Source organism: Poromitra crassiceps (genome assembly GCF_964638095.1).
Source record: "Poromitra crassiceps genome assembly, chromosome: 23".
Lineage (NCBI taxonomy): Eukaryota > Metazoa > Chordata > Actinopteri > Beryciformes > Melamphaidae > Poromitra > Poromitra crassiceps.
The window spans coordinates 14352700-14494197 of record NC_139639.1 but is presented as its reverse complement, the minus strand read 5'-3'; the positions used below and the strand labels follow the sequence as shown (position 1 = coordinate 14494197).

Sequence of the window (141498 nt, the reverse complement as noted above, 5' to 3'; positions counted from 1 at the left end):
AGGTGACGTTGCTGAACTGGGTGGGAAATTCCCAGTTCCCAGTGCTTAATGGAACACAAATAATTTCCCCCCGTATCAAACATGGATATATTTGAGGAAGTAGTCAAATTAGTCTTCGACACGCTAGTAAAGCTCAGTATTACCTCCTCTGTTGCCTCTTCCACGCCAGGAGCCTCCACCTCTGCCTCCGCGCCCCCGACGTCTGGGCGGTCCCCTGGAGGCTCCCGCTGAGTCTCCGCAGTGGCCTCCCTCCCCTCTGGCTTTGGCATAAGTCACAGTCACTCTGCAGCCATCGATCTCGCAGTCTTCCATGGCGTCCTTGGCAGCTTTGCAGCTTTCATCGCTCTCAAAGTCCACAAAACCAAACCTGAGGAAAAAGTAGTAGAGTAGATTGTATTACCAGACTAAAATGTAATCCATTGCAACAGTAACTAGAACAACTGCACCGCGGACATATGCCTCTGCCAACAAGTGAGCAGTCAACATGCATATCTGTCCAGACTTTGACGTGCCAAATGTGAAGAAATTTCGTCAAGGTGTTACTGAGATATGGCGTTACAGAGCTTGAAAATGGCGTTTGTGAGGTCACAGTGACCTTGACCTTTGACCACCAAAATATAATCAGTTCATTCTTGAGTCCAAATGGACGTTTTAGGCAAATTAGATGAAATTCCGTCATGGTGTTCCTGTGATATCACGTTAACGAGCATTAAACGTGCAGTCGTAATGTCACAGTAACCTTGAACTTTGACCACCAAAATCTAATTAGTTCATCCTTGAGTCCAAGTCGACCTTTGAGCCAAATTGGAAGAAATCCCATCAAGGCGTTCCTGAGATATCACGTTGAAGAGCTTGGAAATGGGGTTCGTACGGTCACAGTGACCTTGAACTTTGACCTTTGACCACCAAAATCTAATCAGTTCATCCTTGAGTCCAAGTGGACATTTGAGGCAAATTGGATGAAATTCCATCAAGGCATTCCTGAGATATCGCGTTAACGAGCTTGAAAATGGCGTCCGAGAGGTCACAGTGACCTTGACCTTTGATCACCAAAATCTACCGGTAATCAGTTCATCCTATAGTCCAGGGATACTCAACTTGCTTTGCTCGGGGGCCACTTTCGTGAAATGATAGAAGGCCAGGGGCCAGTTAATAAACAATCAATATACATTTTTGATTGACCTCTGGGGTCAGAGGAATTATCTGTGGTTAACGAGTTTAAATACTTAGGCGTGATGTTGGACTCCAACCTAACGTTCAGCAACCACATTAAAATGATCTCCAAAAAAATTAAATTCCACTTGTATAACTTCAGACAAATAAGGAGCTGTCTGTCCACAGACGCTGCGTTTTTATTTTTACACTCGATGATCCTTTCGCATCTGAATTATTGTATAACTAGCTGGTCGTTGACAGGAGTAACTACTCTCAAACCAGCCGAATTACTTTATAAAAAAGCCCTGAAAATACTAGATAAAAAACCCTTCTCTCATCACCACTGTCATGTCATACGTAAATATGACATGCTAAGTTTTGAGAACTTTAGAAATTTCACCTCTGCCTGTCTAATATACAAAGTTCTACATGGACTGGCGCCGCCTCCTCTTGCTGACTTCATCAAATATCGTTCGACCGCCAACTCGACCCGTGTCACTCGGGCCATCACGAACAAGGTCTGCGAGGTCCCCTTTAGAAAAACTTCTTTTAGCCAGAAGACCTTATCCTTTACGGGAAGCACCCTCTGGAATAATCTACCTCCCTCTATTAGAGAATGCCCTAGTCTCGCCACTTTCAAAGGCCAGTTGAAATTATGGCTCAGATCAAAACAACAATGTGACCACACTTAACATCTGTCATGTTTCGCTGCATGCTCTGTGTGTTTTATTCATTTTAGGTTTTACTAACCTTTTGTACTATTAATTTTTTGGTTCTATTAATTGTGTGTGTTTTAATCATTTTTGGTTTTACTAATCTTCCGTATTATTAATCTTTTTTGTACTATTAATCTTTTTTCTCCTTCATGATTACATCAACCTGCCATGGGACTACAGGTGGAAACTAGCCCTTGGGCTATAACCTGACATGTTTACTGTACGGCTGTACTGTTCATTAACGTGTAATGTCCCACTCTTTAAATAAATGAATCTGAATCTGAATTTTTCTGTAGTGGATTGTAGGTGTCAGACGGAGTTTAGTCTGACAATGTTGTGCACACCGGATAGTTACTTAGGTTAACTCATTGAGTGCCAATGACGACAGTTGTCAATTCGAATACTAACGTAGAGTGCCAAAGACGACGATTGTCGTCAATTGCGTTTTTTGACGGTGGGACGTGGATCAAAGCCTAATATATCTCCTGTAAAATTTTGGGGCATGTTGAATGTGTGTAACCTATTTTACCGACCCATTAGGTGGCGACAGTGCTCTCCAGATTAGAGGAAGGTCCGAAAACAGCAGGAAAAACGCCCGTGATCAAAGAGAAACCGCTCATGCTGCAGCTATGGCTCTGACTTGCAGCTGATGTTGGCTGCGAACATCAGTCAATCCGCGCACACAACTGTGCCCCTCTGCCTCTGTCTGTCTGTCTGCATAGTTTCTTCACACGATTAGCCGCCTGAAAGGCAGCACCCGACGCCGAAGGGCCAAACCTTTCCCTACAGTCCGGTTTGGCATTTCCTTGTTGCGCTGGGAGCCGGCGCAAAAAAAACGGAGCGCTCCGAAAATAGACTGGGTGCGTGTTAGGCTGTGTTTAGTGTGGGGAGGAGTTTGCAGCTGAGGGGGGGAGAGGGGGGTGGGGCACGCAGGCACCACACAACTACACCACATCACTACATCAGAAAATATTATCTTCAGACTCAGTGAATGTGCTTGAAATGCTGCATTTCACAAAAGGTGGAATAACTCAGCTTCTAATTTGAAAAGGGTCTTTTTGCTCAAAACAGCCCATCTTCTCCGGCTCATAAGTAAAGAACGGAAAATGGGATCAATAAACTTTTTTTTGCAGATGATAGAAGAGAGTCTCATCGTTCTTTGTGCGTGTTCGGTGTTTACATAGTAATATCACACAATATTCTGTGGGCCTCGAGAAATCACTGAAAACGCTCTGAAACTCTGGCACTGGGAGCGTCCGTTCTCCAAAAGTGGCTGGCACTCAATGAGTTAAGTACACTTTTTCCGCAATACATGATTTATTTTTTCTCACTTTCTTTTTTCTCACTGTGTGGCTACTTTTAAAATAAAAGTGCATTTGGAATTGCATTGTATTATGATCCATAATTAAAATAAACAACTGCATGTACTTACATTCTATTTTATTTGATTATAAAAAAAAAAAAAAAAAAAAATTAAATAATCGATTTTTGATATTTGTTAATCGATTCAGAATCGTCCTATTAAGCATCGCGATGCACCTCTGAATCGATTATTTTCGGCAGCTCTATTATTCAGTGGGTATCTTGCATGTTGTGTTCAGGTGCACTGTTTTTTTTTGCAATTCCATCGCGGGCCACACAGGGGGCGCCCGCGGGCCGCATGTGGCCCGCGGGCCGCCAGTTGAGTATCACTGCTATAGTCCAAGTCGACGTTTGAGGCAAATTTGATGAAATTCCGTCAAGGCGTTCCTCAGATACCGCGTTAATGAACATCGGACGGACGGACAACCCGAATCCATAATGCCTCCGGCCTGGCTATCGCCGGCATAAAAAGGAACAATTAAAAAAAAAGGACCTACCCCTTCGAAACTCCATTATCTACATAGATTCTGGCACTTGCAGACCCTTCAAAGGCACTCTTCAGAGTCTCCTGACTCGTCTTCTCACTAAGGCCCAGTACAATCAGCGTTTTTGAGTCAACTACAACAGAGCAAACAAGTCACCAATTAGTATTAGAACAGTAATTCGTATTATAACAGTTGGCATCCTCCATCACTCCAGACTCGTGTCCTTTCCTGGCACCTTGATTTGACTCATGCTTTCTTGCCATTCATTAATTCAGGTCGTTCAGCTCATCTGGGGCCAGTTGCACCAAGTGGTCTTACGACTGGTCTTAAGCTACGCCGGTCGTAACTTTACGACCTAACAGCTACGCCGGTTGCACCAAGAGGGCTTAAGCCTTCTTTTCACTACGCCCAGGCGTAACTCTTACGCCTGGTCAGGAGGAGGCGTAAGGGTCTAAGGGTAAGGGTGCCTGCCTGTAACAGAGATCTCCGTGTCTATCAGCGGAGACCTGCTGTAATTGAGTCCTTACCGTCCTCATCGTCGTAACGTCGCCATCGAAGCATGACGTTAGATTATAATGAACTAGTTGTGTGGCTTAGCCTTCCCAAATGTTGAGGGTCGTTTTTTAGAATGTAATACATAGAATTGGAAACGTTACATTCAATTTCATTCAGACTGCTTGGCACTAATCGCCGCCATTTCCCCCCTGGAGTTTCCACAGGAGGAGGGAGGGTGTAGTCGTGACGCACATACAGTAGTGGGTGACGGCGCGAGGCACATTTTTGGGCCAATCGGGGCACATTCCCTGGCAATTCACATGGACGCGCATTGCTACGACCAGCGTAGTTAAGACCAGATGTAAGCCCTATTGGTGCAACAGGCGTAAATCCACTCGACTGGTCTTAACTAAGACCGACGTAGGAGTTACGACCAGGCATAGTTAAGACCACTTGGTGCAACCGGCCCCAGATGATTAGTAACAACTACATGAGTACAAGGGCCAAGAACAATCGTGTACTTGCCTCCTACCGGCGCATCCACTCTCAGTTCACTGAATTGTACTCTGATCTGCCTTTTGTCGATCTCAATGTTTCCTGATGATTCCAAAGCTTTCTTGGCTTCGTCCACATTTGCAAACTCGATGAATGCAAATCTGCAAACAATAAATGCAATGAGTATTTGTTGAGGAAATATCAGGATACTTTCTATGAACCGCTTGAAAAAAAGAAAAGAAAAAGTAGGCCTGTGTGCACAAAACCAACACAGTTACTCACCCTCTTGACCTGCCATGTTTCTGAGGTATTTTGATACCAACAGCTGTCTGGAAGACTTTCTTCAGGTTTTTTTCTTTCACTTCGAAAGACAGATTGTTCACAAATAAGGTGGTACTTGGAGGAGCCTCCGCTGTAACAGAAGAAAAATACATTTATTTCAATTAATATTTTTCAAGCATTAAACCTGTATGTACCTGTAGTATATGACTTTACTCCTATACTATAGGTGTTGATAGAGCTGTGATGTGAAAGTCAAAAGATTTACCTGGAGCCTTTCTGGCTTTAGAGACACTTTTCTCTGCTACACACTCCACAATCAGAACCCGGTCCTCGATCTTGATGCCCTGCCTCGTCTTCAGGGCGTGTCCAGCAATGGCCTGAGTCTTAAACTCCAGAAAAGCCATGCTGTTGAAAAATGGCATTTTCTCAGCCCTTCATGAAATCCATCTCCTGCATCTCTAATATTCTGACATAGACAACCAGGACATCACTAAAGATACTAAATGGTTGTATTGCACATCTGCAGTGTTATTAAGCAGTAAAGTAACACATTACTGTAATTGTATTACTTTCCCAGTAACTAGTAATGTAAGGGATTTCACAATTTCTAAAACAGTAATTATATTACAGTTACTAATCCAAGTAACTTCAAGTTACTGCATTATTTTCTTCAGCGCTGGCACAGCACTAAAACTAAGTGTGGACATAGGTCTGGCTATGTGAGACTACTGCGTTGCCAGAACGCCATTTATTTGTTGTCCTGGGTAGGCAAATAAAGAGAAAGTATTCTGTTTGGCTGGTTGCTGTAAGGTTCATATTGTTCCAATAAAGTGGATTTAGTTCTAAAAGGAGCTGGCTAAACGTGATGTACATCAAATTTCTTTCTTCTTTTTTTGGGGGGGGGGGGGGGCGGGGGTGTAGCGAAAGTAACAGTAAACAAGTAATAAGTAACTAATTACATTTCCTGGTTAACTTGCCCAACGCTGCACTTCTGACACCAGCACATACTTACCGTAGTTAGGATGTGAGCTGTGTTCAGAGGATTTAAAACTCACCCTTTGCTTGGGCCTTCAGTTCCACCAGGAAACCTGACAGCCACGGCCTTGCTGAAGACTTTCAGAATGTCTTTCTTTGTTGCGGTGTAGGGGATGTTCTTCACAAACAAACACCTGGCGTCTTTAGCTGTCACACAATAAGTTTCCATGCTGAATATCTTTTGGTCTCAACACACATTAATATATAAAGACTAATGTTACACCTGCAACTTGAATGACAAGGAAGAAACGTTGAGATGTTACAAAACAGGTGAGCCACACTTTTTTTACCTTTTTTGTCCTCGGGCGGAGCTTTCTCCTTGTCCTCGTCTTTGACCTTTGCTTTGTAAATCTTCACTGGTTTCTCAAGGATCATCTCTCCATTTAACGCCAAAGCTTTAGTGAAGTCCATCTCTGAGGCCACGTCTACATATGCAAATTTTCTGGGAAACGAGAATTCATACTTTTTTTTAAAAAAGATATAAATTTTACAAAGACAGAAGATGTTTCTCTTTAATTATTACATAATACACCAACTCAGTGGAGGATGTTAAAAGGTTTGCCTTCAACACAGAAAGCTGAAAGTCAAACTTGAGTAATTACTCACCTGGAATGGTCCAACTTAATATCCTGAACCAGGAGACTTTGTGTCATGAAGTAACTTGCTAATGAATCCTTGACTTCATCATACGTCTTTGAGTTGTTCAAATTTCCAACAAAGACACAAAAACCTGCAACAAAACAAGACACTGATGAGTCTGTGTAGAAAGCTCCTGCTCAGAAGAAAGTCAAGTACTTCTTTAGCGCGACGAATTTAGCAGGCAATCTAATGTTGAATTCATACCATCATTGACGGCCTTTGCTTTCTTTGATGGGGAGGACTCAGCAAGCTCTGTCTTCCTTTTCCCATTCACTGCAACAGATGGTTAGAAAACAAGCAAATTACAACATCTATTTCAGACAAAGTGGTTCTGCTGCTGACTAGCAAGTTTCAATTCTTGTAAACTGCCTTAATGCTACTCCTCGTCTTTGACAATCATCTAATCTCTTCCATTGGTTTTCTCTTTGAAACAATCACCTTCTTCTCCCTCGTTATTCTCCTCCTCCCAGGTCACAGATACGGTTGGTGTGCTTTCCTTTTCTTCAGCAGCAGGGGCAGACATGTCCATCTTTGGTGTGCTTTCCTTTTCTTCAGCAGCAGGGGCAGACGTGTCCATCTTTGGTGTGCTTTCCTTTTCTTCAGCAGCAGGGGCAGACGTGTCCATCGGAGGAGCTAAAGGGGAAACTTCATTACTGGCAGAGCTGACAACAGCCAACAGTCAACCATGACGTGCATCATGATGTGCAGTACCTGGTTCATCTGTTGCCTCTTCCTTGGCCTCCTCCATCTCCTGGACTGCTGTCTCAGCACTCTCCGTGGGAGCGTCCTCCTCTGTCCCTCTACCTGGTTCATCTGTTGCCTCTTCCTTGGCCTCCTCCATCTCCTGGACTGCTGTCTCAGCACTCTCCGTGGGAGCGTCCTCCTCTGTCCCTCTACCTGGTTCATCTGTTGCCTCTTCCTTGGCCTCCTCCATCTCCTGGACTGCTGTCTCAGCACTCTCCGTGGGAGCGTCCTCCTCTGTCCCTCCTGGAAGCATCATTCATTATGAGATGTAGAGACATTGTTAGGGGTGGAATATATATGGCCCTAAAATAATATCACAATATTTCAGGGTATTTCTGCGGTAACGATAAAATACTGAAAAATATTGTATTATAAACTTCAAGAACATACAATTGCAACAAAATAAATGTTATAGTTTTATATGTCAGCATAAATGTAAGTTTTCCTTCAAATATTCAATTATGCCCATTGCCTTCAAATATTACCCTGGTTTGTTGTACATCTTTTTTTTAAGCATACCAAGTCCACACTACTGAAGTCACTCCCCTTTTTAGAATTAACTCCACCACCGTGGAGCCGCATGCATGTTGTTGCTGTGCGTACGTCAGACTATTACGCAGCATAACGGTGTGACGCCATCACATCAACAAGTCTGAATATTGCCCTCGGAAACGTGAGATCAAGTGTCTGGAGACCCACCCACTGTCGCCATACTGGTTGCTGTCGAACAGCGTCTGCGCTGGTGTTTTCTTTGCGTTCGCTTCCTTTTATTGGCGGGTGGGGCGGCCGTGTTGTGTGAAAGGCTGCAACAATAATGGGTGTCGCGGTGGAGCTTGAACACATGGCAAGGTGCCAGCTGGTAGCGTCCTCTTGTAGCCAATATTATGAATGAGTTATGCGAGTGCGTTTACATGCACACAATAAACAGATAACAGAATAATCAGGTAACTGGCAATAATCTGATTAGCGCATTTACATGCAGCGGGGACTCGGCTCAAAGTCTGTGAGTGGACATTGACTGAAATGAATCAACCTGATTATTCAGCAGAAACCTAGGTGTGTTTATCGGTTTTCTCATAAACCGATAACGGCATTTATCCGGTAAACGATGCCTATTACAACATGCCCACTTGATAATCAGGTAACTGTAGAAATCGATAAACTGTTTAGTGTGCATGTAAACGCACTCATTATTGTAAACAAGAGGCATTGCAACCTGTTATAGCCAATTTTGATGTGTGCTACATGTTGTGCATGTGTGTGGTATGGATATTGGTGTCAAGTGTCAACATTGCTGTAGTTGATTCACCCGCACACTAGAGGGCATGGGCACCTAGGTAATCACCCTCACAGTACTCTACATAGGTGGGTCACAGGTACACAGCAGGAGGGAATTAGCCTGGGTAAACCCATCCCCCACGTGACCTGCTCTCAGACCTGTTCTCAGTCACTGAGAGAGCAGGTCACGTGGTGGCTGGGTTTACCTAGGCTAGGAGGGAATCAGCAACTGGGAAGCCACAAAGTTTTTCAACCATGTGAGGTCAGCTGTGGTTTAGGTCTTGTCATGCAATATTCTGTTTGTTTACTATGTAAATGTTACAAGCTCCTTTTTATACCATTACTCAGTGCACCCGGCCTTTTGTAGGTGTATTTTTAAATATTTGCAATAATAAAAACGTCAAATGCATATTCCATGGCGGACCTCCCTTTTTGCATCACCATGAGTTGGAAATGTCTTCAAATTCCCTCAAGTGGCATTTTTTGTTGCTAGATTGCCACTACACAACCAATATGGCAAAAACAATACCAGAATGCAATGCACAATCACGTGGTCTGGTCTCCCGAGCTCTATTGCCATTATCACGATATGAATATGACTCCTACAACTCTTGTAATCTTCCTAAACACTATCCATCGTCTCTTTGACAATGATCTAATCTCTTCCATTGGTTTCTCTTTGAAACCATCACCTTCTTCTCCCTCGTTCTTTTCCGTCTCCCAGGTCACAGATACTGTCAGTGTGCTTTCCTTTTCTTCAGCAGCAGGGGCAGAAGTGTCCATCTGAGGAGCTAAAGGGGGAAACGTCATTATTGGCACAGCTGACAACAGCCAACCATGATGTGCATCTTACTGTATGTGTTGTACCTGGTTCATCCGTTGCCTCTTCCTTGGCCTCCTCCATCACCTGGACTGCTGTCTCAGCACTCTCCGTGGGAGGAGCGCCCTCTTCTGTCCCTCCTGGAAGAATAATTAATTATGAGATGTAGAGACATTGTGTCATTCAGCCTTCAAACAGTCATTTTTTATAGTACTTAATTCTCAATTTGTCTGTTGGATATGACTTGCCACTGCCAGCATCACTGTCATCCTCTTTGTCTTCTACAACAACCTCATTGGCAGCAATCTTGCCAGCACTTTTTCTGCGTCTTGTAGCCTAGAAGAATCACACACACATTCAACTTGACAGTATGTAAATGTACCCACTTCTGAACAGTGACTGTGGGTGAGGACTGTAAAAGTTGAGATTCTTTGCAGCATTAATTAGCGATCTAGCGAAATAGCTAGCGAACTATTTTGCGAATGTTTTCAAGTAAAACGACGCAGTAACGTGGAAAAAAGCAGCAATGACGTTTAGATTAAAACAGACTACATGGCAACCATCTAATAAGACTGGTATATTAGTTAATGCAATGCTTACGTTTGGTTTAGCCATATCTTGTGTTCCAACAACACAACCACCACAGCTAAATTCACTGGTAGCGCTACTGAGGCGACAGGACAGGAACAACACGTGTGTGTGCTCAGACAGGCTAGCTATAGCTTTATACGCATTGCGCATGTGCAGTGCAGTAATACCACGGATGCCGAGACGGTCATAGGAAGTCAAACCAGAAAGAAGCACCAGCGGGTGGGACCCTGGACGCGCGAGGGAACCCAGACCTCCCACTCCACGGCAAATCTTCTGAAGCAGGTACACGCGTCAGGGTAAATAGATGGTCAATACTGGCTGGACGGAATATGATTTGCTGTTCAGAATTTGGCACGCGTGTAGACGTATTTCCGCGCAGTAAAGCACGTAAATAGTTTCTTGTGAGAGCTAGCTTAACTCTTTAATGTTAGTTGGTCAATAGCTGAGACTCAGGACTCAAGTGTTAAGAGAAAGAGAAAGAGAAAGGCAGTGGGGCTCGTGTGTGGATTTCGTTTCTCGCTTGAGGACTGACCTACATCCACGTATTGACTCAAACAGGTTGTGCTGGAACTGGATATCAAAGAAGAGTGTCAGGTCCGAAGGCCACGGGTTAACACACCACAAAATTCAAGAGTTCAGATTGGTTGTTATCGGGTCTGACCATGCATGCAAGCTGTAAACAAGAGCAGTCATAACTGACCCATGGAGCAGGCGGGCACGGCTTGACAGTGGCGGGAGGAGAGGACCGATCAGTTTATGTACAATGGGGAGTCAGAGGAACGGGTTCAAAAAGGAAAGCTACATTTTGGCTGTGGACGTGGGGACAACTTCAATCAAATGTCACGTCTATGACAAGGAAGCCAAGGTCCTAGGATCATGCTACTCCAAGGTAGGCACTCTCTCTCTCTCTGTGTGGGTGTGGGTGTGGGTGTGGGTGTCTCCCCCCCACACCCACTTGCATACTTTCTTACACACACAGAAGATACATGCCAAATTCCCCCATATTGATACTAGTTTTCCTATTACATTTTGTTGCATGTTAACGCCTTGGCCAGGTTGTGCTGTTGTATCCAGAGCCCGGCCTGGTGGAGATGGAGCCAGACGCGCTGTGGAAAGGCTTCGTCACTGTTGTCAAGGGGGCTGTGCAAGGTACAGTAGGGCCAGCTACTGTTTGTGCATCTTTCATTCAACCTTTATTCATACTCAAGAAAATCATTGAGGGAGACCCTCATTTAGTTTGCATGTTCTCCCCGTGTTCATGCGGGTTTTCTCCGTATGTATGTTAGGGTTAAAACTCCTGTCAGTGCCCCTGACCAAGGCAATGGCAAAAGAACTGGAGTTGATCCCCGGGCGCTGCACTGTGGCTGCCCACTGCTCCTAGTTCTAGGAAGGTTCCTAGTAGAGGATGGGTCAAATGCAGAGGATGAATTTCCCCATGGGGACAAATAAAGGATAACTTAACTTATTTACACTGATTTTGAGTCAATCATCTCTGTTTATACATGACACAATCATCTTAATGATCACATGTGTGTCTTACTTACTTTATTGTTTATTTGGACAGGACAATGCACATTAAAAGACAGTTATACACGTACAGAATCATCCATACGGGACAACAGTAAAAGTGCCGGGGTTAGCCGGAGCTAATTTTCACCCGCAGTCCTCGGGACATAAACAACTAGTAAAAACTACAAGATAAATACAGAGAACGGAAATAAAAAAGGGATAAAAATACATACACAAGGGATAACAATAATAATACATACATGGAACAAAAGCAATACTCACAAACAGATAAGATAATAAAATGATAAAAGGCTATTAGTTATGGGTGCACTGTTGTGTTGATTTGAGCCATTCTTTGATTTTGAATTTAAAAGTAGGGAAGGTGGGACATTCCCTCACTGCGGCCAGGAGACTGTTCCATATTTTTCCGCCCACAATAGACAGTACGTTCTTCCCGAAAGAGGTGCATCTGTGGGCCAGCTCGCAGTCTCCTCTTAGGCACGCCCTGGTGGTCATGCCCTCCACAGACCTCCGTTTACAGACCTTTACTTACACATTCTGTTTATACATAGTCTCGCTGGCCAGCCTCCTCTCCCTTCCGTCCGAGGAGTCTGGCGCCGCAGGTCTCCATAACTGGGATAAACCCTCCCCTGCTCTACTCTGCTCTCCCATTCGAGCGACTGTTTCGGTGACAGCCGGATGTCCGCTCCCGGCTTATTACAAACTCTGTCATTTGGCTCCGACCACGTCAATCAGAGCGGCTTCCGCTCCCTCCTCCCTGTGTGTCGCTGTAAATAGTGCCCTGCCGCCTCAGTGAAAACAACAACGCTAACTAGCTAGCAAGCTAACGGCAGGAATCTACACGCTAGCTCGTTGCTACACGCTGGAAAACGGCAAATTGGATTGTTGGAAACTATTTTCCAAGGGCACTGCCGCTGAGCGCCGCCCATCGCAATCCCACTATGGAGACCTGCGGCGCCAGACTCCTCGGACGGAAGGGAGAGGAGGCTGGCCAGCGAGACTAGTTTATACCTGACACAATCATCTCTTAATCATCACATGTGTGTCCTTGCTTACACTCTCTGTTTATACATTATTACAATCATCTCTTCATCATCACTCTGTTTAATCTGTCTCTGTTTACTCTGTTTAATCATCACTCTTAATCATCACTGTTTATACACGACACAATCATCTTAATCAACGCATGTGTGTCCTTGCTTACACATCTGTCCCCATGACACAGACGCAGGATTGCAGATGCGTCAGATAGAGGCCCTTGGTATCTCCACTCAGCGAGGCACCTTCACAACATGGGACAGGTAGACCAATCATTTCTCATTGGTTTTACAGGGGGGAGGGGAAACACTACGTGTTAGACTTGTTGGCAACTTTGAAGAACAACAATGCTACTGAACCACAAAACACCTGTTTACACCTACCTCGCTATTTACTGTCCATACCTTCTTTAGCCTCTCCCTATCTTTATGTCTGATCTCTGTCTATTTGTTTCCTTCCTCTTCGATGCCATTTACACCTGGAGTTAACATGTGTATTCGGCCATCAGATTGTGCTTGACCACTTGACATGCCAGGTGTAAATAAACGCCCCCAAGAGACATTGAAGAAGGATTGCAATCTGATCGGCCAAACCACCTCTGGAGGTGGTCAGGGACGCATTGTGTACACATTGAACACAAGTGTAAATGCAATGTGTCCTCTCAATTTGGATACAGCAACTGTATGCGGATTGAGAGGACAACCATTTTGGGTGTTAATAAGTTATCTCGATGTTATCTGGCTAAGGAAAAATGCATGTTAACGCCAGGTGTAAATGGAATCAGGCTAATGTGGTCAAGCACAATCTGATTGCAATCTGATGGCAGAAAACGCATGTTAACGCCAGGTGTAAATGGCCTCATCCTCTCACTCTGACAGGACCACAGGGGTGCCTTTCCATAACTTCATCAGCTGGCAGGACCTGAGGGCCGGGGACTTGGTGAGGTCCTGGAACAGATCCTGCACCATGAAGGTGAGTCTCTGCCTGGCTGACTCACATCTCTCCCTCACATGTACCAGCTTGCTCTGGATAATAAATGGTTCAGAGAAAACAAACAGTAGCGTGTTTGGCCCTATGTCAGACGAGCACCCAAGGATGTTCACGCTATTGTTATCCGCTGAGCAAAAGCTGAAGATCCATGCTGGACGTGTTGTCACTTCAGTCAGTGTGACTTTCATTGTTTCCATGGTAACATCAGGCGGTCCAGGGGATGATGACGATGGTCCACTTCTTCTCTAGGCAGACCCGTTTCCTGGCTGCCAGCCTCATAGTCTTCTCGACCCAACACGTCACGTTCCGCCTGGCCTGGGCCCTTACACACTGCAAACAGGTGCGTGTTGTGTGTCTGTGTAGTGTGGTGTTTACTACTACTAGTGTATGTGTAAGCTGACTTTTACCCCAGTTAACAGAGTGAACTTAAACCTAGAGCAGCTGTTATGCACGCTGACCTGCTTGGACTGTGTGGAGTCCATTCCACCCTTTGATCATAAGGTTACAGGTATTCTTCTTATTTGCTGGTCTGAACAGCAGTTTTAAATGGGTTCAGACTCAGACTTAGACAGCGGTTTAAATGGTTCAGAGTTAGACACCAGTTTAAATGGTTTAGACAGTGGTTTTTGGGATTCTGTGGGAGGAAATTAATGAATAAATGTCTTTGAGGCTGTGGGTGTAGAGTTGGTTTGCACCCTGTTTTGGTGGTCCTCCGGTTTGTGAAAAACAATGATGAGATGTTGTATAAGGCCTGTTGAGATGTTGTATAACCAGGTTGCTCAACCACAGTTTGTCGTCAATATGTTTTTGGGGAAATATGGTAGTACATCAAATTGATGTTCCATAACATTGGGAAATAACACTGAAGGCCAAAAATTAGCATTAGCATTAAGCAATATTCTGTTGAATGGTTTTGTCCTGAAGCAGTAGAGCCAGGTGACGATGACACGATGAGCTAAGTGACATTCTTGCCAGGAAAATGTGTTTTGACTGACCAAGAGTGTATAAAACAGGGCTTCACTAAGACACTGTTGGGGGCTTTTACACACATGCGTCGCCTTCTGTGAGAGCATCCTTCTGCTCTCACAGAATCTATCATCTGTATCATGCTACTTTTTGAGAATAAACCTCACTTTGGAGAAACGACACTGGACTGACCTCTCATTTGAAGAACATTGCATTTCATACAGATAAACCATATTAGGGTTTTCATGTTTTGTTTTGAGAAGAGGGGGCAGGAGCTCAGGAGTGGAGCTGCCCGGTTACAGTTAGGCCGTGTCAGGAATTTAATACCCGACAAGGCGACTTCCTAAAGAAAAGTTATTATTAACTTCATTATTAAAGTTGATTAAGTTATTAAAGTTATTCTGGTGTTCTTTGGGATCTTACAAATCCTGACCATTACACCTTCCCCCACCGCACCCCAATCCCCTGCTTTTTAAAGAGCTGAAGATAAATGATGCAGGAGTACTAAAGTCGTTGTCTCAACTTGTGTCACAATTCATAATTCAACAGCCGTATGTATCTAGAATAGAGAGGCAAAGTGACCGCCTACTTCCTGCTTCAGCACTGTACCAGAGATTTTCATCCGCCATTTATTTTCCCATGGACATTTCGTAAAATGCTTATAAAAATCGTTTTACTTCGTCAAACCAAACGGTTCAGCTATATTTAGAATCGGGAGAGACCATAGAACATGTCACTCCGACCAAAACTTAAAAAAACAATACCGAAAAAACATTTTCTTTAAATAGTTTTTTTAACGTTTTGGTCCGAGTTAAATGTTATGTGGTCTCACCATGCTATTACCACCTATATTAAGTAATATATCTGAACTGTTTGGTTTGACGAAGTAAAAGCATTTTACGAAATGTATATGCGAAAATAAATGGCGGAAGAAAATCTCTGCTACAGTGCTGAAGCAGGAAGTGACGTTTCACTTTGGCTCTCTATAAAAGTGCAGCATGTTTTTGCTGAGAAGTGAGCAGCTCTGGGTGTGAGTGACATATCTCGTTCATCCACTTCTCTTTTCAAACTTTGAAGTCTCTTTCCTCTTTCAGCTGAGTCAAGCTGTGGCCGAAGGCAACTGCTGCTTCGGGACAATAGACACGTGGCTCCTGTACAAGCTCACCAAAGGTGGGTGTGGCATTTTTAATGTTCATCTTATTTTATATATATATCTTTTTTTTTATATTTTATTCTCAATTTTATGTAGAAGAGTACACGAACAAAACAAACAGGAGGGAAAATAAAGAAAAATATGCACATAATATTAACACTCAGTGTTACAATGCGGTGCTACCAACCACCTGGGGTGCTTATGTGCTTGTAGGAAATGTTGTGTATGGGGTCCCACGCAAGGGGTCCGCGAGGAGCCAGGTGGGCAAATTACTCGTCGCCCCTAACCTCATCGAGGGAGGCCAGAAACGGGTCCCAGATTGTTAGAAAGTGAGTTGGTCCTCAGTGATCTGAGTCTCTCCATCCTTATAACAGAGATCATGTCTGTCAGCCACAGTTAAAAAGAAGGTGAAGAGGGGGACTTCCATTCCTTTAGAATAAGTTTTCTGGCAACAGTTGTCCCCAGTGTCAAAGACTGTTGCACAGTCCAGATAAGTCTCCGAACAGCCGAAGATGGCGAGTTCTGCCTCCGGCTGAAGGGTTATTTTGTAGGGCTTCGAGTACCCAGTCAAATATTTTGGCCCAGAATCCCGTCAGTGAAGGGCAGAACCAGAAGGCATGAGACAGAGTGCCCTCTGACATCCTGGCATCTGTCACACAGTGGTGAGACAGTGGGGAAGATCTTGTGCTAATGTTCATCTTATTTGAATGGCGTCTCCTTTCATGATATGAGATTCCTTTGAAAACGTACAGCATGGGTATTAAACATAACATAACATCTAATTTGTACTTTGCATTGTGTTTCTCGCAAAGCCTAGCAGGAATTTCAGTCCCACACAGACTGTTCTTTGTGTTTCAAATCCCATTGCGTCACTGATTGGCTGAAATTCCTCAAATGTTTCTCAAATAACTCCTAAGAGAGAGGGGGAGTTGGGAAGATGGACATGAACTCATCCAAAGGGATTCACAGGAAAGGGGATTGGTGATCCATCCATTGGTGATTTCCGTCTCATCTGTTTCAGGACTGGTCCACGCCACAGACTACTCTAATGCCAGCTCTACCGGGATGTTCGACTCCTATCAGGTGACATTCATACTGTGTGTGAACTATGCCACTGCCTGTGCACTCATACATACATACAGTAGGGGTGGGGGAAAAAATCGATTCACCTAAGTATCGCGATTTTTAATGTCACGATTTTTTGGATCGATCTTTTATTCCAGAATCGATAATCGCAAATTTAAAAAAAAAAAAAAAAAAAATTTGGGTGCTTGCAGTCAGGCCACTCACTGAACAGCAGGCTAGGCGCCGCCTACTGGTTTACTAGTGGTTTTATTACTTTATTAGTTAGTCTGAAGTAATAATTACACTTCAGGGTTAAAGTGGGTGCATCTCATTGTAAAATTGGACTTCAAACGGCCCAAATCTGGCTTCAAACGGCCCAAATTTCACGCGCGTTGGCCCATATCGGCCTGGCCTGCTTGGTATCTAATGCCCGGCCTGAATTATGATCCCAGTCCGCCCCTGTTTTTAACTATATCGCCCAGCCCTACTCATGATATATAATATACAGTCTCTAGTGTATGATTCAACTTTTCCCATGTTCTAATCTAGTGTAAAAAAGCAAACAAACTGAAAAAAAGAAAAGAAAAAAATAAACAAAAATCGCAATAAATCGTAATATCGAATCGCAATAATCGTAGAATCGCAATACTTAAGAATCGCAATATAAATCGAATCGGCACCCAAGAATCGTGATAGTATCGAATCGGGAGATAAGTGAATCGCCACAGCCCTAACATACAGTAGTATATATCATTTGTTATGTCATGCTGATTTATTGTCTCTTTGTGTGTGTGTGTGTGTGTGTGTGTGTGTGTGTGTGTGTGTGTGTGTGTGTGTGTGTGTGTGTGTGTGTGTGTGTGTGTGTGTGTGTGTGTGTGTGTGTGTGTGTGTGTCCCTGTAATGTGAATATTTGACCAGATGTGTTGGAGTGGCTTTCTCTGCGCTCTTATTTCAGTGCCTCTCTCCATCCTCCCCGAAGTGCAAAACACGGGGTGAGTCAGCGACCACCTGTTTCTTCTTCTTTTTTTTTAATATTTTATTTTTCAGAACACAAAGAAAAAAATTGATCAAACTCAAACACAGGAAAAAGAAAGAAAAGGCATACGCAACGTGGTGCTACCAGCCGCATGAGGTGCTTATGTGCTTGCAAGAGATGTTGTACATAGGATCCCAGAAATTAGCCGGGCGAGTTACCTGTCCCCCCTAGCGTCGCCCCTAGCCTCTTCAAGGTAGGCCAGAAACTGCTCCCAGATAGTGGAACATCTCTCAAGTGAGGTGGTCCTCAGGAACCTGAGTCTCTCCATCCGCATAACTGAGGCCATGTCTGTCAACCACAGCTGAAAAGAAGGTGGGGGGGGGGGGGGACTTCCATTCCTTCAGAATGAGTTTCTTGGCGACAGTCGTCCCCTGTGTCAGAGACTGCTGCCGCCACCACCTGTTTCTAATTACAACTTTTACTTTTAGGTCATTAGCTGTGTTTGTCATTTCATTGTAATCACCTGTTAATTTATTACAATAACTTGCTATTTTCTTACCAAGATGGCCGTGTGGTGATGTAACCTAAGCCAGTGAAGGTCTCTTCATATCAAAGCATTGATTTGTGCAGTATTCACAGTAAGGCCATACACATTTAATTGGTGTTTAACAGATTCCTGTTTCAAAAAGGGAACTTGTCATCGATCTCTATGGCAGATTTTAAAGCACCAGGCTGCTATTTGAATATGATCAAAATACAAATGCTGATGAAAACTCACAATGAAAAAATGTTGAAATGTGCTTATTCCTTTTGACATTCTCTATTAAAATCTTTGCCACAACACATTGCATTTCAAGTGGGGAACACTGATAAAACTGAAACATTGTTAAGTTCTTAAAACATGCAACAACAAAAAACACATACTGTATGTACAATTACATCTACAGCCAAATAACAAGTGTTTAGTGAGACCACACAAAAACTTGCAGGAAGACTTTTTGATGTTGTGATGAGATAAAAGTGACACGACACATCATTTGTGTTGTATGTATGTGCTCTCTGCTATTGCACAACCAATTGCCCCTTTGGGGACAAATAAAGTTCTTCAATCTTTTCAATTTTTTACATTTGTATGGCTGAAGTGTATCACTCAGTTTTCTATCCCTTCCCCAGATGTCAGAAGTAATCTAGCACTCTAAATTCACATAAAACCTATGGTGGAGTTACAGTATATGAAAACGCATTATTCCCAACTGCACCTTCTAAATCTAAAACTAAATCTAATCTAATCTAATCTAAAATCACAGCCCCTCATATAGCAGTGGTTCCTAATCTGTGGCCCAGGAGTTGGCCTTTAGAGTACTGAAGGAGGAGAATGACTGATAATGTGGGGAAAGGGTGAAGCTCTCATGTGACATGATGCATTCTTTACTTTCTGTCTTGTTTCTCCCTCAATGACACACCAGTCATCGCTATGGTTCCACGGACCCTTCCATCTTCGGAGTGTCCATTCCCATCATGTCAGTGGTGAGTTTTGATCCATTCTGGTGAGTTTTGAGAGTAGTCACGCACTCATAACTCAGACACAGAATGAATCTTTATACATACTAGAGATGAAACGTTAGGAACGTTTCATATCACAATTATAGTGACGAAAATGATCACGGTTATCAGTATAATATCATGGTATTGTTAAAATGTGCTGAAAATGGTAAAAAAGTACTAACACACTCACAGAAATAATTTCACCAAGTTTGATATTGAAAACTCAGACCCGAAAAGGATTGATACACTCACTGAAATCATTTCACCAAGAGGCTGCGCGTCTGCAGCATCTGGGAGACGGTTGCCAACTTTGGTTGATGATGGACAGTATTTACCATGTTTTTCAAAGCGTGCGGTTATCGTAAGGAATTTTATCACGGTTATCATTAAAACCGGTTATCGTTTCATCCCTAATACATACCAATGTTTCAGTGGGCGACTTCACAGGCCTGTCTGTGAAAATACTGTTAGCCTTTGGGCGTGTCACTTTTGGGGGAAAGGTGGAATATGAGTCTGTTATCTGTGTCATCATGATTAGAAACACCCGCTGCTGCTGCAATCGTCTGGCTCCATTTAGGCCAATGTGTCAAAGTTGCTGCCACAACCATTACGTAATAAAACTGTCAAGCTAAATTAGTCATTACTTAATCACAGGAGCAGGAAGTAGTGTTACAACATCAGTGATTTACTGTAAGCTTTTGTCCGTCAATGACAACGATCAGGAGCAGGAAGTAGTGTTACAACATCAGTGTGGTTCGAGTTTTGGTACGTCAATGATGACTGCCAATGACTCAGATTCAGTCGGAATAGAGGTTCGACAGAACGAATAGAATAAGATCAAGATCCAAAGTTCTTTTAATGGCCATAGTAAGTAAACACAGAGCAACCAGGCAGCCGCTTGGAGCCCCAGCCACTAGGGGGCCCCCTCAAGATTTACCGCGATACAGCTGGCCCGGCTCCTAGGGGAGAGCAGAGCAAGGAACTAACGATTCTACACTAAATATTGGCTATTGATGTGATGGGTATATATACCACTTATCACTTAGGGTGTCGAGTCATAGTCTATTTTTTATTTGTCTTTATTGAATGTTTCAAAACTGCATGTTTAACTAAGAATAGGCTAATGATTATTTCCACCCACCACTTATTTAATTTGGTTACTTTCATGTCAAAAGTTTGGAAGGAACAAGGCATGCTGGGGGAAATATGCAAATGTATTTGTTGCTAAAGTAAACACATAAGTTAATAGCAGATGACATCAGGGTTTAGCAAGCCCAGATTGCAGTGCTCAAAGAGGAAGGGGAAAAGAGAAGGATGAGCATACTGCTAAACTGACGACATTGGATTAGGTTTACAAAATGATTATGTAATCAGAGGGCCTAACTCAGGGCAGGGAGAGGTGACATGGAGGTGAGTGAGAAAAGGTGAATAATGACATCACAACAGTCTAATCTTACTGTTAATATTCCTCTAATCGGGCTTCAAGTGGCCTTCAAGACCTTTAAACTGACATCTAGTGGATTCTATGTAAATGTCCATAAATGTCCAGTAAGTCCTTATAGTGATATAGAATGGCTGGAGGGAGGTTGTGTCCATAGGAGAATGTCCATGCAAATTGACCATGTAAAAGTCCATGTAGGATGTTTAGTAATGTCCTTTAACACATTCACTGCCAGCCATTTTTTTTTTACTGTAGGTAGCTTCTGCCAGAGGGTTTTTTTGAGGATTCTGGCTCATCTTTCAAGACCCGAGGATTCTTTTCTGCTAAGATTTTGTGAACACAAAATATCTCAAAAGAACTAATAGAATGTGTGCTTTCTCTGTCTAAAAGAGTTAGTTTGTAGAGTTAGTAGTTATGTAGGCATTAGCACTTGAATACAGCATGGTTTCAGCGTCTGAAAATTTAAGCTGAGATAAATAGCTTTTTGTGAAATTCGATAGAACAGTCACTTTAACCATTCATTTTTGGCATCAGTAAGACGTCAGACATCTAAACAATAGTTTTGAACAGTAATTTCCTCCATAACAGCAGGAAACCCCCCTCTACTTCAAACTCCTCCCTCCGTGTGTGTTCTTCTTGGCTGCAGCGGGCGTGTCACAAGCTTGTTTCTGCTGCTGCTCCTGCTGCTGCTCCTGTCTGCTGGCGGCCGCTGGGCGAGGATGGGCTCGCTCGTTTCTTGGGGTTTCGGTTGAGAAACCCCAAGAAACGGGGTTTCTTTTGCGATTCTGGTCTTATTTATGCTGCGTGTTTCAAAGTGTGTTGCACCCATAATCTATTATGCAAATTTGCAATCCCCCACCGCCAGCAATCAGCGCGAAAGCGAAAGCGTTTTCGCCAATCCATTTTACAGTATGAGAATGGTTTCATCGCGCGTTCCCCTGCAGTTTTGGCTCGGCTTTTTCTAGAATGGAGAGCACTGTCGCCACTTAGTGGGTCGGTGGAATGGGTTGTACACGTTCGGTGGCTTCAATATTTATATAAGAGATGTAAAAGGGTTAGATCAACGTCCCACCGTTTTTTTTTGACGTATTAACACGTCATTGGCAGTCAACCGTTGGATTTTTTTTGACGTATCAACACGTCATTGGCAGTGAACGTGTTAAGTGTCTGTGGGATAATGTCCATCAGCAATAGCATCAGCACAAACTTTACTGCTGTGCTCACACAGGAATTGGTGTTTGACTTCAGTGTGGTAGAAAAAATAAACACATGACACAATGGACACATGATCAAACACCACAAGACATAAGGACAACATAACAGAGCTTCCAAGACACATTCATGTTCATATTTACAAAATATGTCAATGAGTGCGTTTACATGCACACCAATAAACTGATAACTGTGAGTAATCAGTTTATGGCAATAATCTGATTTCTGCATTTACATGCACTTTAATAATCCGACAATAGGAAAAACCCGGGTTTACATGATTCAGTCAATTAGTCGGATTTCTCTCCGTTTAGTTGGATTTCTCTTCCGCATCGGCTGCAACTTGTACATGCGCAGTGCATGCGCAGATGTATAAACCCACAAGAAACCTGATACGCTGTATACATGCACTCAAAAGACGGCTTATTGGCCAAAAACCTAGGTATGTTTATCGGTTTATTCATAACCCGATAATGGCCATAAACGGATAAAGCTTATCGGTTTATGCTGTTTACATGACCATTTGAATAATCAGGTAACTCCAGAAATCCGCTAATAAACTGTTTATTGTCTGCATGTAAACGCACTCAATGACTCTTGATTACATCAAGGTCCAGAAGCTCCAAGTGACACAGGACAGACATCGATTAAAGCAGTTAACGATATACCGTAAATTTCGGACTATAAGCCGCGGCTTTTTCCCCGTTTTTTGGCCCCTGCGGCTTATATAACGGTGCGGCTTATCTATGGATTTTTTCAGCAAAAAAATAAATAAAAAACTGAATTCTCTCTTCTTTAGCACTCTTTCTAACTATAAATCCACTTCTGTTTTAATTTCCTCTCTTGCCCTCTTTTCACCACACCGCGGACACTGTGTGCACTGTAAAAAAAAACACAGGTGGTGTTGTGTTATGTTGTTTTGTTGAAATGTTAATAAATGGGAGCTTCCTCAAACAGCCATCTCTTTCCCGACAATCCCCTCTGTGCACGAACCCTTACATATGGTAATTAAACATTAAAGCACAATTTAAAAAAAAAACCCATTAAAACACCTGCGGCTTATAGTCCGGTGCGGCTTATATATGTAACAAACAGGCAATTTTGCTGCTGCGGCTTATACTCCGGTGCGGCTTATAGTGCGGAAATTACGGTACATATATTTTGAGACAGTATGTACATGTTAAACTTGCATTGGCCCATATTGTATGTATATGCTTTGGGTATTCCAGATGCTTCCATTGCTGCCCAACTGTTACTGGAGCTGTACTGTAACTTGATGATGTTGGAATGACTTCCTCTGTCTGTCTGTCTGTCTGTCTGCCTGCCTGTCTGTCTGTCTGTCTGTCTGTCTGTCTGTCTGCCTGTCTGTCTGTCTGCCTGTCTGCCTGTCTGTCTGTCTGCCTGTCTGCCTGTCTGTCTGTCTGTCTGCGGTAGATGGCTGACCAGCAGGCAGCCATGTTTGGAGAGTGCTGCTTTGACGTTGGCGATGTCAAGATCACCATGGGAACGGGCACCTTCATGAACATCAATACTGGGGACAAACCACACACTTCTGTAGCAGGTGAGATGATGGTGAACACACACACACACACACACACAAGAATAGTTAAAGCCAAATTTGTCCTAGCAAGCAGTGTTTCCTGTCTGTAGGCCTGTACCCTCTGGTGGGCTGGAAGATCGGCACAGAGGTGGTGTATCTGGCAGAGGGCAACGCAGCAGACACAGGCACCGCCATCAAATGGGCACAGGAGCTGGGTGAGTAGTGACTGGTTTGGTGGTTCCGGTGATGCCTTCAGTTACTGTTTTTTTTTTATAGGAGTTGTGACTATTAATGACATGAAAGGTTTTACAGTAAAGTGGAAAAGTGCAAACATATTAATGATCTTAAAGGGACAGTCCCTTTAAGACTGAATAAGTTGCTAACCCTGACTGACAAATTCAGAGGTGTTGGGTGACCCCCGTGTGTGATCTTCTGGTTGCAGAGCTGTTCTCTGATGTCCAGCAGACTAGTGACATGGCCTACAGTGTCGCCGACTCAGACGGCGTGTGTTTCGTCCCCTCGTTCAGCGGCCTGCAGGTAGGGGTGTGTGTGTGTATGTACATGTGTATGCGTGTGCATGCGACATGCACGTTTATGCGTCTGTGTCAGAGAAAGATCAGTTTACCATAATCTGCTATTTGTTTTGTGTATGCCAATATATTAACACAAGGCAAGAGTGGTGTGTGTGTGTGTGTGTGTGTGTGTGTGTGTGGTACATATGTGTACATATTGATATTTTGCTATTGCAGCCGCAGGCATTTGTTTCCATGTACAGTATGTGTCTTTTTTGTCTTTCCGTAACCTGGTTATGTTGTCTCTTTATTTTCTCTCTCTGCCTTCCGTTGTGAACTGGCCTTTGTAAGTGTGTGTCCTGAATGTTCCTCATATAAGCATACTACTTAATAAGTACTATGCAAATTATATGTGACGTATAAGTACTGAAAGATATGCAATTACAAAATCTATTTATTTGTTGATCACAACATTTTCATGCCATGGGAGATCATGACATGGACTAATGCTGTGCATAACCAGCTCAGTGGCCTTGTGGTCTGAGTGTCCGCCCTGAGACTGGGAGGTCGTGAGTTCGATCCCCGGCCGAGTCATACCAAAGACTATAAAAATGGGACCCATTGCCTCCCTGCTTGGCACTCAGCATCAAAGGGTTGGAATTGGGGGGTTAAATCACCATGTGATTCCCGAGCGCGGCGCACGCTGCCGCTCACCGCTCCCCCAGGGGATGGGTCAAATGCGGAGAACAAATTTCACACATTGTGTGACAATCAGTGGGACTTTACCTTTACTTTACTTACCTTTACCTTACATACATTATACAGTTGGGATATCAATTTACTTACAAAATATATAAGTATTTAAAGACTCCCTAAAGTCAAAACACAGTTTTTCTTCTTGTTCCTTCAGTTGGATGTCTGAGCTTCACTGTGCAGAATGATGTCTGTGCTGAGTTTGACACTAGAAGACCGTTTTCACAATTGTCTGCTGAAAGTGGAACGTTTCTCTGAGCTCACTGAAAAGGCGGTTTTCAATAAGCATGATTTGTGACATCACGAATCCTGGAGCCAATCACTATCCAGTATTCAGCAGTTAAAGCCCCAACACATCCTCCCTCCCAACTCGTCATAATAACGAGTTGGGAGTGAGAATGTGTTGAAAGCCTGTGTTGTGTGCTGTGATTGGCTAGTTAGGTTCTAGAACATCCTGATTGGTTGCTTTGGATTTGAATTTTAAAGATTTTAACAAGATAATTAAACTTTTTGTGTGGGAAAACCCATCAGACACAAATTATTATTCAAAGTAGAGTATTTTATATACATCTTGAAACATGACTTTAGGGGGTCTTTAAATTACATAGAAAGTGTTACATACATTAGTGTTCTTCTGTTAGCTGGTAGGTAATATTAAGTGCCTCTCAATGAGTTGTGACATTTCAGATCTGTTTTTGACGTCTAGACATTTGACACGTGTGTGTGTGTGTGTGTGTGTGTGTGTGTGTGTGTGTGTGTGTGTGTGTGTGTGTGTGTGTGTGTGTGTGTGTGTGTGTGTGTGTGTGTGTGTGTGTGTGTGTGTGCGCACACGTGCGTGTTTTCACAGGCTCCTCTGAACGACCCCAAAGCTTGTGCTTCCTTCATGGGGCTTAAACCCTCCAGCACCAAATGCCACCTGGTCCGAGCCATTCTGGAGTCTGTCGCATTTAGGTGAGTCCTTTAGAGCTAAACTCCCGAAAAAGTGGCGTATCCCTTTAAGAAACGGGGAATTCACTTCCTCATTTCCCATGGGTAATAAGCCGCTGAAACACAAACGCGCGCAGCGCATTCACATGTACTAAAGCTGCACCGCTTACACATCACAACCCGGGTGTGATTTTCTTTTTATTGCACAAATTCTCATCTATCTACTGTTCTCATCGTTGTAGAAACAAGCAGCTCTATGAGACGATGCTGAAGGAAACGCTCATTCCCATCACCAAGATCAGGTACGGTGCTCTTCATCCACCCCAGCACTTTTTGTTTAGCCTCAGGCTCATGAACTGTTCAAACTGCCTTACGAACAGGATCTTCACTAGTGCTAGCCAAAGCAGGTTCGCTGTATTTGGGGCCAGGAAGACTAAAGCTCACAACACCGTGATATCCTAGCTTACAGGGCAATATCCTCCATCTGGATCTGGATCTAGCTGGGAAGATGGCTGTAAAAGTAAAAAGAAGAGAAAAAAAACAGAAAGAAAGAAAGAAAGAAAAATGCATGACTGTTTCGCCTGCTTCTACTAATTCGGTTTTGATTGGCAATGCATTATAGCTTTATATTTCTCTGACCAGAGTGCTACTGTTACAGCAAAGTGATTTACTGTATAATCAGGTTCTCTCTCTACCTCTGTCTCTCTGTCTCTCTCTCTCTCTCTCTCTCTCAATTCAATTTCAATTCAATTCAAAGGGGCTTTATTTGCATGAGAAACATATGTATACATTGCCAAAGCAAGTGTAAAATTCAAACAAAAGCAAAAATGTGCTAAATGTGTTAAAGATACAGGAGAATAAAGAAGTGTAACATTGCACTCAAATATAATATACATAAGTTGGCTTAAGAGTATGCTTACAATTAAATATATACTAAGGAGCTGTGTAAACAGCTATGTAACATTGCAATCAGATAATATACAGTACGTAAGCGTAGTTAACTTAAGCATGGGCATACAATAGAAGATCTCTAAAGTGTGTAAACAGCTGTACATAAGAGTATATACATTAACTTAAAAGGTGCAAAGAGAAAATTGTGCTTGATGGTTGTTGAACCAAAAATATATACAAGTAAGGGTATAGATGAATGAAAATACAAAGTAGACACTGTAGTTAAAAAATATTTATACAAATAAACTAAAGTAAATAAACTAAACTATAAGCTAAATCTCTCTCTCTCTCTCTGTCTTTCTGTGTGTCTCTCTCCCTCTCTCTCTCTCTCTCTCTCTCTCTCTGTGTCTATCTCAGGGTGGATGGCGGGGTGTGCAGCAATGACTTTGTCATGCAGCTGACAGCAGATCTGTTTGGTAGAAAGGTAGCCAGACCCCACTGCTGTGAAATGTCCTGTCTAGGGGCTGCTTATGTGGCTGGACTTGGATCAGGTATACAGCAACGCACGCACACACACATGCACGCACGCACACACACACACGTCCATCCGATGTATTGAGATGGCAATCTTAATGGTAAATTAGATCTGCATAAAAACTATTGGCATAATAAATGAAGACCAAGAGATTGCAGATGTGTGCACCGATAGTATCTGTATTCTGTCTTGGATTTGTAAATGAAATTGTCCCACAACCGATCATTTATTGGGCTGTGCTTTTAATATACAGTGCTTACATAAAGTAGTTTCCAGACAGGACAGGAGGGAGAATGTCTGCAGTGTGGCAGGTCTCTGAGGTCAGTGAAGCAAACTGTCAAGCTAAGGGTGTCTCATGCAGCGCTGACAGACAGACACTTCAGCACAAACCTTTGTAATGTGGAGGAGAGGAGAAGCAGCCTGCCAAGCAGTCACAGACAATGTTGCAACACTTGGAAGGATTTTAGGGTATTTATTGTGAAAGTTATGCTCTAAAGTTCTATTTTCATTTTTGGCTAACTTGACAGTTGACACTGTTTCGAGATTATCGGTGGACCTAAGAGAAGGTTTTTGATTAAGTTGAGTAACAATGATACTACAAAAATCAGCCGATATATCAGATGTATACTTTCTTTCCCGAAATCTTTTTATCAATACGCCCCCCTCCTCCAAAAAAAAAAATCCAGTATTGATTTGCCTCTCATACACGCGCACTTTTTGTTTAAGTCGTATTCTTGATCCACTGTCTCCTCATGTCACTGCAGGCTTCTGGAAGAGCCAGGAGGAACTGAAGAAGCTGCAAAGTACCGACCGGGTGTTCCTGCCGCAAGGAGCACCCCAGGGTGCCGGAAGCCCGAATGGGGCCTACGTCCCTGTCCTCCAGAGCTGGGAGAGTGCTCTGAGACGCTCCATGAACTGGTACAACAAGCCTTGACACTGGATGCACACACAGAAAGGCAGATCTAGGGGTGGACAGAATGGACAGATAGAAACCAAGGGGGTAGCTCATGACTCTGTTTGTGAAGCCAATGTGGAAGTGTCTTAAACCTGCATTATTTCACATGGCCTGCAGGGGGCGACTCCACTGGCTGCAATGAGTCCAACTGTATGGAAGTAAATGGGAAATTGACCCTATTTCTCACTTGATTTATTTACCTCAGTAAACACTTTCGTAATGAGTTTATGGTCTCAATCGCGCGTTAGGTCTTCTTCAATACAGCATGATGTTGTAAATGATGGCCCCATTTCAAGTAAAATAGACAATAAAGTAGACTCTGCTTTGGGGGCATGATTGACAAGGCCGCCTGTCCAGTGATCGTGCAACTCGCCAATCACGGACCGATAGCAGGCGGCGCTGCAACACTTCTTGTCCAAATTTAGGTCACTTCTAGCTCCAAACCTCTATGCGTCATGGTAGCTACGTCTATATTTATTATACAGTCTATGATAGAGACACAAATCGAGAGTAAATTAATTAACGGCCCATCTTCATCATCGAGGTGAAAGCCGACAGCTCTTTCTCTGGAATATTGTGGGGACTCTGCGAATCTTTACTGTGACTGTGACTGTTATACAGGTGGACATGTGCGTAGATCAGGGGTGGGCCACATGCGGCCCCCGACCTCACTCAGTGTGGCCCCTGGGTCAAAAAAAAAAAAAAAAAATTACAAGGCGGACATTAGACCACCCACATCTGTGTTTTTATTTTACTGTACATACCAGAACATGGCGCTAATGGCATTAGCACTGTCCATCCACATACTGTTTAACGTTAGCATTTGAGCTAAAGCTATTGTATCAAACTATATCCATGCACATTGCACATGCAACATTACTGATATGATTAATACGACATATTTGGGTGATGTACCCCCATCAAATTGCTGTAGCGGGCTGTTTTAATGCTAGAGCAAAGTTTCTGGTGTCATCTGAATGGAATAATTAGTAAATTTGAATATGAAAAATATAAATGTTGGTGTAATAAACTTTGATTACCAGTCCTTTTCATCAAATTAGTAGCTATAATTGGGGGTGATGGTGTTACAGTAGGCTACAGGTGAAAGTGCACGGTCACAATCTGGCCCTCTGGTAGCGAGGACATTTTTTTGTGGCCCTCTCTATCATCGAAGTTGCCCATCCCTGCCCTGGCGTAGATGAACAGACAGATACACAACCGGATGAGCCTGTAAAAGCAGTCACTGTTTCTCTGGGAAATTGCGGCATCGTTGTTGCTGTTCAGTGTTTCCCTAAAAAAATGATATGAATATTATAGGATTACTATAGGAATAGTATACAGTAGGAATATTATAGGAATACTAGATCCCTATTGCCAAATACAATTGTATTCTCGCACGTGCTCTCACCACGCGTGCCTCACATTTTTAGCGCAAAGAAAATCCTCGCTTCACCCCCGCTGCTACAACTCAATCCTAGGGGAAACACTGTAATCTTTTCTTTTGTTTGTTTGTTTTTCATACTGCTAAACAAAACACAACTGAGGGTGACAAGTAGTCATGTGAACAAAGTGAAAAGCACTAAATAACTATGGATAATGGGAAAAGGAAGGTTATGATTATAATTATGATTATATTAAAATTATGATTATAATTGTAATAGCAAAGCGAAAAAATGAGCTGCTTAGAGTTTAAAGATGAATAAATTTAATAAGAAGTAATTGTACCTGCGTACTTCACAGAGTTATCAAACAGAGTACATCTTCACAAATAATTGATACCATATCAATTATTTGTGAAGATGTACTCTTACTTCTTATTAAATGTATTCATCTTTAAACTCTAAGCAACTCATTTCTTCGTTTTGATATTCTAGTTGCCTGCTGAGTTGCTTTGGTCCACACCTTTTTGTGCGTTCCTATAATTGTAATAGTAAATAATGAAAAGGAAGGAATATTAGGAAAAGTAATTGTAATTGTATGAGAGCAGTGTATATATTGGTCCTATAAGCCAGTGGTTCTCAAATGGGGGTCCGTGGCACCTTGCCAGGGATTCCGCAAAAAGTTTTCAGGAAAATAAAACCTTTTTTTTTTCTTTTTTTTCCAAAATCTTCATAGTTCAACAGAAATATTGTATGCTTTGAATCTAAAATGGTTCAGGGATTACATTCTAATCTAACAAACCTATCAATTTAAAACAATCACAAATCAGAATGATGGGGTCCCCGGTATATTTTCTATCTTGTAAGGGGTCCTTGGCTGAAAAACATTTGAGAAACTCTGCTATAAGCAAGTCTGAGGTCTGATCCAGCCTGTAGCACCATCAGCCATCATCCTCAAACCTGATGCTCTGTGAACTGTCCCTGACCCTGTCAGCCGTATCAGAAGCTTCTGTCAGTCATTCCAGATCTAAGGTCACTGGTGCCTCTTAATAGACAGTATTTTTATTCAGATGGAGTCATGTCTGCATATTGCCCACATGGGGGCACTAGTAGCATATGCCATCACACCCACATGCCATACGATGTTAACAAGGAGCAAGGTTTTAGGAGCATGTATTTCAGATTGAAATGATCCTCTCTGAAATCAGTGCCAGTGGCTAATATGGATTTTATGCAGCTATTATTCATGCCGCATCGTGGAGCCTTGGCTGTGATGATTTTACTGAGCAGTTTCATCCCGTTTGAGATTACAATTAAAAACTGCCCTTATATTGTGATATTTGGTGGCCCTGAAGACTAGTATAATTACCTCTATACAGTTAGACACTGTTGCTTTCACATCTTCATTAGCACGGTGCCGTCTTCTACTCCAGTGGAAATCTAAGCGAGCCCCATCCATCTCTCAATGGCTTCAGGATGCCAAAAGATCAGGTATGATCTGAGGGCTAATTCTAAGAAGTTAGGTGGAAAATGGCAACCCTTTATAACGTACTTCAATTCACTGAAGGTCTTACTGTACCACCTGACTACCTTTCTTTCTTTCTTTATTTCTTGGTACTCCTCCAAGAGGGAAAGTTTGTTATGATGTACAAGCGATACAGCTGTGTGCAGTTTTATCCAATCATATTCAGCGAAGCAACCGATTTTTTTTCTTTTGACATTTACCGACGAAGTACGAGCAAGTTTTTTTTTAATCCAATGAACAAGTCAAGTCAGGTCAACTTTATTTATAGAGCACATTTACAACGACACAGGCCGATCAAAGTGCAAAGTAAAAACACAGCATAAAGCAAATACAAATGCACTAATCAGAGAGCAAGGTGCAGTACAAAGTGCAGTAAAACAAGTAATAAAAATGGGTAGAAGTTGAAAGACAAAAAATGAATAAAATGAGTAAAAAGAATAAAATAAATAAATAAATGAAAGGCGCAGAAAAAAGCTCAACTCGAGTCAAAAGCCAGGGAGAAGAGGTGGGTCTTTAGTAGAGACTTAAAAGAAACAAGCAACAGCAACCTAGTTTCTAGTACAATGTCCTGTAGCACAGATTCCATAGTGTAGCACAGCTGAAATATGGAAACAAAGTTTATGAAATGTGTTGGAGATACACGCATCACTGAGAGAGCGGTAAGAAACAAATGGCGATAGATATGGATGGGATAAACGGTTTGGAGACGGGAAACCTCAGAGCTCCCCAGGGGTCAGTGCACTGTGTGAAGGATGAAAGTGCTCTTTCCACATGTGGTCAATCCCAGACACAACGCGCCGCTATGCACGCACTCCCGATATCTGTCCAAACCACACCGGGAGCAACACTTGGAGGTGCCGCTCCAGCAGACAGACCGCAACGTGATCTGTCTTTCACAATTTACAATCGCAGGGATTAAAGTTCTCAGTCGCTATGATGGATTTCAGTCAATTGGAGTCAGATATGAAATGTGAAAAGTACAAAAATTAAAGCCCCGATGAATATTATTTGATTTCAATTTCTGTATTGTATTGAGTTTGAATGAAAGCTTTTATTTAAAAAGAAATCTGTTTGACTTTATAAAAACAATAGCAGATATATTAATTGTGATTTATTATACCCAGTAATTTGCATAGGTCTATGTTGGAACCTATAACTGATTCAGCCTGGAACACAATTCATGCATCGTTACTTGGCGTTTGGGAACTTTAGAGTGAAATGAGTGTGATATGTAGACACTGTCTGCCTCTGCCTTTTTTTTACATGAAAACCTATGGGAAGCAACCGCACGGCCGAAAAAAAGTGGACACTTTAAAAAGCCCCAAATAGCTAAAATAGGCCTGGAAAAATTTTGAGTCAGAAGATTTTTTTTTTTCTTTAATCCCTGCAATCGTCATTCAACATCAAAATGTGGCATTTGCTTTGGCTCTTCTCTACAGAGCTCCCCAGCGGTCACCTGGTAAGAAAAGAATAATTGATGTGGAAATCCATACGAGCACCGACTATAAGTAAACCGCACATGCCTCCATGCACAAGGAATAGTGAACCGTGTGGATGGATTAGTAAACCATGCCCTTGGATTACGTAGACCGTGCACACGGATTTGTGTATGTATATTGATCATGTCAAACAGGGACCCCACAGCAGCCCACAGAGTTGCAAAATACAGTTTAATTAACATGCTTTTTCTACAAGCATGATTTATAGGGAGTAAATAGGTTTCATTATGTGATCATAAATTAGACCTACTGATGTGGTTAATCAATAGATATGGTTCACATGGTCTAGGTGCTGAATGGCTATAACAGCTCACTATACAGTATGTACAGTATGCCAAGCTGTGTGTAATCTTTATCTTTATTGTTTATTTGAGCAGGGACAGTACACAATAAACATATTGCACCAGAGATAGCTAAGAGCTAACTTGCATCTGTAGTCCCTGGGCGCACAGAGCCCTGTGCGCACGCAATGGCTCCAGCTCAGTGTATATAGTATATATATCTTTGATATATATATATCAACATAGATATAATATCTATGTTGATAACGTCAAAGATATATATATATATATATATAATATATAAATATATATATAAAAAAATATATATTTATATATTTGATGTTATCAACATAGATATTATAAATCTGTGTGCATGGTTTAGGAGTAAATTGTAAGAAAAGTATGCATCTTTTTTCTTTTTACCAGGTGACCCCTGGGGGGCTCCACAGTTATCCTTAATGCACTAGGTTTCTCGATACTGACTGCGTTAAAATATTATGGACGGTTTTAACGTGACAACAAAAACGTTCTAAATTGAACCCCAGCTCACTTCCTGTTGCAGTGTTTGCTATGGACAGGGGAAGAGAAGTAGCAGAGCAGGACTGACAATTCTGTGAAAACTGTCTACAGAGAAATAGAGAATAAATGGTGTGATGGTACAGTGCCCCCCCCCCACACACACACACACGCACACACACAAACAGGAACATGGACATTTCAGCCTCTGAACTTTTGCCCTTAGCCCTGTATACATGAGACCTTCTACCTTCTTTGATTTAACACAAGACTGTGGGTGTTGTCATTTCCGGGACATTTTAGTCCCCAAGAGGAAACCCAAGTCATGCAGGTTGCCATTTGGAAATCTGGGGCAGCCTCATGTTTTGTGTTTATGAATCTAGTTGAAGAGTATATACTGAACTTAAACCTCTGCTTACATGAACGCACTTATAAAAGTGATACTTGTTGATGGTATTGTTTAAACGTAACTGGAACAAAAATAATTGTATGGATTTTGAATCCCACTGAATTTCAGTATTCAGATATGTTTTCCAGACTACTATGATTGAATTATGAACAGAAATAGTGGCGTTCCTCATTAATGTGCATTCCTGAGAGGGAAACAAATAAATCTTCATTATAAACTAATAACTGACCTGTTTTAAGTCTTTTGAGCCCTTCATCACACTATCTTTGAATGAGCACAAATTCGGAGAAATAGAGAATACATGGTGTGACTGGTGGCTCACCTGGTAGCACGCGTGCGACGGAGGCTCGGTCCTTCACGCAGCCGACGTGGGTTCGAATCCGACCCGAGGTCCTTTGCCGCATGTCATTACCCCCTCTCTCGCCCCACCTTTCCTGTCTGCTTACTGTCCTATCTAAATAAAGCCAAAAATGGCCAAAAAAGAAAAGAAAAAAATCCTCATTAATCCATAAAATAAATTGGTGTAGTTATGGTAACATTTCACTTTTCAGTTAAATTTGCCTAGATGTCCTAGCCTTGAAAGGAGTTTACACTGCTGAATTTTGGTCCAGAGGTAATTTTGGTCCATTTTGATGCCATGTGGTTTTGCTTTGGACCAGTTTTTTTGTTTCCCAATCCTTTATTTTGCCTGGGAAACACTGGTCCCAAGTGTCTACAGCGCACGTTATGAAGAGAATGTGTGCTATGAAATGACTACCTGAGAAATGTAAACTGTGAATTTCATGCTAGTCCTACAATGTACTTATTCAGTGTTGACCACCATTGCACTGACATGTATGTAATATACTGTAGCTCTGTTTGCAGAATGCAGAATAACACTACGCATAAAATGCTGCAACTGTCGCCTCTCAGAAGGAAAGGACATTCCAGATGGTCATATCTGAGATGGTTAACAGTTGCACTTCATTCAGTTTTCGAATGGCAAATGTAAATTACAAAGTATGTGTATGTATATGTATGTTGCAATGTTGTTGGCATGGCATTAAAAAAACAAGTTTAATCAATGGTGGTTTGTGCTGATCATGTATGAGTCTCTCCTAGGTGTTACTCAAGTTGTGAACAGATGCCACCTCTTTTAGAATGTTTTTGCGTGAACCAAATGACCGGGGGGATGGGGAGGGGTTGGGCTTGCTTCCCTCCCTCGCAGCCTCTTGGGAAATGTAGTTGCCTTGTGCCTGGGGAATTACAGGAAGCCATCAGATGGGTTCAGGGACCTCCTCACATTGATGTGAACGATCTCACTGTGAGGGTTGCTATGGCAGCTTGTGGATGGATTGACTGAGAACAAGTGGGGTATGTATTCCTGCTCATGGTGCTGGTATGGTGGAAGGGAGGAGGAGAGATCGGGGGGGGGGTCACTAATTGAGTTCACTGAAATGGGGGTTTCCTAGACAATGGGAGGATTGTGTGTTTGTTCAGTCAGAGGAAGTAGAGAGGTGAGTTTGCGTGCGTTGTAAGGTTGCATACAGTATAGCTTCTCTGCATCCAATCATCTCTCCCCCTCCCCCCCCCCCCCTTCATACCAAAACGCTTCCTCCAGTGGAGTTGTCGATCTCACCCTCAGCTCTCCCAGATCTCTCTCTCTCACTCATGTACAGTACATGGGCTTTTTTTCCTTTTGGCAGCGGGTCGCCTTCACTGGACCAATGTGCTGGAGTGAGATAGACTGGACCAGCCCATGAATCAGTGTGGCTGGCTCTCACACTAATCACAGAAAAGGGGTCTGTATTGCATTGTATGAGTTGTGGTGGGCCCTGCCTTGCAGCAAATTCATTGTGACAGCAGGAACTGGATGCAGTGCGACCACTAGTACTCCAGCAGGCCCCCCCTCCCCCCGCTGCTCCTGAACTCCCCATCAAGGGTCATTATATAACTCCCTCTTTCTTCTCCCTCTCTCTGGCACACTGTCATTGTTCGCTGGAGTGTCAGGGGGTTGGAAGTTATAAGCTTTTGTCATCCCTTCTTTTTCTATCCGTGCCTCAGCCTCTTCCCCGCTGCTGCCCGAGAGCCCTTCATATCATGCTCTCTCTCTCTTTCTCTCTCTCTCTGACTCACATCCACTGACGGCGCACACATTCTGGTTTCAGTAGTACTGTATTGCCATGGCAACAAGGGCCCCAAATCGTGGAGATGCTCAGTGCAAACCAGTCAGTCACTAAACAGCATCCTCACCTCTACTGATGAATGAGGTTTACACGTGTGTGTGTGTGTGTGTGTGTGTGTGTGTGTGTGTGTGTGTGTGTGTGTGTGTGTGTGTGTGTGTGTGTGTGTGTGTGTGTGTGTGTGTGTGTGTGAGATTAATTAGCGTTGCACCACCATCCATCGAAATCTCAGTGCATGTTCTCAGAATATAGCCTATAGCCTACTCAAATTAACTCAACACACAAACACTACGAAAACCAAATACTGTAATCCTATATTGGAATGTCGGATTACAGTATTTAGTAGGCCTATTTCATTTGTACTAAACAAATAGGCAATCACAGCAAAATAACCCTGTGTAATCCTATATACTATTATTATGATAGCCTAGGCCTAGACAAAATACCGTTAGTGCATAAAGTGACTACTGTATTAATAGCCTACCTTGGGCACACTCTTACAGGAATACTATAGAAATATTACAGCCTACTGATTTGGCGGCACATACACATGGTCTGCCCTATGATGGATGCTGAGGCCATGCTATGCAGGATCCCACACCATTGGCATTTGAGACCCACAATTTGAGCTCGGCAGCATCTTGCAAATACTCCGGATGATATAAAATTGTCTGCTCTATTTATAGGCTAATCTTTGCGCGTAACGGTGCATCTCCATGCGTCTCTCCGTCACTGGCCAATGTACATATTTCATCTGGTGGTCGCACTGCATCAGCTGCCACGGCGGGCTCGCACGTCACACATTTTTCTCCCCCTCCTCCTTTCCGTCTATTTTTTGTTACACCAGAGCATCCCCCCCTCTCTCTCTCTCTCTCCCTCTCTCTAAACCGCCCACTCCTCTCTAGCCATTGATCCGACTACTCACCGCCGGCTTTCGCCTCATCACATCGCCCCGCTGCGCTTTTCTCCATTTTTATTTTAGGGGGAGACGGAGAAGAACAGGAAAGTAGGAGTCCCATCCGCACACATTTCACAATGGCCAGCACCGAGGATAAGCCAGCCGAAAAGGAGAATGTGTCCAACTGGAAGGACTCCATCTACAACCCGAGGACCGGGGAGCTGATGGGTCGCACGGCCAGCAGCTGGGGTAAGGAATCCTCGATCAATTATCTCCATTGGACCAATTATCTCCATTGGGGTCAATTATCTCCATTCACTGTGCTTATACCGGGTTTATTACTGTATACATAATATATATATATATATACACACCCCCAACCCCCTCCCTCCCCCTCCATTTTCTCAAGGCATCCATGAATGTATGCTTCTTGATATTTTCCTGTGTGTGTGTGTGTGCGTGCGTGCCTGCTTGTGGATGAAATGACTGACATGGCAATACATTTTTGATGTAAGCAAAAATAGGCCTGCATGAAGGTGGCAGAAGCCTCTACAGTACAGCCTGCCCTATACGGTATACCATAATGAATACGTTATCAAAGGTGTGCCTCTGTCGGGCAAAGGCAAAAAGCAAAAAAGCCAGGTAATAGTCAGTCAACAGTAAGGCATTCTAGACAGAATACACTAAATATTTTGAAATTCTACCCACAGTGTAGAGCTGCGGTCGAGCTGCTCATTATCGAATATCAAGTCTTAAGTGAAGACTGGAAATCCCTGTATTGTTTCAATAATGTACCACAGCGGAAATGTTCTGACACTCTATCTGATCGATCCATACATTTATGTAATGATTCCCCCGTTACTTGCACAGTGAGGTAGTAACACACCACCCTCCTCCCTGCAGCAGGCAGCTCCTATAGGCTAGCACGAGCTGTCAGGCTGCCTGGGCCCCTGTGCTGCTGTGCAGTGGGATGCTCCATTGCAGTTGCATGGCCGCCCACATTAGCATGCCTGTCAAGGTCAAATGGGATTCCCTCTCTCCTCTTTCTCTCTTTCACACACTAGGCAGGTGCATTGTGGGATACTGTCGGAGAGGAATGAGAAAGAGGGGGTATACAGCAGGCACCTCGGGGGTCCATCCTTTCGTTGTCTCAGAACTTAGAGGGCATTTGCGCCGCACGCGGGCTGCCATGCTGGATGCTGGTGAACCATTTTGAATCAGATGTTTCCACTTCTCTGTTGGACAGATGCAGGAGATGCTCCAAGCATTCCGGCATCAGACGTGATGAATGAATCCTCTGTTATTTGAATACTGTAGTCCTCTCTGCTATTAGAGGACTACAGTTCACACAGTTCACACTATGGAGTCTGGTGTGAATGACCTCGCATATTTCCCCTTGAGTGGCTCATCTCAAAGGAGTAGCTCACTCAAATGACAACTTCATCTGGATGGTTTGGCAGGACAGATGGGCCTGTTGTTGAGAAGACGTGTGGAAAATCAGACGGTTTTGCCATTTGGTTGAACTTTGCTTTTGGTTCACGCTCATGGTTCCTTGTGAAGTCTCTCTCTCTGTCTCCCTCCTTATGTTCTGTCTCTCTGTCTCTCTCTTCTATTTCTCCAACGTCTTCTAGGCCTCATTCTCTTGTTCTACCTGGTTTTCTACGCTTTCTTGGCCGGCATGTTTGCCCTGACCATGTGGGTGATGCTGCTCACACTGGATGACTATGTGCCAAAGTACAAAGACCGTGTACCTCATCCAGGTGAGTGTCCATCAACACACAGGGGGGAGGGGGGGAGGGGCAGATGAACGGTGCTTTCAGCTGGTAGCATCTGTCTTTGGGGCATCCATTATTCATATTGACGCCAATAAGACTACATTATGCACTGAATCATTGCTGCTTTTTAATTGATCTGTTTTGACATCTCTTCCTGTGTACGGTCTCAGGACTGAGGCTCGTTTGCTGGGACAGGAATGTCTTTTTGTATTTTGTCCAGTTGTCGTTCAAGACAAACCCGGATGCTTTAGATTACTTTTACTCTTTAGGATCACTTGTGCTATCATAACCATAACACTATGACACTGATTATTTAACGTTGCTTATATGTCTCCATTGCAGGCTTGATGATTCGTCCAATTTCATTGGATATCTGGGTCAACAAATCGAATCCGGAAGCGTATGCCCCATATGTCAAACATCTGGAGACCTTCCTGAAAAGTAAATCCACTTCTCCCCGCTGAATTGAGGAAAGGATATTAATTAAAATGGGAGTGAATCACATTTGCGATATCTCTCTCTCTGCTTGCGTCTCTCACTCTGCTGATCTGTCTCTGTCTCTGTCTCAGGCTATAACGATACGGAGCAGGAGAAGAACGAGCTGTGCGTTGCGGGGGATTACTTTGTGCAGGAGGCGGCACTATTGCCCAAGAAAGTGTGTCAGTTCAAGAGGAGCGCCCTGAACCGCTGCTCCGGCCTGGGTGACGCCACCTTCGGATACGCAGAGGGGAGGCCCTGCGTGCTGCTCAAAATGAACAGGGTGATTTCACTGGCTCCTTTCCTCTCCCATGCTACCTGTGCAATTTCAGACCCTCGAAATGGATCTTTCCTTTCCTCAATCCCTCCGCTTCCTTCCTTCGATTCTCCCCTCTGTTCTCATTTATTGCTTCCCGACATTCAGGAAATTAAATGATAAATGGCTGCCTTTGTTTTACATGCATACAGAGAGGCGCTTTCTGCCTCTCCGGATAATGACTTCAACCTTTTACACTTTCCTTCACATCATAGATCATTGGCCTGAAACCCCGTGGAGATCCCTACGTCAACTGCACAGTAAAGGTGAACATTTTCTTAAAGCCTCTGGAAATGTGTCTTGAAGTAGCCCTAGTAAAAATGCATACGATACGGTATGAAAGTTGAGTGTCTCATTAAGCATCCACAAAAATCTGAGTGAAAAGAAATGTTTGTAACTAGAAAACCAAGTTCAAAAACAGCTCAATTTGCTTTTTAGACCAGCGATTCCCAAACTTTTTTTTATTCTGGGGTGCCACTTTTATGACTTTTGAAGCATTTTCTGAAAATCGTGTTAAGAAAAAGCGCATTTACGCTTCAAAAATCAAAAAAGTGGTCCTCATTTGCGAAGATTATTTGGCTGAACACAAAGTTTGCTGTTTCATAAACGTTTGTTAACCACAGACCTTATTTCAAGCATTTAACCAAAATCCCCATACCCCATACAAACATCAAACATGTAGGAACCGGAAGTACTAACATCCAGGTCTTCCGGACTCATTCCTGTGGTACTACTGTCAAGAATATGTGGGCGTGGCATCTCATGTTTTGATTGACATCTCACTGGCTGCTGCTTCTCTGGACTCTGGTTTCTGTCCCGTTAGCTGTGATGCTAATTTTCGCTGCAACTCCAACTCTTTCAACTCCATTAATGAATGAAATTGTGATTGTGAAACTGAAGCAAACTGCCTCTGTTGTACAACACAAGTTTGTGAACTGGAGCATTAAGTTAATAGTCCTCTTAAGATCGCTAATGCTTACCTTTTAGCATAACTATAATACATCTTTGAGCAGTGTTTTTTGTGTGATCAAGTTTTTTTAATTTTTTTTATGAGGGGGTTACAGGTACAAGCAGAGCAAAATCATATTCTCTGGAGTGTAAAGTAAAGCATAAAATATTCATTGGACTTTTATAACAAAAAATAGAGGGAAAAATGGTTCTATCTCATAATACCCCAGGAAGACTAGTTGGCGTCTAAGCATCAGCTAATGGGAATCATTTTTAATAAACAAATAAACCTGTTGGCTGCCATTCCACAGAGAGATGAAGACAGACTATATATATACGATATACACATACTGTATAGACGGTTTTCACCAGAGCGCAACCCCACAGCACTTTTCTCAGCATTCGGCAAACTGCAGAAATATTCACTCAACATCGTTACTTTTGTTTTCGCTGCTCAGCTGTATAGACGGTTTTCACGGAATGGTCAGTCCTGCACTTGAATGTTTTTTTTTCTTTTATGTCCTTAGCAAACACTGCAACAGGAAGTGAGCGGGGGTTCAATTTAGAATGTTTTTGTTGTCAAGTTAAAACCGTCTATATATATACATTTCCATAAAATATACATACTTTGAACAGTGTGTTTGATCTCCATGCCCCTGTCAAGACACATGAGGTCACACTCTGCCCCCTGGTTTATACATATGAATTTCAGAAAATCAAAAACAGCTGGGCGTGTCCTGGAATGACACCTCAGAACATCTGGGCTCACTGTCCATAAACTGGTCTTCCGTGAACATCAAAGGGCCTACTCCAAGTCCCTTCAAGATGCTCGCTCATAGTTCTACTCCAACCTAATCAATAACAACCCTGGCAACTCCAAGCATCTTTTTTTTCTACCTTAAACCATCTCCTGAAACCACGATCCCCAACTGAGGCTACTACAGAAGAGCAATGCAACAGCTTCATTGACTTTTTCAGAGCCGAGGTCAACAACATCCGCTCTCTGATGTCCAGCTCTTCCTCTCTGTCTCCTCCTGCCATCGACCTCCCTGTCTGGGAGCTTTGCCATCCCACCCATATTTCACTGTTGTTCAGCAGAGCCACATTGAGGAAATCCTCAGAATTTTTTTTAACCCTGCACCTGTGCCCTGCTGGACCCCATTCCCATAGCTTTGCTCGTGTTATACATCCCCATTCTCAGCCCCTTGATCACCCAAGCTGTCAACTTCTCCCCATCCTCCTAGAGCGCCTCCCCACCACCATTGGACTATCAGACTCGGCTCTCAAGTGGTTTCAGTCCTACCTTTCCAGCAGGATTATCTCTCAATGGGAGGATCCAAGTCTAGATTGTTCCCTGTCACCTGTGTTGTGGTGTTCCTCAGGGCCCCATCCTCTTCATCCTCTACATCCCCTCGCCCTTGGTTGTGTCATCAGCAGAGGGGATATCTTTCCATTGTTATGTTGATGACACACAGCTGTACATAAGAACTGCTACTGTACAAGCCCTTCTGCAGCCATGCCATGCCTCAACACCTGCCTTGAGGAGATAAAGACCTGGATGAGCAAAACTTCCTTCAGTTAAACAGCAGCAAAACTGAAAGTTTCTTTGTTGGCACTCCCCACCAGCTTCAGTCATCCTCCATACACCGCGTCCTCACCTTTGATGTTCAGGACATCCCCCTCTCCACCTCAGTCACTAACCTGGGTGTTAGCTTTGACCCTCACCTGACTTTCAATGTCCACATAAAACATCTGTGCAAGTCTACTTTCTATCATCTCAAAAACGTTTCCAAACTCTGTCCCACTCTAACCCTGATGTCCATGTCTTTAGCTCCTCCATCCTGGACTACTGCAATTCACTCTTCACCTGGATCCCTGGTATATTCAGAACAGCGTGGCCAGGATCCTGATGAGAGATATGAAAACATAAACACATAACACCAACTCTGTTTTCATTGCACTGCTCCCTGTCTCCTTCAGGGTCGACTACAAAGCCCTGCTACTCAAACACAAATGCTACATGCTAGCGAAGATACTAGTGTAGCAGACTCATTTCTGCTCATTCTGCGTTGTGTTTGTGTTAGCTATTGAAAGACACACACTAACCTAAATGAGGATCTGTGAATTTATTCTACGCTTTTAGCATAACTAAATGCAGTTAAACATGGCGAAAAATAGCATCACAGCTAATGGGACATCTCTAGCTAGCTAATGATGCTACGTGCTAGTAGGGCATTCACGACTACTGAATGTTAGTAGTCATCGACTACTCGCAAAATAGCTGACTAGTTGAACAGTCACTGGAAATGTTTTTTTTTTTTACACCCAATAAAAACAATCAATTCTCGTCAAAATTTCTCAAAAACCAGAAGCAAAAGCCAGTACCCCAATATCAGGAAAGCCTACAAAACTTAAATGACTATGCAATTTGAATTTGGATTGAAATTAATTTCATATACTTTTTATGTTATGTGCAAAATACCCTAAATTACATAGTTAGAAGGTTATTGTGGATTTGGGGTTAACACCATATATACAGTATGTGTTACATGTTTGTGTATTTTTCTGTTGGTTTCGTTTTTCGTTTGTTGTCATAAAAGTGATGGCCATAACAGTCTCAATGTATTTCTGTTGATGTTGCTTTCATTGTTTCCTTCTTTTCTTTCTTTTGTTTCTGGTTTCTTTCTTTCTGCATGCTGTCAGTGACGGCTTTAGGGTAAGATTATATGTAAATTCTCAGGATTAGGCCAGTAGGCGTAACGCTTCTCATGATGTAATAGGTCATTACGCAGGAGCCGCTAATGCCTTAGAATTAGACCCATCCTAGTGCCACAGGACACTCATTTTCAAACCATTTTCACCTGCTAGCTAGACATGATCAGAAAATAATTTTAGACCAAGATATGCTTGTACAGATTAAACCAAAGCACATGATGCATGCCGGTTATTTGAAATCGCTGTACTAACAAGCAAGGGCTATTGCGTTTCCTTTTTTGTTGTTGTTCATGTTTTATCTTGAAAAATGTCAGTAACGCATTATAATCAGTGTATTTCAGTGATAAGTCTTTAGTTAATGATGAACTAATGGTATGGTACATTTGGAGATGATTAATAAGTGCTGTTAACATATCACAAATGTGTTGTAAGTCAGCTATCATTAGTAAATTATTAATAAGATATTTGTTGATATATTATGAATTATTTGTAAGTCATTCAAAGATTGATCGCACAGCTTGTTGATCACGGACCAATAGCAGGCCGCGCTGAGGCTCTGTGGGAAACCCAACTCGGGCAAGAAGCAAGATGGCAATGGCCAAAATGCCATACTTGAGGCTTCAAAACGGAAGTCCACAAACCAGTGGGTCGCCTCCTGCAGGCCATTCGAAAGAATGCAAGTTTAAGACACTTTCACATTGGCTTCATTTTATGTGTATGTAACACATTGACAGTATGTGTGATGAATTAGCTACACTTTAGATTAGGGGATGCAGAAAGCCTTGTCAATGAATTACACATCATTTATAGCGAGTGAGGATTTTTTTTTAATTTGTACTGCAGTGCCTGTGTGCTAGTCTCTCAAGCCAGACTATCTCTCCACAATCTTCAAACGCTCCAGTCAGAGAGAGTCTGTACTTCAGCCTGTTAAAATTTGACCAGAAGAAGTTGTCATCTTCCAAAGAAGTTTGATGATATTCGACCAATCACAATACATGTAAACAAAACCAAGGCAGGTGATTGGAGAAATTAGCGGCTGTACCGCCTTGAGCAGATGTCCCGCCTAACATTGGTTTTGACCAACTTTCTCCCGAAGCATTTGCAAATTGCGGGAGTCAACGCATCTGTTTTAAGAGACTAGCTGTGTGCAGACTGCTTCTGCAGGCCTGGGGAGGGGATATAGACAGCTGTCTTCTCTGACACACATCGAGTCATTAGTCCATGTTCGTCAGATTTGTGGAATATCAAATCTTTGAATGATTCATATATCAAGTAATTACTTATTCATCATTTACTAATGATTTATTTAAGATCATTTCCAGATTTACTACAGGTTTATAGATGACTCACAAGACACGTGATATGTTAAGATAGCACTTATTAATCATCTACAAATGAAATGTATAGTAATGTTTTGTAAATGATTACTTCATCATTAACTAAAGGCTTAGAAATGACTTATGACTGAACGTTATTATAAAGTGTTACCAAAATGTCTAGTCCCATTTGATCTAGTATAAGTTTCATGTGCTTTCGAGTGAATGTATTGACTCGCGCCTCTATTCCGCTTTCAGAGAGACCTCCCAGTTCAGATGCACTATTACCCCAGCGAGGGACGTTTTGATAAGATGTATTTCCCCTACTATGGGAAGAAAGCTCATGTAAGTATTGTGCTCTGTCCATTAATATCCTAATATTCATGTATTTGCATCAATCTACATGATTCTTACTTTCTCATTTGTTCAAACTTTTATCATTCTGTTTCTCTCTCCCCCCCCCTCCCCCCCCCCTACTTCTCTAACGCAGGAGCGCTATGTGCAGCCCGTGGTGGCTGTGAAGCTGCTGCTGAACAAGGAGGACTACAACACAGAGCTGACGGTGGAGTGCAGGGTAGAGGGCTCCGACCTCAAAAACAACGACGAGCGGGACAAGTTCCTGGGTCGCATCACCTTCCGGGTCAAGGTGTTTGAGTAAAGGAGGGGGGGAAAAGGTGGCGGTGAAGGAACCAAGCTGGAGGCTGCTGCCCACGTTATGAAGGATCTCTATCAACATGGGAAAGGAAGCGTCAAAATGCGTCACAAAGAGGGCGTTTTGGGGTTTAGACAGTGCTGTGGCCAAAGGCGGGTTGTATGCAGATTAGTAAGTCGTGATGTCGAATGCTGCTTTGTTGACACTTCTGACCCTTCTTTTCTTCCATCATTTCTCATTGTTATCATTCTGACCTCCTCAAAGATTCCATCAGAATAAGACATGGGCTCTGTTCCTGACCCGGCGTCTCCATCCATCCATCCATACCTTGATACCTACCTACATACACTTGTTGCACTGTTCCTCATCGACTCACGTCTTTTTCCCCCCCCCGTAGTATCGATAAGATTAGCTGAGTTATATAGCCATCGCAGGAAAGCCCATGTGGAGCCGTTGTGCTATTGCTGATACAACTTTTATTTTTTAGACTTTTTTTTGTTTGTTTGTTTTGCAGATGCTGCTCACTGTCAGGAAGAGAATACTGTTTTCATAACGCAGAACAATATGACCGCTGGTCTTGGAAGGGTTGTATCTTGCTGTATAGTATATAATTGATGAAGTAGAACATTTCCAACACATTTCCACAGTATTCACATTATTGTATAGTACCACATCACAAAGTCTGTCTCACGTATTTAAGACTCGGTCTTCATAGGAACGCGTCTTGATGATCAAGTATAGCCACTGTACCCCTACTGTATGTATGAGATGCCAGTTACAAAGATCCCTTTCCACATAAGAATACATTGTGATCTTTATCATATTTAGGGAATTGTAGATAAATATTTGCGTTGTGGTCTACTTAAAGGATAAGTTCACCCAAAAATGAAAATTTAGTCATTATCTATATACTCACCCCCATGCCGCTGGCTTGGTCACCATCCACGTCAATTGTTTAGGAGAATGCTGGAACGGTGTTTTGCTGTGAAACTCCAGGACTGTTTTGTGGACTAAAAAAACGTTACCCGTCCTTCCATCGATATGGGGGTGAGTAAATAATGAATTAATTTTCTTTTTTTGGTGAACTTGTCCTTTAACTGCAACCCAGTCTCGTGCCGTCTGTCTGTCTGCATGTCTGTCTGTCTGTCTGTCTCCCCGTCTTCCTGTTTACTCAACTCTCTCTCCTCTCCACTGCAATAGCCAATGTGGGTGAGCAATGCAGGACTAGATTGTTGTCTCGCTCCACCCAAGTGGGTGCTATGTATTGTGTGGTTGAGGTGACGCACAAACACATACATGCATACATACACGCGCACACACACACACACACACACACACACACACACACACACACACACACACGCACACACACACACACACACACAAAAGGTACAGTGTAAAGTGCCAAGAAGTGCTGGAAAGTGTGGCAAAAATGAAGTTCACTGTAACTATGTACTGTATATCTTTACGTGTTGTGTATATCTATCTGGGTCTGACAGTTTCTCTCTCTTCTTCAGCTGTTGATCTGATTGTCTGCCAATCTGTCTATTACTCCTCAATGTATATATACACTATTTACCATATTTACTTAATTCACACTGTATTTTTTTGTCACAAAACACAATGTCTGTGCACTGTAAAGAAATAATTTAAACAAAGATTTACAGGAAATTATCTTACTCAAAGCTATGTTTACACAGTCTTTAAAAGGAACCCAAATTTGAAAGAACTTGTAACATCTCTTCAGGGTGCCTTAAGACCTGATGAAATAAATTGTGGAATAAAGGTGATTTTGAAGAAAAACATTTTTCCCCAAATGTCTATTTTTGGAATCCTGTCTGAATAAGCCCAGAGGAATAGGTGCTATTTAAGTCAATTAAGGATGTAAGGAATAACAAATTGGTCCATGTTGGCATGGAGTTCAATTTGAGTGTGAGGACTTAAGAGTCTATTTATCCACTATCACACAGTGGGGTCTTTAAATGAATGTGTGAACTGAACGCGATAGAGTACAGTAGGCTACATCAAACATGAGATTTACTTTAGATTTTTTACATTTGTGCTTTATTAGTTGACAGCAGAGAGGCAAGGAAGATGGAGTGAGATCATGTAGGCTTGGTAGAGATCAGTCATGTCTCAATAATCTCAATCAGGATCATGTAGGCTTGGTAGAGATCAGTCATGTCTCAATAATCTCTCAATCAGTAGTCACTCAATCTCACTCTCACTCACTGTCTGTTGTGGCACAAAGCCTTTGCCACATGAGGGAGACAGAAACAAGACAGGCGGAGCATGCAGTCTGGCCAAATGCATGGCACAAACATACAAGACCATTTCTAAATATTTTGTGATTTAATTTTTAATAAAGATCTATGTATGTCGAGTAGGCTAATCCACAACCACAACACTCTAAAAAATATATCCATTTTCTTATTTCTTCCCAATCAGCTGGAAAATGATAATGGAAAAAGATAAGCCTAGCCTAGTACATAGAGATAACGCTAGGGGCTAGGCCCTAGCCCCTGAGTCTTTGAGTATTTGGCCTTTGACTCATGATGTAGCTAACTCTTCTGTCTCAGTTGAAGGAAGACAGTCAACAAGAAAGCACGTCCGAAGTGGACACCTTTGGCAAAATGAAATGTGTAACCACCTTCATTAATGTTTTTATTAGTTACACCTGTGTTTACCCTGCTATGACATGTCAAAATGACTGCTGTGAAAAAGCTCTGTTAATAGTTGGTTGACAATCACTTATAACAGTCAGGGATGCTCTTCATATTAACTTTCGCAATTGCATTTTCATTTAATCCCACTCCTCCAGGTAAGGAGTAATGTTAACCTCCTGGAATGGTTGAATTAAAAGAAAGGCAATTGAGGCTACTGCATTTTCTAACGTATAACCGCCATGTCTACCAGCCCTATGCATCTGTTGTAGGTTTGTTGTGATTGGCATTAAGAGACCTGGCTTAATGCTCTGATGCGTACAGACAGTGGCCTGCAGACTTTCCAACAGAGAGTTGGAGCTGCCTGTGCCTCAATCACCTGTAAGCGGCTATTGTCATATTTTTCTCTGCACACCAATGTTTGGCTAGCTAACCAATCCTCCACCACCCCCCCCCCCCCACAGTATGTGGCCTGAATTTGGCATAATAAAGCCACATGTTCTCAACTGAGACAGCTAGAGCACAGATCAAATATAAACTATTTCCCCTTGAAATTCAACCAATACAACACTCTCTGATTATGAACACGGAATACTTGATTTGGCGAGTATTTTAATGTTGGTATCTCTTCAGTTGAGGGTGATAAATTAATTCATTTGGAAAATGCATAATGGGCCCGGCACCAAACAATAGCCTAAGGGAGGGGGGTGGGGAAATCTGACGTTAAGTACTAATTATTTTATGCAGTAGTTGGAACCATTTGAAGCTGCAGTCAATGTTGGAAGGAGTCGGAGCATGCCTGTCCGCTCCAATCACACACAGCATTCCCGACCCTCCAGACAGCAGCTTTCAGAGTGCTTGAGGGAGGACTGTCCTTCACTATCAATAGCTTGTCTATATCCAAGTCCTGCTTGTGAGGTAATCTCTTGGGTTTAGCTGGAGAATCCACCTTCGCGTCACTCACTCAGTGTCTCCCGAGCTCTAACTGTTCTTCGACCAGTGAGATTACAGGACAGTTCATGGCATTGGTCAATGTTTTGGCCTCCACATAGAGTCCAGTATAAAAGATTAAAAAAAAGACTAGGCAAGCCTAGTTAACGGTGCAAACACACCAGATGCTGAAGCGATGCATCGCAAAGCATCTGGAAGCGCAGCACAGTTTCATTTCGCCGCCCGTGTTAACAGATTAGACCGTTGTGTGAAATAAGTTCCCTGTGTTTTATCTGTCTCAAAAACAAAACATTGACAATAGACTGCTTTTGACATCCATCTTTGAATTTAATTCATACAGCATTCTCTCTCAAAAATAATCAAATGTAAAATCTCAAAATTAATATTTTGTTTCAGCTCAGCTTATTATATCATTTGGCACTCGTGCTGAGATGCTTCAGGGGGATGTGCCGTTGACTTAAGTGTGCAAGGTGCAAAAGGATAACGCTGGTTATCGCCTTATCAGTTCAGAGTTGAACTTGCGCTGGCCTGGAGCACAGCCTGCCTGTAGTCGGCATCCCAGAAGAGATTAATGCTAGTTTTACTCAGAAGACCGCAGGACTTTCTCCTGTGCTTATATATAGACTGGAACATGCAGTACCCCACTAGCTGGGCGCTAATGCTCAGTATGAGCGAGAAGCGCTCGGCTAGCACATGCACAAGAACATGCACAACATGGTACAGTTGAAGATTTCCCTGATGTTGGCAGGAGTGAGATTTAAGAGTGTCTTTTAACACCCCATTTCCACCTGGTTTTAAATGTGACCTGTATCCGGATAAGTTATCCGGATGTTATCTGGATAAGGAAAAATGCATGCTAATCAATGCTAATGCAAGGTGTAAATGCAATCGTGATCAGGATGTGATCAGAACTTCCTGACCACATCTGGCTCACATTGCGTTCAGATCTGTTACACCTCATTTACACCTGGTTTTTAATTGCGCCATTATCGAGGCAGATAACTTATCCAGATACAGGTCGCATTTAAAACCAGGTGTAAATGGGGTGTAAGTGTGAAGAAGAGACACTCTTCTGTGAATGTACATACATGCAGACACATACACACATAAACACACGTACAACAATTCAAGACAAATGACCCAAGTTTTAAAAGACATATTTTATTCATTCAAATGATTCAAGATTCAAGGAAATCCCCGGTTTACATCTAATATTTCTATAGTAGCACATATAGGCTATTTATCCCTCTCATATATTTACAAGTATATATATCATATATTTATAACATAATGTAACATTAACTGTAAAAACTCAACTCTGGATCTGGAAAGTTTCAATCTTTTAGCAAATAATTAACCCTGAGAAAAGATAATGCTGGAGGATTTTCTTTTGAACTAACCCAATTCTCTAGTTAACTCAAACACCACAGCAGTCAAAGCTTGAATCAAGATCTGCCTAGTTTGAGTTTTCCGCACTCGTCTCAAAGTAAGAAACGAGATCCCTCAAGTATCACAGTGTTTGAGGGGCAACCTACAGATTCCTGGTACAGGAATTTATTGCCTAACTCCTCTGAATTTTCCACCTCAAGCTACAGCAAGTAACTGTCATCTTGCTTATCTGCTTAGTCCCTGTGGGCTCCTAGGGTGGAGCATAGGGCCGCAACCACACAACGCCAGCGGGCTCTGGGCAGTCTTCCTCATAATACAGAGGGTCTTCTTCATACAGAGGAAGAAGACTGCGGTGGCGGTTTATGTAGCAAGTGGGTTTTTACGGGGCGGGGTTGCTAGCCCCACGCCCATTACCCCTAACATGCATGTCTTTGACGGTGGGAGGAAAGAGTACCCACACGAACACGGGGAGAACATGCAAACTCCACACAGAAAGGACCTAGGATCGACTGGACCGGGGGTTGAACCCATGGCCTTCTTGCTGTGAGGCGACAGTGCTAACCACTGCACCACTGTCATGCTTCAACTCATCTCTCTCCCATAGAGCTTGTATAGTCCCACTAAGTTGAGCCTTATAGCACCACCAGTAGAGGAACTCAGTGGGGAGGTTTTCAACATTGTATTATTTTTTAGAGCTAACATCTAAATTTGGAATTACTCGCCTCTTTCCCTCTGTGCATAGGTATACATACTTATATACATATAAAATAGCAATACTGGTTTTTATAGTTTTTATAAAACTAAAATGTTGGGTGGAGGGAAAAAACCATCTGGCGATCGACCTCTCTTGGATTGGAGGTTCTGGATCATAGCATGTAACGTTACTAGTCAATTCTAGTACTGCTATCGCTGCCACATGTGATTAAAAGCACTTTTCATTGTATAAACACATCTCATGATGGCATCACTATTTGAAAAAAATAGTAGGAGATGACGGGATGCAGGAGTGCTGTGAAACGCAATCACTTTTCACTGTCAGATATCGAAAAACAGAAAAAGTTACAGGATTTGGGAGGCGCTACATCTTAAGGATGGGATAGCCTACATTCCAATTGGTTTACCGTTGAATTCTGAGTGCAATTGTACAATTTCAGCATATTAATTAAGCTCCTGTAGGAAATCTATTTGGTCAGATATGATTATATTATATTATTACATAAGTATGCATGTTCCAGATTTCTGGCCTCCATCTCCTCCTCCACCACCGCCACCACTTTCTCTCCTGCTGGGGTCGTTGAGCTCATCAAACAGTTTAGTCTCAATCATCTCCTCCTGCCACTGAATAGCCACGGCACCAGTGCTGAACTCCTTGAAGAACTTGTCGTCCGTGGCGTCCAACACGATGCCCTTGATGTCAGAGAATTCGGCGATCTCGTCTGTGTCCTTGGCGTAGACGACGTTGGGCTTAGGCACCCACGGGGGCGGCACCAGCCCAGCCTCCAGACGCGGGAAGTTGATGTTCTTGAACCATGGATGCTTCCTGGGGTCCTCCTTGTTGTTCCTATTGAGAAGACAAATAATCATCATCAGTACCATTTTATGTGTGATCGTGCTGGATCTTACCTAACGGAGCCACATTTTTTTGAATGAGATCATTAGGGCCAGCTAAATGGGCAAAACTTGCTAATTAGTGGTCAAAATGAGTCAACACAGGTTCAGCACCATGGAGAGCTCCATTTGTTTGCTACTGATGAAGCACACCTGAGTGGAGGAGCAGACCTGAGCGGAGTTGGAATCAGACAGGGAAGTGGACTATGAAAACCCTCTGGGGAGAGAGGAGAGGCTGCATGCCAACTCTGTGAGCGAGACCTGACTAAATGGCCAGTGGTGGATTTCATGCAACATTTAGGTTAGGGTCCTCTCAGCTCTGTGTCGGCTCATTAAACTAATTTACCCTTAATAGCTGTTATTCATGTCTCAACTGCCTAGTCTGATGCCTGCAAACTTTTCTCCAGTAATAAATCACATTCTCAAAGACATTTTAAGGGACAGATTTCAAGTAAAACGGACATTAGCAGTGTATGTCACAAAAAGTCATAATAAGCCACTGTGTGCAGCTAACAGGATCTAGCTCAGGGGGGTGGGCAATTATTTTTACTGGGGGGCCACATGAGAAACCCAAATCGCCGCCAGGGGCAAAATAAATCTTTGTCATGCTGTAATTTCATCACTTGATTAAATTATAGAAAACATATCATGCATTTATTCAGAAGAATAAAAATAAAAAGCCAATTTAGGTCATCCTATTAGATTTTTCTAACTTTATAAGTAAAATGGTATGGTTTGTCTTAGACCGATCCCGGGCCAGACAGGATCATCATGAGGGCCGCATACTGCCCAGGTCTGAGCTTGTTCACACAGCGAAGTAAGAGGAAGCTCTTACTTCACGCCCAGGCGCTCCTCCATCTTCTTCTTGAGGAACTGCTGGATGATGTCCTTGGTGACAGGGTCAAAGCACTTGTGCTCCCACTTGGGTTCCTCATTTTGAATGCGGCGCTGGACCTCTTCCTTCTCCACCTTCTCCTTCCTGCTTTCGGGGCCTTTGAAAGGCGTGTAGCCGGCCACCATCTCGTAGATGCTTGCGCCCAGGGCCCACCAGTCCACTGATGTCCTATATGGAGTCTTGCTCAGGAGCTCGGGTGCCATGTATGCTCCAGTACCAGCCTGAAGTAAGGGAAAGGGTGAATACAGAGAGAGAGAGAGAGAGAGAGAGAGAGAGAGAGAAGGGGAAGGAACAGATGGGAAAGGGAGAGGTTGAGAGTAGCAGTGAGACAGGTAGAGGTAGAGACAGAGAAATTGTGTCATTATATTAGAGAGTAAGTAGATGATTGCAAACTAAGCGTGTGAACACACTTATCTGATAGCAATGCTAATGGTAAATGAGGGGACCTTCAAAGAAAAACAACAGTCTGTGATGCTGATCAGTGTCACTCACCTACTTCCAAATTGTAATGCTTTAACTGAGCCATAGCATGTTTATGTTCAGGGATCAATTCCAATTTCAGAAGTTCAGAATTTATGGCAGAACTAAGTCCTTAATCATAGCCTACCCTTTCATCGCTTAACATGGCATATATGATATCATTAGAAACTTTGGGATCTCCAGCCTTTCAAAATTGAGTGCTGTATATGTAGCCTTAAGCAATACTTATACCAGTTTAAATACCAGTTTAACAGGATGTATACAGTAGGTACAATGATGTGGAAGTAGTATGAGTGATGTATATATAACCTTGACATTCAAAAGTGGCAGCGGGCAGCCAGAGGCTCTTAATGAAAGAGGAGACTTGTACAGTAGAGCTGTCTAGTAGGAGATGTTACCACTATACCTCTCCACTGTGTGTGCTAAAGTGTACCAAAGGATACTTGTCTGGGTTGTTCATAGCCTTAAGTTGGTCTCCCCCACCTTCTCTCTCTTCTGCCTCTCTCTTCTCTTTGTCTTTGCCTCACTCTCACTCTTCTGAATAATAATTAATTAATAATTGGTTACATTTAGGCTATATAGCACATTTCTAGATACTCAAAACGCTTCACATATCAGGGGAGGCGGAGGGAACTCATCCACCACCGATGTGTATGCACAGGCAGCCAGTTTGCACCAGAACGCTCACCACACATCGGCTATCATGGTGGAGAGTTGAGGACTGAATGTGCCAATTAAGTAACGAGGGATGATTAGGTGGCCATGATTGAAGGAAGGCCTGTGTGGGTATTTAGCCAGGGCACCGGCATTACACCGCTACTCTTGCCAAGAGTGCCAATGGGATCTTTATTGACCACAGAGAGTCAGGACCTCGGCTTAACCGACATCTCATCCAAAGGATGGAGTCCCTGTCTCTGCCCTCTGGGGCATTGGGGAGATTGCAGTATTCATGAGACCACGGGGAAGAGCCCCTCCTACTGGTCCTCCAACATCACTTCCAGCACCAGTCTCCCATCCAAGGAGTATCCACAGCCAGACCTGCTTAACTCCCGGCGCCCCTGGTGCTGACAGAATGACTGAATGACCTTACACGCAGCCTAACACAAGGAGCTTAAACCTAGTACTAATCCTGCTACCTGTCAAGAGTCATGTGTGTCCACACATTGACACAATTCTCTTACACAAACGTTGCCCATCTCTAGATTCCATAGCCATCAGCAGAAATACAGAAGTTGCTATAGATGTCCAAACCACACATAACCATGCTTCTAATGCACAATTAATGAGCAATCAACCACAGGAAGCTTAACTGTCATTATGATGGCATTAAACACTCTCCTCTTACAGCCACCCGAGTCAAAGTGACAGCTAAAAGACATTTGGCATGAGCTCTAATCCTATTTCTGTTTTGCAATGTTAGGGTTAGTATGACAGATTCTGATTACTGGATGCTTCTGGTACCTCCAGATGTGTATTTTAATACGTGTGACTCTGACATGCTTAGGTCAATGATTCGCCTCATCTGATTGGTCTAGGCTTGATACTGAGTCCACTGACCAAACAGCTGGAGATCTGTGTGCTACTAATTTACTACAACACGTGTGTATTCGATAAGTATTACTGTCAAGTCACCCATACTCCTGCCTTTTTTCTGCTCTACCTGAGCGACCTTTTGGAACTATGTTTCTGTTCTTTTGAAATGTGTGTCTGTTGTTAGCAATCAGTTCAGCCAAACAGATGAGCGAGCTAGTCTATTCTATGGAATGGCACACAGCAAAGTCCTGTATCGACATATTCAACGTAAGTTCTACCTGGTTCTGTCAATCCAATCAGGGACAGACTTGTGTAATGCCTACTAAGAGGATTAGGGCAGCAAAGCCAGCCTTACCGGGCTAGAGGGGGTTGGCCCAGTCACTCTGGCTGGCCCACCAGCATCAATACTGGCTAATGAGCTTACTGGACTTTCATAGAGCCAGCAGCTTACTCTTTGCTACTGCAAGTGAGTTCTGCTACAAAATTCTTCATCTTTTTTATCTTTTTGATCATCTGAAAGTACAGGTGAGATTTAATCAAGTATGATGAGATTGAACTACGTTGGAAGAGAATGACATAAGAAGGGTTTTTGTTCATTTGTGTGAGGAAAATGATCTTTGATGTTGATCTTTGATGTTCTTCTGTCACTATTTTTAGGGATGTGCTCCTCTCATCTGTACCCGCATGGCATGCATGTTTTTGTCAGCACTTGATTATTCTTGATAGTCCAGCTTATTGATTGATCTGACATGATAGAATATGAAACTCCCACATGATTGTGTGACGCGTTGCTGCGCAGAACTAAAGCAACTGTCACGAGGTCACGCCACTACAGAAATAGCTAAATCTCTGCAAGCAAGTCGTTGACAGCCAATGAAACTCAACCATTGCATGGCGACCCTCATCTCAATTAACACTAGACCTCCATAGCCTCTAAGATAGCCCCCACACAAATTGGTGATCTATAATTGGCCAGGCTATAATCTGACTGCTAAAGGATCAAATTACTTATATAATGGATTCAGAGACCCTCATTGGACAGATATTTAAGCAATCCAGTAATCCCTGTCCGGATTTAAAGTGAAAGCTCCACAGAGATTGAGAGGGAGTCCAACAACCCAAGTCTAATTTGTAGCTTTAGCTCGATCTAAAAGCAGACATATGGGGGATAAAAATACCGGTAGATAAGGTATCACCCAATGATTGGTGGTCTCTACTTCATTACCCTCTCTCTCTTTCTTCTTGTATGTAGCAGTTTGTGTCTGAGCATGCGTGTTCATAAACAAATTCACACCCTGAAGATGACCTTTGATAAAAGGTGCATTGCCGTTATTCTCAGTTGCACACGGCCAATGCAGGCTTCCTCACCTGGCCTTGGCCATTTGAAGCTTCAAAGGCGATACAATGGGCATCGCGATCGCTTACATTGTCCATCTGCAGACCTTCATGTTAACTACATCCTCATGGCGGCTATCATTGGGTGACTTGGTGTGCTTTTTATATGTTTACGCCAAAAGTAAAACATGCCAACATCTCAGATTTTGCACACATTTAACCTGCGTGTGGATCTACTCACCATCTGAGTGGTGGTCTTCTCTGGCTTAATCTCAATAGCCAGACCCAAATCTGAAAGTCGGCACTGGCCTTGGCTGTCCAGCAACACGTTCTCCGGCTTCATATCGCGGTAGACGATGTTCATCTCGTGCAGATGAAGAATGCCAGTGGTGATCTGCGCTGTGTAGTGGATGACACGCTTCATCGCGATGCCCTTATCCACGCCTTTGCCATCATAGCCCATGTTGTAAATGTGATACTTTAGGTCTCCTCCGTTCATCAGGGTCATGACCAGGCACAGGTGGGTCTTGTTGTCATAGGCGTAGCCCAAGTTGACCAGAAACAGGCTGTTAACCTTCTCCAGGATCTTTTTCTCCAACAGGGCCATCTTTTCACCACCCTTTTTCTTCAGTCGCTTCTTACACAACTTCTTGCAGGCATACATCTGGCCTGTGTTCTTCACCTGAACAGCACACACCTGGGGAGAGAGCACGGAAGTCGTTGGTTTAAAAACCCATCAGTGTTTCAGAGCAAAAGCAAGGTTGTCCATCAAAAATGGTCACCAGTGTTTGTCGTACATCTTATTGACATCTTCCAACGTTGACTTAAAATGTGCCATTACTTTTATTAGAAGGATCTCAGCACTTTGTCAGGTAAATCAAAGCAAGTTCATATTGCTTATTGCTTATTTTTGGCTTTGTCTTTGTAACTGTGGGGAAAGTGTTAATAAAACAGGTATGTCTGACTCTGTACACCATAGGACTTTGACTTTGGAGAAGCTTTGGCATGGTCACCTTGAGATAGGGTAAGTCCTGATTGTGTCAGCAAGATTACTTCTCCCAGAACATCCTTTCTTTTGCGTCAGATCTTCACACCTCTATTCCTTCTAAAGGGCGAAGTTAAACCTAACTTTTAAATGCCAAGTAGATGCAGTTTCCTAAGGCATTTACAACACGGTGTATTTCAGCAAACTTTTTGAATATTATATGTAAGGTATTTTGCATGCTTACCTCTCCGAAGCCTCCCTTGCCCAGAGTCCTGAACTCATAGAAGTATTTGTCAGTGATGGGTTGTTTCTCAAACTCTTTCCACTGGAGGAATTTGTCAAAGAATGGGCTGGCTTGGTAATCCGTGAAAGGTTTGCCTTTCAGAAACTCTCTCGTGGCCTCCTGGACTTTGCCTTTCATCACATCCTCAAAGTTACTGTCTGTCACGGCCTTGCATTTGTCGGCAGGCTCGCCAGTTAGGAAGGACAGGAAGGTCTTGGACTCGGCCTTGCAGAACTTGTTCTTGATGTTCTGGCGGGCCTTGTCTTTCGCTGCGCCTTCAGCCAGATCCCACTCATACAGCTCATCCAAGAAGTCAGCGGCATTCTTATACTGAGGGTTGGTTGCCAGGTACTGTCGGAAGAACTTTTTGCCGATGGGCTGCTTCTCACATATCGACACAAAGTCCTTGTCAACCGTAGCCCGGGCCGCGGTGCAATCGCCAGAACCGGGCAGAGACAAGCTGCGGCGCCGCTTTTTCATCTCCTTGTCATCACCGCCCTGGGCTTTCAGGTAGGCCGTGTTGGCCACCAGGTTATCCAATCCCCCTATGTCACACATCTTGGCGGCTGTACCTGCTCTGTCCCCCCTAAGTGACTGGGTTCTTCAATGGCTCCCTAGGGATACCCTCCTACAGCCAGTGCAGTGTCTTCCAGAGGTTGCGTGTCTGCGTGAGGGCGTGACTCGTTCCACAGCCGGCGCACAAATGAGCTGCTTGACGAAACCTACCTGCGAACCTAAGACTCACCGACACACCCAGTAATTACTCATTTAGAATTAAATGCCAGGGAGGGATTTTGGCTTAAGGATCTTTGTGTGGTCTATTCAAGGCTGCTGTACACGGAAAGGGAATCGTAAGAAGGCTCTGTCCTAAGAGGCTTTGTGGCCCTCTATATGTGGTGGTTTATTTTGGTGTTCACTAGCAGCTAACAGTGGTCCAATGGGGTCTGTTGACTAAACACTGAATGGTGAGATGACCCACCATCAGGCAGTGTTGGGGAAGCTACTTTGATAGCTTAGGAAGCTACCAACTACTTCACCATGGAAGTAGTTGAAATTACAGCAAAGCTACCCTGGGAGAGATGTAGTTTAGGAAACTACAAGCTATGCAGAAAAAGTAGTTCAAACTACTTTGTAAAAAAAAACACATTAATAATAATAATGATTGGATTTATATAGCGCCTTTCCAAGTGCTCAAAGCGCTTCACAGAATCATTATTCGTTCACACCATTCGTACCAGTGTGGCAGCCACACATCGGCGCTCAACGGCCCCTCCGACCAATCATACGAGGGACAGCAGCTGGGAGGGAGCGGGGATCGAGCCGCCAACCCTTGCGTCATTGGCCGACCCGCTCTACCTCCTGAGCTAAAGCCACCCCCAAACTAACTAAATGAACTGTGTGATATATGAAATGAAATATAATACCCTTACCAAAAAAAGCACAATGCCAGCAAAAATATGGCTCTCAATTTGGTTTATTGCAATAGTTGACACCCAATACATTAAATGTGATATTTTTGTTGTTCAAAATCTGGGTTCTTCTGGGTTTTGTTTTATCAGACAAATAAGCAGTAAAGACTTGACTAGGATTGGTTAAGGTTAGGGTAAGAATATCAGGGCAAGCCAATCAGAGGCAGCGTAGGCTGTGCCTGTGTGTCTTGTTGAGAAGTACAGTAATGTTACTGGGATCCTGGCTGCCTTCACATTCTATGCTGCCTTCAAAGCAATCAGGACGAAAGAAAAATGGGCAGTCCTGTCAAAGCGGGTTCTGGTTCAACAGTAATGGTAAAATAAAATAAAAAATATATATATTCCTTTCATTTTATTGCCCCAAATTGTAGTTTGTAGTTTGAGTAGTTAAACTACAAAAAAAAAAAGACCAAAAGTAGTTTAACTACTTGACTCACTATGCAAATATGAATGTAGTGGAATGTTGTGGAAAAATCAATCAATCATTTTACTCTGACAGGAACTACCAGCAAACTACTGAAAAACTTAGTTAAACTACGTAGTTCAACTACATGTAGTTCACTACTCCCCAACACTGCAATCAGGAAATGCTCTGCAGCCATACTTTGATGTTTTGGTGGGTATTTAGGTACTGCAATAAGGTGTAGCATTTAAATGGAGAATAAGATTGTGTTTGGAGGTCGGATTCAAATTCACCCTCATCTAAGATACAGTGGCCATGTAGGCTATGGTCAAAAACCAGCGGGGCCTCGACCTGCATACTGGAAGTGTACAAGAACAGACTCTGCTAAATGAGCAGACAGTTTGATACTAAAGTGACTGAAGTGCTTTTGAGTAATAAATTAGTCAAAAGCACTTTACATATTTAGGTAGAGTGACAGTTGAGATGCGTTGTCTGAAAGGTTTTTAACATGGTGGTGTGTCATACGTCTAGATAAGATCAACACTATTGCTTAGCCTACCTAAACAAGCTGTATGTTACAGACTGATGGTAATTCTATCTAACATTACCTTCTCATAATGACAATGATTATGCACTTGCAATCTAAGGATCTTCAGTACAGAGTCAAGTCTGAATCAGCACTAATATGGATGCAGGAGATGGATGTCTACAGAGTAACGTCTGAATCAATATGGATGCAGATGGATGTCTACTTCAAAATGGCTTTGGTTCACTTGATGAGCCAACAAAATGTTTTGATAAATCAGATCATGTTACTGATGTAGTCCAGAATAAAATATGACACAGATATGACTAAATCACTTTCTGATTAGAAGTCATCAAAGCACAACTGAACCTGTGACTCTAATCTAGCTTGAGTGCAACATGCTTTGGAAGAATTAATGCAAGAAAGAGATAATATAACAAGATACTTGACCAACATAAAAAACACCTTTTTCCTCTTTCCCATCACATCTCCCAAACGCCTCCAGTTAACCCATTGATACCTGATGCAGCATTTGTGTGTGTATCCCTTTAAGACCGCGAACTGCGTTAACGCGGTTCGCGGTCTTAAAGGGATACACACACAAATGAGGGATATACACGCAAATGCTGCATCAGGTATCAATGGGTTAAAAGCAAGAGTCAGTGCACAATACAGTGTCAGAGCTTCTTTCTGCTGCTCAGTTCATATGACCTCTGTCATTATGACAAGATTGAAGCTTAATAACAAAAGACATCGCACATATTTAGAAATGGCATTGAACGTGTGAAGAATTCTGAAAAATCATACTGAAATACTAACAGAATTCAAAATTAAATATAGCCTGTTTTATCTGCAATAAAACCAATATGTTCTGCATATAAATGATGACCGAGGGAACATTTTCATCATCATCATTCCCTTTTCTTGTCAGGGAACAAATCAGACCTTATACATACAGTATACTGTATCACATGTAACCACATTCACTTGCTTTTGTGTATTTTTTTTAATTTATTCCAAGGCATATACTAATTGTATGATGTTTTCAAAAAAGGTTGAATGCTATGTTTCCATCATCAAGACATGTATGTTAGGGTTAATACTCCTGTGAGTGCCCCTGACCAAGGCAATGGCAAAAGAACTGGAGTTGGTCCCCGGGCCGCTGCACTGCGACTGCCCACTGCTCCTATAGTTCTAGGAAGGCTCCTAGTTGAGGGATGTGTCAAATGCAGAGGATGAATTTCCCCATGGGTTCAAATAAAGGAGAACTTAACTTAACTTAATGGCACTGATAGAGAATGGAATTTTAACCACATACATTGATCAGATGGTACATTGAGATTCAGTCTCTCCTATAACACAGTGTATAGGAGAATGTTATGGTAATAAATACACTTTCATAAGACATCTTCCTGGACTCCTGGCTTCAAGTTCATTTGGTTAATGTTGTTATATATACATTTAGCGGATGTAGAGTGGTTAAAATTTCATTCTCTATCAGGCACTTTGCTATCTTTATGTTTGGCTCCCAGCCAAGGTAAGGGCTTCCCCCTGAATCCTTACCTGATGGCCTCCTTGCTCAGCCCTGCCAACTAGCTCACATTCATGCTCTGACTCTTCCTTCACACTCCTCCTCAGTTTCTGAAACCTGATCTACCTACTAATGTCGTATCTGATACCTATACTAATACCACACCGAATAAAAAGGGATTCCAAGAGATTTTATACATGATTATTATGTGAGGCTGATTGATCGTTTTCTGTAGTACGTTCTGGCCACCTCATTGTAATTCTGACCACACAGAATTTGAATTGTAGCATCCTATCTATCACACATTAGCATGTCTGCAGCAACCAATCATTTTCACCCTCCTGGGGGATGGACATTTTTATGTTGCCATGTCAATTTGCTCCTCCTTCCCAGCCTTGGCAGCAAGCCAAGGCTGGGGGTGGAGATGTAGGCTAATTCAGTACGATAAACCGTGGATAATATCAGCTAATCCTTTGCTCAAACGGTCTCAAGCTGCCAGAGTCCTGCTGCAAAAGATCAAGGGGGTTGCCTTGACCATGTAGATAGGCTGCAGTCAGAGAGATGCAGAGCCAGACCGTTTCAATTACCACAAGCTAATCAGACCCACACGCAGAGCAGCCAATGTGGGAGCAGGTGAACTGTCCAAGGGCCAGAGGTCACCAAAAGGTTTCATTGAAATTATATATTTTTTTTTAAGTCAGCAAGCATAGAAAATGTCATATAGTGATATTGTTTTTTCTCTAAAGACGAAAACTGTTGTCATTGTCAGTTGAAGTGTACATTAATCTTTTGCTGAATTACATTTCCAAATGACAAGTGAAAACAAGGACATCACAGCCCGTCCAGTAGAAAAGCCTGCTATAAATGCCAAACATTTTAAAATGTCATTCACATCGTAAATGGACTGTAGTGTCAGGAGAGCACTGAGGCCTCCTAAGTGGTTGAAAGGAGAGTGTAGCTTCCATCTTTTACAGGGTCATTTAAGGCAGAGGTAAGCTGAGAGTGCACTGCGCCCATGACAAATTGAAGCATTCACTGAAGAAATATAGACCCACAAGAACGTGGAAAGAGAGCAGCAGATGTACAGACACAAAAAGGGGACTTTCTACTCTCCTTCTGTTTTAGATGTTTGCTCTTTGCGCGGTCTGCTGGCTACTTGTCATCTGTCCTATTTTCACCTTGGCAGGATTACCCTGGCCTGGCCTGAGGAGGGAGCGGAGGTTAAAGGTGCTGGTGTGCTGCATGGCCTGTACATGCTCCCTGTCTATCCTCACATCTCTGCAAGCACCAAGAGAGCAAGAATCACCCAGAGATTAGCACAGAACGAAGCGTACCACAGCAAGCTCAATCCTCCACATGCATATAAATATACAAATGCACCCTTGTTGCTGCTGTATGCATGTGTTTTGTTTTTATTGTTTTCAATTATAATACAGCATTATGGCATACTGTACCACATGGCATGCTAAAGAATCAATCTAGGCCATCTTTTTTTTGCGCGGGGGGGGGGGGGGGCGGGGGGTCCTATCTGGAGGAAACCATCGGGGAGCACAGGGAGAACAAACATGCAAATTCCACACAGAAAGGCCCTTCTGATGTAGCCTGGGTAAACCCTGCCCCCAGTGACCTGCTCTCAGGCTTACCCTGCTTACAGTCACAAGGTAGTGACTGAGAGCAGGTCTGAGAGCAGGTCACGTGGCGGCTGGGTTTACCCAGGCTACTTCTGATGAGCCCACCTGGGCAGTAGGCACTGAGGACATGGTGACACCCCCAGCACCAGGCGGGAATCGAACCCAGGACCTTCTTGCTGTGAGGCGACAGCGCTACCACTGCCATCTCTTTGAGGAGACACAGTGCAGGCCACTAGGGCAGGTGGTTTCTACTCACTCCACGCTAATCCCTGCTCAAACTCTCATATCAGAGTTATCTATGTTTAACTCACAGACACAAATCCATTTAATTCGAGGATATTTCTGGGTACACTGTCAAAAATAACATCAAAGCTTTTATGATTTATTCAATGTTCTTTTAGCATTTGGAGAAAAAGAAACCATCCAACTTCAGTATGAAATATGAATAGATAATAGAAGACAAAATAAAGCAATTCAAATCTCGACAGAAAAAATACACCCTCACCTAAGATACTTATAGCTGTGCTTGGCATGCCACATGCTGCAGAGCAAGAAGATGAAGGGAGAGACGAGTGACAGATTTGTTTTGGACGAGTGACAGAGATTATGTCAGTATTATGAGCTATCTTTAAAGCACTGATGGCCTCTGCCCCCTAGGGGACTGTTTCACCTGTGTTCACAGTAGTCATACTCCTGTCAAACCTCAGACATTATCTGGGACTTCTAGGAATGTAGAGCATGATGTAACTTAACTGACGTGCTTGTCAAATAGATGTTAGAGCCCGCAATTAGAAAGGAGAGCTCTATTGTTTCCCACAAAGCAGATCTAGCCACCCTAGCACCACATGTGAGCCCAAAAGGACATCTGTGCTGCTCTGCCTGGAGCCCTGGAGTCAAATTGCTTGTACCAGAGTTCCTTGTCCTTGTCCCGTACCAGAGTCAAATTCCTTGTATGTCTACATACTTGACCAATAAAGCTGATTGTGATTCTGCTGCCATCACAACACTAACTGATAAGACAAGGCATTTAAATGGATGGATGGACAAAAGAAACAAAAAAGAAGAAAATAAAGTATATTGGTTATACAGTATCAAAGCAGATGGAAAGAAATGTCTATTTTCATTTTTTATTATGCATCTTGGAGACTGTACAATTTTTAATCGATGACTTAATAATAGCATTGACTAATTCCGTGATAACTCAAGTTACATTACAACATGACATTTCTAGTCAATATTATTACATCATAAGTAAAAATAAAATAAAATGTTAACACCCTTTATGAAGTAATAATTAGGTTGCTACATTTACATTTACAAAGTTATTTATTTATATGGATTTAATTACATTATCCGTTGCTACAAAGCTCTTTGTTTACTTGTTACTTTGGTGACTTGTAATATCATGGCACAATGAAGTCACTGCAGTAGATCAATCTCCTCAAATATTGACAATTAATGTTTAAATAACCATACAAACAAAAATAGAAAAAAGGACATTTGACAAGTACTGTATAGGAGAATACAAAAACGTGGGCCAAGAAAGCTCAGCAGGCCAAGTAGAATGCAAAGTAGAAAAAAGGAGCTTTTTGGATATTAAGTTCACATTTTAATTTAGAAGTACAGATGTACAGGTGTACACAAGTTTACTAACATGTACATCTTCAAAACATAATACTTGTTTGTATATTTAATTGTTGCCCGTGTATTTTGTTTTGAAGATAAACTTGTGTACACCTGTACATTACTTCTAAATTAAAATGTGAACTTAATATCCAAGAAGCTCCTTTTTTCTATTTTACAAGTACTGTACATTCATCAGATACAGAATAGCTCATTCTAGGATGTGGGTGGCTATAGCCTATAGAAATGGCACGATATAACAATCCCTGATATACAGGACTTTGGAGAGGAATTACACTCACATTGTGTATAATCAGACCTATTGATTAATAAGTTATCCCACTCTCACAGAAACATTAGTAGCACTTTAACCAATCAAAATTGGACAAAAGCCTAATCTCCGTGTTTTTCCCGGATCTGCACTGCGGCCTCCTGTGTCATCGCTCCACCATTCGTCACGCCCCGGGCCGAGGTGCACTTTACACATCTCCACACAACTGGTCAGTAGGGACATGGTTAATGCTTGAATCACAGCCCACATCTGGTTTAGCATTGAGGACAGGGTCAATACCACAGCAGGAACTAGAGCAGGGTTCAGCTCCAGCACCGGGAGTCTGCGTATCTGTGTCTGGACTTTCAACCAGGAGACTCTGTGTACGAGCGCAGGCTCATGACCTCCGCCTCTGTATCCGGGTCACAGACCTTTTCGTCCCGCTGCTGCTGCTCGGTCCTCAGCCTCCGGCGGCTGATCTGCTTCTGCAGCTGGAGTTTGCTGGTGAAGAAGATGCTCCTCCAGCCCACCTCCAGGGCCAGGGCCGACGCCTCCGGGGAAACCCTACAGCATCTCCGCACCGCCTGCTCCCAGAACCCCTCTGACCCACACAGCTGAGCAGCAGAAGCCATAGGATAGTGTCAAGCAATAGCATGGTCTTAGTCATAATTATTAATAGAAGAGTTTCACAGTTTGTCATTTAAAATAAAGTGGTGGACAATGATGTGATTGTGTGGTGATGCCTTCTCTCTTGCGAGACCAACTGAAGGCAAAGTATGTCCAAGCCTAAATGACTTACACATGTTCAGGTTTAAAGAAGGATACACTCTATTTTGGGCATTCGTGCGTCTAGCTGAACTGACCTGCCTGAACCTGCGAGAGGTTCGTCCGAGCTGCCCTACATCCTCCAGCTCCAGATAGGATAATATGTGGAGCAGCAGGGGGTCCGGCAGGCGCTCCAGGTAGTCATAATGGCCTTGGCACAAAGCCTGGGTGTAGCGCAAGATTCCATGACCGAAGACCATGCTGACCTGACCTGGGAAGAAGCCCGTTGTGTTTATTGTCGTACCTATCGAACAATTTCAGTTTGTCTTCATATGGACTAAAAACAACAAGGTCACACATAAGACATAATCTGAGGATATAATGATGCTAGTCTGTACACCTAAATATAAAACTTTGTACAAAACACCTCATGTAGAAAAGATACTTGTACTCAAAAGTATGCTATACATGGGCGGTGCAAACATTTGTTTGAGGGAGACCCTTACCTCCAGATGTGTTTTTTCTTATCTTGATGTATTTAGTACCGTAAACGTTTTTAATAACATCTTGCAGCACACAAACTTCCCAGGACAGCCAGTCTTCTACAGATAGGGCACTGAGCAGCTAGACATCACCAGTGGTAATTAAGTTAAGTTAAGTTAAGTTATGTTAAGTTAAGTTATCCTTTATTTATCCCCATGGAAAAATTCATCCTCTGCATTTGACCCATCCTCTACTACTAGGAACTTTCCTAGAACTAGGAGCAGTGGGCAGCCGCAGTGGGCAGCCGCAGTGCAGCGCCCGGGGGACCAACTCCAGTTCCTTTGCCAGTGTCGTGGTCAGGGGCACCGACAGGAGTATTAACCCTAACATACATGTCTTTTGGTGGTGGGAGGAAACCCACACGAACACGGGGAGAACATGCAAACTCCACACAGAAAGGACCTGGGATCGAACCCAGGACCTTCTTGCTGTGAGGCAACAGTGCTTAACCACTGAGCCGCCGTAGTTGTCGGTGGAGTGTGTGGTTCTGGTTTGAATTATCCCCCTCTTCTGTTGACCATATGCACTGTATGTGGTTCTTGTTTGAATAACCCTCTCTACCACAAACCGCTGGGGAGCCGCACAAACACGCAATTTGACGGATTCTCACTGTTGTCCCTGCCGTGCCATCTGTGGAGCCACACATGACGAGGGCAGCAGATGGCCCCGGCGGCCTCACTGATCAGCATCTCCCCTGGACTCCCTGTCAAGAGGCTACATAGCTATCTAGGGACTAACATTTCAACTGCTTCCTTGTTTGTAACTGTGAGTTTAGAAGGTAGGAATTCCTTACTCTGTAGCCGGCTGTCATCCAAGTAGTCCTGGTGAGACTGCCTCTGCTCTCCAGGCTTGGCGGATCTGCCTTCATTTCTCCGAGAGATCTTCCACCATCTCCAGATCACCTGGAATGACCATTATACGGGGTGTAACAAATCTGACCCAGATTGTGCGACAGGGGGTGCAACTCATGATTGTCCTTAATGTAGAATTCCATATGGATTGAGCCCCTAGTCCTAAACTGGGATGTTTCTAGATCCTTGTAAAAAATACATTTTTAATATATGATTATCTTAATGTTATATTTTAAATCATTTATTAAAACAAAATCCTACACACAAGTGTTTATATTAGGCCTTTTCTTTGCCCTCCCTGTTATCCCTGCTTTCTGTTGGCCTTTAATGATTAACATTATATAGTTCTATTCTCCATCTGCTACACAAATTAACTATTTCTAATGCGCATTCCATTTATTTATTGGATATTGAAGCAATGATACTGTTAAGAAAAAACAATAGCTGGGATGGTATTAATAAAAACAAAACAATTAGGACGCTACTATAACGTTAGTTAGTAGGAAGTAACGTAGCCAGCAGTGCTAAGTTGGCAGGCTATAGATATATTACTGTAACAAGTAGGCTTGCAACACTTGGTCATTATCAGTTTTCCAGAGTTTTTTTTACGCAAAGTACTCACACTTACATCTGTTTTGGTAATAACTAGATTATAAAAATCCTTATTAGGTGAAGGGCCTTGTCCACAGGTTTCAAATAAATGTTCTGTTAAAAGCGACGCCATGTTGAAAAGTTTGTATACGTTGTCATGACAACAGCAAGGGAGGAGCTTTTCAAGGGAAGCTTTCCACGAGAAAAATACATGTGAAATTGTGTTTTGCCTCTATTTGAAAGGTCAAGTTATGAAGTCATAAAAATGTATGTAAAACAATAGTCAACGTTATTTGCATTTGAAAAACAAAAAAGAGCATGCTGTTTCAATCTAGAGTTGTGCTTAATGCCAAATTGACAAGTTTTAAAGTTGGAGCAATCAAACAAAGTTGTAGTTAAAAATCTTTAATTTATTTATACATATATTTATATATGTACACATTGACTTACCTATTCTTGTAAAGACAAGTAACACATTGTCAAATTCATTGTTAGTCACTGATGGCACAAGCGAGACCCTCATTCTCAAGAGTCAAGCACTGGTCCAGTAATGAGACAATCCCACATTGACCCTCTGTCCTCTGCCGCATTTTTCAAGCAAACTGGAGGGAGATGATCAAAGGCTATTTCAGCCACATCCTTTTCTCCAAAAGCTTTTCAATCAGAGGAATCAAAGGAGTCATGTGAATAATCCATAGCCACCATTATGAAGATTATTTATATTCAAATTGTGTCCCGTTTGTAACTCCAGGGAAGGTCTGGTAAACGTATCATTCACTGTCACTAGGACGAGTCACCCACAACCGAATGAAAAAAACTCTTTCACCTGGTTTGTGGCAACCCAGTTTCACCGGGAGAATCAGGGTCACGCCCATCACCCTGAGGCCTTCTTAACAGTCTTACACCCTTACCTCACAATATACTGGAGGACATCGGAGATTCTGCTCGAGCAGCAGAGGTCACAGACAACTCAGGGCAAGTGTAGTGAGATTTAGCCCATTGTTTAAGAGAGCAGGCAGGGTTAGAGGAGGAGAATGTGTTTATATTTACGCCTGTCTTGCTTCTCTCTTTAGAATAGTGTTTGTGCTGAAGCAGACGTGTATGCCTGTCTCTTTACGTGCTGGTCTGAAGGAGTCTGAGGTCTCTGCTGGCCTCTTATTCAGTGAGCTGCCCCGGGTTTCAAACCAACCTTTAGCCTCTACACTTTTCACACTCGTGCAGAACTAACAGAATTGGACGGGACATTGTATAATTTAACAGATCTATGTCCCTCGCAGATAGGCCGGGCATTATTTACCCATCTTGCTAAGTCCCATCCCAATTGTTTAGAATCTACACTTTCAAAGATATGGGGCTACACAGGTTGTTTTGGGAGCAGCTGTTGACACTTAGCGATAGCACTCTGAATCTGTAAGTTAATCACGGATAGTTGCACCATTGCGCCAGTATAGTAGCAATTATGCTAAAATGAAGAAAAAAAATCCCTTTTGCAAATGAAATAACTGTATAATTATGGTTGCTAAAATCCACACGGAGCATGGACTTGGATGGAAACCCTGTTAATTACCTTAAACTGTGTATACCCTTACTTAAGTAGATACATTGTAGTGGCTTTTCCACAAGGTGTGTGTATACTCACCCTTGTTAACTCAGTCCTTGTTATACATAACATGTACTTAATCGTGATTACAAAATGATATGCACAAAGAGCTTACAGTCATAAGCATAAACAAAAAATAAAAAGGATATAATGTATTGTATATAGTCCAAAGGGTATAATTGGTTCTCTCCCCACAGAACAGTCCCTTAGTCTTCAATATAGTCTTTTGTACTCCTTCATAGTGTTGTAAACTTTTTTCCTTACGGAAAAAAAATCTTGGTTTTAAGAGTCTTTTTTTAAGAAATGTACTGTCACAAGCTGCGTGACGGAACCGGTGCGTTGAATATGTGCTGCATGCTGCCCTCTGGTGGCGAAGGACTGGGTGGTGTGCTACAGGAAGGGGTTGGTGGAAAAGCCTCCGGCAGGGAACGACCCGGCTGGGCCTCCCGCCTGGAACAGGACAGGTGAAGGGAGAGAAAGGTGAGAGTGGAGGCAGACAAGACCGCAACAGTAAACATCGCTGCTGTTATCAAACTCATTTAATTCAATTGCAAATGTTATAATGTAATGAGCAATGCTTTGCTTTTAGTCAAATGAGTCATCCCAATTGCAAACTAGGCAGCTTTGAGTTTGGCCTTTAACCCATTGATACCTGATGCAGCATTTGTGTGTGTATCCCTTTAAGACCGCGAACCGCGTTAACGCTGTTCGCGGTCTTAAAGGGATACGCACACAAATGAGGGATGCTGCATCAGGTATCAATGGGTTAAATCCCTTCTTTGACAGTCTCTACAGAGTGAGGAAAACCGACACAATACATGCTCACCATAAATGGGTTATTGGACATGCCAGGGCCAGCCATGGGCTGCCCAAAGGGGGTCATGGACGGCTTGTTCTGGCCGTAGACTGGGAATGCAGGGCCTAGGGCAGATAGGCAGAGGGAACGGGATTCACAACAGGTTGAATCTGCCGTCTCCAGTTGTGCAGTGTGTAAAAGCAGTTTGTAGTTCCCCATTATGTGGTGGTGGATTTCAGAATAGTTGTAACAAGCAGCACGGTCATAGTGGGAAATATTCATTTTTCTGTAAATCTATAACAGGACTATAAGAGTGTAAAATAACAAAGTGTAGCTAAGATCCAAGGTGTCAGGTTGCATTCAGAAGTGAACAGAGTCTAATAATGAATGATTCCAGATTTGTTCATTACATTTTTTTGGTCCAGAAAACAAAGCTTTGTACCCTAAATGCAACCAGTAATCATTGTGCAGTAGCTGCCACTGAAAAGCCCCAACTTTCCATTTGCCGCTGCGAGACTGGAACTCAATCCCCAGTGCAGCAGAGTACCATCATGAAAACCCCCTTCAAGTCATGCAGGGTGCAAATGCAGTCGTTGACCCAAATGGCTTAAGTATGTTGATCTTTCATTTGCTGACCATCACTGACAGGTAGGGGTGTCACGATACACTCAGTTCACGATACGATACGTATCACGATACTGGGTTCACGATAACGATACGATACGATACGATTTTAACAATATTTTTTTAAACTTGAATAATGACAATATATGACTGGAAAAGTAGTATTTTATTTGAAATGCACAAATACAAAACATGCTGTTGTGGGAAATTGTTATTACAATAACAACTAGAAAAAACATGAGATTGGAGATAAGGCTTATCTTGAAATAGAATGAGTTACACCGTCACTTAGATTTACTTTGAACTAAAAGGTTTTCAGCAGTATAAATTCTCATTATGCATCTTCAATTTTTTCTTCAAACTCAAACAACAAGACTTTTCTTAGTCTATTTTTTATGCATCTTCAGTTTTTCCTGTCAAGTAAACAGTTTTGCCAGAAACTCAATTGAATGGTTTCTCTCCTGTATAACTTCTCATGTGTCTCTTCAGAGACTTGTTCAACTGAACTACTTTCCACACATTGAACTTCAACAAACAAAGACGTTTCTTTGTCTACTTTTGGAAAAAAAAAAAAAAAAAAAAAAAAAAAAAAAAAAAAAAATTCACGATATGAGATTTCATCTCAACGATACATATCGTGACGTTTTACTATCGCGAAATTTCGTGGGACGATATATTGTGACACCCCTACTGACAGGTATTGCACATGCGGAGGATGGATGCTAAGGATGACGGGATGTGGGGGCCACTAACCATTAGGCTGAGGGTGATAGGCCCCGGGTTGAGGGTAGGGGATGGGGGCCTGGCCAGGGAAGGGCTGCTGGAAGTTTCCGCTGAAACTGGTCGGGAGGCAGTAGGAAGACGCATTCCCAAAGCCGGCAGGCATGCTCATAGAGCCAGTACCGAATGAGGCTACAAGACACACACGCACACAACAACACACACAGCACGTGTGTGTGTACAGTGAATGCACACACACGCACACCATATGCACGCACACACATACAAAAGGGAGGAGCACGTTTTAGACACAGACAGGACTTACCTTGGCAAAAAAACTAGCTTACTTACCAATGCAACTGGGTTACATCAAATTAACACAAATGTCTAAAAGAATTATAATATACACCAAGCTTTACAGTACGCGCGCACGCACACGCACGCACACGCACGCACGCACACACACACACACACTCTCACACACACACACACACACTCTCTCTCTCTCACACACACACACACACACCTGCAGTGGGAGCTCTACCATTGGCCTGGAAAGGGTTGGTGGCCATCTCCGGGGCAACAGCTGCAGCAACAAAGGGGTTTGTGGACGGCACAGCTAGAGGAAACACATGGGCAAGTTAGAAAAAACGGTCTGAAAATGGCAAAACACATTTTTATTTTGCATGTATCGCTGCAAAAGTAAGTAGAAGTGCCACCTCCAAAGCCTTGCTGCATGCTGGGTAAGACAGGTTGAGTTTGGGCAGGTGAGGATCCCAACACTGGTCCAAACATATTCCTGAAAAACAACATGGCCATATGAAATGGTTGTTTACATCCGTTTGTACTGTAACATGTAGTACGTTGTTGTAGTTTACTTGTTAAGCGATTATGCAGTTTTTGGTTGGGATCTAACTTGATGTATACCGATAGTGTCTGGGTAATATCAGCTGGACCATTACACAGCGGAACATTATTCTTCACAACATCATCACCAAGACCTAAACCTTGAATTAAATTCCATAATTTTGCAGACTTTGCAGGTGTATATAGGAGGTGTAGGATAACTTCCACTCAACGTTTATTAGCATCAATAAAGTGTGTGTGTGTGTGTGTGTGTGTGTGTGTGTGTGTGTGTGTGTCTTTCTCTCTGCCAGTGTCTCTCACCCTTGCACATTGCTGCCAGTGGGGGCGGAGGAGCTGAGCTCGTTGTCGAGCTCAGCCAGAGCAGCATAGCGGTCCTCTGCAGAACTCCCCAGCTGGGACTGGGCAGGCACGGCACTGGACATCGACGGGATTGGAACCCCTCCCCCTAACGACACGAGGAAGAAGGTACTCAGCGGGCAAGTGTCGTATGCATACTACATGCAAGTACAAATATAATAATAAATACAAAGAAAATCAATGATAGCATGATGTAGTAGTACATTGTGACAGTGATGCTCAATACTTTGCAAAGCCTATGTGTCCACCAGTAAGGCTGTAATATCTGTCCACAGCCCTTCTGGGGCTTCTTTCTCTCATTATTTCAAATGGAATGGACACAGGTGTTTGTTCCCGACAACACAGAGCTTGTCATGTTTTTGTGCGCTGACAGCGCCAGGCAGTAGAGGTTAAAATCGTTTGAATTTTAACACTGTGCTTCAAAATGGTTTCAACGGTTGCTTAGCATCAACAACAAAAGTGACGACTAGCATTTCGCCAAAGCATCCGTTTAGCACTGCTAGATACAAAAAAAGAGGTTCCCAGTGGACACAGTGGCTAAGACATGAATGAGAGGATATCGGGGGTGAAGGTGAGTGTGTATGTGGAGGGGCGATGGGGGGCAGGGGGGTGGTGGGGAGGGGGGTACCTGATGAAAAGGACTTTGAGGGGGGTGACGTGCCCAGATGGGATGGGATTGCAGAGTTGCCAAACGCCTCAAAGTTGGCAAAGTTGGCGTTTGAATTACCCTGAGTTGCTGCAACCGTAGACAAGGAAACAATGACACTGATAATGAATGTGGAAATCACAATGGTAGAGCAGTGCATGGGATGATGACAGTCTATGGAGTGCATACTGTTAAAGGAACACTCCGCCCATTTTCAACCAGCTTTGTATCATTAGAACATCAGTAGTATATCAGAAAACTGTAAATGGTTTTGAAGTCTGTCATTTAATTTGACAGTTATTGAGTGTTAAAGTGTGGACCAGTGACATCACTGGTCCACACTAAATCAAATTAATAACTCATTAACTCAAATCAACTCTCAATAACTGTCAAACTATTCATCATTCATCTAGTTTGACAGTTATTGAGAGTTGATTTGAGTTAATGTTATTAATTTGAGTTAGTGTGGACCAGTGATGTCACTGGTCCACACTTTAACACTCAATAACTGTCAAATTAAATGACAGACTTCAAAACAGTTTACAGTTTTCTGATATACTACTGATGTTCTAATGATACAAAGCTGGTTGAAAATGGGCAGTGTTCCTTTAAGCATCTGAATGCATCTGGTTAGTTTCTGTTACATCTGCATGTATCAGTGAATATCTGTCACTGACTTGACTCTACCTTTTGGTACAAAGTGAAGCACTCACCTGATTGGCTTTGGAAATGTGCAAAGTTGGCAAAGTTGGCAGAGCCGGCGGCTTGAGAGGCTGGAGCAGCGAAGATGTCTCCTCCCAGGTCTGACAGCAAGTCAAACTTCTTCTCGTGAGGAATGCTGTGAGCTTGGGAACGACCTAGCCCCGGAGACTGGATGGGTCAGAGAACAAGAAAGATCTGAATAGGTGACAGGCTGGTGGTTGACAGATGTACCTTGGTTCAATCAAAAAAAAAACTCATGCGCAATCTCACACCAAAAGACACTGAAGGTGGATATCGAGTAGGCAAACGGACGCTTGTGTGTGTCTTTGTGTTACCTGGCGCGGAGGGGTCTTGTTGAGATGCAGAATCTTGAGGGGTTGGACCTCTGGTGTGCTACCGGTGCTGCTGGCTGATGAGCCGGACACTGAGCCCTGAACACTCGCTACTGCCCTCGCCTGGTCTGGAGGAACATACCTAAGCGTACGGGAAAGTAGCACCGACACAACAAGCACACAAACACACAGTTGAGTTCAGAAGTGTGATCAGATTTAGCTTTCATAATAACGAATGTAGCAAAGTTTTCATCTATGGGTGTGAAGGGGGGCATTTTTCAATATTTTTCCCACAGACGGCGAAATGCTTTATTTGATTGCAAAGAGCATTTCATCTGATCAAACAGGAACCTTTTTCATACAACAGTGTTTAAAAACCGTGCTCTTATTATCTAGCAACACTGCAGTTACAGAGGGAAGGACATGTCGACCTAGAGTCTAGGTTGACATGTCCTTCCCTCTGTAACTGCACTAGTGTTGCAGAGACAGAGACAGACAACAGATAGCCTGCTATCAAACTGCATGTGGTTAACCATGAAGCAAAATGGCCTTTGACAGACTTGAATGAATGATCTCTCAACACTTTCTGTTGCATCATACGTAAGACGTGTGTTACCTACTGACCTGCAACACTTTTTAACACATTGAATGCCAGCCATGTTTTCATTCCTGTAGGTAAGTTGTGCCAGGGGTGTTTTTGACGATTCTGGCTCATTTTAGCAACAGCCGAGGATTCTTTTCTGTTAAGAATTCATGAACACCAATCATCTAAAAATAACTAATAGAATGTGTGCTTTCTCTGTCTAAAAGAGTTAGTTTGCAGAGTTAGTAGTTATGTAGATATTAGCCGTTGAGTACAGCATGGTTTCAGCGTCTGGAAATTTATTCAGAGATAAATGGCTTTTTGTGAAACAGTCACTTTAACCATTCATTTTTGGCATCAGTAAGACCGTCAGACATTCTAAACAATAGTTTTGAACAGTAATTTCCTCCATAACAACAGGAAACACCCCTCTCATTCAAACTCCTCCCTCCGTGTGTCTTCTCCAGGAGAAGACACACGGAGGGAGGAGTTCTCCTCCTTCCTCCTGGCTGTACAGCGGGCGTGTCAGAAGCGCTTTTGCTGCTGCCTGCCTGTGTGCCTGCCTGCCTGCTTGCGTGCGTGCGGACGCTCCTTGTGCGAGTCAAGATGGGCCGGGGAATGCGTGGGCGATGGGCAGATGTTGATTATGGCCTTTCTGAGGTGTTTCAAAGTGTGTTTCACCTATGATCTATTTTGCAAATCGCTCTCCGCTCTCTGTGTGCTGCTGCCGGTGCGCGGCCGCTCTCAGGCAAGACAAGTCTTGAGTGGATTACTGTAAAATCGCCACGGCATTTCCTTGAACGGCTTGGTCCCGCGGCAGTTTTTTCTTTGATTTCGGTCGTCTGGGGGAGCACTGTCAACACTTAGTGGGTCGGTAAAATAGATTATACACATTATCTTGCTCCAATAGTGATCTCGAAGATGTAAAAGTTGTTGATTGATGTTCCACCGTCAAAAAAAAAAAAATGTTTATGTAAGACGAGTAAACTCGGCTCTGGCACTTAAGCGTTGGATTATGTAAGACGAATTATTTCGGCTATGGCACTTAAGGTGTTAAAATAGTATTTCTGGCACTTTTCAAAGATTCAATCCATGACTCCAACAAGAACATCTATCATGCTCTCAATAATCACTTAAGTGTTGATCATGCTATAATGAGGAGACAAACATGAACGGAAGGAAGAGGACGGTTGGGTGAAATGTAGACAAATTGCTAAAAGCCACCTTGCCGAATAGGAAAGAGATTAACAGAGGTCAATCAATATCCCAATACATCAATTAGATTAGAATCGCACACTAAACACTTGATCCATTGATTCATCACGCCCGTCCCCAGGGTGGACAATTTAAATAAAGGATGCTGATAAGCCTTTGCGTGGTTCAACTCCTTCTCTTGGTAGGCATTTACTTTGAACAGATTTGACTCTTGATAGATCATATCAAGCAGAAAAACAACAACAGGAGACTAAATAAATAAACAAAAGAATATTACATTACCATCTTTTCTTCTCGTATTTTTCCTGGAGGAATTCTTTTACTTTCTGTGGTTCTCGGAAATCTGGAACAACTGATGCCCTGTCGTCGTAGAGGCCCAACCAGATGTGTTTACAGACCTACAGGGGGGCAGGGGTATGGGGGGGGGGGCAGGGGGGGATGAAGGAGGGAAGGGGGTGAGAGAAAATAAAGGGACCAGGGGAGGGGGGAGGGGATGATGAGAAATGGGAGAAGAAGAAGGGAGAGAGGAATGCCAATAAAGTTGACTAGGCCCAGACAAATACCTAACATGCCACTAGACTAGAGAGTGTAAGACAAGTAGCCAAGATCTAAACATGTTTGTTTCATTGTGTCAAATGTCTTCTGCGTCCTTTGTTGCCAAGTGTGTGTGATATACCTCATTGCTGTGTTTCTGTAGGAGCTCAATTTCCTGCTGTGTGAATGTGGTCATAGAGATGGACTTCACTCTGTGTGGGGGGTTCAGTCCTCGTCTGTGGGTGCAGGGGGGCAGACGTTAGCTGAACAAGAGAAGCAGGATGCCATGCCACCCAATGCAATTTGATACAAAACAAAACAAAAACAGATGCCCAAGTAGAGATGCTGCTTTACCATTTTTCAGTCTCCAATACATGCATGAGCATTATCGCATTCAGATAGTGAAATGAATCTATAAATATTATCTTAGCATTGTTAAATTACTGTTGTCAGTCGGCCTGGGCAATATATCGATATAATATCCATATCATGATATAATAGGACTAGATGATATATCTTAGATTTTGGATATCGCAATATCATGATATTGGCACAAGAGTTGTCCTTTCCTGGTTTTAAAGGCTACATTACAGTAAAGTGATGTAATTTTCTGAACGTACGATGGTTCTAGCTGTTATTATTTGCCTTTACCCACTGAGTCATTATATCCACATTACTGATGATTAAACAATATTTAGTGAAAGCAGCAATAGTCATTCCCTACCACATTGTAGCAATATCGATATTGAGGTATTTGGTCAAAAAATGTTGTTAAATTCGATTTTGTCCATATCGCCCAGCCCGATGCGTCAGATCTGTTCTCAGTATGTGATCTTCAGGATTTCACGGTCTTACCCTGATACCAGTATTGGTACTGATGCATGCACCACCACGCTAAAAGACCGCTACGGTCATAGACTCATAGGAGAGGAAAAATAAACATGTACATGATATCTCAACGTGGCATCATCTTTTGCTATAAAGGGTGATAGGCATAAATAGGCCTCGTTTTACATAGGCCCTTGGGCCCATGGTTTCTTTTGACACAGCACTGAGAGGTGTGCATGTATTGATTACACTTGGCATTTGTGTCGTAGGTGCTGACAGGGACTGAGGGATACAATACAATGCAAGGTGTCTATATCCTGGTGCTGTATTCAGACACGGCAGGCCTACAGTGAAGTCAGTGGGGAAATATCGTACATAATATGGGCAGTGGCTGCATCCAGGTTGAGTAGAAGTATGCAGACAGTGCAAGTGATCATTGCATAAATCATGGTTATGCTTTCGTAATCGTTTAATTTTCGGGAAGCATGAGAAGATTTCATCAGGCTGAGGCTACAGCTTAGCCCGACCCACTATCCCATATCACTATTTCCCAACTTGTGTGAGACGCACCCTGATCTGCTTATCATAGAGGTGTGTATGTTTTCAACGTGCGTTGTAGGACACGAGTTAAAGTTCAACAGGAGGCGTTTCACAGCCTGTGACGTGCTGTTTTTAAACAGACTGGTCAAATATTTGACTATTTGGTATCTGAACTATGCAGTGCTAACCTTGACTGTGGAGGCAATAACCCACTGACTGAGCCCAACTCTTAATACTTTGTGTAAATGTAACTCTGACCCCATATGATGTCATTGAGTGTTGAGAAAATGAACCATGGTTGTCAACAAAGCAAGCGACCGAGCCCTGCCCAGCCCAACAACGGCCTCGGGCTACTGTTCACGTTACCTGTCCTGACTGAGCTAACGAGCTAACGGTGCCGCTAAGTGGACCCCCCCAAATATATTATGACCTGCCACGTTGCCTTGTCCTTGCCAGGCTGACGCCCTAAGCAACAAGACGGTAGTAACAACCAAACATTAACTCACAATATCCCAGAACAGGTGGTACAGACGAAAGAGCCCACTGTCATGTTGGCATAGGTCGGGCCGCGCTGGTCGCAGTCGAAGCATTTCCTATTCGGGGGCAGGCTAGTCATTTCCCGGAGCATCTTCAGATGAGTCTCCTCCTGCTTTCGCTTCGCGCTCGTCGCCATGGCCGAAAAACAGCGGGGTACTGTCGGCGGGCAGAAGTTTTATCCACCGGGGCTTTTGGGAGTGGGGGCCTTCGGGAAGACTTGCCGCGACGACGGCGGTAGCCAAACACCTTGCTGAGGTCTAGTGGGGAGACGACTGGGCGACTGACAAATTTCTTCTTCTACACCAACAAAAAGGGCAACCCGACCAACTTCAGGAGCACAGGCGCCATCTATTGGATTGAAATGACGCCTCGCAGTATTTATAGATATGAAAAATAGCGCTTCTCAAAATACTACTGTAGTCAGTAAACATAATGTACTCTTGCAACATAGCCGAGTAGAACCCAAATGACCCTTGTTTGTGTGCTGGGCGATTGGCTAGTAATGTACTACCCCGATTTATTTGTATCAGACCTCCAACCAAAAATAAGTCTCTCTCTCTCACACACACACACACACACACAAACAAACAACGTTTTTTATGTTTTTGTTTTTACTAATGTCCAATCACACTCAAATCTGTGTGGTACTGGTACAGCCAAATAAACAAACATTATTTTAATTAAAAAATAAATGCCCACAGCATTACATGGTCTACTTTACTAGAAATAAATAAATAAACATTTGAAGAGTAAAGACAAACAAACATTTTAATAAAAAAAAAGGCCCACAGCATTAAAGTCAAAATATATAGGCCTACTCTAAACATACAGCAATTGGCTATTACTCTGTACATAATAAAAGCATATTTTTTTCATCTACATGAACTTTAAAACATCTCAACATCGCTTTCAATCTGGGAATCCAACGGTTAAAAAAAGCATTTTTTTTTCCCCTTCAATTTTTTTGATGCAACTCAAAAAGTCTGTTTGGAGAGATGACATCTCTTTAGACATGATACCGCTTCACAATGTTTTAAAATTCAAGTCTTTGGTCGCCGACTTGGCACCATTCACACAACAGGTGCCAGTTGAATATCTTGTAATGAGACATCCCCTGTCTCCCGTTTTGGCTTGAGGGAAGGCCCTACGGACAGTGATCACACTGTTCTCTTTCATAGCTGTCGACTGCCTCCTCTGGGTTTCTTGGTGGCTTTGCAGGAAAACGAGACCAGTTTTTTTTTTGCTCGATTCCCAGCCACATGAACTGAGGATTTGCTCAGTTAATTGTTGTGGAAACTGCTGTAAAGAGGGGATCACATTATTGCATTGTCAGTGGGGTAGTGCTGCCATGCGGACACATCTTGCAAGACACTTGTTTTGGCTTCATTCAGGTACTCAGGAGAGTGAAATCCTCCAACAACGCTGAACAATTCTCCAACTAGCAAAGCTGTAGCCTTCATACTGTAGCCTCCATAACGGTTTATGTTTGTTTTTGTTGGGTTTGATTTGACATAATACAATGTGAATACGCTACCATTTAGCAGCCAACTTGGAAGTCCCGAATGTCAGACTATCTCTCCAGCTCTTGAACGCAGCATAATATGCTGGGAATAATGGCTGGGAAATTCCAGATCACTATCTGACTGCAATCAAATGATCCTTTGGCCAAGGGCTATCTGTCTCCCAAATTTCAGCCAAACCTGTTTGGAACTTTTTATGATATGTTGCAAAAAGACAGGGCTTGGTTGGTGGAGGTAATAAGCAGCATAGATAGTGCCAGCCTTATTTTGGCTTTTGTCTCTTTGCCTTGCTGCTCCCAGGATCCCCAGCTTCCGCCACCTAGAGGAGGAGAGAGAACAGACATCCAGAAGACAGTGAGGAGTGATTTTTCTGCTGTTTGTGTAGCAGGTCGTAAACAATGACAGATGTTTCCCTGCTTTGTAATGGATGACTGGAGTAGAAATCATAATTAATCCAAACATTAAAGAAAAATATTTAGACACTTCAGCTTAAATCAATCACCGTTTCTTTTTTCAGTCCTGAATCAAGTTCTGAGTCCATTTAAAAAGCTTTAAAATCTCACAGAATATTGTAAATAATAAATACTGTAGATCATGTCTGTGAGTTTATGTTCACCTGCTGCCTCTTCCTGGTAACTCGAAAGAAGTCTTCCATACGACTCTGTCTGCAACGTCCCGCTGCCCTCTCCTCTTCCCTCTCCTTCTGCTTCTTTTCGCGCATCTGACGAAACTTTTCCATGCGTCCACGGACCCTGTGCTCCCTAAAAATCCCAACATAGATACACATACACACATATTGACATAAAGATTATATTCTTAAACCGACACATAGAAATACTCAACGTGGAAGCTGGACTCCATATAGCGCAAAACACAGCAGCAGAACCTACTTGACGTGTTTCGCGCGGCAGAGGAACTCAACCAAGGCTTCTTCATCCGGCTCGGTCCAGAGCAGATCAGGGGCTACGGTTTGTGGGGCATCCAAGAACAACTTCCTTGCATCTTGGTACTTCCAGAAATGTGGTACAGGATGTGTCTGAAGGGCGACAGAGATCAGAAACTTAATATCACATTCTGTACGTACTCAACAGATTTGAGAAAGAAAAAAACAGCAACCACTGGCAGTCCATCTAGTACCTTTCTGTTGATATGCAAAACCACCTCCTCAATAGTGCGGTGCTGCTGGATCAGGGTCAGAGCTCTCTTTGGGCCCAAACCGGCTATCTTGTCACAGTAGTCACAGCCCAACAAAATGCATAGGTCTACAAACTGGTAGAGAGGTAGGTGGAAACACATCAGATGGTTGTATGATTGAATAGAGCAGGGGGTTTAAAGTCTGATAACGTGGGCCTCCCCCACTATCTTTGGGTTTTGGACAAACAAGACATTTGAGGACATCATCTTGGGTTTTGGGAAACACTGATCGTGATTTTTCACCATTGTCTGACATTTGATAGACCAAACAACTAATAGATGAATCGATAAAATAATCAACAGATTAATCTGCAATGAAAATAATCAAATCTCAAAACAGCATGCTTTATAGAAGAGCTGAATGAATACTATGATCTTACCTCCCCATGGGTAATTTTCAAAATGTCTAAAAGCTTGGGTAAAGAATATTCAATGACGTCACTGTGAAGAAGAAAGACATGAGCATGAGCGCTGACCTCTCAATCCTTCCTTCACTAAACTCTACAACATCAGCATCTTCATGAACACTTGATGCATGTCTAGAGGCCAAGTACTTGCAAGACACGTGTCTAAGCACTCCACTACTGTACTGTACTGTACAGTAAACCTAGTGATGTCACCTAGCAGCGCCCTAGTTGGCGAAAAGCTGAAATGTTGTTCATCTTTGTAGCAAATCTAGGTAAATTTCAGACTTGAAAGCAGTGTCCTGTCTTGTCTGAGGTGAAATGCAAATGAACTAAGAGTCACATGATCAAATGTTCCATGTCCTCTTTAAGTAACACATGGCCGTACAGCTCTTACCTGTCCCTCTTTGCGTTCAGCTGGCGGATGAGAAGGCTCCCTCCAAACGGCAGCGTGTCCATGTCCTCTGAAGCCACGGCGTCCACAGTGCCGTCTCTCACCAGCTGGGCACACATCGCCTCGCCCTCCCCTGGAGCCTGGAGCAACGGACAAGCGAGAGAGAGAGGTATACAATATGTAAATGCAGGGAGAGAGAGAGAGAGAGAGAGAGAGAGAGAGAGAGAGAGAGAGAGAGAGAGAGAGAGAGAGAGAGAGAGAGAGAGAGAGAGAGAACGGGGGACAGGCAGAATAAATGACAGAATGAACACAGCTTGAATAGCAGTTTGTTTCATTGCTTTAAGATGTCAGTGTGTGTGGGCAGACGGTACCTGGACAATGGGCACACCCATAAGCTTCAGGAGGTGGAGACAGTCTTTGGTCTGAGGGGATGCTGCAGGGAGTGGGGAAGAGTCAACCATCACTCAAGGATACTGACATTCAAGAACTACAAATCTGTCTTGTAATGGGGTCCTACAAATAATGAAACTTTTCCTGGTCATTTAGACTCATTGTCGACTTACTGGTGCCCGAGTGGCTGGGAGAGTTCCAACCTGCTGCTTCAGCCCGTTTCTCAAGCTGCAGATAAGACACAGAAACTACAATCAGCGAGGGTTGCTGTCTTCCATAGCGCACTGGTCAAGGAATCAATTTTCACAACTCTTTTGAATGTTTTTCTGTCAACGCATGTGGATGAGACTAGCTACAAACACATGGGAACACAGATTCATCTCCCTCTGACCCTTGGCTGTCTTACATGTTAGGACGGAGGGCATGCTTAGAACCAAGTCAACACACAGGACATCCAGACTCATGAGGCCACTTACAACAGCTCTCTTTTCCCCGGGAGGCTTTCCATCAAACACAAAGACTGGCTTTATGTCATGTTCCAGGAAGGTGAGCGTGCGGAAGAACACACCTGTCAGGGGGCTAGAGAGAGAGGAAACAAACAATACAGAGGAGCTAGTGTATTTCAGGTCAATTCAAATCAATGAGCTTCATTGGCATGGATGGTGTACAGTTCAGTATATATTGCCAAAGCTTGATGATAAATAATCATAATAGTTTTTATGTTTCACAGAAATGGCAGTAACACTTTACAACAAGGGTACATTAATTAACGGTTAGTTAATGCTTAATAATGGATAACCATTATCTAACCCTAAGTACCATGAAGTACCACCCATTAACTAAACCCCAAACTATTAAACAATGTATAAATCAATACCTCAGTTAACATGAACACCATTAGTAAAGGATTACTTAGTTAATTGTTAATTAATGATTAGTTCATTGTTAATTATTCATTAACTAACCCTTAATTAATGTACCATTAATAAAGTAAAGTGTTACCGAAATGGCATATAGGAAATAATCTCAGTCTGGTACAATGGAATGGGGAACCAATGTGTGGCTCACTAGTCACTAGAAATATGATGAGAGCTCATGTCAAAAACAAAGCCAAAGGTCACCAAAATGCTCACCTTAGAAACGGAAGTGAAGGCATTGCTGTGCGGAACTGGTTCATAACAATAGAGGCATCCAGTGCAACGACTTTCCCTGTGGGGTGTAATAACACAGCAGCACAGTCAGCATCTCCCCTGACTGAAGAACCTGCCACGGTCTATCTGAACAGTACTGCTGCAGCCTCCCCGTGGATAGTAGGCTAACAGCCTGCTAGCCTCATTAGCTACCTACCATGATGCACGCAAAACAAAAACAAGCAGCGCACTATCAGGAATGTTACCTCTTACCTGTGTAGTCGCTGATGTCTTTGTGAGAAATAGCACCGGCTGCATCTGTGCGAATCAAATCTGCCAGTTTATTGATCCCCATAGCTTTCTTCAAGTAGGGAAGTGCGACCCCGGATGCGACTGTTGGTCTGGAGACAGAGGTGGGAGGAGGATGGCTCGGTGAAATCCTCTAAAATCAACAGTACAACCAATATTTATTTTAACTGTATTTTCCACTTTTATTTGCTAGTATACAATCTAGAAAAAAATAGTACGTTATAAATGTAAGCCAAGAAAAGAAAAAATGTTTTCGTTGTCATAACCTCCTGTTTACATTCCAACCGCTAGAGGAGCCCAGAGCTCTGCAAGCAGTTTCTAGGAGGGACAAACTGTAAAGCCTATGTTTAGTGCACATCACCATCCAAAAATTTTGGCTGTCATTATTGTACCCTGATTAAGCTGGAAGAACATTATGGAAGAATCATAATATAGATAATTGCATAAATAAAATAAAATTGTATATACTTCGATTTCTAGGGTGGCGACTCAGGAGAAACTAACTTTTCCCTTTAACTTCTACTCCCACCACTTATATAGCCTCAGCCAGGAAGGATTTACATCACTGATGAGATCACAATTGCTCGAGTGACATCACTGATGACATCACAATTGCTCGAGTGACATCACTGATGACATCACAATTGCGCAATTGCTCAAGTGACATCACAAACGTGACAGACAGGGCGGCCCACCCACTTAGCCAATCAAGATGATGATGACTCACGCACAAACACACAATATACAGTACTTAATATACAATATGTAAATGCATATTAGAGAGACTTAAAATAATTTTGTCTTATATAAAATCTGTCTAAACAATGTACCTGCATTGCTCAAACATCTTTCGGAAGGAAATGGAATTTTTAACATTGTACTTTGTTGGTTATTGACATTCATAGCATATCCTTCTATCTATCTATAATCTATCCTACTGTAACACGTTTTCTAGATATGCTCTGCCACAATAGTACATCTCTCTACTACCAGCAAGATAAATAAATATCCAAGTGAGGTCGGACAAAAAAGCCCACTCGAGGAAACTACATCTTTCAAAAGCCCAAGTTTGGCACTGATGACATCACTGATTACATCCTCACCATTTCAACAGCCCAAGTTTAGCACTGATGACATCACTGATGACATCATCACTAATGACATGTAATCCATTCCCAAAACGCCTTCTCTTGACTGCGCACGTGGTAAAACCACTGAATGTGCCCTGACAGTAACAAGGTGGTGCTAATTATAGTATTAGCATTATGGCAAGGTTGGCTGAAAAAGCCTACTGTATACTAGCCTGGGTGAACCCAGCTTTCAACGTGACGTCACAGACTAGCGGACTGTAGCGTGACTGATAGTACATGGAGGTCACGTGGAGGCTGGGTTTACCCAGGCTAACTGTATACACGCTCACATATAATTTACCATAAAGGCAATAAACAGCCATTAGACAAATGCAACTTACTTATGAAGTATAAAATGGTATAAGTACATTGGTGCACATTTATTTATTATGCTATAACAAACCTGCTTTATTAGTAATTCTTGCAAATGTAATTGCTACATGCCTTTTTCCATATGGTGTGCTATGGTTGCCGATGACAACTCAGTTTCTCTTCTATGTAAAACTTTTATACAAATAACCTTTTTACACTGTTTGTGCCTTTTTTGCACTGTATTGATAAACCACTCGGACTTAGTTGTAACTGTCCTAAGTAATATCAAACAAACAGAAACTAGCCAAAGGAAATGGGACATTTTCCATAGACTTTATTTTTTCTTCTTCTCAATCTAACAGGTATACACAATGCTCTAAATGTCATGGTTTTTTTGGTCTTAAATACTCTCCGTTCTTTAAAGAAAAACTGTAAAAATATTTAATAATAACTAATTAAAAGATCTCTTGGGGGAGGGGGCAGGGGGCTGAGGGATCAAAGAGGGTGTTTTTTCTGTGGTCCTTTTTGGAGGTGTTGGGGTGGGTCAGGGAGGCAGAAAAGGGGCAGGTTGAAGTTACATCCAGCTGGGGTTTCACCGTGAAGATGGGGTGGTGTTACCATTTAAAGAAAACCTGCAAGAATGGAACAAAATGGAAAGTTTAGACAGATTCATGTAAACCTATTCATCATCATTTCCATTTGCTCATTATGAATGATTAACTTCTGGGCCAACAGCTGTGAAACTGGCTACCGTTATTAATCTGAACTTGGTGTAGATAAGTCTAACAGGAGTAAGTGATCACCTGCACACTCTCTCCATCATGCGTGTGACGAGGCGGTCGGAGATGCCGGGACAGGACTCCTCGGCGAGGTTGAAGGCGTTCTCCAGCTCCTCGATGGCCCCTACACCGCCGCCACTCCCCAGCCGCTTCTCCTTCATCTGGGGGGCGGGGGGAAACAAAACCAGTGAGAGGACACTTGTTTATATTGTGCAACGGGAAGTTATGGATTTTTACTTTGCAGACTTTAGCTCCTAATGGTCTTAATGATGAGATGTTACTCAATGTGATGTTGTAATCTGTGGATTGACCTTGCAATTTAGTGATATGTACTCTATTTATTGTGAATTATTGTTGTTGTTGGCTATAGTTAGTAGTAGTAGTAGTTAGTGCTATACTGCGGTGTAGCACTAACTCTATTGCAGCGGATTGGGCGTGATCAACCTTTGCACGGGCAACGTTGCAGACAGAGTGGGAAGGCTGATCCGTGAGTGGCTGCTTCTGGGACGCGGGTCGGGGTCGTAATCGGCCTCGGCTGGGTCTACTGGGCGAGGGTGTATGATGTTGACAGACCCGAAACACCCCACGACCCCAGTTAACATCACTGATGACGCGTCCCAGCGCATGCTGTAGTATGTATATTAGGCTATAATGTTACATCCAACTTGGAATTTTATTCATGTGATATGTATTGATGGAATATTTTTTACATGTATACTCTGAAAAGGTTATCTATTTATTGTTAATTATTGTTGTTGTTGTTGGCTGTAGGTAGGCTATAATGTTTCATCTAGCCACACCCACTCACTGTTCCCTAATCAAGCTCACCTGAGCAATTTTCAGGGTGTGGCCAGCCTGTATATAATGTACCTCACTGACATGAGTCAGTGTTTTAAAACCTGATGAAGGTCTAGCACCGAAACATTGTTTAAAGAGTTTACCAGTAAGGTCAGTGTTTTGTGGGATTTTCTCCACTCCTAGCAACAGGAAGTTATAACTGAGTCATATGATTGGTCAAAGTCACATTTCAATAGAAGAACTTGAATAAAGATAGAGGGCCGCAGCAGGTTTGGTAGTATTGCCAACAGTGTTTTCAGTAATCAAATTAAATTTAAGACATGCTGGTTCATATTTGACCATGATACAAAGTAAACCTTAGTTCTGTGAATATCGTTTTGGTTGGAATATCGTTTTGGTTGGACCGTCATCTAACATATGTACAAGTACAGTGAATAGCATTACTCAAAGTTATATAATCTCCACCTCCAATAATTAGGCCTACCTCTCTGAAGATGGGCGTTACCAAGGCAGACAGGCATTGTGACTTGGGTTGTCTTTTCACTGAATCTGCCGACTGGAAAAAATGAAAAGGCATTAGATCAAAATAAAACATTAGATCAAAATAAAAGACTGTCTGTGCGCGCGCACGCGTGTGTGTGTGTGTGTGTGTACATGCTGCACCGCGGCTTACCTCTGAATCTGTGTGTGTGTAGCCCTTCTGTAACTTGTGCATAGAGCTGGGTCTGACTGTGGGGGGGAAGGTCCACATGGGACACTGATCCACATCACCGTCACCATCCCTGAAGGAAGAGAAGAAGAAAGAGCGATAAAAATATGAAGGGCAACACCACGATCTGACCTACTAACCAATCAGTGGAGCTCATTTGAGTGAATTCAGAATTGATGCTTCAACAGCTGACATGTAGGACGTGTGTGTGTTGGTAAGGACCATGAAATTGTGATTATAGGCAAGGGCTTGTGCAATGTACAGGTCCATCTGTGTTTGTTTGTTTGTGGGTGTGTATGGATATTGGATGGAAACCTAGTCTTCTTTGTGTTGGGTTTGTTTGTATATGTATAAAAAAAGGAAACCTAAACTATCATCATATTTTCTATAGGGTGTCTCAGTGTGTGTGACAGACTCTGATCAAAACTTACTGGGAGGTGTGGAAGAAAAGAAGTGGGAATAACGATGGACAAAAAGCAAGCAAGTCTGTATGACTATGTGATTGTGCACACAACATGTGAGTGCTTGTTGAGAAGTTTTTGTAAAGTCTGATGGTCTGCATATTTGGCAACCTTGGACATTTTCATAAGCTTGCTGCTGAAGGCGTACACTACAGCTTGCATTCCTATCCAAAGAAACGGCAAAACAACTAACGCAAATCTGTTCATATGTGGCCAAGCGATGCTTTTAGTATCCTTATGGCCTTTAATGCTCTGTAATACTTCAATCTGTTGTCTTTGCAGTTTATTTCAGTGGTAGCAAATCAGTCATTTGGGGTGGTGTTGGTGTGTAGGAATGTGTTTAGGTGTTTTGTTGAGACTCACATATCGGAGTCGTCGGAGCTGGACTCCTCCCCGTGACCCTCCGATTTCCAGCGGCGGTAGCGATCGATCAGCTCTGTAAGGTAGGGCGTCTTCTTGGTGTAGCGCGTGATGAACTTGTGCTTCACGAGCTCCCTGGCTGTTGGCCTCTGTGCAGCGGGGGAAGACAGACACACGAGCAGCACAAAGATCAGCATTCAGTGGGAATATCATAATCAATAGCACTTCAGAACTGCAAGAAGAAAAAGATATGGATAGCGTTTGTACATTTGAGAAAATCCCATACAAATTAAAGCTCTTGTTTTAGGACTACGCAAATAAATCCAATCACAGAAAAGTATTTGCCTGACTTTGTGTAAGTGGCCACTCTAGAGATGGTGTCCAGTTTGATCGTATTCTTTGACTTACGAAGCGGGGGTCTTTATTGAGACAGGCCTCCACAAACTCTTTGAAGGGCTTGCTGTAGGGGCCCTCCAGGGTGGGGGGAGTGTTTTTGGGGATGAGGAAGAGGACCCTCATGGGGTGTAGGTCCGAGTTGGGAGGTTCCCCTTTGGCCAGCTCGATGGCAGTGATTCCCAGGGACCAGATATCCGCCTGAGGGGGAGAGAGAAAGTGTGTGAGACAAATGGGAAGAGAAGCGTTTCACACAGAATTTGTGTTAACGGCACACAGACCTGCATTATGTTAGGTATGCAGATATAAAAAAATCTGACATCAAGTCTGGCTCTTGAGAAACTCACTTATATAATTCGGAAGAAGACAGCTGAGTTCTTTGGCATCTGGGCGATATTTTTGGAATTTGTAAAAAATTGTAATATTGAAGAGGCATTGGAAGGGTGACTGCACTGGATATAATAATTTAATTGAATAAGCTATTGTGTTATATGTGCTATATGTTTTGTATTGTGATTGTATGTGTTTCTGATTCATTTGTTTTTTAATTATTATTTACTCCTTTTATTTAATTATTTAATGACTTTATTTTTTATTTACTGCCACATGTTCACAGGGGTGGGGGGGGTTATAAAAGATGTATATGTATGAAAGTATGTATGAAAAGAATATATGTACAGTACGAATATACATGTAAAACCAATAAATACATGGTTTAAAAAAAAAGAAAAAGTATGCAGATATTATTTATAATCAGCCACCCATCAATGTAGTTACCAAATTATACATCCAACACGAACACAATCTATAGTGACGTCACGTGGCTCGGATAAACATTTCAAGTAGTACCTTTGTCAATTTGCCTTTAATGATGACAAGAGCAGGGGGGGAGTCTGAGAGCCACTCTTGACTATGGATGAGTAGTTAGGAGGTTTCATGAACGTGTAGTGAGGCATGTTCTGCCAAAATGAAATATCTCTGTACCCCCAAAACTAAAGTGTACAAGAAAACAACAAAGCGACTCAGCATTCACTCAAAACAAACACAGAAGTGATCTCTAGCTAGCCTATGGATCTTGACCTCACCTTGAAGTCGTAGGCCGACTGTTTGATAACCTCCGGAGCCATCCAGAAGGGCGTGCCGACAAATGTGTTCCTCTTGATCTGAGTATCTGTCAGCTGGCCGGCCACCCCGAAGTCTGCCAGCTTCACGTCCCCCTGCTCCGACAACAGCACATTGGCAGCTAGGAGGACGAGACAGAGAAACGCATAAGGATCCATCTACTCATAATAAAGAGTACAGTCAAGGTTTGATATCAGCGTTGTGCTTGATGACAAGTCCATTTAAAAGCACCATTTCCTTCCTTACTACAGCACACCAGGGGATGGGGAACATTGCCTTCTTCAGCAGGAATGGGGATTGACTACTAGGACAAAATCTATGTGGAATCACATATATTGGGGAAAAGGAAATTGGTGGTCATAACTGTTCAGAGAATTTCCCAAGATGTGTAGAAAAAGCCAGGGAAAAAGACGCAGTAGGTTTTTCTATACTTGTTGATTCCCATACAAACTATAAAAGATCAACGATGTATTTTTTAAATCAGCTGTTAAACAAACCACTGTATTTATTTATTTTCATTCTAAAAGTATCTGCAGTTCAGAAAGTCCTACAGTCCTACAGCAGCCATATTTGGCTGCTGGGCTCCTATGGCCTATGGCCCACCAATACTCAGCCAAGGCAGCCCATACACATTGGCCAGATGGTGGTGCTATAACAAGCAACTTTACATTTGGGCCATGATAACTTCTTCTGCTTATTACCTTTAATATCTCTGTGGATCTTCCTTTCAGAGTGCAGATACTCCAGGCCCTTGAGTATTTCCCTCAGTATAGTGGCGATGTACGTCTCTTCAAGAGGCCCTGGACGGAGCTGGGAGATGGAAAGCAGATGAAGGGGGTGTCGAAAATAAATTGGTGAAAGGTAGGGATGGGCAGAGAGAGAGAGAGAGAGAGAGAGAGAGAGAGAGAGAGAGTGTGTGTGTGTGTGTGTGTGTGTGTGTGTGTGTGTCTGTGTGTGTGAGAGAGAGAGAGAGAGAGAGAGAGAGAGAGAGGCGTTGCGTTGCTTTAGTAAAAGGTGTAAATTAGAACTTTGTAAGCTTCTTACCAGATCCAGAGCAGACCCTCCACCTAAATACTCCATGATAATCCACAACTTTGTCCCCTGAGAAAGAAAACACAGCTTGTTGAAAGACATTCATAACCTTCTAAGGCAGCTGGATTCACATGAGATCATGATCACATGATAAATCCATCTACATTTGTAGTCACGCTCCAGTCTATTGGTTTGAATCTGAACCACCAGTGGTTCCCACCAATCAGCGTCCTATGAGGCAGTTACGGGCGGGCTTTGATGTGACGCCAGCGAGAGCGAGCCTGTGATAGACGGATGGTTCATCCAATCACCTGCCAGGTATTTTTTGAAAGTGCCTGCCCTTTGAAATGGGTTCCGGAGCGTCTCGTTCCCAAATGCTTATGTAGCAGCGTCAGGTTAAGACATTCAAAGTTTGAAATTCAATAGAGGGTTTTACATTTACAATATGCTGTGGGCTCTTTGCTTTGCCGTCGCCTGTATGGATGTGTATAGAGACAGTCGGCATATGTGGGAACTAGGGGTGGGGGAAAAAATCGATTCACCTAAGTATCGCGATTTTTAATGTCACGATTTTTTGGATCGATCTTTTATTCCAGAATCGATAATCGCAAATTAAAAAAAAATTTTTTTTTTTTTTTTTTTGGGTGCTTGCAGTCAGGCCACTCACTGAACAGCAGGCCAGGCGCCGCCTACTGGTTTACTAGTGGTTTTATTACTTTATTAGTTAGTCTGAAGTAATAATTACACTTCAGGGTTAAAGTGGGTGCATCTCATTGTAAAATTGGACCCAAATCTGGCTTCAAACGGCCCAAATTTCACGCGCGTTGGCCCATATCGGCCTGGCCTGCTTGGTATCTAATGCCCGGCCTGAATTATGATCCCAGTCCGCCCCTGTTTTTAACTATATCGCCCAGCCCTACTCATGATATATAATATACAGTCTCTAGTGTATGATTCAACTTTTCCCATGTTCTAATCTAGTGTAAAAAAGCAAACAAACTGAAAAAAGAAAAGAAAAAAATAAACAAAATCGCAATAAATCGTAATATCGAATCGCAATAATCGTAGAATCGCAATAATCGTGAATCGCAATATATATCGAATCGGCACCAAAGTATCGTGATAGTATCGAATCGGGAGATAAGTGAATCGGCACAGCCCTAGTGGGAACGCCCACAAAATGTTACTACGGCTGCCTGGCGCGTGAGTGGGGTAAAACCGTCCATATATCTCATTGGGCTGACTCACCAAAGGACGGTGCTGTGGCTCTAAACTACAGGTTTGGGGATATAGAGCAGGTACATAGAAGTCTGTTCAGATGTGCGTTTACTGTGGGGGTTAAATCCCCGATCGTGTCTGCCTGGGCTGGGCTAGCAGCTAAATACTAACTTTGCTGAATGGATAGAACGGGAGGATTTACCCCCACCCTGACCACGCCCCCAGCCAGCTAACCCAGTGTCTATGACGAGACATCGCCTCAACCTATAGATGTGTGTGTCTGTGTGTGTGTGTGCATGCCTACGCAAGCAAACTCACTATGACAAACAGAAACAATTTCTGTATTGCATGCATGCATTGTATGTGTGCACACGTATGTGTCATTGTATCTACTGTATATCCTTCCTCACCTTCACGTTTGTGTCATTGTATCTACTGTATATCCTTCCTCACCTTCACGTTTGTGTCATTGTATCTACTGTACATGCTCCCTCACCTTCAGGTATGATCCATAGTACTTGGTGACAAAGGGGCTGTCACACTGGCTCAGCACTGTGATCTCCTGTTGAATGTCTTCGATCTCATCCTCCGCTTCCTCCAGATCTATGATTTTGATGGCCACCACCTCCTTAGTGCGGTTGTTGATGCCCTTGTAGACCTCTCCAAAGGAACCCTTCCCAATCCGCTCCTGCTTGGTGAAGTACTCCTCTGGGTCCAGCCGGGAATTCTGCTCCGCCGATGGCATAGAGAACAGCATCATTATGAGTGGATGCTGTGACAACACAACACAATCCTCTATGCGGTGTGTAGAGATTTGTGTGTGCAGGCCAGCGTTTTCCTGTATAGAGGAATTTTCTGGCACGCCCCCCCCCCCCCTAAAGAGGTATGTGTATACCCACGCCCCAAAGGCCCAAGCCACCCCCCAAAGGACTGATATTGAGTTCAGGAAAACCATGACTGCATACTAAAATCAAACTCAAGCATTTTTACTGTATGGTTTATCATTTTAGAACATTTTAGAACATTTCAAAGTTCAAAGTCCCACACAATCATGCTTACTGTCATGCATAGTGGGTGTCTTAATGTCTTATACACTAGCAGCAGACAAAGTATGTGTTGAAAGCAAACAAGCAATTTCTCTTATCAATGCACTTTTAGGTCCGGTTAATTAGACCTGATATGGGGAGTTCAATCTTTGATCTCCTCTAATAATCTCATTCATTAATAATACAGGAGTTAATGATTGGCGGACCTATCTTATCTGTGCCAATATCCATCTGTTCAGTCACAGCCCATATAATGAGCTGTACTGGTCTAGATCGAACTTTGTGACAATGTGTAATTCAAGAGGCATGACACTTCTGAGTTCAGTGGTTTTCCCTCTCTATAACATCAGGAAATGAGTGGTGATTTGAATTTGTGAATGCACTTGAAAAGGCCATAACATCATAAATGTCGCAGTGGATGGCTACAATTTTCAAATATTACAAACCGTTATTTTTTCATTATTGCTGTATAGTAGGCTATAATGAAATGAACAGCTTTCTGCTTCCATTCATAGGTTGTTTGTTGCTATGTGTCATCGTTGTCGACAATGGCCAGGAGGTGAAACTTGGTGAATCTGGGATTTGTCTAGCATTATACCAAATTGTATCACTTATTGTTCACGTTGGTGGTTTAGACGCCCCCACCCACCTATTCATCGAAAGCTAGCAGCAGTCATGGGGGTTCGCCTTGTCTGGGAAAAGAAGGGAGGTGACAGTTTCGGAAAGGAGGATTTTTGTACCTGGTTTTGCATGTCTTGAAGGTGTGCCATCCCCTCGGCAGGTTCGGCAGGAAAGGGACCCTCTCTCTGCCCGTGTCCCGCAGTTGTCAAATCCTTCTCTCGTTTTTCCTCCCCTCCTCTCCAACTCCTTCAGTTAGCTGTCTAGGAGGCTAGGTGGCTAGCCAGCTAGCCAACGAGATAAACACCCAATCTGCTGGCTTCAACGGGGCTGTCACTCCGCGTACTGTTGTCGGCCTCCGAGTCCAGCGGAGTACTCACCAGCCCCCGGCAAAGCAAGCGATATACCGTGTGACTCACTATATCAGCGGTATAGAAGAGGGGGGAAAGCCCCCTTCAGTATACATGTATTAATATTTAATTCATTTCAAGTAACGTTCAGCCTGTTGTCCATTTGAAGCTTGAGGAGGACCATGGCCCATACAGAAGACGCATGCGCATTAGTGTATTTGATGAATGGAATTGTGGGAATTGTATTTGTCTGTGCATGTAGCGACCTAGCTAGCAGCTGGAGCAGCATCTTTTTGGTCTCGCCTTTTCGGTGACGAACAGCCTTTCGACAAATGACATTTTAAACCAAACAACGTTCAAACACCACAACGGTAAGTGGTCACAATAAAGTGACAGCTAAATAGCCAGCTTGTTAGAGGTTGTCAACGCACTGCGCTTGGTGCACCGACATCAACATTGAAACTGAAAGCATTGCATTGAAAGGGCTTATCAAACACGATGGCAGATCATATTTATGTTCGATTAGGCCACTTATGGTAAATTTACGTTCAGAGATGATATAAACCATGTGTCAAGAACAAACACGTCAAATGCTAACGTTGTAGTTACCATCTGAGGTCAAATGCAATTTCGTATTTCTCTGTCTGCTAACGTTACACACCCCCCATCCCATCCCACCCCATGACATCGGGTTTATTTTGGTTCCTACACGACATGTGAACGGGCCAAGATGCTGTTTTGGGCAGAACGCTACCACTGAGCCTACTACTATAGGCTATTCAGCATATTTGCCGTTTAAAAAAATTAAGTTGTCACTTTAACTATAAACAGCAAGGATTCCAAGCCCATGACACTCATAAGGGAGGGGTAAAATACATCATAGATGTGGGCTTCAATGCCATGACATTTGACACTCATGACACTATCACAATGCCACCAAATGTTGATGTAGGCTACATCAAGTGTAGCCTTTTTTTACCTACACACTGCACGTCTGTGTCTAGTCTACCCTTTAACTGTTGGTCATGTCTAAGTAGTCTTTTCCATTTCCTGTCATTTGATGTGTGTGCAGACTGGATGAGTGGGCCAACCTTCCCCGCCCCCTCTGCGGAGGTGGCCGAGATGAACCGCATCCATTATGAGTTGGAGTATACAGAGGGCATCAGCCAGCGCATGCGGATCCCAGAGACCCTCAAGGTGGCCCCAGAGAACCAGCCAGGGGCTCTGCTGTTCCAGCAGCACCTGCCCACACACACAACTCTGATGCAGGTTCCTGAGAGGATCGTCATAGCAGGTGAGCACCGCACCGCAGGCGGGAGTTCAACAGAAGCATGTATGCATGCGAAACTTAACCAGGTAGACTACAAAGCAAGTGTAGAGTCTGACTGCACACTGCAAGTTGCTCCCAACTTGTCTAAGACTGCACAAACGTTTTGACCCATGGAATTTCAATTGAAGCAAAACTGTGGCAAGTGTGCTAAACTCAATAAGCTGTGTGATTGCTTCGTGTTTGATGAAAGTGAAGATTAATCGATCACTTTGCATTACCTTCATTTATAGCTTGAAATCGGTAGGCCACAGGCCCTATATCTCAGATGTCCTTCCTCCTAGTATCTTGAACGACCAACTCTTACTCTTTATTTTTGCATCCTCTTCTTCTCCTCCCTTCCTCCTCAGGGGATGACGATGACCCTCAGTACTCTCATCCCAGAGACTTGGACCTGATTCAGTCCACCCCTCCTCTGGACCTGCTGAACATGAAGGCCCCCCCACGGGTCCTCACCCTTACAGAGCAGCCGCTGGACTCCCTGGAGACTGAACAAACTCCCCCGGCACAGACACATGCAGCCAGCCAGGTGGTAAGCGTCAAATCAAGGTTTCTATTCTGTTTTGTTTTTTTATTTCTTGATATGATGAAGCTTTACTTCCTCATTACACTGAATGGATGAAACTGATCACACTAGTTGTAGGCTAATGGAGCCAACCAGCGTGTGTTACCCCACAATGTGGTGTTATATAGTACATCTATGTAGTTTGCTATTGAATATTGCCTGTGTTTTCTGATTCATCATCGGTTGAATTCATAGACCTGGCGTGGGTGCCACAGCTTGCCATAGACTTGCGTGGACTCGATTCAATCCAGAAAAACAAGTCTTGCTGGCCAAGTAGTGGCTATAATCGGTCTGGTAGCTGTGTAGCGTGTCATATCCTGTTTTAAAGGGAAGGTAAAACAAAAAAGGGGGGTTTTAAATTGTAACTCGATATGCAAGTCTGACATTGTTTCAAATCTATGCATCATTCATAGGCCCATTTTCATTCTCGGTCGCGAAGGGAACGAAGTACCAGTGAGCACCTGTCTGGCCGCTTCAATGGCCAGATCAACAGAGCTGATGTAAGGTAAGCAGCCATCCACAGAGCCTGGCTCTTATGTCTCGTCAGCACTGCTTCTCAGCTGTTATCTCTTCTCGCTGCGTTTGCCACCTCTTCCCCTTTTTTGCTTTCACTCCCAGTTGCTTAAAAAAACATCTCTTCTTCTTCTGTCTTGACTTTTCCTCCTCCTGCTAGTGTAACGCCGTCCCCCTCTGCCCCCCCAGTCCGGGCGTGCCCTCCTCTCTGCTCCCCTGAGGATGCCACCATCAACCTGTTCACAGCCGCGGGCTTCCTGTCTTACTTCCAGTCAACCACACGCCGGGCCTACCAGCAGGTCCTCGAGGTCCTGGACGACAACCACCGCAGGTAACGCCTCTCCTTTAGCGCTGATATTTAGGTAGACGGGCAGGTTCATTTATAAAAAGAAAAGAGGTATGTGTGGTCGTTATGTTAACATAATGTTGCCATATGTTTGACTAATAAAAAGGCAATAAAAGCTATATAGAAAGCCCTGGCTGTCATCTCTATGATTCTTGATTCAAACCAGCAGTGACACACTGCAGTCATCATGTTTCACTTCTGAACTGACATGTCTTTGAGCAGCAAAGGGTTCGACAGGGAAAGCTGACCTGCGGAAACATTAATGAGCCAGGTGTTCATTGTCCTATTGAACACCTTGAACTGCCAGCCACATGTCATGTGTTTACCTGAGCAGTATATAGTGCATTTTAATTGTTACTGAGGTGTGTTTTACCCCACCCCATACTCATAGCTGTCAATTTAAATTCACTATGCACCGAGACGAGGCTGAATTAATCATTGCCCTTTTCTTGAGCATTTATTACTGGCCAGGCCATCCCTTGTTTGTTACCCCTGGTTATTGTCCATGAAGATGTGTTGTCCTCCATAGGACCCAGCTGGACTTGGCCCTGGACATGGCACCTGAGGAGACTGGTTTAGTGGACGCCTCCTCACTACGACGTCAGGTAATCTCTGCCTTGAGCCTAAAAGACTGATGTCCTATGTTGCTGAAAAGGGGGTTCATGATTTTACTGTGCAGCTCTGTTCCTGTGCTGTCATAGAAAAAAAACACAACTTACTGTAATGTCGTTGTAATACCATTCCTTACTGGTCAGTTGACAAGGATCAATCAAAGGTTATTTGAAAAAACTGATTCCTGGTTTGTTGAGTTGAGGTGTTTGCTTATTTAAAGGTCTCATATCATGCTATTTTTAACTGTATAAAACGTGTCTCATGGGTCTTCAAAACAAGGTTATGAATTCTGTTGCAAAAAAACTAACTCAAATCCAGCCTCTGTGGGACTTCTGTATGTGTTCTGTCTCTTCCCTCATTAACTATGTGCTGTTTTGATAAGATATGATAAGATGATCTGTTGGGATACATCCATCTTTGGTGCAGTTGATTGTTTTCTGTATATTTTCTGTATATTTTTTCCATTCTACACAGCTACATTCAGTTGGCGTGGCGGTGCTGTAAGCGGGCGAATGAAAAGAGTGTTACTTTGTGATGTCACAAAATCACAGAAGTCAAAACTGGTAGTTTGGAGGCATTTTTCCCTTACATGGCTGGTGTGGCTTTATCTGGGGACCACGTTGAGACTTCCATGATGTTTATATAGCAAGGAAGCAAGGACATCTTGTTTGACAAAAAATGTGATCCTTAAAGCTGATTTAAAGCTTATCTCTGACTGCTGTATGACCGGTGTGTTCGTACAGATTGTGAAGCTGAACCGCCGCCTGCAGCTGCTGGAGGAGGAAAACAAGGAACGCTCCAAGCGAGAGGTGATCCTGTATTCTGCTACAGTGGCATTCTGGCTCGTCAACACCTGGATCTGGTTTCGACGCTGAGATGGAGCGAGGCTGAGTCTTCCAAAGTGTTTGGTAGCCAAAGCAACTCCTTGTTTAACACGATAAATCTTTTACACAGCCACAATATAGAAGTTACTTAGAGTGATGCCTACGATCAGTCCTCCCCGTGAGAACTACAAGCAACCTTATTTATAGAGAAAAATTTGTAAATGAGACGTTTTGTAGTTTGAGGAGAGACGTGGAGGAACAGGTTTAGAAGGGGAACAAGGATTTACTTAGGCAACACATCAGTGTTTCCCCTACAATTGAGGACCCCCGCCAGGCCAGATTGATTTCTTTATTATTATTATTTTTACAAATTTCAATACAAAGCTTTATGGCTTACAATACAACAAAACGTGTATTGGTGTTGACAGTAATGGATACAAGAGCACTAAATAAGACCAAATATACATTCATTCAAATCAATAAGCATTTGTTTTTGGGAGCCTGTGAGTTTGCATCCCGGTAATCTTTTGCAATAAGTTACTCAGCTTATTTATTCAGCAATAAATGCACTTTATTAAGACATGCTCTGCTGGGATCACCTGGTAGAGCACGTACCACAAAGGCTTAGTCCTTCGCGTGGCCGCCCCGGGTTCGAATCCGAACCGTGGTCATTGGACACATGTCTCCCCACCTTTCCTGTCTGCCTACTGTCCCGTCAATTAAAGGCAAAAATGTCTCCCCCCAAAAAAGAGAAAAGACATCCTCTCCTTGTGATCACTTTGTCTCGAATATACCGAGCGAACCAAAATTTTAAATAAAATATAAATTGCAGACTGCCTGCTGTGCCATCTGACCAAAGCCGACCTCGCCAATAGGCGCGTCGGTTTAGGTTTTGTTTTGGGTCGGTACCACCAGGCCTGAAAAAAGTTATAGGGGAAACACTGCACGTTTTGGGAACCCAGCACAGAGCTGGAAGTTACAGGACCAAAGCTCAGACCTGTCTTGTCTAGTTTGAAGAAGTGCTTCATATTCTTAAAGTGTCAAAAGTAACATGACTAAGTCAAGAAATGCCATAACATTTGCCCCGAATGTCCTTTGAGTTCCATGATGTTACCCAAAACATTTCAGTCCTTATGTACTGTATTTCAGTATTGTTGAAATGTTTTAGTTTTGACCTTAGTGTTTTCTGTTTAACTCTGTGGGTCACATGCTCACTGAGTTAGTGTGAAATTTGAATACCCAAAATCCACTTGACAGAGTGATTTCAGAAACACTAAGGATATATTATGTAACTGATCATTTATTTCTATCTTGTTGGTACAGTCTGTACTTGGTTTTCCAGAGAATGTGACCAAGTTTTTTTCCCCATCAGTTGGCTAATGAGTACCTACAAGAATAAAAGCATGAAAATAAAGTGTTTTTATTCATCGTGCTGTGTGATGTCTTAGTGCTACTGTTTGTATGATCATGTGTAATAGATGCCTGTACAGTATATGAACTAATTTGGTCTCATTATTTTTGAATATTGTAATATCATGGAGATTTATCACATATTATGGAGGCATCAACATTTTGCTTTGTTTATAAGCGCTGTATTTATCTTTAAGTAAAACCTTTAATTTTATTTTGTCGCTGTCTGCCGCAAACCTCCCATCACCAAATTCAGCTACTGCCCCCCCCATAAATACCCCAAAATAACCTGTGAAAGTTTCTGGTACTTTGGACCAGCAAAGTATGTTATATAACTGGTTATTAATGTTATTATTATTACACTGTTAAAATGGGAATGTTTTCTCTTCCTTGTGAAAAATAGCTTTGATGAGTTTGCACTGGACAGCGATGCTTTGTATGATACAAATACATTCATTGTTTGTAAATATTTTGCCCCAATAAATTATTGATGTTGATATCAATGCTAGTAGATTTTGGTCTTTACATGTTTTATGATGCCCCAATGCATTTTAATTGGACAATGTGGTGGTTCAAGCATTTAGCACAGAAGCATTACAAAAGATTCAACAAAACGGAAACACGTGTGGTTTCGAGTTGACTTCATGAAGACTAGCTTTCTGCAGCATCACCCAGTTCCAGGTTATATCACCCTATGCTGTGCACGGCACGCCTCCTTTTCATTCAGGGTGTGGAACTCCCTGCTCAAGTGACATCACTGATGACATCACAACTGCCCCCTTTTCTCCATATTCCCAGTATCCAATCAGCTCAAGACATGTCTCTCCTACACTTCACTGATGCCCTCCTCTCATCCCAAGAGGAGTGAGCGTCATATGCCAAACTTAATTTGTCTATTTATTCATTCGTTTATTAAACCTTTCTACTAGTCTCTCATGATTGAGAGTTATCGGTCAAATACAGCAAGAGTAAATCATAAATCTAGTCCAGCATCTATTTCAATTTGTGTACCGTAAATTCCGGACTATAAGGCGCACCGGTGTATAAGCCGCACCTTCAAAGTTGACTATTTTTTTCTTATATAAGCCGCACCGGACTATAAGCCGCAGGTGTTTTAATGGTATTTTTTTTTTTTTTGTGTGTGTTTTAATGTTTAATTACCATATGTAATGCTCCCATTTATTAACATTTCAACAAAACAACATAACACAACACCACCTGTGTTGTTATTTACAGTGCACACAGTGTCATACAGTGTGGTGAAAAGAGGGCAAGAGAGGAAATTAAAACAGAAGTGGATTTATAGTTAGAAAGAGTGCTAAAAAAGAGAGATTTTTTTTTTTTTTTTTGGAAAAAATCCATAGATAAGCCGCACCGTTATATAAGCCGCAGGGGCCAAAAATGCCCAAAAAACGGGAAAAAAGGTGCAGCTTATAGTCCGGAATTTACGGTATATATTTTCCACATAAAACAGATTGACAATATACCTACCTTCCATGTTGTTACTCTAGGTACGGTAGATATATGCTTCTTGCAATTACTTGGACAAGGAGAAATTAAAAAAGGCTTAAGTCACAGAAGACTGCAAGTTTAATAAAAATGTTTATTACAAGATATGCATCAATAAATTTATGTGGTACGTTATTGGATAAAACAGCACAAAGAGGAATGTTAAGAACTTTTTGGCTGGTGAGGGAGATGTTGCTACATTGACCCCATCAGATCACCCTTAACCTCCTCTGTAGTTATGGATACCACAAAGTACTTAGCCGTTGGGACAGCCAAAAGTTTATAATTCTCAAAATCTCTTGCCCAGACCCCTTGCATGAGAGTTATGACTTATGTCAATGAAACATGGAAGCGCAAAATAGCTTATGGTTCCTGGGATACGACAGAATTGTATGGATACATCTGCCCTCCACAGAACATACTGTCATGCAACTTCACAAAACTGGGGAGGAATACAGTAGATCTACTTGTTGACCTGTTATACTCAATACCACATTTGAATTCAACATGTTAGGACACTCAACACCGATTCACTGTACAATGTAGGGGGACACAGGGAGAAAATACAGCTTGTTGACTAAAAGCACCCTAGAGTTATTCAGAAACACCCTGGTGTGTCTGTCCTTCATTTCTCAGGTCTACAGGAAGACTGTAGGAGGTCACAGGTCACAGTGTGCATCTGTCATCAAATCGGAGGAAGTCCAACAGAAGTAGGATGGATCTGTCCTTACTGACACTGATCTGGGAGCTGCATTAATGGATGAGGTTAGGAAAGGAAGAGGTGGAAGCTGATCCTAAGACGGCTTTTGGGGGGGAAATTCACTTGGAATTGGTTTACTGCACATTGGCAATTCAGACGGGGTCAAGCGTTGCATGCAGACAAGTGGGATAAGAATAACACTGAAGAGGATGGACCCTCACAAGTTAAAGGGAAGCTTGTGTTTTCACCAAGCCAGAGGATCTTCTCTGAAAATGTTATCTTTTCACAAAAGGAATCTTCAAACATTGGCATATAACTGATAAAAATGGGCTTAGCCATTTTTGCTCTTGGGGCGAAAAAAAACGCAAGAGCTGCTAACTTTTCACAGTACAGTAGTTGACTCCCATTTGAGCGCTCTCCCAGAACAACAGTTAGCACATTATCTGCGTTGGTTGTGGGGCCAAAAGGAGCGCCATAAACAACAGCACTGAGGAGCAGCAGCAAGACTTTGGCTTTATTTAATAGCAACAAAAAAAAGAGAAAATAAACAAAGAAAAAAACAACATCCCAGTGGCTTTGGGTCATTTTACTTCATTTGAATAACTGTCAATTCAATAAAAAGAATAAAAATATGGAATTTTAGAGAGAGAGAGAGAACCGTGTGTAAATATATAAACATAATACTGTTTGAATATATATATATTTATATGTATAAAAAAGAACTCCAAATCCCAAATAGGAGTGAAATAAACGTAACTAAGATAGTGGCAAGCCGAAAGAGTCAATGACCAGTATCCTTCTCTAGCTTTCGCTCGTGTTCTGCCATCGGCCGTCTCTGGTCCAACTCAAGCTGTGGCTCAAATCCCTGAGAGGAGAGGAAGAAGGAAGGACAAGACATGATACCATCACATCTTCTCGAAATCAAGCCAGACCTCTGAAACCTCATGTGTGTATTCAAGTTGCAAAAGCAGAAATTGTGTGAACAATGGTTCAGGTGTAAATAGTGCAGTGTGACTGTGATGTGCCATGTTTGTGTCAGAGTGAGTGTTGTGTTTGTGTGTGCGTGTGCGTGTGCGTGTAGGTTCCTGCTCACCACACGGGGGTTTCACACATCCTCTCCTTCTCCCTGCTTCTGCATCTGGGCCTGCATCTTGGCAATCATCTCCTGCATTCGTCTCAACTGTACAGGGATGACATGGGTACAACTGCACTTACAACAAGAACATCCATTTATGCTTAGATACACAACCAAGATTTTGAGGTCATGTTAGATTGGCAATTTTGTGGAATTTATCAAGATCTCCCTTAAACTTAATTGTAGCCAACAGTGTTATCATTAACTGTTCCACTTACCAATTTGGACTGTTTGAATATAAATGAACCATTTAATTATCTTTACCAGAGTAAGACAGAGAACATACATACCAGTAGGTACATTGCCATTGAAGCTCTGAATTCATTGCATCGAATGTCTTGCGAATGTACAGTATCGTTAATGTTTACATGTGCACAATTTTGAAATTGAGACCGGTACGACAGTGTTTTAAGATGTTTTAGGAGTTTTATGATGCTGAACAGCATCAGAGCAAAATAGGTGCATCTAAGGGAAAGGAATGCCCTCTAAATAAGGAAATAGTAACAGCTGAAATATCTCACCTCAGCCTCCTTCTCCTGCAAGATTATATCCTTGTCCATTTCCTCCGGCTCTGGTCCCTTCCTGGAGCAATGACAGGTAGAGTTAGGGGCCACAGAATCAACATCCAACAGCTCTACAGAATGTACTGGTAAATAACTAATAATCACAAATGAGTAAGTTCATAATTGGATGTGTGATCACTGATCAGAGATTTCATACAGTGTAAAATCACATTGTGGGACAACAATTTATAAAGCATCTTGATAACAAAATCAGCAGAGAAATCAGCAGAGAAATAGGGTAGAGTAAGAACCCAAACATACTGTACATACAATGCATGTATGCGTGCGTGCGTGTTGGAAAGCGCATGTGGTGCCATTTCAAATAACATCAAGCAGACATGAAAAAGCGACATATAGAGAGTGAAAAGGGAGTCAGTGGGTTAGTGAAGTTTTTCTTTGAAAGCTCACAGGAGAAAAGTGGGAGTCTAGAACAAATTACTAGAAAGAGGTGAAAGTAGCAAGCTCCAGAGGCAAGATTCAAGAGAAAAGCGACAAGTGCAAGAGCCAAGGGAAGTGATACCTCCCCCGCAGAAAAACGGTACCTCCAACAGTCCACTCACGGGATTGGACAAATCAAGACCAGACAGCCATCACTGGACAGATGGCGAGGCAATGGGAAGACAGTAAAACCACGCCCTTATCCTGGGTTGGCTTTAGAGGAAAGTCTACAAGAATTCTTGTTGGTCTACATTGAAGGTTAAATGATGATATACCCACACTAGGTGAAATGACACGTACATAGTATACATAGTAATCCCATGTACAATCTCTAAAGTTTCTCAAACTACACATGCCGTCCAACTAGCTACTAACCATGTTAAACCATAACAGCCCCATAATACGGTTCAGTTCTAACTCACTACCACCAGGGCCAATTTGTGTACAGTAAACGTGCAAAATGACGAGTTAGAGCTACTGTACTATAGAACTGTACTAGTTAAATAACATAATATGGATCAATAACGGAACGAAAATAATACAAACAATTTTCTGCTACCAGTTTCAGCTTGACTGGGGGAACATCATCCCTTTAGATTTATATTCCTTCAGAGTTTGTTTAAAAAAACTGTTGTGACTGTAGCTGGCTTACATTACAGCTGTAACCGTTACTTTTTCCAGCTGTGTGCGTGTCCGGCTATGGTCCCTTTGGTGGATTTATAAATAATGCTATAGTACTTTATGGGAGGTCTTCTGTTTGAGGCGGGGGGGGGGAGGTGCAGAAAAGCAGGCTGACAGACAAGTACGTACGCAGGAGACAGAGGCAGAACGTAACCATGGGAGGACAACCTGCCGCCGCGTTTGAGGCGTTCCGAGCGGAAGTTCTCATAGTGAAGGTCCTGGGTCACTTCCTGCAGATCCTGCATGTGGGTGCTGGGGGGGGGAGGAGGGGGGGAGGAGAGGGGGAGAGGGTTTGTGGAATCAATCAATACTCTCACAGTGTAAAGACAGCAACAATCAATCAGTGTTTGACAGAGTTAAACGGGCATCTGTGGATTGCTGCTGGCGGGGATGTGAATGAATCGATGCTTGATAAAGTTGCTGTACATTATGTCATGCAATCACAGGCATAAACAACACAGAGGGCATTGCTTTGAATAGCAGCAAGCCATACATGTACAGCACACCTAGCCTGGGTAAACCCAGCCTCCACGTGACCTGCTCTCAGTCACTACACTCACACTACTCTCAGACAGACTGTAGTGACTGAGAGCAGGTCACGTGGAGGCTGGGTTTACCCAGGCTACAGCACACCACCTGTCAAAGTGCATCCCGCAGAGAGAAACGTCAACTGCCCAGTGCCCAAAGGTGCAGGTAAATATTGAATATTGAATCACAACAGAGCAGAAGAGCTGCTATTATGTTACTCTGCATCAAGGTTTTGATGGACACGTGGACTGTGGCATTTTGGAAACATACGTCTGCACACAACTAACAGGATAAACTGGCAAAACACAAAGAAACTGAGGTACATAACTGGCTAACTTGACAAACGTGACACACAACATAATACTGCAATAAATAAACTTATGTAATATCTGGAATATGGGTCATGCATGTCTGTGTAATTGTATGCACTACAACCAAGCGACAGACATGTTTTTTTTCTATTGCTAATCTAGTCCAACAAAGATTGCTAGCTTTGTGCTAAGCAAAATATTTTTTATCTCCTCTCCACCCTGCTTTGGTGGGATGAATTAGCCACCCCCTGACATAAGGTTCTTTGTCTAGCGCTCAGTGTAGCATGTTGGGAAACGCATGTCTCTCAAATATTTCAGCAAGGTGGCCACACTTGTTTTGTTGCCATTTCTCTCAACACAGTTTCTAGCTAAACTGGAATACATCGGCACGTTTTAAGCGTGTGCCTGCACGTCTGTTAGCTCTCTCTGTGTCTTCTTTCTTTAAGTCTTGGCAAGATGAAGGAGAACTCTGAGTATGAAGCTTCTGGTGAACCACTCACATCAGCATGGTGCGCAGCTTGAGGAAGTCGTTGTGTTCTGGGTTCTCCACCTCCACAACTCCCCAGGGGTACAGGCGACCCCTCACCTTCTTCCCCTTCGCCTCAATCTGCTGGTTGGATCCTACCACTGCAAACGGAATGCTAGCCTGGAGAAAAGCAGTGGTACAAAAAGGATGCTCGTCATAGTTCAATCACCCACATAGATAATTATGACAATTATAATGATAAGCTCTCTTGATAAGTCTTCCATCTCGGGGGTAAAATAATATCAACTTATGTTGACTTTAGTTGGAATGGATTCAGTGGTGAAAAGCTTTTGGCAGCAGAAGGGAGGGTTTACCTTGAGGATCCTGGTCTGCTCTTTGAAGTCCTCGTCCTCATCGGACTCGGCATCAGGGAGGTGGTAGATCTTGATGCCATGTTCATCAATCTCATCGAGAACCTAAAGGACCAAACACAGGTCATTTGGCTTTACATACATGAATAAGAATCTATTATAGCCTGTTTGCATGGGACTTCAGACTGAAATAACTTGACGGAAATCCTTGGTGGGAGAGAAAAGCACATTGGCTTGATGACCTTTAAGAAAGACACTTCTTTTAATGAAACCAATAATTTGACAAGTCTGCCATCCATGACACTGCATGTCTTCGCTGGGGTTTGTCTGTCTTTTGGTCTCTCATTTTTAACAGAAGACCTCAACATGGTATATGGCAATAGCAGTTATGAATGATAACAGCTGCTTTCATCTCAGTCATTGGAATAGATTTGATTGATTGATTGATTTATTCGATGAATGACAAAAGTAAAGCACATCATACACAAAAATATAAAGGCCACTCATACATCACCATCAAGGATAAAAACACAATAAAGTCCGAGGACTTGTTTCCATTGTGGTCCTTGGTCTCGGACAGACGACTCAGACCGACATAAAAACAGACATAACAATAAAGAAACATAAAACTACTTCCACCTATAGACTATTAAAAAAAACCATTTAAGATGTTAAAACAGTTTTAACAAAAGCAATATAAAAAGACATTTGAAACAGGACCCAATCCCGAAAATAAAGAACACATTAAAAAGGCTAAAAAACCAATCTGACTAAAATAAATAAAATAACTTTAAATGCTGCACAATGATCCAGTCGATTGTCCTCACCCTGCGCTTGAGCCTCTCCCTCTCCCTGAGGGTGAGCGTGTCAGCTTTGGCGATGACGGGGACCACATTGACCTTATTGTGGATGGCCTTCATGAACTGGACATCCAGGGGCTTCAGGCTGGCAGTGACAGGAGAGGAGATGGGACGTCATGTTTAATAGTGAAACATAGGGGAACTTGACTGCAACTTTGATCAACTGAAGCGTTCTGCGTGTGCAAGCGTCTGCCTCTGGACTCACCCATGGCCCAGCGGGGAGATAAAATAGAAGCAGCAGTGAACTCTGTTGTCTACGATGTGTCTACGATTCAGGCCACTCTCATCGTGGAGGTAGCGCTCAAACTGGTCGTCGATGTAGCTGATAATGGTGCTGAAACTGGAGGAGGAAAAAACACACGCACATCACAGTTTACTGTAACCAGAAAGAATATGTGTCAAATTCGCAAACTTAAACTAAACTGTTCAAAATTAGTGGACCATTACTGTCCATCACAGGATTAACATTATGTAAATGATGCTCCCTTGAAAAATACCTCTTTACTTCATCACCAGAAAGCCTAAAAATATTTCATACCAGTCCTGGCTGTTGATGGCGTCTCCGTATCCTGGCGTGTCAACCACAGTAAGGCGGAGCTTCACTCCTCGCTCCTCGATTTCCACCGTAGATGCCTCGATCTGAACCGTCCGTTCTATCTTCTCTGTCAACAGACGAGGAACAGAGCAAATAAAAACAAAGCAGTGAGAAAATTAGAGAGATACTGGGTTGGGCGTTTAGGTCACTGGCTCTTTAGGTTAGGAATAATCTGCATGGAATTTAACTGAATGGCACAACTAAGAACAGTTTGAGTAAAGTTTGCACTTGTGTGTTTGTGTGAGTCAAGTCATGGTACAAAAAAAAAGATAAAAACAAGGATTATAAAATCAGAGACAGAACTAGTGCATAACAAACTCCAAGAAACAGGGCCAGAGCTTGTGCATGTCTGTGTGTTTGTGCACCAGTGCGTGCATGCACGTGCATTTTACCTGCCGCTCCTGGGATGACTCTCTCAGGGTACAGGTCAGTGAGGAAGAGGCTGTTGATCAGAGTGGATTTTCCAAGTCCAGACTCACCTATTGACAGAGGAGACAATAAATGGCCATCATCATCCTAATCATTGTCTGGTTAGGGCAGGGGTGTCCAAACTTTTTGGAATGGGGGCCAGATTAGATCATGTGAAAATACCAGGGGGCCAGATGCTTCTAGCATCATATGGGTTATAAAAAAAATCACATACAATACAATTGTACTCTAAGGATTTTGTTTACCATTTGAAAACATTAGTTCCACCTGCGTAGTTCCTACTTGGTGCTTGTCTACAAACTGTATGATAGCGCTGTCATCGTTAGGTGAACGGAAAAAAACACAAATTGCACTTGCTTGACCAACACTGTGTGCGGAGGGCCACATAGTATACTTTGAGAAACAAGCCGAGGGCCGCGTAAAATCGGTCCGCGGGCCATAATTGGCCTCCTGGCCAGACTTTGGACATGCCTGGGTTAGGGGGATTCCTCATCTATCCTCCCAAGCCTAACCCGCCCCAAAACAACAAACAAAACAAAGAGATAGTTCAGGGTTCAGTATGATCTTTGTCTCTACCAAAGCAAAACTCCCACTTTCCAATTTAGGCTCCAAATATAGAACAGAGGAGATCCTCTCTGTACTGCAGGAAACATCATGGCTCCTTGTGACCGACATCAGGCCTCATGCAACATGGAAGAATGCATTAGTGTAGTACTAAATCTGGTTTGTGCATACAGGCATTAGTCAGAACTGATGTTTCATGTGGATCACAGGTTGAAAAGTTCATAGTTCATAGTTCATAGTTCATAGTGTTTCCTGTCAAAACAAATGTCTCTGGGGGGGTCGTGATGATGAATTTTGATTTCATACACTTTTTTTTCTAACTGTGTGGGGACAACTATCCAGCTGTGCACGTCTAAATAAATGTAAAGGAAACACTGCATAGAAGGTTAAACAAACACCCCATAAGTATTCTCCCAGGAGAGGCAGCCCAAGTCCACTGTGAATCAAACCCCCAAGGCCCATAGGCCACATTCCTCACTATTTATATTTTAAAGCCAAGAGATGAGCACTGGACAAGAGGGCCTCTACCCTCCCCCATATAGAGAGGCAGGGGTCGTGTGTGTGTGTGTGTGTGTGTGTGTGTGTGCGTGTGTGTTTGTGTGTTGACACCAGCTGAACAAGTACACTAAAATGAGACATGGGCCTTATCTTCTGATCAAAAAGCCTTCAGAAACACACAGATATGCACTATGCAATACAGGCTCAAAGAAAGCACACTTTGCTTACTCAACTCTACGATATACAAACAAAAAGGACTTATGGCGGTTTTGCACAGAAGACAATATGTTGTAAAAATGTCAAATGAAATTAGGAAAAAAGAAGCCTACAAGACGAGCAAGTGATCAACTCACTCAAACATCTCAAGGTTTATGAATAATCAACAGCTAGTTATAAATCTCATAAGCAAGTCGTGAAGGTGAAAGAATCATAACACTCGTGTGTGTCTTCACGATATCTAGGACAACATACTGTACCATAACCACGCACTGAGAGAAAATCTCTCATTTCCTCTTTGACACTCGGATAAATTACTCTTTCCATCCAAGAGACAAAAAACTAAATGCATTCCTCAAGTGTTCATGTTTACTCTAGCTGTGACTGACATTCCTAAAGTGCTTACAGTCTGAGAGGGGCTCTTGAGCCGTGTCATCACTGAGATTCATGTTGATTTCCCACGCTAAATATAATTACGGTAATATATTTTATTTTTTTATTTTTTTTTAATAACCTGCAATGACGCGAAAAAAGGATGAAGTATGAGAGAATGTCAGAAGAAGTGTGACAGCAGCAGCAGCACACTCACCAACGACCATGAGGGTGAACTCAAAGCCCTTCTTGACCGACTTGCGATGAACCTGATTCGGCAGGTTGGCAAAACCAACGTACCCCGGGGTCTCGGGGTTGGTGAACTGCCCCTGCTGGAATAAACAGAACAAAGCGATACAAGTCAGTAATAAGTCTTCAAATTCAAATGAGAGAATATCGCTTTGTGCATAACAAACACTTTGGCTGGAACTCGTCAGATGACGAACCTTAATTTAGGCCTGTTTTAAGTTGAAGGTTTTGGTTTGCATAATAGCAGAAACTTGACAGCCAGCTATCACTGCTGGAGCAGAAACCTCAAGAAGACATCTGTTCACCAACAGCTCATCATTATGTTCAGGGGACTTGATCTGCTGTCTATTTGCTAAAGACCATCCGCCCTGCCATCATTCCAATGTTTATGACCCTTTACTTTACTACATGTAAGGAGAAGACTGTTCAGATTGGTAAAGAGGCTACTGGGTGGGCCAATACTTGCGATACCCACAACGAAAGGCAGTGTAAAATTCAAATCAAATGGACATTTTGCTGTCAGTTAGCTGGTGTTTGGCTATGCCGTTTAATATGGCTGACAAAGCCTCCCTTCCCCCTGCACTCAGCAGAGCAGTGTGACGATACGCCTGGGAAAGCAGTGGGTTCACGTTCCGCCTTCAGGCCTTTCAACTCAGGCTGCGACGCAACATGAGTCACGGTGAAGAAGATCAGCACGAAGCATCAGTCTGAATGGCCCAGCATTGACAGAGTGGTATTTCTCTGTAGCACTCTCTATGGAGGATGTGTTAAGAACAAGACTAAAATACAGGAAATATAGGGAGAAATGCAAGATTGTACAAAATGTTCTATAGAGAAATTAATAGCAAATCAAAATCTTTAGTTGAGTCCCTACAATGAAGTCAAAACAGGCCAGATTGAACAGACAAACTTTTGCTGTCTCATATCACTTCTGAGCTATTACACAAAAAGACTGAAACAGAAAAAGAAATCTGGCATTACTGTATTACATGCATCAGATCAGATGGAAAATATCCATCTAGTTGTTCTCTGGGGCTTACCTTCAGTTTGTCTGCCTGAGACATTGTTTCTGCTCTTTAAACCTGAAACAGGAAAGATTTGATTACACACTCTGACACACTTCCACAGAGCTCTTCAACAAGCTATTGCATCTTCACAACGCACTCTGCATATCTTTTATAAAATGGAGCTAACCCAGAGTAGGACGAGAGGCCTGTGTGTCTGTGAGAGACAGGAAGTCTGGTTTGTGCTCAGAATGGTTTGTGAGAGCTGTGTGTGTGTCACCACTAAAAAAATACACTCCTTTCCTGCCAGTTGCATGGGCAGATTACAACTGCATATCTTTTGATTTGAAGATACGAGCTGTCTTATGTTATGTTACCCATCCCAAAGTCTTGTCAGTTAGCATTGATTAATACAATACTTAGCTAGCAGGTGTAGCTGTTTTCTCGGTCAGTGACTTTAATGCAAAATGAAAATAAGCTGTCTGGCATGTTTATGCCAAAACATAGGGCCACCTCATTCAGACTGGGATTTTAGTTATAGTGTATAACATTAGTCATTATCTAATAATCTAAAAAAAAAACGTCAGAAGTTAGTTGGCCAGGCTAGAGGCTACAGTAACGCTTTACTTTGTTGATTGGTCAGAAAAGTAGCGTGAAGTAACGTTAGAAATTCTGCATTGGAAATGCATTCAAGCTAACTTATCTTAGAATCCTAACAATCTGAATCAGAGTTTTGTTAGTTAACGTCACGCCCCTGAGAGTCGACGAGTGATTGGTGTTGGAATGGGAGTTCAAATTAACTCACTGCATCGAGTGAGATCATCTAATGTCGAATGCACGGATGCTAATTCCTGCTATGAAAAGCTCTGTTGTGAATGGCTGCTCCTGCAAAGCGTTAAGAATATCAAGCGAACTCAAATCAAAGCGATTTGACTGAGGTAAAAGCTAAAGGCAAGCTAACGTTAGCCTTAACCACTAAGTTAACGTTAGCTGAGCGGCTTCTCTCGCAGGATGTTAGTGAACAAAACACGACTCGCACAACTTAATTGGCTACGTATTACTGAAATATATTTTGTTACCTTACAGACTGCCTAATGAGAGAGGTGCAGATACACTGGCTTGGGGATGAACCGTAGACTTTGTGCGGCGGACACGGACACCTCAAATTCTTCAGATTCCGGAGCAGCTTCCTTAGCACGGACCACAATGCACTGCGGTATTAGCAGTATCCTCCGTTATCTCGTTTTCATTGCCAATGTGGAGTTTATTCCCCATTAATCTCCCCATTGACAAGTAGCTACAAAAGAATCCGGTCCTCAGCAGCCTGGTAAGTGCACTTCTTCAACAGACCAAGCAGCTGGCTAGGTGCTTAGCTGCTTAAAACAGTGGTTCTCAATCGTGGGGTCTGGGGACCCCCAGGGGTCCTTGAGGGGGTTCCATCCATGGGGTCCCCAGCAAAAAGGGCAATCATTTCTTTTCACCATAATACCATCCATAAATACAGTGACAGAATGTAGCCCTGTGGCTATTTTGGTCATGGGTTTCCACACACTTTAATAAAAAATCTAAAAGTGTCAGGACTCTCCCACTCTCCTGGCCCTGGTGAAAAGGGTGCATTGGTGAGGAGGGAGCCCAGGTGATATGCGTCACGATGCGTGGCAGCAAATTCTTCTTGACACACATGTTTCACTTTGCTGACGTATTTAAAGACGCCAACTTCGTGCTATATTCCAAGTATTTCGTATTACAAAGTTTATTTTCCCAGTCTCCATTTCCTTTTGCAAGCGGCTCGTTGGTCTAGGGGTATGATTCTCGCTTTGGGTGCGAGAGGTCCCGGGTTCAAATCCCGGACGAGCCCACAGTTTTTGCTACTGTTACAGATAAACAACGTCTTTATCAAAATAACTTTAATAAATTACACCTGTTCGTATGTTGCCTTTGTGTTATGTGGCATTTATCTGAAAAAAATGCACATTCTCGTTTGCCAGCTGCTGGTCATGTCTGTGGACTGTAAAGCGCTGTTATAGTGCCCTCTTGTGGTCTTTCTCAGTACTGCAACCCCCCCCCCACCCACACACACACACAAACACACACACACACACACACACACACACACACACACACACACACACACAGGTCCTTGGCAGTGGCACAACACAGGAAATGACACTGCTGAAAACAATTCTGGGGGAGGACCCCCCCCCCCCCCCCCCCAGACCCCACACTGGGGAAACACTGGCCGTAGCCGGACATCATCTGGTAACCAGATTAAGCACATGTTCTGATCTTGTGGCAACCAATTCTGGTTCACAAGCTCAGAAAATGTACAAAGATGAACACAATCACCTCTTCTGGACACCGAATCCACCTGCCTACACCCATTCTCGACATAATCTCACTCAAATGGCACAGGAGGGGCATCTATTGTGCTCACTCTTATGCTTTTGTGTCGTGGCCCAGTTGATGCTTATCTGAGCCATGCTTTTGTGACAGCATCTCCACTCGGGACAGAGTCCAGCCTCTTTTGCTTTCTAGGCAGCAAGCAGCAAACCCCTGCAGGAGGAACACAGTTTTCACACCATAAGCCTCTTGTTGCTATCTTGTGGCACCATGCCCTGTCATTTGCAGAAGTGCCTCATGTTGACCTCTTTATTTGAGTGCCTCTCCACCGTACCCGCAGGAATCCTGTTCTGCTCTAAAGAAGAATGCGGTCAAGCCAGTCTCCACCCAGAACAAGCGCAAACTTTTTAGACTATGCGGCATCCCCGCCTCCAAAACCACCCATATCCCTCTAGCCACTAATCCTACCCACCCCTCAAATCCCAACTCTCTAGAACCTTCATATCCCTATGGCCCCTTTTCCCTCATCCCCCTTGCGCCCCCCCCCAAACACCACCCACATCCCCATAGTTACCATTGAATCCCAACTCTCTAGCACCTTCCTATCCCTCACTAAACATCCATGAGTGACTGACTGACTGACTGACTGACTGACTGACTGACTGACTGACCTGACGTTTCCATCTTATGACCCCAGCGGGACCGCTGGTCCAGCGCCGTGGTAAAAAGAGAAGGGTCTGTCTGCAGACCTCAAGAGAGAGGCATACCTGGGCATATCTTGTACCTTGTTTTGTCCTGCTTGGTATGTGGATGGTCATTGGAGTGAAGGGGCTCTAGCTTGGACTGACACTGCGATGTGTGTGTGTGTGTGTGTGTGTGTGTGTGTGTGTGTGTGTGTGTGTGTGTGTGTGTGTGTGTGTGCGCGTGTGCGCGTGCGTGCGTGCGTGCGTGCGTGTGTGTGTGTGTGTGTGTGTGTGTGTGTGTGTGTGTGTGTGTGTGTGTGTGTGTGTGTGTGCGCACGCGCGTGTGAGAGAGAGAGAGAGAGAGAGAGAGAGAGAGAGAGAGTGAGTGAGTGAGCCAGCGAGCGAGTAGAACCTTCTCCGGCCACAGCTATGCCACTGGGATCGGGCTCAAACTTTCAGGAAGTGTAAAGTGTGATTTTTTAATTAGGTAATTGCCCTAATTACCTAATGATGTGATGTCACTTGAGCGATGATGTCATCAATGATGATGTCATCAGTGATGTAATCCTTCCTGGCTGCAAGCAGACTGGGTGGGTCTCCCAGGGGGGGGTCTAACTCCCACGGGGGTGGTCTTAGTGGTGAGAAGTTTGTTTGTTTGTTTTTGTTTTGTCTATTCATTCGTACGTACATGATTGCTTAGGATGCTTTGTTATGTAGGCTACATGTTTTTATTTCTATGTGTGGGATGTCTTGCTTGATATGTGCATATGTGTTCGGGGGGGGGAAGTGATTGCCCTTGAGTGGGTGTATCTTGAAGTTTTGCAAGTGGCTTTACTGCAGACCGATATATCGGTGCTCTTGTAGAGGAAGCTGGCTTGTTGACCGGAGTGGAGGTAGGAAGACGCGTTCAAATATAATTTACAGCTTTGATGTGGAACTATGATTACTAATGAGGAGGAAACACACGAGAAGGCAGCAGACGGGCAGTCAACTTTTTGAGCAATTTATGTTTGCAGTTCCGAAGCGGAAAATTATTTGGGTGGGGTTGGGGGGGTGTTTGGTTCAAAACTTTTTTTAACCAGCTTTACAGAACGAGACATTTGACTTTTAGCTGTGACGTGCATGGTGGTCGGTTGGTCGCAGAAAAGTTTAGCTGTGTTGTAAGTAACTTGTATCCGCGTGACCACATCAGAGACCACAGGTGAGTGAGTAACATTATGTCACGCCTTGGGCTACATTATGTAGCTACATTATCTCAGAGGCGGCCTGTTCAAACCTGTAGTTATTGTGTAACACCAACCATGTATTTATAACATGCTTCTCTTGGGTGATCCATCGTTTGGGGGGGGGGGGGGGGGGGGGTGCAAATGGTGTCAGCTAAATCTAGAGTAATGAACCTTCTGACGTGCTGCCTGAGCCCTTTGTTGAAATGGTTTTTTTTAACTTGTGTTGATTGTATCTCTTGTTTCTTTTTATTCTTGATTGATCTGTATTGTTTATTTGATGTTATGTGTTATTCCTGTTTTTTTAAGACCACATGTTTATCCCTTGGATTTTGTTGTCTTTTATATCCATAATAAAATCAATCAATCAATCAATCAATCAATAGTCAACCAGTTGTAAATGTACATCGGTGGCTAAGTTAAACAGAAAGCAGAATATTAAAACATATTTACTTGATCACAGGAAGTTACACTTCACCTGTAGCATCCTGCTCTGTGGTTTCCTGCTCTTTCCGTGGACAAAATGTGAAAAGTAATGATGAAATGGATAGAAATTTAGAAGACCATTCCTAAAATTACAATATTGTCAACCAGCCAGCTGTATAAAGCCTAAATACAATACAGCTCATCTTTACTCTTAAGTGTTCTGGCCAAACATGTCATTCTCTCTTGTATGAAGATGTCAAACTTACTCCAGTAAAAAAATCTTATGTTTTAGGGTAGGCTACTTGCTGATCAGCAAACGTACGCCTCATAAAACATGATTACAGTCTATTGATTCTGGCAAATTAAGAATCTAGATAATCCACCAAGCAGCAGATCTCTTTTAAAAATCTCTGTTTTATATTATGGCAATAAGGCGGACCTAATATAAAAGCAGAACATTTATTGAAAGAACTGCTGATTGGATTAATGTCGAGTGGACCCTAGTAAAATGTCCTCAGTCATGTTACCAGGTAGGCTATGCATTGCTTGCTAATAAGCAAAGCGGCATTGAACTGGCATGTTTTTTAAATGTAATTTGGTGCAATGATACTGTGGACACTGCTGTAAAGTAGGCCTAATACTTTGAATCTGTGATCTTATTCCAAAATCATTACATCATTGTTACCATTTCTTTACAGGGGAGCTGAAGCTGCAAGGGTGAGCTGCCTGGAAGGTGCATGGAAAGGGCTTACTGCTGAATTCATGTCACTTTTAAATCAAAGGGTACACATACTTTAAACCCAAGTACTCCAATTTAGAATACCTAGGTAAGTGTCAACATGAAAGACCTCTAGTACTCGAGTCATAATGCAACAAAGTTCAATCTCTCATGCACCAAATAAAGTACAAAATAAGCAGCTGAATGACATGATATAATTTATATTTGGGATATAACTTGAAAGTTATGTGTTCAAACAGTGGGACCCCTGTGTCATGTATTTGTAACAGAGTAGCCTATTCTAACCTCAAGGATTCCTTGAGAGGTCCCCAATGAAAATGAGGAATAATATCATTGTATGAATTAGAAATTGTCCCAATCAGAACTATGAAGGTTTCTCTAGCCCTGCTATCCTCACACACTGTTTACACAGTTATTTCAATCAGGAGAGACTAGATACCAGAGAATGAATAAAATAATATTTATTACAATAGTGAATGAATGATGATTTACAGAAAATATGATGAGAATGAGGTATTGTTAATAGTCTTTGGCGCTTAGACACCACAGGGAGATATTGAGATAGAGCTGCATCAGCCATGAGCAGCAGCCAGATATATCCCCCTGTAGAGTCTAGAATGATACTGGTGGTGGTGATGGTGATGCCTCTCCTTCTGAAACTGATGACTCTTCAGACTGAAGAATCTCATGGGTCTGCGGAACTGGGTGGAGAAGGGGAAGTGGAGGGTGCGAGACTGTCAGCAGCAAGGTTGGGAGGCTGAATGGATAGAAACAAGCATATTTAATAGGACAACAGCCATGTGATAGGCTTACGATGAGGGGTGAAAAGCAATGTGATATGCTTACAATGGAGGTGTGTGGGGTGAGAGGTGATGTGACTCTATGCTATTGGATAATAGAGACCAGGCGGCAAACAGCTGATTATTCAATTGAAGCCCAGAAGTTGACAGGCTATTTTGAGCATGTGAGCAGATTTGAAGGGGTGGAGAAAATAAGAAGTGAACTGAGGAAGTGTAAAGTGCAGATTATAGTCTTCCTGACTAATTTAAGTTAGAACTACATATTCTGGGTAAATATTCCATAACGATTTTTTTCTTATAACCAGGTATACCTAATGGCTACCTACAGCTGCCCCATTGTTACATGCTGTGAAATCTCCGAAGGAGGTACATTATATTTCGGTAAAACTGATTAGCTACTTTACTCTTTCTCAACAAGTTCATGGGGTCTTTTCAATAATTTTGTATTTGATTGAAACTAATACAATTATTTGCTCTTGTTTTCCAATGCTCTACTACACTCTCTTAAAAAAGAGGAAAGTAAAGTGGACGACGATACAGGTAATGTAATTTTTGATTCATTTATTTTGTTTTTGTCTTTATCGCTTCATCCTGTGTAATGATAAACAAGTAGTATTGGTATCACTTTATAATAACGTCCAGTAGTAAGTCATTTATAAGCTATTAGTTAATGATGAACCAATGATGTACTAATCATTTACAAAACATTAATATACATTTGTAGATTATTAAGTTGTAAGTCATTCAAAGTTTTTATATTCTAATCTGTCTCTATACACATTTGTTAATCATGAACAAATGATGAGCAAATCATTAGTAAATGAAACTAGAACGACCGCACTGTGGATATATGCCTCCGCTAACAAGTGAGCAGTTGACCTCCATGTCTGTCCAGACTTTGACGTTTGAGCCAGTGGCGTAGGCAGAAATTCAATTATAGGTGGGCCTGGTGGGCCACAGACAATCCATAACATCTAGGAATTTTGCACGCTTTGCGCGCAAAATTTCTGGATGTCATGAAGTCGTCATGCATTAGACTCTGGAGATGATGTGCCCAGCATTTTTAAGCTACAAAACCATTAGCTAGCAAGGCAGCAGCAAGTGGTAGATTGTGGTAGATTTCTGATGCAAACATCACACAGGAAATGAAATGTAATGTTGAATCACACAAATAAACAGAGTAGACAAAGACAGCAAACCACACATAAAAAGAAAAGAAAAGAAAAAAAAAAGGTTTTTGGCTGGGCCAGGGCAAGAAGTGGGCGGGCCTGTGCCTACCCGGGCCCGCCCATAGAAACGCCCCTGGTTTCAGCCAAATGTGGCGAAATCAAGCCGTCAAGGCGTTCCTGAGATACCGCGTCAAAGAGCTTGGAAATGGGGTTAGTCTGTGAGTGAAAATTATTGATTGATTGATTGATCGATTGATTGTTGATCATTATTGTCTGTGTTCAGTGTTGGTGAGTGGCCTTCCCCATCGGAGATATGCTGTGGTTCCAAAACATCATTATAAAACATCATTGGGATGAATCATCCCTGCTTGGTGAGCTTCAAAGGCCTTCAGGCATGTGAGGGAGATAACGTCCAGGTCTGCTTGACCAGAGTGAGAGTTGAGTCCTCCTGGTGAGGTGATGGGACTTTACAGCAGACTCCGGAGGGTGGGGGCCAGCCACTGCTCATTATAAGATATAGATATGAGTCACTGTAGCTTTGGGGCACTTCTTCTAAAACTTCCAATCGAGTGTGACTCTCTGTATACAGACAGACCATTACTTGGAAATAAAACCTCCTTTGTTCATTTCAACGAGCGACTGATTAATTGTTTCAAACTACAAGCATTTTTTGTCATTACACGTCACAGTGACCTTTAACCACCAAAATCTAATCAGTTCATCCTTGAGTCCAAGTGGACGTTTGAGGCAAATTTGATGAAATTTCGTCAAGGCATTCCTGAGATATTGCGTTAACGAGCATGAAACGACCGGTCATGAGGTCACAGTGACCTTGAACTTTGACGTTTGACCACCAAAATCGAATCACTATATCCTTGCGTGCAAGTCGACGTTTGAGCCAAATTGGAAGAAATTACAGGAAGGCGTTCCTGAGATATCGCGTTAACGAACTTGGGAATGGTGTTCGTGAGGTCACAGTGACCTTGAACTTTGACCTATGACCACCAAAATCTAAGCAGTTCATCTTTGAGTCCAGGTCGACGTTTGAGACAAATTTGATGAAATTCCATCAAGGTGTTCCTCAGATATCACGTTAACGAACATCGGACGAACGGACGGACGGACGGACAGACAACCCAAATCCATAATGCCTCCGGCCTGGCTATCGCCGGCGGAGGCATACAAATCATTAACTAATAGCTTATAAATGACTTACTACTGAATGTTATTATAAAGTGTTACCGTAGTATTTGTAGGTGCATGAAATCACTGTGGTTATTATGAAATTTTTCTTTCAAAGATGGAATTGAAACAGACTCTTACCGAAAATCAAGGAGATGCTCAGAAACGCGCATCAAAAGCGGGAACGACTCCCTGGTTCATTGTAATGGACTACTACTGTTTAAAGGCTTACTTAAACAGCAAGAACGTGATTCTGGTAAGATGCACCAATATGCACCAACTGAATTTCATATGTATTTCTACAGTGAGTCGTTGATAATTTGTCTTTATTTTAGGCTTTGTTGGTGAGTGTGTCATTCAGTGCAATGTTGATGATCTGATGACATGAGGTGAACTTGACTCGTTACATCGACTTCACCAAGATAAGAAACTCAATTTCAAAATCAGGTTTCAACCAGTAGAGGGGCAGTCGCTATGCATAAAATAATCAAATAATAATTCAAACATTTTGGCCTAAAATGTGAAGATTTTGACTTGAATCCAAGTGGCGTGAGTACTGATCATGGGGTTGAATCCATGTGGCGTAAGTACTGATTCCGGGGTTGCTAATGGTTGCAGTGAAGAGGTTGAGGCACTGCCCTGAAGGATACCAAATGTACAGAGCTGATTGTGTGCTAGATGAGTCTTTCCTAAGCAGAGTAAGAGCCTATGTGCACTGAGGAGTGCCAATGTAGTAGATTTGACTCATCACATTTTGCTTTTTTAACAACTTATTTTTCTTATCATTGAATGTTTATCTTCTCTTACATGCTACTTTTCCCCTTGCTTGTCTCCATTTCCTTTGTAGACTGCACATTCAATGTCATAACCTACAATTCAAGCGAACAGAGTGATGGGAGAGCAGTCACACTCGTTGTCAAAAAGGTTTGCAGCAAGGAAGTGGTGGTATGCTGCAAAGGGGAGCTTGAAATTAGTGCAGAGACACTGGTGAGTAGCTATAAATAGTCAGTTTTTTCAACAGGGTACTTTTGACCACTTGTAAATGTATGTCTGTTTATGTTCCACTAGAGCAGTGATACTCAACTTGCAGCCCGGGGGCCAGATGCGGCCCGCGACAGGGTGCAGAGTGGCCCCCTGACCATTTTCTAATAATTTCACATTAGTTTTCATCGTGAATTAGAATGTAATTCACAATAAAAACTAAGGTGAAATAAAGTTTGACTTCATACAGAGGAAGACAGTCGATTTCAAGCAGTGCACTCAAAACCTATGAAGAGGTGCACCGGAGGGTGGATATTTTAATCGCCAGCTCAGACATGGCACCGAAATGAGGCAATGACATCTGCGTTGCAATTTGGTCACGGTCCGGTCCAGTCATACAGGAACTGGTGCCATAGTGGAACTGGGACTGGGTTTTGTTAGCCAACCCTAGTTGTCATATACGGGGGATCAGCCGAGCAGCATTTTGGTAAACAAACCGCGTCACTGGGTGGCAATGGCAATGGAACCCTATGGAGCCTGAGTTTGAGCGTCTGACTCTAGCCGGCTAACCGCGTTTACAATTTTAAAACTGCGACAGTTCACACAACTTTAACACGAAGGATAAAAAAAAAAAAAAAAAAACTCAAACCTACTAATGCTACATGTTACTTATTCCTTATCAAACTACTTCCTACAAGCTGCTACTCTAGTCTATCAAAATGTCTTAGCTGTCATTGATTGTGTTGCATAGTTGTTTCCTACTGTTGACAAAATGTGATATTGTACGTCGCTTTGGACAAAAGCGTCTGCTAAATGACGTAATGTAATGTAAATGTAATGAGCCTGAGTTTGAGCGTCTGACGAAAATATGCTATATATCTCTACTGCCTGTAGAGCAGAAAGAACAAGAGAGATAAATATGTGCTGTCCAAGGTGCTAAACCATAGCAGGTACTAGTACAAACCTAAAAGGATTAAATGGAGGCTACTGTCAAATTCCCTTGTCCAAGTAATTTTTTTCATTTATAAAAATGTTGGTAGTTACAGTAGGTTACATTCAAAATGACAAAAAAAAAACTATACAATTTTAAATGTAGTAGTTCAACCACCAAGCTACTACAACATGTGGTTAACCTACCAGTTTCATCATTACATCTAGTGAATTCGACCAATCTCCTCTGTCCCCTTCTGGCTATGTTTCTTTCCCATGGCTGCCATTTTTTGTCCTCTCTCATCCTAGGTTTCCTATGTGTTTTTGGGTTTGTTTTTGTAGACTGTCCCAGCCAACATTGGGGACCGTGGACACAAGGCTTTGTTCATCCTGAAGAATGTCAAAGAATGCGGTGGAACCTTTAGGATTGAATCAACACTCTACCCTCGTCACGTCTTAGGATTAAAGAAGAATGCTACAGATCCTTCTAAGAAAGAACTGGTCTTGTGTCCATACAATGACAACGTAGATGAGCCTGATGAGACTTCCAAGATGAAGTTGGAAATTGATTGATTGATTGATTGACTTTATTTGGTGAATGTCAACAAAGAAACAGGGAACACAAATACAGATACAGACAATCACCGAGGATAAAAACACAATAAAGCCGTAGCATAAAGCATAGGCTTGTTTCCATTGCGGTCCTCTGAACAAACAACATAAAAGGGACAAACACAACACACGAATGGGTATCACCTTCAATACTCAAATTAAGATTTTTAACATTATTAGTAGATTGAATAGCAATAAAGGCACACTTGAATATTATACAATACATAAACATGTGTTGTTAAATGTAAGGAGTTAACAGACACAAAGAACAAGAAAAACGAGGGGGGGGGGAGGGGGGGTTTGCGGGGGGGGGGGGGGTTGCAGCGGGTAGTGGAGGGAGTAGCTCGTCCACAGAACACTAGTGGCTATGCTGGCTAATTGCAGCTCCAGTAGGATGTTTCCGAGGAAAGGAGGGGCCAAGGCCAAGGCCAACATGCAGTGGGGGGATCCGAAACAGTGGTGGATGTTTTGGTTAGCGGAGTGAAAATAACATTCCAATACTTTCCAACACTTCTGCGCCGGATGTTCGAACTTCTCCAAGATCTCGTCCAATTTTCGGTTCACGTCTGCAATCATACCATCCACCTTTAGATTGCGATCCGTAATCGAAATAGTCTGAGTGTTCACAACACGGCTAAACTCGTTAATCATACCCATAATCATAGGTAGTTTGGGGCTCTCAGAATTTTTCCCCATCATCATGGTAATTTTCCGATAGACAACGGCAATGCTCAATCCCATTAGCAAGTGTCCTGCTATCATAAATCCAAATAGATAAATATCTTCGACATCCTCGACGGTCAGAACAGCAAGGCACAGTACCCGCCATTTGAGCCAGGCGTCCATTACGTACCCCGCGGCACTCAGGCTCCCCGGATCCTGCATTCCTCGTGGAGATAATCTTATCAATTGCGTTGAGAGACCAGCTTATTAATTGTGGAATCTCAGTTGAATGTCAGTGGAACACTCTTAATCCTCCGACCTCCTATCATTGCAAGAGTGACATTTTCTTATGTAAACATAATTGCATAAAAACAGGTTTAAACATAATTGAGCAAAAAAAGTTTTGTAACATTTTCTTTTCATATCTATTTAGCTGCCACTGACGTGCCACTAGCCAGTGTCTCTCTTTCTCTCTCTCTATATATATCCCAGTGATGATGTCATTAGTGATGTCTGAAGTATGCCATCAAGAAGCAGCCAGGGCGAGGCCACGCAGCGGCCGAGCTGCGTATGCGAGCTGCAGGGCGGACGAGCCCGCACAGCGGGCGAGCCATATGAATCGAGTGCGCATAGCGCGCTCGATTCCTAGTATATATAGAAATACTGTAGATCTAACTTTCTTATGTTTTGTAGGAGAATGATTGTTGAAGCTGTTTTTCTCTCTGTCTTGGATTATGGCGATGTCATTTATAGGGATGCCTCTGCCTCTACTTGCATTTTGTATGAAAAAATTGGGTGGTCTTCTCTATCTCAGAGACACAATAAGCATTATGTATTTCTTTATTTGCAAGGCCCTTGTGGGAAAGCTACTTTCTTATATTACACCATGCTAGATTGGTCCCCTGGAGTCTGGACCACATCACAATCTGCTTTTGCTCTGACCACCTGGAACTCTTTGCAGAGCTTGGGCATTTTAAATCAATGATGCTAACAGGGACTTTCACTTTTATTTGCACTTTTTAATTGATTTGTTTTATATCTTCTTTTATTATCTTTATACTTGTTTTAATTGATTTGTTTTATATCTTGGATCTTTTTATTATCTTTATACTTGTTTTAATTGATTTGTTTTTATACCTTGTATCTTGTATCTCAAATTAACTGTACTAACTTGTTTATTTGATTGTTTTCTTTAATCTTGTATCTTTTATTATTTCATAGCCTATATATTTTTATATTCACCATCATTGTAAATGAGGGAGAGGGATTTCTTCAAGTTTAAATCAAGGTAATATATTCATATTTTGTACTTTTCATACTCTTTTCTAACATTTGTATATCAAGTTAAGTCATACAATGCTATAGATCAAAATAAGCACACGCTAACAAGCCAACTTTATTCAGAGAAGGGTCTGTCTGCAGACCTCAAGAGAGAGGCATACCTTTGTGTGTGTGTGTGTGTGTGTGTGTGTGTGTGTGTGTGTGTGTGTGTGTGTGAGTGAGTGAGTGAGTGAGTGAGTGAGAGAGAGAGAGAGAGAGAGAGAGAGTGAGAGTGAGTGAGTGAGTGAGTGAGTGAGTAGTCTCAGAACAGACGAGTTGCCATACATCATGTACTATATAGCTGCATTCGCCGGATATAGATGACACAGTCTGTTTTAAGAGACTAGTGAGTGAGTGAGTGAGTGAGTGAGTGAGTGAGTGAGTGAGCGAGCGAGCAGAACCTTCTCCGGCCACAGCTATGCATACGTAACCTTGCTTGCAAGCAGGGCCAATTTTACCAACGGGCTTACCCGGGCTGAAGCCCGGGGCCCGGGACATCAAGGGCCCCAAAAAAATAAAAATAAAAAAATAATTGGGGGACCCTTGATGGTTTTTTTTTGGGCCCCCTGTCCAGGGTCTTCGCAAAAAATGTTTTTTTTACTGACGCCATTCAATTTTTTTTGCAGAGTAATAACATCCACTGTGAGAGGGTGTCCACCCGCTATGCCGACCACTCGCAATGCCGACCTTAGGTTTAGGCGTGGGGGGTGGGAGAGGTTAGGTTTTGGGTTAGGGTCTGGGGGAGGTTAGGTTTAGGCATAGGTGTAGTGCCGGTAGAACGCGGGGGAACGGCGTTCCCATACTTCTCCAACGGGTGTTTTGTGTGTGTCAGTGTGTGTGTGTGCATGTCGAGCCAATAAAACGAGTGAAACTTGGCAACGTTGTCATTCGTCCTATATTTAAGGTGGGCTGAATTATTCACACAGCATCAACTCGCGGCTTGAAGAAAGAAGGAAACATTCCACCTTAACTATATTTAAGGTGGGCTGAATGATTCACACAGCATCAACTTGTGGCTTGAAGGAAAAGGAAACATTCCACCTTAACTAGCTACAGCGCGGGGGAAACCTCAGTTTAATAAAAGCTATACTGAAACAGCTACTGGCTTTTTCAGCATCAAAATATTTCCCCCCCCCCCAGTAGCCTACCTCACTTTAACAAGTAAAGATGAAAAAGGCAGCCAAACATCCTTTCATTTTTCGGACAAGCTGTTAAAAAGGTACGTTTACAAGCATGAAGAAACTGTTAAAAGCGTGTTTCTTTTCAACGCGGTTGAATCAAAAGTTAGCGTTAGTTGCAGAATTCACCACAAAATTCTAAAAATGCCGGCCGCCACCACAAAATTCTAAAAATGCCGGCCGCCACCACAAAATTCTAAAAATGCCGGCCGCCGTGCCAAATGATAATCAATGCCTTGTGCAACTTGTGTGATCGCTGGTTGAGAGATTGTTTAGCTGTTTGTGTTGATAACTGACTCTGCTGAGTCTGCTCTGCTCTGCCCATATACGTCTTTTAGTTTCAGAGTTGCAAATGTCATGGGCTACAGGACGAGGACACAGTTAAGTCATGTGTCAGTGACAGTGGTTTGCAGCACTTGAGGAATCCGTGACTTTGCTCGTTTAATTCGTTGATATAAGCGATTGCCCGAACGATTAATTAATAGGCTACGTGAACGTTAGCGTGTGTGCGTGCATGGGGGGGGGGGTGGCTTTGTTGGGACCTGTGCGTGTGCAGGTGTTCCCCATATAGGTGCGTTCCCCCACTTCTCTAGATAGCACTACACCTCTGGGTTTAGGCGTGGGGGTGGGAGAGGTTAGGTTTTGGGTTAGGGTCTGGGGGAGGTTAGGTTTAGGCATGGGGGCTGGGAGAGGGGAGGTCGGAACAGCGAGAGGTCGGAACAACGACATGGAACCCTGTGAGAGGGCTCCCGAATTTATCGTGCTTAGGGCCTAGGGCTTAGAAAAGGAGAAGATACTGAATAATGACATCACAACAGTATAATCCTAATGTTGATTTAAAATGAGATATTCCTTTAAATACGGCTAAAAAAGGTTAAAAAAAACACCCAAATTGAGGGGGGGGGGGGGGGGCCTGCAGAGATGAATAGCCCAGGGGCCCATGAAGTGTAAAATCGGCCCTGCTTGCAAGATGGATAACCTCGCGAGATCAAAAGAGAATCTCGACGTAGTGAAACGTATGTGGAGCTATACCGTCCATCTGGCAGCGTCAGGTTAATGTCAGGTTAATGCCTACGTGCGACCGGGCTGAAACTTTCAGGAAGTGTAAAGAGCAGGAGCCGATTTTGTAATTAGGTAATTGCCCTAATTACCTAATGTGATGTCAATCGAGCGATGATGTCGATGTCATCAGTGATGCAATCCTTCCTGGCTGCGAGCAGACTGGGTGGGTCTCAAACGCCCGGGAGGGGCGGTGTCCAACTCCCACGGGGGTGGTTTTACTGGTAAGAAGTTTGTTTGTTTGTTTTTGTTTTGTCTATTCGTTCGTGCATGATTGCTTAGGATGCTTATGTAGCGTTAGGCAACATGTTTTTATTTCTACGTGTGGGATGTCTTGCTTGATATGTGCATATGTGTTCGGGGGAGAAGTGATTGCCCTTGAGAGTGGGTGTATCAAGTAACCAGTATCAAGACATTTAGGTCAGTGCTGCAGACCTTACTGCAGACGGATTATATATCGGTGCTCTTGTAGAGGAAGCTGGCTTGTTGACCGCAGTGGAGGTAGGAAGACGCGTTCGAATAGAATTGACAGCTTTGATGTGGAACTATGATTACTGAAACGTTTGCCGCAGCAGACGGGCAGTCAACGATTTGAGCAATTTCCGTTTGCAGCGGAAAATTAGTTGGGTGGGGATGGGGGTGGGGTTGGGGGGGGGGGTGTTTGGTTCAAAACTTTACAGAACGAGACATTTGACTTTTAGCTGTGACGTGCATGGTGGTCGGTTGGTCGCAGAATTAAAAGTTTAGCTGTGTTGTAAGTAACTTGTATCCGCGTGACCACACCAGAGACCAGAGTACAGTAGCCTACAGGTGAGTGAGTAACGTTATTGTACATATCTCAAAGGCGGCCTGTTCAAACCTGTAGTTATTTTGTAACACAACCATGTATTTATAACATGCTTCTCTTGGGTGATCCATCGTTTGGGGCCGGGGGGTTGCAAATTGTGTCAGCTAAATCTATAAAGTAATGAACCTTCTGAAAATATTCTTGCTGAGTAAGCTAGACTAGTAACGTGCTGCCTGAGCCCTTCTTGATTTTTTTTTAACTTGTGTTGATTGTATCTCTTGTTTCTTTTTATTCTTGATTGATCTGTATTGTTTATTTGATGTTATGTGTTATTCCTGTTTTCTAAGACCACATGTTTATCCCTTGGATTTTGTTGTCTTTTATATCCATAATAAAATCAATCAATCAATCAATCAATCAATCAATCAATCAATCAATAATCAACCAGTTGTAAATGTACATCGGTGGCTAAGTTAAACAGAAAGCAGAATATTAAAACAGATATTATTTACTTGATCACAGGAAGTTACACTTCACCTGTAGCATCCTGCTCTGTGGTTTCCTGCTCTTTCTGTAGACAAAATGTGATAAGTAATGATGAAATGGATACAAATTGAGAAGACCATTCCTAAAATTGCAATATTGTTACTGGCCAAACATGTCATTCTGTCTTGTATGAAGATATCAAACTTACTCCAGTAAAAAATCATACGTTTTTGGGTAGTTGCTGATCAGCAAACATACATGCCTCATAAAACATGATTACAGTCTATTGATTCTGGCACTTTAAGAATCTAGATAATCCACCAAGCAGCAGATCTCTTTTAAAAATCTCTGTTTTAGTGTGTAAGTGTAAGATTATGGGAATAATGTGGACCTGATATAAAAGCAGAAATTGTATTGAAATAATTGCTGATTGGATTAATGTCGAGTGGACCCTAACAATTAGTCAAATGTCCTCAGTCATGTTACCAGGTAGGCTATGCATTGCTTTCTGATAAGCAAAGCAGCATTGAACTGGCATGTTTTTTAAATGTCATTTGGTGCAATGACACTGTGGACACTGCTGTAAAGTAGGCCTAATACTTTGATCTGTGTATATTATTCCAAAAATCATTACATCATTGTTACCATTTCTTTACAGGGGAGCTGAAGCTGCAAGGGTGAGCTGCCTGGAAGGTGCATGGAAAGGGCTTACTGCTGAATTCATGTCACTTTTAAATCACAGGGTCCACATACTGTAAATCCAAGTACTCCAATTTAGAATACCTAGGTAAGTGTCAACATGAAAGACCTCTAGTACTCGAGTCATAATGCAACAAAGTTCAATCTCTCACGCACCAAATAAAGTACAAAATGAACAGCTGAATGATATGATAAATGTGTGCTGTATTTGGGATATATTTCACTTCAAAGTTATGTGTTCAAACAGTGGCACCCCTGTGTTAAATATTTGTAACAGTATTCCAAAACCTCAAGGATTCCTTGACAGGTCCCCCATGAAAACGAGGAATACTATCATTGTATGAATTAGAAATTGTCCCAATCACAGTTATATTCTGGGTAAATATTCTATAACAATTTTGTCTTATAACCAGGTATACCTGATGGCTACCAGCAGCTGCTCCACTGCTGTTACATACTGTACATACTGGGAGGGTGGATTCTATTTTATAGGTAAAACTGATTAGTTACTTTACTCTTTCTCAACAACTTCATGGGCTATTTTCAATAATATTGCACTTGACTGAAACTAATAAAATGATTTGCTCTTGTTTTCCAATGCCCTACGTCTATGTAAAGTGGGCGACGGTACTACAGGTAATATAATTTTTGAGTCATTTATTTAGTTTTTGTCTTTATCCATTCATACAGTACTGTGTAATGGGATAAACTCACTGTGGTTATTATGACGATGTTTCTTTCAAATATGCAGACATTGAGTCAGACACTTTCGAAAACTCAAAGAAATGCTCAGAAAATTGGATCAAAAACAAGAACGACGACTTTCTGGTTATGGATGGAATGCTACTGTTTAAAGACTTACCTCAAAGGCAAGAAAATGATCCTGGTAAGATGCACCAATATAGACTGAGTTTCACATGTATTTCTACAGTGAGTCGTTGATCATTTGTTTTTATTTGAGGCTTTGTTGGTGAGCGTGTCATTCAGTGCAGTGTTGATGGTCTTAAAGTACAGGCAGGTTCAATTTAAAGGGCAACTAAACCCCCAGGTCTGAACTTAAGGGGACAGCTCACCCTAAAATCCAAAAGACATATTTTTCGTCTCACCTGTAGTGCTATTTATCCATCTATAGCGTTTTGGGATAGTTGCCTGAGTTTCTGCCTTCTCTTGAATACAATGGAACTGGATGGCACTCGGCTTGTAGCGCTTGAAGCACCAAAAAATACATTTGAAAAACTCAACAGCACTCTCTTTCCAGAAATCATGACCCGGTTACTCAAGATAATGCACAGACTTTGTTGTGAGCAGTTTCATGTAGGAACAATTTTCTTTTGCAGTCTCATGTAGGAACTAGCTAGCAGCTAGCGGGTGTAGTTCGGTCAAAAGAAAATAGTTCCTCCATGAAACTGCTCATAACAAGGTCTGTGGATTATCCTCAGTAACGGGGTCATGATTTCTGGAAAGAGAGATTGTTGTTGAGTTTATCAAATTTATTTCTTTGGCACTTTGAGCACCACAAGCCGAGTGCTATCCAGTTCCATTGTAATGGAGAGAAGGGAGAAACTCTGCGGCCGATATCGCCAAAACACAGGCAACTAACACAAAATGATATAGATGCATAAATAGCACTACAGGTGAGAGGGAAAATGTGTATTTTGGATTTTAGGGTGAGCTGTCCCTTTAAACTCACTGCATAATTTTGAAAGATGCAGACTGAGAGGAGGGGCTGAGGAGGGGAGCAGGGTGGGGAGGGGGAGTGGGGTGCAATCGAGTCGATGCTCGCACATGCGCGCCTGCGAGGTGACATTTGGGCAGTGACTGACTGCGCTCTGGGAGGGTGCGCGTCGCAAGTCTTTATTATGCCTTACGCTGGCTCAGGGAGTAAAATAATCTAACAGTACAATCTAGCTAACTACTCGACTCAATCGCTACGTTCACCTCCTCTCCTCAGTCTGTGTGCCGACTCCAGAGCCGTTGGTGTGTGTGTGGGGGGGATATGGGTTGGTGACGTGAACTTGACTCATTACATCGACTTTACCAAGATAAGAAACTCAATTTCAAAATCGGGTTTCAACCAGTAGAGGGCAGGCGCTATGCATAAAGTCATAAAATATGTATAATTCAAACATTTTGCCGTAAAACGTGAAGATTTTGACTTGAATCCATGTGGCATGAGTACTGATCACGGGGTTGAATTCATGTGGCGGGAGTACTGATCACAGGGTTGTTAACGGTTGCAGTGAAGAGGTTGAGGATGCTACTGCTGCCCAACAGCCCTGAAGGAGTACAAATGTATGTAGCTTTGTAGCTGATTGTGTGCTAGATGAGTCTTTCCTATGCAGAGTAAGAGCCTATGTGGACCGAGAATGTAGATTTGACTCATCATATTTTGCTTTTTTAACAAGTTATATTTCTTATCATTGAATGTTTATCTTCTCTTACATGCTACTTTTCCCCTTGCTTGTCTCCTTGTCTTGTAGGCTGTAAATTCAAAGTCATAACCTACAACACAAACAAAGACTATGGTCGAGGGAGAGCAGTCATACTCGTTGCCAAAAATGATTGCGAGGAAGTGGTGGTATGCTGCAAGGGGGAGGGTGAAGTTAGTACAGAGACACTGGTGAGTAGCTATAAATAGTCATTCAAAAAGGTACTTTTGACGACTTGTAAATCTATGTCTGTTTATGTTCCACTAGACCAGTGGTTCTCAAAGCTTTCTGGCTTCAGTACCCCATTTCCCTGATTTCTGAATCCAAGTACCCCCTTTTACCCGACTCCAACATTTTGCTTAGAAAAGGCCAAATGGCAAGAGAAAACTATAGCATATGACACAATGAATGACAACCCACCTTTTGAAGAACATTACATTACAAAATAAGAAATCGAATTAAAGTGCAATTAGTGCCTATTGTGCAGATTTATTTCAGCATTTCATTTATTTTTGTGATTTATTCTTACATTTTTCCATTTTCCCCCTTTCTCTCAAGTACCCCCTGTAGTACCTCCACGTACCCTGGGAATCACTGCACTAGACTGTATAAAGCTGTTTAGTCTGAGCCTTAAAGAAAAATCCATCCTAAAACATGTGAACATGAAAATTGCTCTTGGTGATATTGGTTTCTGGTCCATTTTGTAATTTTTCATGGTGGTGGTTTTCCCCCATGGTGCAGCGCGCAGCCAAGGGCCTCATGAGGCAAATTCAAGTCAGTCAGTCAGTCAGTCAGTCAGTCAGTCAGTCAGGTAAGGCTTTGTGTGCTTGGTGAGATGGCCTCTCGAGGGCGGCCTTGACTAAGAGATCAGCAGTGTTTCTCATACAGAAGTAGTGTTGCACGGTTTACCGGTTCCTACCGTCTACCACGGTGCCTACAGCAGCCCAGCTGCTTTAAACGACAATACTGGTGTTGACAGTAATAGAAGGTGCCAAATCATTCAAAACAATAAGCATTTTGCTTTTAGGAGTATTGTGCCAGCGTGCAGCGCTGTTCCAAAACGTGTCAACGTGTGTCGTTGCCTGGGAAACGCACATCCCATAATAAAACTGTTCGCATCGCATCCCATAATAGTATGATGATACTTGGGATGCCATTGCAAACATAGATGTGAACAGGTTAGCTAAAACTTCAGCGTCGCCAGCGACGGCCCCCACCGACGGCCCCCACCGTTGCGGTCAGGGTACGTTTCGAAATCCCTCCAGGCCTGAAAGATTTTCTAGGGGAAACTGGTATATATGTGTGTGTGTGTGTGTGTGTGTGTGTGTGTGTGTGTGTGTGTGTGTGTGTGAGGAAGAAAGAGAGAGAGAGAGAGAGAGAGAGAGAGAGAGAGAGAGATAGATAATTGCAAGGTGTAAGCAAGGTGTGCTTTGTTTGAGCCTGTATTGCATAGTGCATATCTGTGTTCTTGAAGGCTTTTTGATCAGAAGATAAGGGCAGTACACCAGACAGCTCCCCGGTACCTGCAATCCATGGTCAGGTTCCAAACCTCTCACCGCTCCCTTCGCTCCTCCACCAGTGCAGGTCGCCTCGCCCCTCCTTCGCTACGGGGGCTCAAAAGTCGCTCATCCCGATCTCGACTCTTCTCGTCCCTGGCACCTCAATGGTGGAACGAGCTTCCACCTTCGGTCAGGACTGCTGAATCACTGCCGATCTTTCGGAAAAGACTAAAGACACACCTTTTCAGGCTCCATCTGGGCCCTTCTTGATCTAACTTCGTTCTCTTTCTTTCTTTCTTTAAAAAAAAAAAAAAAAAAAAAACTAACCAAAAAAAATGTGTTATTGTAAGTCGCTTTGGATAAAAGCGTCTGCCAAATGACGTAATGTAATGTAATGTAATGTAGATAAGGCACATGTCTCATTTTAGTGTACTTGTTCAGCTGGTGTCAGCAGCAATGTACACTCTGGATGTGAGTTCTCTGATTGTGTGACAGGCCCCCCCCCCCCCTCCTCCCACCCACACACACACAAACACACACACACACGCACGCGCACACACACACACACACACACACACACACACACACACACACACACACACACACACACACACACACACACACACACACACACACACACACACACACACACACAAAAATGGTAGGCAGATGTGCTTGGTTGGGGTGGCTTTTGGTGTTTTGCGGTAAAAGTGGCTCTCCTATTGACTTTGTCCTGCCAGTGCGGCTCTCATCGAAGAAATAGTGAGGATCACTGCCTTAGGCAAAAATACGACGGTATTGCGGTATTGGCCACCTCTATAAAGTGCTATGGTAAAATCACTGCGTAACTCCAAGGTAACTTGACACAGCTATCGGATACAGCAGCTAGCTAGACACAGCCCACAGCTGAGGCTGCAACAGCAGGCAGCTGAGCATCAGAGCATGAAAGCTAGATTTTCCTCGGTCCCACATGTAGTTTTGGGCGCGCCTCTAAACGAGCCATTTGGATTTCTATAACTTTGTGGTGTTACAATACAAAGGTCAGCTCATTACCATTTAAAAATATATATATACGAACAAAGTGTTGTTTTAGAATTTTTGTTTGTTCTTTTTTCAAAGCAGTTGAGCGGTTGTCATTGTTTATTACCGGAGAGGTTTGTCACTTCGCATGGGAGAGGAAAGCGACCGCCACTTCATACAGAGGAAAACAGTCGATTTCAAGCAGTGCGCTCCAAACGATAACGTTATGAAGACGCGTGCGGTGGAGCACCAGAGGGCGGATATTTTAATTGCCAGCTCAGGCATAGCACCGAAATGAGGCAACGACATCTGCGTTGCAATTTGGTCACGGACCGGTCCAGTCATAGAGGAATTGGTGCCATAGTGCGACTGGGACTGTGTTTTGTTACCCAACCCTAGTTGTCATATTAAAAGTTTGTCTGTAGAGCAGAGAGAACAAGAAATAAATATGCGCTGTCCAAGGTGCTGAACCATACCAGGTAGTACAAGCATAAAGGGATTAAATGTAGGCTACTGTCAAATTCCCTTGTTGAAATCCCTTCTGTTCCTTTATAAGAATGTTGGTAGTTGCAGTAGGTTACATTCAAAATGACAAAAAAAGCACGACCCAATTTTAAATGTAGTAGTTCCACCAAGCTACTGCAAAATGTGGTTAACCTACCAGTTTCATTACATGTAGTGAAACTAGTGAATTCGACCAATCTCCTCTGTCCCTTCCTGGCTATGTTTCTTTCCCATGGCTGCCATTTTTCCTCCTCTCTCATCCTGGTTTCCTTTATGTGTGTGTGTGGTTCTTTTTTTGTAGGCTGTTCCAGACGAAATTAAGGGCGATGGACACGAGGCTGTGTTCTTCCTGAAGGATGTCAATGGAAAAACTTCATTCAAGACGATTGAATCATCACTCTACCCTTCTCACTTTTTAGGATTTGGGAACGATGCTAATCCTTGTAAAAAACTGATCTTGTGTAAGAAGGAAGACAGTGATAAAGTAGATGAGGGTTGCTTCCTGCGGATGAAATCATGTGAAGGTAAATGATGAGTTGATAACAGGATCTAGGTGTCACTACATTGTTAAGAGACCCACCTTTTCGGCGACAAAATGATTTTAGGAAGTGTTTATTTAAAGAAAAAGTATCACCCTATTTGTTTCAATAATCAAATTGAGTATGTGGGCTCTGTCCACTGTTTGTTTCAAGTTCTGTGTTCGGCCACAGCTATGCCGTTTTACATGCGATTGGGCTGAAACCTTCAGTGTGTGTAAAGGGCACCCGTGTGGGTGATCTGACGGAGCCGGATTTTTTAATTAGGGTAGATTAATTGCTCTAATTGCCCTAAGGCTGATTACCCTAAAGCTGAGGCTATGGGGATTCTCTATTCTCTATTCCAAGTCTGCGCCGATGCCCTCTCTCACCACAAGAGGAGCGACATCTTATCATGGAGTCATATGCCAAACTTAGATGCCATGCCATTTGCTGAATAAAGCTTGCTTGTTAAATGTTACCCACGGGTCTCTCATGCTTGATTGTCCCTCTGACCAAGGTTTAAGCATGAAGATCCAGTTATGTCACCCTACGAAATATCACTCCTATGCGTCCTCGCCCCCCTTCCTCCATATTCTCAATATCCAGAACAGCTAGATTGATCCCCCAGGAGTCTGGACCACAATCACACACTGTCTAATGATTGGCTTACACTACTGCTCTGACCGCCTGGAACTCTTTGCAGAGCACCCTAAAAATTTATACTTTTAGTATCCCTTGGGCATTTTAAATCAATGATGGGACTTTCACTTTTATTTGCACTTGTTTTAATTGATTTGTTTTATATCTTCTTTTAGTATCTTTATACTTGTTTTAATTGATTTGTTTTTATACCTTGTATCTTGTATCTCTAATTAACTGTACTCACTTGTTTATTCGATTGTTTTCTTTTATCGTGTATCTTTTATTAATTGTGTATATATTTTTATATTCACCATCATTGTAAATGAGGGAGAGGGATTTCTTCGAGTTTATATCAAGGTAATATATTGATATTTTGTACTTTTCATACTCTTTTCTAACGTTTGTATATCAAGTTAAGTCATACAATGCTATAGATCAAAATAAGCAAACGCTAACCAGCCAACTTTATTCTGGTGAGGGAGGCGTGAACAATGCACTTTTCTTTACCACATTTCATTTTGTGTGTAGTAATCTGAAATGACTGATTAATTGAACTGAAATAACAAATTTCCTAAACTCGATGCAGCAAGCAAACACATCAACACTGTAGAGACAGAAGTGATGAAATGTGAGGAGAGACTGAGACCAAAGCTAATATCTTATAAACTCATCCTGTACCTGTGACTGTCAACAATCTTCCCAGCAGTATAAAAATAAAGCTTTGCTGTTGTTGATACCTGCATGCTAGCACTGTTTTTGTGCAGACTACATAAAACACAAGTTAGTCAATATTTGGAGGTGGCACAATAAGCCAGTGAAGTAGTGAACAAATCACTAAATGCACAAGAGCATTGATTCCATTAAATTGGATGTAAATATTATATGGAGTAAAAGAGAGATAGTGAGCATACAGTATATAATATTAGGATCAGTGTCCGAAATTAACATTTTGCCTCTGCTAGTAGCCTAAAAATGTATAGTCAGAAATAGATCACCCTACCTGTTTACAATGTTGTTTCATGTATTGAATCAATGTGTTAACTTCCTGTAACAGGAAAATAGAAGGAAGTGAAAGCTGCTCTGAGACTACCGTGCCGGCCACGCTGTCTCCACAGTCTACAACTATTGTATGTTAAAAGTGTGCAAGTGCAACTGCATAGATTTAGATGAAGGCTTATGACATTGGATTACTCCTAAACTAAACAGTAAAAGTAGCTCATATATTTGTGCATTTAGTCGAAGAAGTACTAAGTATAGCAATATAAGTGTGTTGAACTACTTATTGAAGAAATGCTTCTTTTTTTTTTATCCCACATCAAATTTATATGAAAAGGCTGATTTTTGTTTTCTAGGGACTTTGGATCACTCTTAAATTACCCATAAAAGTAGTTCATAGTATTTGCGCACGTAGTCTAAGAAGTACTAAGCACAACAGTATAAGTGTGTTGAACTACTTATGGAAGAAATGGGTTTTTTATCCCACATCAAAGTTAGACGAAAAGGCTTATTCTTATTCTCTAAACCTATTATGGTTTGCTAAGAAACCTATTTCGCACTTGCCTCACATATTCAACAACATTTAATATATGATGTGTGTATTATAATGTTGTTTTACTTCCGCTCCAAGCAGCACGAATAGACACTCATCAAAATCCAAGCGGCTGCTGGCTTGACGACGGGAGTAACGCGTAGAAAACGCCTATTTCATGCAGTGGTGTTGACCTCTGTAGGCTGTTATAACAGCCGCCACAGCGTATGACTGGTACTGTTTTCACCTTGTGTGTCTGTGTGTCATCAAGGCAAAATGTGGTCCTGGAGACATTGTAGCGGGAACTACAACAGAAGCCGTTTTGAGGTGTTTACATGTCTGTCTGTCTGTCTCTTGTCGATAAAATTTGTGAATGTGATAGCATGACAACGTGCAAGATGCAGACACAAAACTTTACAGGTGTGTAGTCGAGATCACAATGAAGGCCGAGTTTGAAGATGGGTGTGGTCCATGCAAGGGGGCCGGAAGTAGGGGGGTAGGCAGCAGGGAACGGGCCATTGTCCCCTGCCCCCACATACACTTTACGCCCCTGGTCCACATTCATCTGCAACTGGTGATGATCTCTATAGTCTTCATTTTTAGTGAACCTTTCGTCTCATAATTAGTAATAGACAATTAGTAGATGGAGATAGAGGAGAATCCGTTGCACAACGCTAACACTTTCATCAAAGCATTTACAGTTCCAGTTCCTTCACTCGTCTTTTAGCAGCTGATGTCATGCAGCGGGGTAAAGGTCATGAACATTTTCTTACCCATCTCTGTCCAAGTTGTAGAGACATTCAGTTGGACCACAGGCTATATTGTCCATCTAGAGTCAGACTATTGGTGGATAAGGTCAAGACTCCTGTAAAATTCTAATCAATACCTGTATGTAAAGCTTTATGTTTTGCCTCTTTCAACATATTCAATGGCTTTTCCCATCTCAACAGAAAGTGACAAACTGAATTCATAAAATTCTTCTCGGATTACTTTTCCCCATGCATCAATTATCTCTCTCTCTCTCTCTCTCTCTCTCTTTTTCTTCCTCACACACACACACACACACACACACACACACACACACACACATACAAATCTTACCTACACAACCCTCTCCATCACTTTATGCGGCGCCTAATCAGCTGAGAACATACAGCTTCTCCTCCTCCTCCTTAAACCTGGACACTGATCACTTTGCCACCAAAGGCTCATTTGCATACAGTAACAGCTCGTCTGTTAATCGAGTCGTCTTAATACCGGCTTTTCTCAGCGGCTCCCTGACTCACAGCAGATCATCCCTCTACACTGATCACACTGGATGACAGAGAGTCGCATCCTCTGCTCACAGAGGATTGGCTGCACAGGTATGAACCTCAGCCTCACTTGACTAGGCAATTAATACAGCAATTAGGACAAATCTACCTTATCCTTATTACACACATACATGTGAGAGGCATTTTCCCTTCTCAGCTTGACTAATGAATCCCTTGGAAATATCCCCCTTCTGGGTCAGGTCAGCGAAATCACAACAGCACTTGAACAGTTCTCTGCTGGATTACAATATCACTGCATGACACCCCCAGAAGGAATATTATAGACAACGACGACGACCAGCATGTGTCTTTTGTTCAGATTGCAGCCAATCCACTTGATAGTTGCATTCGTTTGAGGGTCATGAGAGATTATTATTATTGTTATTTTGACTTATACTTCAAGCAAATATTCTCTAAATATGGAAAATGCAGTGGGCCCAGAGCCAGAAGAAATGCTTCAAGCGCCTCCAGCTTACTGTCCACCCCCCACCCCATCATCACCCCCTTAACCAGCCTGCCATTTAAAGTAAGCAGCGGCCTGCTTAGCCGGCACCTTTCACGTCTCAAGCAGCACTTAATTGACTGCGGGACATTTTAAATCTCCGGGCTGTGTGGCACTGAGTCGCTGACAAATGCCTGGTTGCAAATGTATCTCATTGACTGCTGACTCGCTTGTATTACAAGCCGGCTGATAGGGGCTGCCACAGTAATATGGTCCTCAGGTTTATCCTCAGATGTTGGGCAAAGAAGTGTATTCATTTAGCCTAGATGGGGCCTTATGCAGGCCGAGCGACAAGCCCATCCCTCTCTCTCTCTCTCTCTGTCTCTCTCTGTGTCTCTCTCCCCCTCTCTCTCTCTCTCAACCCCCCCTCAGGATTGAAGCTATCTGCCACAGAGCCAAAGCATATTCCACCATCAATGTGTCAGGGAAAAAGCTATTAAAACCGCTTTACTTTTCCTAAGTATCATGAGAATAAGTACAAGATTTAGTGAAATCCCCCCCAGAGCCAGGAAAATCATGGGGATTTTCCCCCTGAAATGTTTCCTAATGGACCGCTCAGAAGTGTCAGAAACTCTTGTCAGACTTGAACAGGTTTTTTTTTCTTTCTCTTTCTTCTTCTTCTTTTTCTCGAGTCTTGCACCACTTTGGATTTCTATGTATTTATAGGGAACTGAAATGACAACATTTAAAGTATGGATGCTTCTGAACTTTTCATATGATCACATAGGATGTGGAGCAACTAACAAACACATTGAACAGTATACAATAGCAGGGTTTCAATGTAGACTTTATGGGGTTAAGAGAAAACTGAATTTCTGATTTCTGCCTGATTTTCACAATCAGCAATAAAGGAGAAGTGTCTGTAAAAAGAAGCTGAAGATGGAGTGAAAAGGTCTTGGGCCTGTAGCACATCACGCCTTTCTCCATCAGGAATGAGGTTTACCACGATGTGCAGCAAAGCACAACAAATTGATCTGGTAAGTTGTAGTGAAGCAAGCTGTACATACTGTAGATAAGGGCATAGGCCTGAGAGACCTGAGCAGAGGGCCCATTTCCATATGTGGACCTTGGCTTTGCTTTTATCACGTCTGCCTCTTCAGCCTCGCATCACGATCTTATCAGAGTCTGTCCGGAGAGTCTGGGAACTTGTATTTGCGTGTCAATAATTCATTTTCTCTCACTCCTCTGCTCTCTGCTTGACCGTGGATAATCCAACAGAACAGAACAGAGATAACATGAGGAGAACGGCCGCTCCAGCCACCAATACACATCATCAAAATGTAGGCGATCTGAGTGAGAGGCATCCAACCAAGTCCCATTCAAAATGTTTTTACAATACCTACATAATGTAGATGAAGGGGACATTTGCAGACATATCTTAGGGCCTATAGACCAAAATTCTGGGCCTTTTGTGTGTGCAGTGGGCTGACCTGAGAGCTGCAGGAGAAGTCTGTGGCTTGTCCAGCATTCTTCTATGCAGACAAAGTGAAGGTAGTTCCTCGTTCCTTCTTTCAAAAATGGGATAGATAAGAGATGATATGCAATTATAATATATAATCCATCAAGGATTCAATCTACTGTAAGTTAATTTTTTAATATAACACAACACTGGACATGCTTCAGGTTCAGTGACACTCAGAGAAACAATGGCATAATGTAATCTGTGATTTTGGCAAACAGCGAGGCCAATAACTTTTCAATTAATCAATAAGGTGAATTTATATTAAACATCAGCATTTTTTTAACCATAGTATAGAGTTGAGCTGATAGATTCCTTTCTTGTCCGACAGAAGTTGGCACGCTCCCTAAACCTGTCTCCTCCTTCATTTCCTTTTCACCCCCAGGTCTTTCTGTACCTGTCAATTTCTTTCTACAGTGTGACTCCTTAATCCACCTGAGTGCATGGAGGACAGTTTTGACATAAGAAGAAAAGATAGACTCCTAAAGAGAGGACCAGTATCTTTAGAGCCCGGGGGGGATAACCGGATTACGATGGCCATTTTGTGCTGCTGGCAGTTTTTCTTATTACCCGTCTCACCCCCCCTCCTCCTGCTCATCTCTCCAGAGTTGAAACGGCGCCCTTTCTTAGAAGTCACACCAAACACTGACTTGTACACAAAAAGACTCTCTAGTGACTAGAGCGGCGCTTCTCAACCTTTTCAGAGTCAGCGCCCGCTTGAAAATCTCCAAAATGTTCACGGTCCACATCTGACCGTAAACAGTACGGAGGACAAATAAAGGAGCTGTCCATCAGCACCACAAAGAAACCAGGAACTGGCTGCAATAGGCTAATTAACAAATACTTGATTGATGATAATGTTACGAAAATGACTTACAATACCTTCCTGGCCCACCAGTGGGCCCCGACCCACAGTTTGGGAATGGAGTCGAGAACAGACTGGCTACTAGAGTCTAGTCTACAAAGCCCACACTCTGTTTCCTCCGAATCAAACTGCTGAAAGCTTTACCCAGAAATAAAACAAACTTGACCAACCATGGTATCCAACAGCTTTACAAGAGATGGCTTAAAGGGACAGTTCACCCAAAAATGAAAATTCTGTCATCATCTCCTTGCCCTCATGCCAGTTGAAACACGGGTGAAGTTTGTTCATAACACACATGGAAGTTGCCACCACAACAAGAGAGAACAGCTCTCCATTGACTCCAGTTGTACTGTACTGAAGTCAAGTTTCAAGTCAAGTTTATTTGTATAGCCCTAATTCACAAGCATGTCCCAGAGGGCTTCACAGAGAATATGTCTAGCTAAATCTAGCTGACACAACGATAACAGTAATAATAATAATACATAAACGACCAAGTCAATGGGGACCTGTTCTCTCTGGAGCTGTGCTGGGAACCTCTCTGTGTGGTATATGGACAAACGTCACCTGTGTTTCAACTGGCATGAGGGTGAGTAGATGATGACGGAATTTTCATTTTTGGGCGAACTGTCCCTTTAAATACAATTGCCATAATGTGCTCATGCCATCCATCATGTAATCCATCTCTCATGTTGTCGTGCCTTGGACACTCTTTCTCCTCACTGTTGAAAACGCTGTGGAAGTAATCATCTGCTCTGTGTGGCGTCTGCAGGCCTGCACCCACAGCACACTAGATAAGGGCACAGAGAGCAACCTGAACCCACAGCACACTAGATAAGGGCACAGAGAGCAACCTGCACCCACAGCACACTAGATAAGGGCACAGAGAGCAGACAGATCAACTATCTGACCCCTGCTGGCAGCCGGTTTACCCCCCCAGGCCGTTTGACCCAAAGGAACACAGCTTGCCTCCCCAAAAAAGCTTTTTG

General features: G+C 42.8%; 12 protein-coding genes across 14 annotated transcripts in view; 5 read left to right on the top strand and 7 right to left on the bottom strand.

Annotated features, from left to right (window-relative positions):
- LOC310797023 (nucleolin-like) overlaps positions 1 to 10203 on the bottom strand; it is a 12022-nt gene extending 1819 nt beyond the window's left edge. Inside the window, exons 1-15 of the mRNA XM_083659298.1 lie at positions 10107 to 10203; positions 9755 to 9842; positions 9554 to 9646; positions 9379 to 9477; positions 7376 to 7651; positions 7103 to 7297; positions 6869 to 6937; positions 6632 to 6755; positions 6316 to 6467; positions 6046 to 6172; positions 5256 to 5395; positions 4991 to 5120; positions 4739 to 4869; positions 3731 to 3851; positions 144 to 367 (exon numbers count right to left, since the gene is read on the bottom strand). Coding sequence (XP_083515424.1) covers positions 144 to 367; positions 3731 to 3851; positions 4739 to 4869; positions 4991 to 5120; positions 5256 to 5395; positions 6046 to 6172; positions 6316 to 6467; positions 6632 to 6755; positions 6869 to 6937; positions 7103 to 7297; positions 7376 to 7651; positions 9379 to 9477; positions 9554 to 9646; positions 9755 to 9842; positions 10107 to 10121 — 1984 coding nt within the window. The 5' untranslated portion in view covers positions 10122 to 10203. The remainder of the gene's footprint in view (positions 1 to 143; positions 368 to 3730; positions 3852 to 4738; positions 4870 to 4990; positions 5121 to 5255; positions 5396 to 6045; positions 6173 to 6315; positions 6468 to 6631; positions 6756 to 6868; positions 6938 to 7102; positions 7298 to 7375; positions 7652 to 9378; positions 9478 to 9553; positions 9647 to 9754; positions 9843 to 10106) is intronic.
- Positions 10204 to 10388: 185 nt separating this feature from the next.
- Positions 10389 to 29789, top strand: gk5 (glycerol kinase 5). Its single transcript, XM_083659300.1, has 16 exons — positions 10389 to 10986; positions 11153 to 11246; positions 12853 to 12928; positions 13544 to 13637; positions 13864 to 13995; positions 15716 to 15791; positions 16796 to 16857; positions 17758 to 17831; positions 19282 to 19342; positions 23448 to 23574; positions 23664 to 23768; positions 23996 to 24090; positions 25666 to 25769; positions 25988 to 26047; positions 27054 to 27187; positions 27936 to 29789. Exons 1-16 carry the CDS (start codon positions 10861 to 10863, stop codon positions 28103 to 28105), a joined length of 1590 nt encoding a protein of 529 aa, XP_083515426.1. The 5' UTR covers positions 10389 to 10860; the 3' UTR covers positions 28106 to 29789.
- Positions 29790 to 36932: 7143 nt separating this feature from the next.
- Positions 36933 to 45000, top strand: LOC310797040 (sodium/potassium-transporting ATPase subunit beta-3-like; the record flags this gene model as incomplete). The annotated part of the gene is made up of 7 exons (XM_083659315.1): positions 36933 to 37044; positions 38427 to 38555; positions 38913 to 39011; positions 39140 to 39330; positions 39579 to 39629; positions 44601 to 44687; positions 44833 to 45000. The coding sequence occupies 7 exons, from the start codon at positions 36933 to 36935 to the stop codon at positions 44998 to 45000; spliced, it is 837 nt and encodes a 278-aa protein (XP_083515441.1).
- A 6209-nt stretch (positions 45001 to 51209) lies between these two features.
- On the bottom strand, positions 51210 to 57674 carry grk7a (G protein-coupled receptor kinase 7a; the record flags this gene model as incomplete). The annotated part of the gene is made up of 4 exons (XM_083658992.1): positions 51210 to 51558; positions 52441 to 52721; positions 56090 to 56545; positions 57078 to 57674. The coding sequence occupies 4 exons, from the start codon at positions 57672 to 57674 to the stop codon at positions 51210 to 51212; spliced, it is 1683 nt and encodes a 560-aa protein (XP_083515118.1).
- A 4492-nt stretch (positions 57675 to 62166) lies between these two features.
- On the bottom strand, positions 62167 to 68195 carry fbxo36b (F-box protein 36b; the record flags this gene model as incomplete). Its single annotated transcript, XM_083658991.1, has 5 exons — positions 62167 to 62323; positions 64958 to 65184; positions 65434 to 65606; positions 66672 to 66780; positions 68172 to 68195. The coding sequence occupies 5 exons, from the start codon at positions 68193 to 68195 to the stop codon at positions 62167 to 62169; spliced, it is 690 nt and encodes a 229-aa protein (XP_083515117.1).
- Positions 67769 to 78433, bottom strand: agfg1b (ArfGAP with FG repeats 1b). Its single transcript, XM_083659301.1, has 12 exons — positions 78171 to 78433; positions 76439 to 76532; positions 76045 to 76160; positions 73968 to 74106; positions 73644 to 73800; positions 72913 to 73020; positions 72228 to 72372; positions 71780 to 71859; positions 71587 to 71679; positions 71094 to 71252; positions 69747 to 69841; positions 67769 to 69370 (listed from the first exon to the last, which is right to left on the bottom strand). Exons 1-12 carry the CDS (start codon positions 78335 to 78337, stop codon positions 69311 to 69313), a joined length of 1413 nt encoding a protein of 470 aa, XP_083515427.1. The 5' UTR covers positions 78338 to 78433; the 3' UTR covers positions 67769 to 69310.
- Positions 78434 to 78908: 475 nt separating this feature from the next.
- Positions 78909 to 83622, bottom strand: LOC310797033 (putative flap endonuclease 1 homolog). The gene is made up of 11 exons (XM_083659308.1): positions 83507 to 83622; positions 83237 to 83312; positions 82580 to 82682; positions 82277 to 82331; positions 82085 to 82146; positions 81717 to 81853; positions 81296 to 81356; positions 80859 to 80990; positions 80612 to 80757; positions 80338 to 80482; positions 78909 to 80040 (listed from the first exon to the last, which is right to left on the bottom strand). Exons 1-11 carry the CDS (start codon positions 83586 to 83588, stop codon positions 79984 to 79986), a joined length of 1056 nt encoding a protein of 351 aa, XP_083515434.1. The 5' UTR covers positions 83589 to 83622; the 3' UTR covers positions 78909 to 79983.
- Positions 83623 to 85306: 1684 nt separating this feature from the next.
- On the bottom strand, positions 85307 to 94038 carry stk25b (serine/threonine kinase 25b). Its single transcript, XM_083659302.1, has 11 exons — positions 93643 to 94038; positions 92353 to 92583; positions 90651 to 90707; positions 90308 to 90416; positions 89570 to 89727; positions 88500 to 88685; positions 88095 to 88240; positions 87235 to 87343; positions 87046 to 87117; positions 85788 to 85924; positions 85307 to 85616 (listed from the first exon to the last, which is right to left on the bottom strand). Exons 1-11 carry the CDS (start codon positions 93670 to 93672, stop codon positions 85577 to 85579), a joined length of 1275 nt encoding a protein of 424 aa, XP_083515428.1. The 5' UTR covers positions 93673 to 94038; the 3' UTR covers positions 85307 to 85576.
- A 90-nt stretch (positions 94039 to 94128) lies between these two features.
- On the top strand, positions 94129 to 99938 carry mffb (mitochondrial fission factor b). Its single transcript, XM_083659310.1, has 7 exons — positions 94129 to 94241; positions 94943 to 95164; positions 95548 to 95729; positions 96176 to 96267; positions 96436 to 96606; positions 97151 to 97226; positions 97977 to 99938. The coding sequence occupies exons 2-7, from the start codon at positions 94948 to 94950 to the stop codon at positions 98106 to 98108; spliced, it is 870 nt and encodes a 289-aa protein (XP_083515436.1). The 5' UTR covers positions 94129 to 94241; positions 94943 to 94947; the 3' UTR covers positions 98109 to 99938.
- Positions 99939 to 101050: 1112 nt separating this feature from the next.
- septin2 (septin 2) lies at positions 101051 to 112152 on the bottom strand. The gene is made up of 13 exons (XM_083659307.1): positions 112036 to 112152; positions 110993 to 111034; positions 109921 to 110035; positions 108017 to 108103; positions 107568 to 107691; positions 107235 to 107369; positions 106997 to 107114; positions 106173 to 106274; positions 105833 to 105978; positions 104662 to 104745; positions 103333 to 103393; positions 102770 to 102856; positions 101051 to 102541 (listed from the first exon to the last, which is right to left on the bottom strand). The coding sequence occupies exons 2-12, from the start codon at positions 111014 to 111016 to the stop codon at positions 102782 to 102784; spliced, it is 1071 nt and encodes a 356-aa protein (XP_083515433.1). The 5' UTR covers positions 111017 to 111034; positions 112036 to 112152; the 3' UTR covers positions 101051 to 102541; positions 102770 to 102781.
- Positions 112153 to 114827: 2675 nt separating this feature from the next.
- LOC310797046 (uncharacterized protein) lies at positions 114828 to 122293 on the top strand. Of its 3 annotated transcripts, none has more exons than XM_083659323.1 (7): positions 114828 to 114872; positions 116327 to 116455; positions 117473 to 117533; positions 117681 to 117707; positions 119637 to 119774; positions 120366 to 120505; positions 121772 to 122293. In XM_083659323.1, the coding sequence occupies exons 3-7, from the start codon at positions 117482 to 117484 to the stop codon at positions 122000 to 122002; spliced, it is 588 nt and encodes a 195-aa protein (XP_083515449.1). In that variant the 5' UTR covers positions 114828 to 114872; positions 116327 to 116455; positions 117473 to 117481; the 3' UTR covers positions 122003 to 122293. The 3 variants fall into 3 exon arrangements, with proteins under 3 accessions (XP_083515449.1, XP_083515447.1, XP_083515448.1); XM_083659321.1 differs by having other exon boundaries at positions 117473 to 117548; XM_083659322.1 differs by lacking the exon at positions 114828 to 114872 and adding an exon at positions 115074 to 115180 and having other exon boundaries at positions 117473 to 117548.
- A 5905-nt stretch (positions 122294 to 128198) lies between these two features.
- LOC310797047 (uncharacterized protein) lies at positions 128199 to 135569 on the top strand. The gene is made up of 6 exons (XM_083659324.1): positions 128199 to 128211; positions 128647 to 128725; positions 128852 to 128869; positions 128985 to 129119; positions 130714 to 130853; positions 133987 to 135569. The coding sequence occupies exons 2-6, from the start codon at positions 128656 to 128658 to the stop codon at positions 134215 to 134217; spliced, it is 594 nt and encodes a 197-aa protein (XP_083515450.1). The 5' UTR covers positions 128199 to 128211; positions 128647 to 128655; the 3' UTR covers positions 134218 to 135569.
- Positions 135570 to 141498: the final 5929 nt, after the last annotated feature.

What these genes read in the sequence shown, in the direction of transcription:
- stk25b (XM_083659302.1), bottom strand. Translation starts at nt 93,672, where the DNA reads ATGGCACACCTTCAAGACATGCAAAACCAG. An exon ending in GAGGGTCTGCTCTGGATCTG is followed by an intron (nt 90,417 to 90,650) that starts GTAAGAAGCTTA and finishes TCCATCTCCCAG; the next exon opens with CTCCGTCCAGGGCCTCTTGA. An exon ending in AGTCGGCCTACGACTTCAAG is followed by an intron (nt 88,686 to 89,569) that starts GTGAGGTCAAGA and finishes TCTCCCCCTCAG; the next exon opens with GCGGATATCTGGTCCCTGGG.
- LOC310797046 (XM_083659321.1), top strand. Translation starts at nt 117,482, where the DNA reads ATGGCTACCTACAGCTGCCCCATTGTTACATGCTGTGAAATCTCCGAA. An exon ending in AGGAGGTACATTATATTTCG is followed by an intron (nt 117,549 to 117,680) that starts GTAAAACTGATT and finishes CTCTTAAAAAAG; the next exon opens with AGGAAAGTAAAGTGGACGAC. An exon ending in ACAGCAAGAACGTGATTCTG is followed by an intron (nt 119,775 to 120,365) that starts GTAAGATGCACC and finishes TTTCCTTTGTAG; the next exon opens with ACTGCACATTCAATGTCATA.
- agfg1b (XM_083659301.1), bottom strand. Translation starts at nt 78,337, where the DNA reads ATGGCGACGAGCGCGAAGCGAAAGCAGGAGGAGACTCATCTGAAGATG. An exon ending in CTCAAAGTCCTTTTCATCAG is followed by an intron (nt 72,373 to 72,912) that starts GTACCCCCCTCC and finishes TCGTGTCGTTAG; the next exon opens with GGGGAGGGGTTCCAATCCCG. An exon ending in ACTGGCAGCAATGTGCAAGG is followed by an intron (nt 71,860 to 72,227) that starts GTGAGAGACACT and finishes GTTGTTTTTCAG; the next exon opens with GAATATGTTTGGACCAGTGT.
- LOC310797047 (XM_083659324.1), top strand. Translation starts at nt 128,656, where the DNA reads ATGGCTACCAGCAGCTGCTCCACTGCTGTTACATACTGTACATACTGG. An exon ending in AAGGCAAGAAAATGATCCTG is followed by an intron (nt 129,120 to 130,713) that starts GTAAGATGCACC and finishes CTTGTCTTGTAG; the next exon opens with GCTGTAAATTCAAAGTCATA. An exon ending in AAGTTAGTACAGAGACACTG is followed by an intron (nt 130,854 to 133,986) that starts GTGAGTAGCTAT and finishes CTTTTTTTGTAG; the next exon opens with GCTGTTCCAGACGAAATTAA.
- septin2 (XM_083659307.1), bottom strand. Translation starts at nt 111,016, where the DNA reads ATGTCTCAGGCAGACAAACTGAAG. An exon ending in ATCTCCCCGCTGGGCCATGG is followed by an intron (nt 107,115 to 107,234) that starts GTGAGTCCAGAG and finishes TGTCACTGCCAG; the next exon opens with CCTGAAGCCCCTGGATGTCC. An exon ending in CGCCTCAAACGCGGCGGCAG is followed by an intron (nt 103,394 to 104,661) that starts GTTGTCCTCCCA and finishes TCATTGCTCCAG; the next exon opens with GAAGGGACCAGAGCCGGAGG.
- mffb (XM_083659310.1), top strand. Translation starts at nt 94,948, where the DNA reads ATGAGTGGGCCAACCTTCCCCGCCCCCTCTGCGGAGGTGGCCGAGATG. An exon ending in CACATGCAGCCAGCCAGGTG is followed by an intron (nt 95,730 to 96,175) that starts GTAAGCGTCAAA and finishes CATCATTCATAG; the next exon opens with GCCCATTTTCATTCTCGGTC. An exon ending in CCTCCTCACTACGACGTCAG is followed by an intron (nt 97,227 to 97,976) that starts GTAATCTCTGCC and finishes GTGTTCGTACAG; the next exon opens with ATTGTGAAGCTGAACCGCCG.
- LOC310797033 (XM_083659308.1), bottom strand. Translation starts at nt 83,588, where the DNA reads ATGGGGATCAATAAACTGGCAGATTTGATTCGCACAGATGCAGCCGGT. An exon ending in TGAAAATTACCCATGGGGAG is followed by an intron (nt 80,991 to 81,295) that starts GTAAGATCATAG and finishes CCTCTCTACCAG; the next exon opens with TTTGTAGACCTATGCATTTT. An exon ending in TTTTGCATATCAACAGAAAG is followed by an intron (nt 80,758 to 80,858) that starts GTACTAGATGGA and finishes GTCGCCCTTCAG; the next exon opens with ACACATCCTGTACCACATTT.
- gk5 (XM_083659300.1), top strand. Translation starts at nt 10,861, where the DNA reads ATGGGGAGTCAGAGGAACGGGTTCAAAAAGGAAAGCTACATTTTGGCT. An exon ending in ACCTTCACAACATGGGACAG is followed by an intron (nt 12,929 to 13,543) that starts GTAGACCAATCA and finishes TCACTCTGACAG; the next exon opens with GACCACAGGGGTGCCTTTCC. An exon ending in CCATTCCCATCATGTCAGTG is followed by an intron (nt 19,343 to 23,447) that starts GTGAGTTTTGAT and finishes TGTCTGCGGTAG; the next exon opens with ATGGCTGACCAGCAGGCAGC.